General features: G+C 40.6%; 2 protein-coding genes across 8 annotated transcripts; one reads left to right on the top strand and one right to left on the bottom strand.

The window, feature by feature from the left end:
* The first annotated feature begins 57772 nt into the window (after positions 1-57772).
* On the top strand, positions 57773-112609 carry VKORC1L1 (vitamin K epoxide reductase complex subunit 1 like 1). Of its 3 annotated transcripts, none has more exons than XM_073215239.1 (3): positions 57773-58131; positions 104612-104721; positions 110841-112609. In XM_073215239.1, the coding sequence occupies exons 1-3, from the start codon at positions 57794-57796 to the stop codon at positions 110852-110854; spliced, it is 462 nt and encodes a 153-aa protein (XP_073071340.1). In that variant the 5' UTR covers positions 57773-57793; the 3' UTR covers positions 110855-112609. The 3 variants fall into 3 exon arrangements, with proteins under 3 accessions (XP_073071340.1, XP_073071339.1, XP_036858513.1); XM_073215238.1 differs by having other exon boundaries at positions 57784-57993; positions 108804-112609; XM_037002618.2 differs by having other exon boundaries at positions 57803-58131; positions 108804-112609.
* A 333-nt stretch (positions 112610-112942) lies between these two features.
* Positions 112943-125844, bottom strand: GUSB (glucuronidase beta). Of its 5 annotated transcripts, none has more exons than XM_037002614.2 (12): positions 125557-125844; positions 123844-124038; positions 123356-123537; positions 123069-123211; positions 122444-122631; positions 121928-122080; positions 121517-121695; positions 121296-121442; positions 119140-119224; positions 117415-117591; positions 115051-115186; positions 112943-114216 (listed from the first exon to the last, which is right to left on the bottom strand). In XM_037002614.2, the coding sequence occupies exons 1-12, from the start codon at positions 125833-125835 to the stop codon at positions 114050-114052; spliced, it is 2031 nt and encodes a 676-aa protein (XP_036858509.1). In that variant the 5' UTR covers positions 125836-125844; the 3' UTR covers positions 112943-114049. The 5 variants fall into 5 exon arrangements, with proteins under 5 accessions (XP_036858509.1, XP_017534718.1, XP_036858512.1 ...); XM_017679229.3 differs by having other exon boundaries at positions 123853-124038; XM_037002617.2 differs by lacking the exon at positions 125557-125844 and adding an exon at positions 125176-125438.
* Positions 125845-144179: the final 18335 nt, after the last annotated feature.

The raw sequence follows: 144179 nt of genomic DNA, 5'->3' as shown, positions 1-144179 counted from the left end.
TATTATCATAAAAATGTACTTCCATAGCTGATCATCTGACATCCTTTAAAGGATCAAAATTAAGGATATGTAAAGCATGCATTAATCATTGATTTGCAGTTTTATCCTATCAGGGAGTAACCCCCTTTTCTTTCTCTTTTTTTTTTTGTTTTCATTAATCTACAATTACATGAAGACTATTATGTTTACTAGGCTCTCCCCTATACCAAGTCCCCTCTACAAACCCCATTACAGTCACTGTCAATCAGCGTAGTAGGATACTGTGGAATCACTACCTGTCTTCTCTGTGTTGCACAGCCCTCCCCTTTCTCCCACCCACCCACATTATGCATGCTAATCATAATACTCCCTTTTTTCTTCCCCCTCTTATCCCTCCCTACCCACCCATCCTCCGCAGTCCCTTTCCCTTTGGTAACTGTCAATCCATTCTTGGGTTCTGTGATTCTGCTGCTATTTTGTTCCTTCAGTTTTCCTTTGTTCTTATACTCCACAGATGAGTGAAATCATTTGCTATTTCTCTTTCTCCGCTTGGCTTATTTCATTGAGCATAATACCCTCTAGCTCCATCCATGTTGTTGCAAATGGTTGGATTTTTCCACTTCTTATGGCCGAGTAGTATTCCATTGTGTATATGTACCACATCTTCTTTATCCATTCATCTACCAATGGACATTTAGGTTGCTTCCAATTCTTGGCTATTGTAAATAGTGCTGCGATAAACATAGGGGTGCATCTGTCTTTCTCAAACTTGATTGCTGCGTTCTTAGGGTAAATTCCTAGGAGTGGAATTCCTGGGTCAAATGGTAAGTCTATTTTGAGCATATTGAGGAACCTCCATACTGCTTTCTCCCATACTATAGGGTACCTTTTTGTTCTATTGATGGTGTCTTTTGCTGTACAGAAGCTTTTCAGCTTGATATAGTCCCACTTGTTCATTTTTGTTTTGTTTTCTGTGCCCAGGGAGATATGCTCAAGAAGAGGTCACTCATGTTTATGTCCAAGAGATTTTTGCCTATGTTTTTTTCTAAGAGTTTTATGGTTTCATAACTTCCATTCAGGTCTTTGATCCATTTGGAGTTTACTTTTCTGTATGGGGTTAGACAATGGTCCAGTTTCATTCTCCCACATGTAGCGATCCAACACCGCCAGCACCATCTGTTGAAGAGACTGTCATTTCCCCATTGTACGTCTATGGCTCCTCTATCAAAATTCAATTGACCATATATGTTTTGGCCAACGTCTGGAGTCTCTAATCTGTTCCACCAGTCTGTGACTCCACTCCTGTGCCAGTACCAAATTGTCTTGATTACTATGGCTTTGTAGTAGAGCTTGAAGTTGGGGAGCAAGACACCACCCCCCACTCTACTCTTCTTTCTTATGATTGCTTTGGCCATTCAGGGTCTTTGGTGTTTCCATATGAATTTTTGAACTATTTGTTCCAGTTCGTTGAAGAATGCTGTTGGTAATTTGATAGGGATTGCATCAACTCTGTATATTGCTTTGGGCAGGATGGCCATTTTGACAATATTAATTCTTCCCAGCCAAGACCATGGGATGAGTTTCCATTTGTTAGTGTCCTCTTTAATTTCTCTTAAGAGTGTCTTGTAGTTTTCAGGGTATAGGTCTTTCACTTCTTTGGTTAGGTTTATTCCTAGGTATTTTATTCTTTTTGATGCAATTGTGAATGGAATTGTTTTCCTGATTTCTCTTTCTATTGGTTCATTCTTAGTGTATAGGAAAGCCACAGATTTCTGTGTGTTAATTTTGTATCCTGCAACTTTGCTGTATTCCGATATCAGTTCTAGTAGTTTTGGAGTGGAGTCTTTAGGGTTTTTTATGTACAATATCATGTCATCTGCAAATAGTACAGTTTAACTTCTTCTTTACCAATCTGGATTCCTTGTATTTCTTTGTTTTGTGTAATTGCCATGGCTAGGACCTCCAGTACAATGTTGAGTAACAGTGGGGAGAGTGGGCATCCCTGTCTTGTTCCCGATTTCAGAGGAAAAGCTTTCAGCTTCTCCCTGTTCAGTATGATGTTGGCTGTGAGTTTATCATATATGGCCTTTATTATGTTGAGGTACTTGCCCTCTATACCCATTTTTCTGAGAGTTTTTATCATGAATGGATGTTGAATTTTGCCGAATGCTTTTTCAGCATCTATGGAGATGATCATGTGGTTTTTGTCCTTCTTTTTGTTTATGTGGTGGATGATATTGATGGATTTTCGAATGTTGCACCATCCTTGCATCCCTGGGATGAATCCCACTTGGTCATGGTGTATGATCCTCTTGATGTATTTTTGAATTCTGTTTGCTAATATTTTGTTGAGTATTTTTGCATGTATGTTCATCAGGGATATTGGTCTGAAATTTTCTTTTTTGGTGGGTTCTTTGCCTGGTTTTGGTATTAGGGTGATGTTGGCTTCATAGAATGAGTTTGGGAGTATTCCCTCCTCTTCTATTTTTTGGAAAACTTTAGGGAGAATGGGTATTATGTCTTCTCTACATGTCTGATAAAATTCCGAGGTAAATCCGTCTGGCCCATGGGTTTTGTTCTTAGTTCGTTTTTGATTACCGCTTCAATTTCTTTGCTCGTAATTGGTTTGCTTAATTTTTATGTTTCTTCCTTTGTCAGTCTTGGAAGGTTGTATTTTTCTAGGAAGTTGTCCATTTCTTCTAGGTGTTCCAGCTTGTTAACATATAGGTTTTCTTAATAGCCTTTAATAATTCTTTGTATTTCTGTGGAGTCTGTCATGATTTTTCCATTCTCATTTCTGATTCTGTTGATGTGTGTTGATTCTCTTTTTCTCTTAATAAGTTTGGCTAGAGGCTTATCTATTTTGTTTATTTTCTCAAGGAACCAGCTCTTGGTTTCATTGATTTTTTCTACTGTTTTATTCTTCTCAATTTTGTTAATTTCTTCTCTGATCTTTATTATGTCCCTCCTTCTGCTGACGTTAAGACTCATTTGTTTTTCTATTTCCAGTTTCAATAACTGTGACGTTAGACTATTCATTTGAGATCGTTCTTCCTTATTTAAGTGTGCCTGGATTGCTATATACTTTCCTCTTAACACTACTTTCCCTGCATCCCACAGAAGTTGGGGCTTTGTGTTGTTGTTGTCATTTGTTTCCATATATTCCTTGATCTCTATTTTAATTTGTTCGTTGATTCATTGATTATTTAGGAGCATGTTGTTAAGCCTCCATGTGTTTTTCTTTGTAGAATTTATTTCTACTTTTATACCTTTGTGGTATGAAAAGTTGGTTGGTAGAATTTCAATCTTTTTGAATTTACTGAGCCTCTTTTTGTGAGCTAGTATGTGGTCTATTCTGGAGAATGTTCCATGTGCACTTGAGAAGAATGTGCATCCTGTTGCTTTTGGATGTAGAGTTCTGTAGATGTCTATTAGGGCCATCTGTTCTAGTGTGTTGTTCAGTGCCTCCGTGTCCTTACTTTTTTTCTGTCCAGTGGATCTATCCTTTGGGGTGAGTGGCATGTTGAAGTCTCCTAAAATGAATGCCTTGCATTCTATTTCCTCCTTTAGTTCTGTTAGTATTTGTTTCACATATGCTGGTGCTCCTGTGTTGGGTGTATATATATTTAGAATGGTTATATCCTCTTGTTGGACTGAGCCCATTATCATTATGTAATGCCCTTCTCTATCTCTTGTTACTTTCTTTGTTTTGAAGTCTATTTGTCTGATACTAGCACTGAGACCCCTGCTTTCTTCTCTCTGTTGTTTGCATGAAATATGTTTTTCCATCCCTTGACTTTTAGTCTGTGCATGTCTTTGGGTTTGAGGTAAGTTTCTTGTAAGCAGCATATAGATGGGTTGCTTTTTTATCCATTCTATTATTCTGTCTCTTTAGATTGGTGCATTCAGTCCATTTACATTTAGGGTAACTATTGACAATATGTACTTATTGCCATTGCAGGCTTTATATTCTTGGTTACCAAAGGTTCCAGGTTAGCTTCTTTAGTATCTTACTACCTAAATTAGCTCACTTATTGAGCTGTTATATACACTGTCTGGAGATTCATATTTTCTCTCCCTTCTTATTCATCCTCCATTCTTTATATGTTGTTTGTTTTATTCTGTGCTCTTTCGTGTTTCCTTTAACTGCTTTTTGTGGGTAGTTGATTTTATTTTTTGCCTTTAGTTAGTGTTTGGTTGGTTTGCTTTCTTTGCTGTGATTTTATTTTCTCTGGTGACATCTGTTTATTCTTAGGAGTGCTCCTGTTTAGAGCAGTCCCTCTAGAATACCCTGTAGAGGTGGTTTGCGGGAGACAAATTCCCTCAACTTTTGCTTGTCTGGGAATTGTTTAATCCCTCCTTCATATTTAAATGATAATTGTACTGGATACAGTATCCTTGGTTCAACATCCTTCTGTTTCATTGCGTTAAATATCTCATGCCATTCTCTTCTGACCTGTAAGGTTTCTGTTGAGAAGTCTGATGATATCCTGATGGGTTTTCCTTTGTAGGTGACCTTTTTTCTCTCTCTGGCTGTCTTTAATACTCTTTTCTTGTCCTTAATTTTTGCCATTTTAATTATTATGTGTCTTGGTGTTGTCCTCTTTGAGTCCCGTCCCTCGGGAGTTCTGTGTGCCTCCATAGTCTGAGCAACTATTCCCTCCCCCACCCCCAGTTTGGGGAAGTTCTCAGCAATTATTTCTTCAAAGACACTTTCTATCCCTTTTTCTCTCTCTTCTTCCTCTGGTACCCCTATAATGCAGATATTGTTCCTTTTGGTTTGGTCACACAGTTCTCTTAATATTGTTTCATTCCTGGAGATCCTTTTATCTCTCTCTCTCTGTCAGCTCTATGTGTTCTTGTTCTCTGGTTTCTAGTCCATCAATGGCCTCTTGCATCTTATCCATTCTGCTTATAAATCCTTCCAGAGTTTATTTCACATCTGTAATCTCTGTCCGGACATCTGTAATCTCCCTCCAGACTTCATCCCTTAGCTCTTGTGTATTTCTCTGCATCTCCATCAGCATGTTTATGATTTTTATTTTGAATTCTTTTTCAGGAAGACTGGTTAGGTCTGTCTCCTTCTCAGGGGTTGTCTCTGTTATCTTTGCCTCAAATTCTGCCTTTTCATGGTGACAGAGATAGTTTGCAGAGCTAGCACGAGTGACTGCTGGGAGAATGTCCCTTCTTGTTGGTTTGTGGCCTTCCTCTCCTGGAAGAACAGCGACCTCTTCTGGCTTGTGCTGGGCAGCTGCACACAGATGGGGCTTCTGATTCTTGCCCGGCCGCTATGGAGTTTATCTCCACTGTTGCTGTGGGTGTGGCCTGTCTCAGGCTGCTGTTCCGATATGGCAGAGCCACATTGGAGGGGAAACAGCCAGAAGGCTGTTTATCTCCATGAGGGGCCTCTGAGCTGCCCTGCTATCCAGGGGATTAGGGTGCCCAGAGTTCCCCAGGATTCCCTGCTGCTGGGCTGAATGTCCCAGGACACTTATGTCTGACAGTGGGGTCCCTGTCCCTTTAAGACTTCCAAAAAGCACTTGCTTTTCTTTGTCCCCAGGGTGCTGGCTGCAGGGAACTGCTCACAGGTCTTACTGTCCTGTTTTCCTAGTTTTCAGCACCCCATGCATGAACTGTGTCTGCGCTCCAGTGCAGATGGCTAGGGCTGTCTATTTAGCAGTCCTGGGCTCCCACTCCCTCCCCACTCCAACTCCTCTCCTCCGTCCCGGAGCTCGGGTGAGGGGTGCTTGGGTCCCACTGGGCCGGGGCTTGTATCTTACCCCCTTCGTGTAGTGCTGTGTTCTCGCAGGTGTGGATGTAGCCTGGCTGTTGTCCTGTGTCTTCTGGTCTCTCTTTTAGGAAGAGTTGTCTTTGTTGTATTTTCAAAAATATATGTGGTTTTTGGAGGAGATTTCTGCTGCTCTACTCATGCTGCCATCTTGGCTCCGCCCCTGAGTATCTTTGTTTTTATTTCTGATAACGGCACTGATGTATGTATATACTACACAAGCTTGCATTACAACAGCAAGCTTAAGCAACCCCCCCTTATTTAAGCCATAGTGTAGCTCCATATTGCTTATCTACTTGCTCCACTCCTGTAGGCCCTATAGTATGGAAAAGGAATGGTGAAGAAATATATAGACAAATGATGGAGGAAAACTTGGATGGAAAGATATTGCTGATTGGTCTGTTAGAGATGGTGATCATTGTGATATTTATAAAGCAGTCTTGTCCCAAGAAGATATTGCAGTTATACCTGTGAAAAGTTTCAAAAAAGAACTCCTGTCATATTGTATAAGAGTAATTATGTGTATTTAAATATATCACTCATTCCAGAAAATAATTTTTCCTCACCTAACTTGTGGTTACAACAACTCACGAGCCAAAGGTTGCACAGGTCATCTTTTTTGTGTAGCAAGAAATTCCTCTATCAGTGAACTGTTGAAGAAGAATTTAATAGGCACAAGACTTCCTCTTATGGTGTTTACTAATATATCAGGCATAAACGTCACTCTTCCCCCTAAAGTGCTTGCTCCTGATGCCCAATTAAATTTACTTGTTAGTACTACTACAATTACTGATTGTGTATGTGTTAATTGTACTCATGTACCCTCTTACTGTAATTCTACAATGTAAAATGGCCTTCTAGATAGAGATTCCCATAAAGTTAGGTACTTTTGTGTGATAATGAAACTTGATATAGCCCTTTCTTCACACTATCGAGGTGTTTGTGGTGTGAAACACATTCTTCCTGCCATAATAAATCATCCGAGATATAAGCACAAGAGACATCTCTGAGCTCTGCCATCTGATTGTGATGAAAACTTGAAACTTTCAGATCCTGCCGCTATTGCAGTTGCAGCTGCATTCCTTCTGCAGGTTCCTGGACTTGGTGGTGGAATGCTAAAGGAGATATCTAAGCTAGCCTGTACATATAGCAAAACAACAAATTTGACTGCTTATATATTATCTGAACTCAACCAAGAACTGAGAGAAGTGAGAGTTGCGGTACTTCAAAATCACACTACTATAGACTGTTTGCTGTTAAAAGAACATGAAGTATGTAAGCAGTTTCCAAGAATGTGCTGTTTCAATTTGTCTGATTTTTCTCAAACTACCAAAAATCAATTAGATGATATCCATCATATTGCCAATAAGTTTTTACAAATGCCTAAAACTATTTAACTAGTTTTCTTAATTTCATTAGATATAACTAGTAATTGTAAGTCTGCCTTTGTTATGTATCTGTATTCCTATTCTGTTAATGTGTGCACACAATTTAACTAGTAGTTTGTTAAAACCTATATATATATTCAAGTTATGTCTGTCTTTCGACATGTTTGATCTCAGCCATGTAATATTTAAAGAAAGGAGGAGATGTAGGAGATGACCTTTGTCTTCTCACATGTCTGAAGGCAGAATGGGAAAGCACCTTCCCCCATGTCTGAATGCAGCATGGGAAAGCACCAGCTTGAGAACAACTGGTGCAGTCCCTGGAAGTTATCTGCCCACAAAAACATATCTTGTCCTCGAAGATGAGCCAAGACACCTCACTCTGAAAATAAGGAGACCTTGAGGATGTGTGGAAACACCACCCCTGCTTACTATGCAGGTTCTAAGAAAATCAACAAAGTGCTCTGGCCTGCCCCCAGTGAGAAGGGAAAGATGAGTATAGCACTTGACTGAGGTCCAAGAACGGCAGTATAAAAATAAAGGTGCTGCGCCACATTGGGGCTGTAGCCATTGTCTGTCTGTGTTGTCTGAGTTATTTGTTCTCTCATGTCACCCAAAGAAAACGTGTAGCACACTACAATATCTGAATTCAGCAAAGTTACAGGATATAAAATTAATACAGATAAATCTGTCACTTTCCTATACACTAACAATGAAGTAACAGAAAGAGAAATCAAGAAAAAAATTCCATTCACAATTGCATCAAAAAGATTAAAATGCCTAGGAATAAACCTAACCAAGGAAGTGAAAGACTTATGCCCTGAAAACTACAAGACACTCATGAGAGAAATTAAAGAGGACACTAACAAATGGAAATTCATCCCATGCTCTTGGCTAGGAAGAATTAATATCGTCAAAATGGCCATTCTGCCTAAAGCAATCTACAGATTCAATGCAATCCCTATCAAAATACCAACAGCATTCTTCAATGAACTGGAACAAATAGTTCTAAAATTCATATGCAACCACAAAAGACCCCAAATAGCCAAAGCAATCCTGAGAAGGAAGAATGAAGCATGGGGAATCCTGCTTCCCAACTTGAAGCAGTACTACAAAGTCACAATAATCAAGACAATTTGGTACTGGCACAAGAACAGACCCACAGACTAGCAGAAAAGAATAGAGTCCAGATATTAACCCAAACTTATAAGTCAATTAATATATGGTAAAGGAGCCATGGGTGTACATGGGGGAAATGACAACCTCTTCAACAGCTGGTGTAGGCAAAACTTGACAGCTACATGTAAGAGAATGAAACTGGATCACTGTCTAACCCCATACACAAAAGTAAATTAGAAATGTATCAAAGACCTGAAGGTAAGTCATGAAACCATAAAACTCTTAGAAAAAAGCATAGGTAGGGATCACGGGAAGATGGCGGCATGAGTAGTTCAGAGGAAATCTCCTCCCCAAAACATATTTATTTATGAAAATACAATAAATACAACTATTCCTAAAAGAGACACCAGCGGATGCAGTACAACAGCCAGGATACATCTACATCTGTGAGAACTCAACATCACATGAAGGGGGTAAGATACGAGGTGTGGCCAGGCGGGACTCGAACGCTCCCCCACCACAAAATCTGGTGGGAATAAAGGAGTCAGAACGGGGATGGAGTGAAAGCCCAGGACTGCTAAACAACCAGCTCTAGAAATCCACACCCGGAATGCAGACACAAGGTGCACGGGGTGTTGGATATTAGAGAAACGGAGAAGCAAAACCCGTGGGCAGGTCACTGCAACCCTGAGACAAAAGAAAAGCGAGTGCTTTCTGCAAGTCTTAAAGAGACAGGGACCCCATAGCTGGATGAAGTTGTCCAGGCACAATTAGACAGCAGCTGGGAATCCCAGGGAAACTTAGGCGTCCTAAACTCCAGGGAGGCAGTGCAGCTCTGAAGCCGCTCATGGCACTAAGCAGCCTGTCAGTCACTCCTCCAACTAGCGCAGACCCCAACACACCAGTCCAGTAGCGGGAGAGTGGCAGCGCGTGCCGTGAAGGCAGTGCTGGAAGGGACCGGGAGCAGATCTGTGCACCAACGGCACCAAAGGAGACCAGGAGAGGCTTGTGTAAGCCAGAAACAGCGCGACTGAACAGCCCAGGTGTGACTCGCGTGCACCGGCGGCAGGGGAGACAGAGGAGCCCAGTAGAGGCCTGTGTGCACCTACAGCAGAGCCAGAGGGAGCAGGCACACTCCCAGTAGCCAACTGGAATCCCAGCCCAAGGCACAGCCATCTGGGCCAGAACCAAAGGCCACTATTGGCACAGAGCTACCCGGCAGGGGCGCCGCTAGAATGGAGGAGCGCATCTGGCATGCCTGCCACTCCCCGCAGGGATCTGAGCTGCTCTGATGGAGACCCCACCCACAGCAGCTTAGGGGACTAACCCAGTGGCTGCTCCAGGAGTCCAGGTAACCATCACAGGAAGTGGAGAAGGACAAGGCATCCATCAAGCAGGAAAGGACTTTCTTCTCCCAGCTGACACACCCACAACCTGACTACAGCCACCGCTATCACCATGAAAAGGCAAAAAAATTTAGTCCAGTCCAAGATAGTTCAAACAACACCTGAGAAAAGATCTGCAGAGGCAGACCTAACAAGTCTTCCTGAATAAGAATTCAAAATAAAAATCATAAACATGCTGACAGAGCTGCAGAGAAATATGCAATAGCTAAGGGATGAAGTCCAGAGGGAGATTACAGAAGTGAAACAAACTCTGGAAGGATTTATAAACAGAATGGGTAAGATGCAAGACACCATTGATGGAATAGAAACCAGAGAACAGGAATGCATAGAAGCTGATGCAGAGAGAGATAAAAGGATCTCCAGGAATGAAACAATATGATGCAGAGAGAGATAAAAGGATCTCCAGGAATGAAACAATATTAAGAGAACTGTATGACCAATCCAAAAGGAACAATTTCTGCATTACAGGGGTACCAGAGGAAGAAGAGAGAGAAAGGGATAGAAAGAGTCTTTGAAGAAATAATTGCTGAGAATTTCCCCAAACTGGGGTGTGGGGGGAGGAAATAGTTGCTCAGACTATGGAGGCACACAGAACTCCCAAGGGACAGGACCCAAAGAGGACAACACCAAGACACATAATAATTAAAATGGCAAAAATTAAGGACAAGAAAAGAGTATTAAAGGCAGCCAGAGAGAGAAAAAAGGTCACCTACAAAGGAAAATCCATCAGGATATCATCAGACTTCTCAACAGAAACCTTACAGGCCAGAAGAGAATAGCATGAGATATTTAACGCAATGAAACAGAAGGATGTTGAACCAAGGATACTGTATCCAGCACAATTATCATTTAAATATGAAGGAGGGATTAAACAATTCCCAGACAAGCAAAAGTTGAGGGAATATGCCTCCCACAAACCACCACTACAGGTATCTTAGAGGGCCTGCTCTGGATGGGAGCACTCCTAAAAAGAACACACAACAAAACACCCAACATATGAAGAATGGTGGAGGAGGAAAAAGAAGGGAAAGAAATAATCATCAGACTGTGTTTATAACAGCTCTATAAGCGAGTTAAGTCAGACAGTAAAGCAGTAAACAAGCTAACATTGAACCTTTGGTAACTACAAATCTAAAGCCTGCAATGGCAATAAGTACATACCTTTCAATAATCACCCCAAATGTAAATGGACTGAATGCACCAATCAAAAGACACAGAGTAATAGAATGGCTAAAAGAGGGAGACCCATCTATATGCTGCTTACAAGAGACTCACCTCAAACCCAAAGAAATGCACAGATTAAAAGTCAAGGGATGAAGAAAGATACTTCATGCAAAAAACAGAGAAAAAAAAAGCAGGTGTTGCAATACTAGTAACAGACAAAATAGACTTCAAAAAAAAAAGTAACAAGAGATAAAGAAGGACATTACATAATGATAAAGGGCTCAGTCCAACAAGAGGATATAACCATTATAAACATATGCACCCAATGCAGGAGCACCAATATATGTGAAACAAATACTAACAGAATTAAAGGAGGTAATAGAATGCAATGCATACATTTTGGGAGACTTCAACACACCACTCACTCCAATGGATAGATCCACCAGACAGAAAATAAGTAAGGACACAGAGGCACTGAACAACACACTAGAACAGATGGACCTAATAGACATCTATAGAACTCTACATCCAAAAACAACAGGACACACATTCTTCTCAAGTGCACATGGAACATTCTCCAGAATAGACCACATAGTAGGCCACAAAAAGAGCCTCTGTAAACTCAAGAGTGAAATCCTACCAACCAACTTTTCAGACCACAAAGGTATAAAACTAGAAATAGATTGTACAAAGAAAGCAAAAAGGCTCACAAACACATGGAGGCTTAACAACATGCTCCTAAATAATCAATGGATCAATAACCAAATTAAAATAGAGATCCAGCAATATATGGAAACAAATGACAACAACAACACAAAGCCCCAACTTTTCTGGGACACAGTAAAGCAGTATTAACAGGAAAGTATATAGCAATCCAGGCATATTTAAAGAAGGAAGAACAATCCCAAATGAATTGTCTAACGTCACAATTACCGAAATTGGAAAAAGAAGAACAAATGAGGCCTAAAGTCAGCAGAAGGAGGGGCATAATAAAGATCAGAGAAGAGATAAATAAAATTGAGAATAAAACAATAGAAAAAATCAATGAAACCAAGAGCTTGTTCTTCGAGAAAATAAACAAAATAAATAAGCCTCTAGCCAGACTTACAAGAGAAAAAGAGAGTCAACACACATCAACAGAATCAGAAATGAGAAAGGAAAAATCATGACGGACCCCACAGAAATACAAAGAATTATTAGAGAGTACTATGAAAACCTATATGCTAACAAGCTGGAAAACCTAGGAGAAAAGGACAACTTCCTAGAAAAATACAACCTTCCAAGACTGACCCAGAAAGAAATAGAAAATCTAAACAGACCAATAACCAGCAACAAAATTGAATCAGTAATCAAAAAACTACCCAAGAACAAAACCCCCGAGCCAGATGGATCTACCTCAGAATTTTATCAGACATACAGAGAAGACATAATACCCATTTTCCTCAAAGTTTTCCAAAAAATAGAAGAGGAAGGCATATTCTCAAACTCATTCTATGAAGCCAACATCACCCTAATACCAAAACCAGGCAAAGACCCCATCAAAAAAGAAAACTACAGAGGAATATCCCTGATGAACGTTGATGCAAAAATACTCAACAAAATATTAGCAAACAGAATTCAAAAATACATCAAGGGAATCATACACCATGACCAAGTGGGATTCATCCCAGGGATGCAAGGATGGTACAAAATTCCAAAATCCATCAACATCATCACTCACATCAGCAGAAAGAAGGACAAAAACTACATGATCATCTCCATAGATGCTGAAAAATCATTCGACAAAATTCAACATCCATTCATGATAAAAACTCTCAACAAAATGGGCATAGACGGGAAGTACCTTAACATAGAAAAGGCCCTATATGATAAACCCTCAGCTGACATCATACTGAACAGCAAGAGGCTGAAAGCTTTTCCTCTGAGATCAGGAACAAGACAAGAATGCCCACTCTCCCCACTGTCATTCAACGTAGTACTGGAGGTCCTAGCCACGGCAATCAGGCAAATCAAACAAATACGAGGAATCCAGATTGGTAAAGAAGATGTTAAACTGTCATTATTTGCAGATGACATGATATTGTACATAAAAACCAAAAGACTCCACTGCAAAACTACTAGAACGAATATTGAAATTCAGCAAAGTTGCAGGATACAAAATTAACACACAGAAATATGTAGCTTTCCTATACATTAACAATGAACTAATTGAAAGAGAAATCAGGAAATGAATTCCATTCACAATAGCATCAAAAAGAATAAAATACGTAGGAATAAACCTAACCAAGGAAGTGAAAGATCTATACCCTGAAAACTCTAAGACACTCTTAAGAGAAATTAAAGAGGTCACTAACAAATGGAAACTCATCCCATGCTCCTGGCTGGGAAGAATTAATATTGTCAAAATGGCCATCCTGCCCAAAGCAATATACAGAGTTGATGCAATCCCTATCAAATTACCAACAGCATTCTTCAAGGAACTGGAACAAATAATTCAAAAATTCATATGGACCCGCCAAAGACCCCGAATAGCCAAAGCAATCCTGAGAAGGAAGAATAAAGTGGGGGGATTTCGCTCCCCAACTTCAAGCTCTACTACAAAGCCACAGTAATCAAGACAATTTGGTACTGGAATAGCAACAGAGCCACAGACCAGCGGAACAGAATAGAGGCTCCAGACATTAACCCAAACACATATGGCCATTTAATATGCTATAAAGGAGCCATGGACATACAATGGGGAAAGGACAGTCTCTTCAACAGATGTTACTGGCACAACTGGACAGCTACATGTAAGAGAATGGAAATGGATCATTGTCTAACCCCATACACAAAAGTAAACTCCAAATGGATCAAAGACCTGAATGTAAGTCATGAAACCATAAAACTCTTAGAAAAAAACATAGGCAAAAATCTTATGGACATAAACATAAGTGACTTCTTCATGAACATATCTCCCTGGGCAAGGGAAACAAAGGCAAAAATGAACAAGTGGGACTATGTCAAGCTAAAAAGCTTCTGCACAGCAAAGGACACCATCAATAGAACAAAAAGATATCCTACAGTATGGGAGAACATATCCATAAATGACAGATCCGATAAAGGATTGACATCCAAAATATATAAAGAGCTCACATGCCTCAACAAACAAAAAACAAATAATCCAATTAAAAAATGGGCAGAGGAGCTGAATAGACAGTTCTCTAAAGAAGAAATCCAGATGACCAACAGGCACATGAAAAGATGCTCCACATCGCTAATCATCAGAGAAATGCAAATTAAAACCACAATGAGATATCACCTCACACCAGTAAGGATTGCCATCATTGAAGAGACAAACAACAACAAATATTGGCGAGGTTGTGGATAAAGGGGAACCCTCCTACACTGCGGGTGGGAATGCAAATTAGTTCAACCATTGTGGAAAGCAGTATGGAGGTTCCTCAGAAAAGTCAAAATAGAAATATCACTTGACCCAGGAATTCAACTCCTAGGAACTTACCCTAAGAATGCAGGAGCCCAGTTTGAAAAAGACATATGCACCCCTATGTTTATCACAGCACTATTACAATAGCCAAGAAATGGAAGCAACCGAAATGTCCATCAGTAGGTGAATGGATAAAGAAGATGTGGTACATATACACAGTGGAATATTATTCAGCCATAAGAAGAAAACAAATCCTACCACTTGCAACAACATGGATGGAGCTAGAGGATATTATGGTCAGTGCAATAAGCCAGGCGGACAAAGACAAGTATCAAATTTTTTCACTCATCTGCGGAGTATAAGAACACAGCAAAATCTGAAGGAAGAAAACAGCAGCAGATTCACAGAACCCAAGAATGGACTAACAGTTAGCAAAGGGAAAGGGACTGGGGAGGATGGGTGGGAAGGGAGGGATAAGGGGGGAAAAGGGGCAGTATGATTAGCACACATAATGTGGGGGGGGGCACGGGGAAGGCAGTACAACACAGAGAAGAGAAGTAGTGATTCTATAGCATCTTACTATGCTGATGGACAGTGACTGTAATGGGGTATGTGGTGGGGACTTGATAATGGGGGGAGTCTAGTAACCATAATGCTGCTCATGTAATTGTACATTAATGATACCAAAATGAAAAAAAAAGAAAACCAAATTGCTAATTTGAAAAGATAAATGCACTCCTACATTTATAGCCAATTAGTTGCAATACCCAAAATTTGGTAGCAACCTAATTGTTCATTTATAGAAGAATGGCGTAAGAAAATGTGGGACATATGAATGATGTCTTGCCATTTGTGACAATATGGATAGATCTACAAGGTACTATGGTAAATAAAGTGAGACAGAGAAAGACAAAAACCATATTATTTCACTTATATGTGGAATCTAAAAAACAAAGCAAATGAACAAACAAAACAGAATACTCATGGATACAGAACCAGACTGGTATTTGCCATAGGGAGGGGGAGTGAGGGAATGGTTAAGATGGGTGAAAGGGAAACATTTAATGAGAATGTTTGATATTGTGTTCTGGATAATGGTTATGTAATTGTGTACACATATCAAAATTCAAGCTGGACACTAAGATTTGTGCATTTTATTGCATGTATCTGAATAAAAACTAATTTTAAAAAATGTATCTCATTTCATGTTTTCACACTTTAATGTATCATGGACATCTATGCTAATACCTTTTCATGGTCACATAGTGTATCATTATATGGATGCATCAGTATTTACTAATAACCCCTGTAGGCATTTAGACTCCTTCTCAAATTTGCTATGAGCTCTTCACATAATTAAAAAGTAAACCTTTATCACATTTCACATTTTCTTCCCTAAGTTTTCCCCATATATCTTTGAATTTTAGTAACTTTTCATGTACCATTTAAAATTTTCAAGTACTTAAATCTGTATATTCACTGTTTTTCTTCAAAAAATTTTTAAATCACTTTCAGCTGGCTCTATCCTGGACTTCATAGTGAGATAACATGTCATTCATGGGCAGTAACTCAAGAATGATCAAGTAGTGCATGAATCAAGTGCTATGGGAAACTTGATGGAGAGAATCAAGTTGTGGGAGAGTGAGAAAGCTCCACAGATAAGATGACGTTTAAGTTGGGTCTTGAAAGGTGAGGAAGAGTTGTACAGCGGCAGAGAGGAAATGGAATGGGGGTGGTGGATGAGTAAGCCAACTAGACTGGGAAGACAACAGTGTAAAGCCCTAGACAATTAAGATGACACACTTTGTTCAGGGAATGGTGAGTTTAGTGTGGCTGGAATGCTTTGGAGAGAGATTTTTGATAATAGTCACAATCGTATCACATCTAATATTTCATTAATCCTCACAAAAACCACAGGTAGGTGCCATAATTATCTCTATTTTATAGATGAGGGGTTTAAGACTTCAGGATAATGAATGGTTCACCTAAATTCATACAGATACTGAGAGTAAGTCAAATTTAGGGTCTGGGCTAATTCTACAGCTTGCTTTGTTTGTTAGCACCAGACACTTCCACTCTCATATGGTGAAAAAAGTAAAAAGTGGACAGGCCACATGGAGGAGGTACTTATATGCCACATTAAGATTGGACTTTTTCTTACAGACCATCAGGATCCTCCAAAGATTTTGAAGTGGTGGAGCAGCAACTAAATCTGCACTAAAACTAATTTTGGTAACAGCATGGACAATGGATTGAATGGGAAGAGAAAGAAGAAGAAAGGAGGGAGAGAAACAGAAGAAGGGGGGAAATACATAGTTACTGTTTGCTAGGATTTTAATAATTGTCACTCAATGGATTCAACAATTTTAGTTACAATAGCCCAGATGATAACAATGGAATTGAAGAGAAAGCATCCAGAGATTCTTAGAAGGTAGAATCAATAAGGTTTGTGAATACTGATTTGATGTGGATGGTGAAAGAGTAGTAACTCGATGAGAAAGAAGGAATGGTTCTGAGGTGCATATAATGAGTCTAGCAGGGGAGCTGTTGTCTGGGAAGTGCAGAGCATCTATCTGGGTAAAGACTAGAAAACATCTGGAAATGATTGTGGTATTAAAAGAAACAGATAGGGAACAAGCACTTGAAACTTTGTTAAGGGATAGTAGAGAAAAAAAAAAGAGTGGAGGAGGAAATGAGTCCACAGCACTATCACCTTTCAGGTGGGCACTCAGATGCTAGAGCTGGAGAAGGGAGGGAACTGCGGGGAGTGCCCATCCCTCCACTCAAGGAGTCACCGGCCCAGGAAGCCCAGATGGCCTGGGGTTGGGTGATTAGGCTTGCCTATGGACTGCTGTGCATGGCACTGAGAGCACAAAATGATAGAGACTGTATCACATGGAAGAAAAATGTTAAATTCCAGGAGAAAAAGGACCAAAAATAAAGGAAGTCATCAAGGATGGATAATTCCAGATTAAAGCCTTCTAAAATTTATCACTGTGGTAAAAATGTAACATTAAAATTACCTTAACCATTTTTAGGTGTACACTTAAGTAGTGTTAAATATATTCATATTCTTATGCAACAGATCTCTATAACTTTTTCTTCTTGCCAAACTGAAACTCTATACTCATTAAACACTAATTCCTCCTCCCTACTCCATCCAGCTCTTATCATTCTACTTTCTGTTTCTATGATTTTGACTATTATAGATACTTCATACTAGTGGAATCACAAAATGTTTGTCCTTTTTCGCCTGGCTTATTTCATTTAGCATAATATTTCAAGGTTCATTCATGTTGTAGCATGTGACAGAATTCCTTCTTTTTTTAAGGCTACATATATTCTATTGTATGCATATAGTACCACATATTCTTTACCCATTCACTTGTTGATGGGCATTTGGGTTGCTTCCACCTGTTGGCTATTGCAAATAATGTGCAATGAAGATGGGTGTGCAAAGATCTCTTCAAGATACTGCTTTAAGTTCTTTAAGATACATAGCCAGTGGAATTGCTAGTTCATAGAGTGATTCTTTTAAAAAAAATTTCTGAGAAAACTCCATACTATTTTGCATAATGGCTGCACCATTTTACATTCCCTCTAATAGTGTGCAGCATTCTCATTAACATTCTCAACATTCTCATTAACAATTATTATTTGCTATTCTTTCCATAATATGCTATCCTATATGTGTGAGGTGATTCCATGTTTTTGATTTGCATTTCTCATAGTTAGTTGTTGGCAGCCGCGCTCAGAAAATAGCGCCCAATGCAGGGCAGCCGGAAGGCCCCGAACTTCCTAATGACAAATCATCCCACACCACTAAACTACATGCTAATTGCGCCTTGGCATAAGGACCAATGAGACCCACCAAATGGTTATGCTAATAAGGCATATGGAGCCGCACCAACCAGGTCAGAGTATGAGAACTATATAAGCAAGCCTCTCCTTCCCCTCTGGGTCCTGCCCAACTCATTTGTTTCACAAAGAGCTGAAGAATAAAGCTTTCTGCAGAAGAATCCTGCTGTTGTTGCGTGCTGTTCTTGCCGGCGAGGACGGGGCGCGCGACAGTTAGTGATGTTGGAAGTCTTTTCATACGCCCGCTGGACATTTGTATATCTTCTTTGAAGAAATGTCTATTTAAATCCTTTAATTATTTAAAGCAAATCATTCTTTTTTTTTTTGAAATAGCCTAACATGAAAATGCCCTTTTTTTTTTTTTTACATGGTGAACGAATTCTTAAATAGTGAATAAATTCTTACATGGTGAACAGTACAAGGGCATTCATCACAGAAACTTTCGGTTTTGATCATGCATTATGAACTATAAACAGGTCAAAATGAATATTCATTTGATTTTTATACTTGATTTATATGTGGATCCCACATTTCTCCCTTTATTGTTATTATTATTTTTATTTTTAATAAAATGCTGAAGTGGTAGGTAGATGCAAGATACAGGTAGAAAACATAGTTTAGTGCTGTAAGAGGGCAAATGTAGATGATCAGGTGTGTGCCTATGGACTAAGTATTAATCCAAGCTAGACAAGGGCAGCAAAACATCCACGGATGCAGAAGATTTCTCTCAAAACAGGGGGGGTGAGGTTCTGAGCCTCACCTCTGTTGATCCCCAGTTTCTCACCTGATGGCCCCCCTGAGACTGTGCCTGTCTTAGGTTGTTCCTCTCTTGAGGAATCTTACCCGTCTCTGGCTAACCAGTCATCTTCCGGGGCCATACAGGGAAATGTAAAGTTGGTAAGTGAGAGAGAAGCCATATTGTTTGAAAAGGTTAGCTTTTTACTTCTTTGCAGATTTATGCCCTGTGGCTTCTATGCCCAGCACTTGTCTCGAGGTATCTTTACCACCTGGAGGAATTATGATACTCGGTAAATTCGATATGAGGCACGAATTCTATTTAAAGGTTGTAATTAGGAAGGAAGAAGAAAAGCTATAGAGGTAGCATATGGAAGAAAACATGGGAGGATTGATTATTTCTTTGACATATCTTCTTGTAGAGTACCTTAAGCATGTATAGGTTTTAAACTACTAACTAACTTGCGCTCACATATTAACATAATAGGAATATGGTGACATAAACAAAGCAAATCTATAATTACCGTCCATCTCCAGTGAAGCCAAGATAACCATTTAGGCACCCTAGGCATTTCTGAAAATTTATCTATGATATGATGGATATTGTCCAACTGTACTTGAACAGTCTGAGAGAAATCAGACAAATTAAAGCAACCCATTTCTGGGATCTGTTCACATCCCATATGTTCTTTTAACCGTAGATAGTCTATAGTCATAAGATTTTGGAGTGCTACAACTTGTACCCCTCCCAACTCCTGGTTGAGTTCCAACAGTACAGATCCGGTCAAATTCGTTGTCTCACTGTATGCACATGCCAGCCTAGACATCTCCCTCCTCATTCCAATGGCAAGTCCAGGAAATGGTGGGGTGGATGCAGCCACAACTGCAGCATCATCCGGATCGCTGTGGAGGCTTTTTGATGATCATCACCCGGCACAAGGCCTCCAGAGAGTGCTGATGCCGGAAGCTCCTCCTCATATCGTATCTTAGTTCATTTTCTGGGTATCCAAGCTAGGCCTTGATCTTCTGCATAGAAACAAACAGACCCTTTGCCCACACTTTGACATGCCTTCTATACCACTGTGTAGAACTCATTGGAGGTCAGCACACAGGAACTGCTTTTTTTTTTTTAATAAAGAGAAAGGTATATTATCAGAAAAGAGTACCTCCATAGCTGATCATCTGACACCCTTTAAGTGATCAACATTAAGGATATTTAAAGATGTGTTGATCTTTGATTTACCAATAGTTTTATCCTATCAAGGAGTAATCCCCCTTTTCTTTCTTTCTTTCTTTTCTTTTTTTTTAAATCTTTAATCTACACTTAGATGAAGAATACTATGTTTACTATGCTCTCCCCTATATCAGGTCCCCCCTAAAAACCACATTACGGTTACTGTCCATCAGCTTAGCAAAATGTTGTAGAATCACTACTTGTCCTCTCTGTGCTGTACAGCCCAGGCTCCCCTTTCTCCCTCCCCCCCCCATGCACGCTAATATTAATACCCCCCTTGTTCTTCCCCCCACTTATCCCTCCCAGCCCACCCATCATCCCCAGTTCCTTTCCTTTGGTACCTGTTAGTCCATTTATGGGTTCTGTAATTCTGCTGCTGTTTTGTTCCTTCAGTTTTTCCTTTGTTCTTATACTCCTCAGATGAGTGAAATCATTTGGTATTTCTCTTTCTCCACTTGGCTTATTTCACTGAGCATAATACTCTCCAGCTCCATCCGTGTTGCTGCAAATGGTTGGATTTTTCCACTTCTTATGGCTGACTAGTATTCCATTGTGTATATGTACCACATCTTCTTTATCCATTCATCTACCGATGGACATTTAGGTTGCTTCCAATTCTTGGCTATTGTAAATAGTGCTGTGATAAACATAGGGGTGCATCTGTCTTTCTCAAACTTGATTGCTGTGTTCTTAGGGTAAATTCCTAGGAGTGGAATTCCTGGGTCAAATGGTAGGTCTGTTTTGAGCATTTTGATGAACCTCCATACTGCTTTCCACAATGGTTGAACTAACTTACATTCCCACCAGCAGTGTAGGAGGGTCCCCTTTCTCCACAGCCTCGCCAACATTTGTTTTTGTTTGTCTTTTGGATGGCAGCTATCCTTACTGGTGTGAGGTGATACCTCATTGTAGTTTTAATTTGCATTTCTCTGATAATTAGCGATGTGGAGCATCTTTTCATGTGTCTGTTGGTCGTCTGTATTTCTTTTTTAGAGAACTGTCTGTTCAGTTCCTCTGCCCATTTTTTAATTGGGTTATTTGTTTTTTGTTTCTTGAGGCGTGTGAGCTCTTTATATATTCTGGACGTCAAGCCTTTATCGGATCTGTCATTTTCAAATATATTCTCCCATACTGTAGGGTTCCTTTTTGTTCTATTGATGGTGTCTTTCGCTGTACAGAAGCTTTTCAGCTTAATGTAGTCCCACTTGCTCATTTTTGCTGTTGTTTTCCTTGACCGGGGAGATATGTTCAAGAAGAGGTCACTCATGTTTATGTCTAAGAGGTTTTTGCCTATGTTTTTTTCCAAGAGTTTAATGGTTTCATGACTTACATTCAGGTCTTTGATCCATTTTGAGTTTACCTTTGTATATGGGGTTAGACAATGGTCCAGTTTCATTCTCCTACATGTAGCTGTCCAGTTTTGCCAGCAGCATCTGTTGAAGAGACTGTCATTTTGCCATTGTATGTCCATGGCTCCTTTATCAAATATTAATTGACCATATATGTTTGGGTTAATTTCTGGAGTCTCTAATCTGTTCCACTGGTCTGTGGCTCTTTCTTGTGCCAGTACCAAATTGTCTTGATTACTATGGCTTTGTAGTAGAGCTTGAAGTTGGGGAGTGAGATCCCCCCTACTTTATTCTTCTTTTTCAGGATTGCTATGGCTGTTCGGGGTCTTTGGTGTTTCCATATGAATTTTTGAATTATTTGTTCCAGTTCATTGAAGAATGTTGCTGGTAATTTGAGAGGGATTGCATCAAATCTGTATATTGCTTTAGGCAGGATGGCCATTTTGACGATATTAATTCTTCCTAGCCATGAGCATGGGATGAGTTTCCATTTATTAGTGTCCCCTTTAATTTCTCTTAAGAGTGACTTGTAGTTTTCAGAGTATAAGTCTTTCACTTCTTTGGTTAGGTTTATTCCTAGGTATTTTATTCTTTTTGATGCAATGGTGAATGGAATTGTTTTCCTGATTTCTCCTTCTATTGGTACATTGTTAGTGTATAGGAAAGCTACAGATTTCTGTGTGTTAATTTTGTATCCTGCAACTTTGCTGTATTCCGATATCAGTTCTAGTAGTTTTCGAGTGGAGTCTTTAGAGTTTGTCATGTACAGTATCATATCATCTGCAAATAGTGACAGTTTAACTTCTTCTTTACCAATCTGGATTCCTTGTATTTCTTTGTTTTGTCTGATTGCGTGTCTAGGACCTCCAGTACTATGTTAAATAACGGTGGGGAGAGTGGGCATCCCTGTCTGGTTCCCGATCTCAGAGGAAATGCTTTCAGCTTCTCGCTGTTCAGTATAATGCTGGCTGTGGGTTTATCATATACAGCCTTTATTATGTTGAGGTACTTGTTCTCTATTCCGATTTTGCTGAGAGTTTTTATCATGAATGGATGTTGAATTTTGTCAAATGCTTTTTCAGCATCTATGGAGATGATCATGTGGTTTTTGTCTTTCTTTTTGTTGATGTGGTGGATTATGTTGATGGATTTTCGAATGTTGTGCCATCCTTACATCCCTGGGATGAATCCCACTTGGTCATGGTGTATGATCCTTTTGATATAATGTTGAATTCTGCTTGCTAATATTTTATTGAGTATTTTTGCATCTACATTCATCAGGGATATTGGTCTGTAATTTTCTTTTTTGGTGGGGTCTTTGCCTGGTTTTGGTATTAGGGTGATGTTGGCTTCATAGAATGAATTTGGGAGTATTCCCTCTTCTTCTGTTTTTTGGAGCACTTTAAGGAGAATGGGTATTATGTCTTCTCTGTGTGTCTGATAAAATTCCGAGGTAAATCCGTCCGTCCCCGGGGTTTTGTTCTTGGGTAGTTTTTTGATTACCGTTTCAATTTCTTTGCTCGTAATTGGTTTGTTTAACTTTTGTGTTTCTTCCTTGGTCAGTCTTGGGAGGTTGTATTTTTCTAGGAAGTTGTCCATTTCTTCTAGGTTTTCCAGCTTGTTGGCATATAGATTTTCATAGTAGTCTTTAATAATTCTTTGTATTTCTGTGGAGTCTGTCATGATTTTTCCATTCTCATTTCTGATTATGTTGATTTGTGTTGATTCTCTTTTTCTCTTAATAAGTTTGCTAGAGGCTTATCTATTTTGTTTATTTTCTCAAAGAACCAGCTCTTGGTTTCGGTGATTTTTGCTTTTGTTTTATTTTTCTCAATTTTGTTTATTTCTTCTCTGATCTTTATTATGTCCCTCCTTCTGCTGACTTTAGGCCTCATTTATTCTTCTTTTTCCAGTTTCGATAGTTGTGATGTTAGACTATTCATTTGGGATTGTTCTTCCTTCTTCAAGTGTGCCTGGATTGCTACATACTTTCCTCTTAAGACTGCTTTCGCTGTGTCCCACAGAAGTTGGGGCTTTGTGTTGTTGTTGTCATTTGTTTCTATATATTCCTTGATCTCTATTTTGATTTGTTCATTGATCCATTGATTATTTACTAGCATGTTGTTAAGCCTCCATGTTTTTGTGAGCCTTTTTGTTTTCTTTGTAGAATTTATTTCCTCTTTTATACCTTTGTGGTCTGAAAAATTGGTTGGTAGAATTTCAATCTTTTGGAATTTACTGAGGCTCTTTTTGTGAGCTAGTATGTGGTCTATTCTGGAGAATGTTCCATGTGCACTTGAGAAGAATGTATATCCTGTTGCTTTTGGATGTAGAGTTCTATAGATGTCTATTAGGTCCATCTGTTCTACTGCATGGTTCAGTGCCTCCATGTCCTTACTTACTTTCTGCCCAGTGGATCTATCCTTTGGGGTGAGTGGTGTGTTGAAGTCTCCTAAAATGAATGCATTGCAGTCTATTTCCCTCTTTAGTTCTGTTAGTATTTGTTTCACATATGCTGGTGCTCCTGTGTTGGGTGCATATATATTTAGAATGGTTATATCCTCTTGTTGGACTGAGCCCTTTATCATTATGTAGTGTTCTTCTTTATCTCTTGTTACTTTCTTTGTTTTGAAGTCTATTTTGTCTGATATTAGTACTGCAACCCCTGCTTTCTTCTCACTGTTGTTGGCCTGAAATTTGTTCTTCCAATTCTTGACTTTTAGTCTGTGCTTGTCTTTCGGTTTAAAGTGAATTTCTTGTAAGCAACATATAGATGGGTCTTGCTTTTTTATCCATTCTATTACTCTGTGTCTTTTGATTGGTGCATTAAGTCCATTTACACTTAGGGTGACTATTGAGAGATATGTACTTATTGCCATTACAGGCTTTAGATTCGTGGTTACCAAAGGTTCAAGGTTACCTTCTTTAGTATCTTACTGCCTAACTTAGCTCACTTATTGAGCTGTTATATACACTGTCTGGAGATTCTTTTCTTCTCTCCCTTCTTATTCCTCCTCCTCCATTCTTCATATGTTGTGTGTTTTGTTCTGTGCTCTTTTTAGGAGTGCTCCCATGTAGAGCAGTCCCTGTAGGATGCCCTGTAGAGGTGGTTTGTGGGAAGCAAATTCCCTCAGCTTTTGCTTGTCTAGGAATTGTTTAATCCCGCCATCATATTTAAATGAGAGTTGTGCTGGATACAGTATCCTTGGTTCAAGGACCTTCTGTTTCATTGCATTAAATATATCATGCCATTCTCTTCTGACCTGCAGGGTTTCTGTCGAGAAGTCTGATGTTAGCCTGATGGGTTTTCCTTTATAGGTGACCTTTTTCTCTCTAGCTGCCTTTAAAACTCTTTCCTTGTCCTTGATCCTTGCCATTTTAATTATTATGTGTCTTGGTGTTGTCCTCCTTGGATCCTTTCTGTTGGGTGTTCTGTGTAATTCGGTGGTCTGTTCGATTATTTCCTCCCCCAGTTTGGGGAAGTTTTCAGCAATTATTTCTTCAAAGAGACTTTCTATCCCTTTACCTCTTTCTTCTTCTTCTGATACCCCTATAATATGAATATTATTCCTTTTGGATTGGTCACATAGTTCTCTTAGTGTTGTTTCATTCCTGGAGATCCTTTTATCTCTCTCTATGTCAGCTTCTATATGTTCCTGTTCTCTGGTTTCTAGTCCTTCAATGGCCTCTTGCATCTTATCCATTCTGCTTATAAATCCTTCCAGGGATTGTTTGACTTCTGTGATCTCCTTCCTGACATCTGTGATCTCCCTCCATACTTCATCCCATTGCTCTTGCATTTTTCTCTGCATCTCTGTCAGCATGTTCATGATTTTTATTTTGAATTCTTTTTCAGGAGGACTGGTTATGTCTGTCTCCTTCTCAGGTGTTGTCTCTGTGATCTTTGTCTGCCTGTAGTTTTGCCTTTTCATGGTGATAGAGATAGTTTGCAGAGCTGGTACAAGTGACCACTGGAAGAGCTTCCCTTCTTGTTGGTTTGTGGCCTTCCTCTCCCCCTTCGCAAGGCGCTGGGTTCTTGCAGGTGTGGATGTGGTCTATATGTTGTCCTGTGTCCTCTGGTGTCTATTTTAGGAAGAGTTTTCTTTGTTATATTTTCATAGATCTATGTGTTTTTGGGAGGAGATTTCCACTGCTCTACTCATGCCGCCATCTTGGCTCCGCCCCCTCTTGCATCCACTTTTTAATAGGGTTATTTGCTTTTTGGTTGTTGAGGCATGTGAGTTCTTTATATACTTTTGATGTTAACCCCTTGTTGCATATGTCATTTATAGATACATTCTCCCATACTGTATGATGCCTTTTCTTTCTGCTGATGGAGTCCTTCGCTGTACAGAAGCTTTTTAGTTTGATATAGTCCCACATGTTTCTTTTTGCCTTTGTTTCACTTTCGTGAAAAGATGCGTTCAGGAAAAACTTGCTCATGTCATGAGATTTTTGCCTATGTTGTCTTCTAAGAATTTTATAGTTTCAGGACTTACATTCAGGTCTTTGATCCATTTTGTGTTTACTTTTGTTTATGGGGTTAGACAATAGTCCTGTTTCATTCTCTTGCATGTAGCTGTCCAGTTTTGCCAAAACCAGTTGTTGAAGAGGCTGTCATTTCCCCATTGTACATCCATGGCTCCTTTATCATATTTTAATTTAACATATATGCTTGGGTTTATATCTCAGCTCTCTAGTCTTTTCCATTGATCTGTGGGTCTCTTCTTGTGCCAGTACCCAGTTGTCTTGATTAGTATCGCTTTGTAGTAGAGCTTGAAGTTTGTAGAAGAATAAATCTTTGGGAGTGTTATCCCCCCAGATTTATTCTTCCTTCTCAGGATTTCTTTGGCTATTCAGGGTCATTTTTATTCCATATGAATTTTGGAACTATTTGCTCTAGTTCATTGAAGAATACTATCAGCATTTTGATAGGGATTGCATTGAATCTGTAAATTACTTTAGGCAGATGGCCATTTTGATAATATCAATTCTTCCAATCCATTAGCAGAGGATGTATTTCCATTTATTGGTATGTTCTTTAATTTCTCTCATGAGTGTCTTATAGTTTTCAGAGCATAGGTCTTTCACAACTTTGGTTAGGGTTATTCCTAGGTATTTTATTCTTTTTGATGCAATTGTGAATGGAATTGTTTTCCTGATTTGTCCTTCTGCTAGTCCTTTGTTAGTGTATAGAAATGTAACAGATTTCTATATATTAATTTTGTATCCTGCAACTTAGCTCAATTCAGATATTAGATATAGGAGTTTTGGAGTGGATTCTTCATGGCTTTTTATGCACAATATCATGTCACCTGCAAACATTGACAGTTGAACTTCTTTACTGATCTGGGTGCTTTTTATTTCTTTGTGTTGTCTGAATGTCATAGCTAGGACCAGTAGAAATATGTTGAATAAAAATGAGGAGAGTGGGCATTCTTGTCTTGTTCCCAATTTAGAGGAAAAGCTTTCAGATTTTTGCTGTTAAGTATGATGTTGGCTGTGGGTTTGTCACATATGGCCTTTATTATGCTGAGGTACTTGCCCTCTATGCCCATTTTGTTGAGAGTTTTTATCATGAATGGATGTTGAATTTTGTCAAATGCTTTTTCAGCATCTATAGAGATGATCATGTGGTTTTTGTCCTTTCTGTTGATGTGGTGGATGATGTTGATGGATTCTCTAATATTGTACCATCCTTGAATCACTGTAATAAATCCTATTTGATCATGATGGATGATCTTTCTGATGTATTTTGAATTCAGTTTGCTAATGTTTTGTTGAGCATTTTTGCATATATGTTCATCAGGGATATTGGTCTGTAATTTTCTTTTTTTTTTTTTTTTGATGTCTTTGCCTGGTTTTGGTATTAGAGTGATGCTGGCCTCACAGAATGATTTTGGAAGTATTCCCTTCTCTTCTACTTTTTGGAAAACTTTAAGGAGGATGGATATTAGGTCTTCACTGATTGTTTGATAAAATTCAGTGATCAAGTCATCTGGTCCAAGCATTTGTTCTTAGGTAGTTTTTGATTACCAACTCAATTCCATTGCTGGTAATTGGTCTGTTCAGATTTTCTGTTTTTTTCTTGGGTCAGCCTTGGAAGGTTGTATTTTTCTAGAAAGTTGCCCATTTCTTCTAGGTTATCCAGTTTGTTAGCATGTAATTTTTCATAATATTCTCTGATAATTTTTGTATTTCTATGGTGTTTGTAGTGATTTTTCCTTTCTCATTATTGATTCTGTTTATGTGTGCAGACTCTCTTTCTTGATAAGTCTTGCTAGGGGCTTATCTATTTTGTTGTTTTTCTTGAAGAACCAGCCCCTGCTTTCATTGATTCTTTCTATTGTTTTTTTCATCTTGATTTTATTTATTTCTGCTCTAATCTTTATTATGTCCCTCCTTCTACTGACTTTTGACCTCATTTGTTCTTTTCCTAGTTTCAGTGTGAGTTTAGGCTGTTCATATGGGATTGTTCTTTCCAGAGGTACCTCTGTATTGCAATATGGTTTCCTCTTAGCATGACTTTCACTGTGTCCCACAGATTTTGCAGTGTTGAATTATTTTTGTCATTTGTCTCCATATATTGCATGATCTATGTTTTTATTTGGTCATTGATCCACTGGTTATTTAGAAGCATGTTGTTAAGCCTCCATTTGTTTGTGGGATTTTTCATTTTCTTTGTGTGATTTATTTCTAGTTTCAGACCTTTGTGGTCTGAGAAACTCTTTGGTACAATTTAAATCTTTTAAAATTTATTTATGCTCTTTTTGTGGCCTAGTATATGATTTATTCTTGAAAATGTGCCAAGTGCACTTGAGAAGAATGAGTATCTGCTGCTTTTGGGTGGAGTGTTCTGTAGCTGTGTGTTAGGCCCATCTGTTCTAATGTGTTGTTCAGTGCCTCTTTCTCCTTATGTATTGTCTGCCTGCTTGATCTGTCTTTTGGAGTGAGTGGAGTGTTAAAGCGTCCTAAAATGAATGCATTGCATTCTATTTTCCCCTTCAATACTGTTAGTATTTGTTTCACATATGTAGGTGATTCTGTGTTGGGTACATAGATATTTATAATGGTTATATCCTCTTGTTGGACTGACCCCTTTATCATTATATAATGTCCTTCTTTGTCTCTTGTGACTTTCTTTGTTTTGAAGTCTATTTTATCTGATACAACTACTTCAACTCCTGCTTTTTCTCCCTATTAGTTGCATGAAATGTCTTTTTCCATCCATTCACTTTTAGTCTGTGTATGTCTTTGGGTTTGAAGTGAGTCTCTTATAGGCAGCATAAAGACAGGTCTTGGTTTTTTATCCATTCAGTGACTATGTCTTTTATTTGGTTAATTCAGACCATTTATATTTAGGGTGATTATCAATAGGTATGTACTTATTGCCATTGCAGGCTTTAGATTCATGGTTATCAAAGGTTCAAGGGTATCTTCCTTACCATCTATCTAAGTTAAGTCAGTATGCTATTACAAACACAATCTAAAGGTTCTTTTTTCATTTTTCCTTCTTTCTTCCTCCTGCATTCTTTATATATTAGGTATCATATTCTGTATTCTTTGTCCCTTGACTGGCTTTGGGGATAGTTGATTTAATTTCATACCTGCTTAGTAATTAATTGTTCTACTTTCTTTACTGTAGTTTTATTTCCTCAGTTGACAGATATTTAGCCTTAGGAACACTTCCATGAATAGCTGTACCTGCAAATACACTGTAGAGATGGTATTTGTGAGCTAAATTCTCTCAGCTTTTGCTTATCTGGAAATTATTTAATGTCTCCTTCAGATTTAAATGATCATTTTACCTGGTAAAGTATTCTTGGTTCAATGTCCTTGTGCTTCTTTGCATTGAATATATCATGCCACTCCCTTCTGGCCTGTAATGTTTTTGCTGGGAAGTCTAATGATAGCCTGATGGGTTTTCCTTTGTATGTGATCTTTTTTCTTTCTCTGGCTGCTTTTTATAGTCTGTCCTTATCTTCTATCTTTGCCATTTTAATTTTTATATGTCTTGATGTTGTCCTCCTTGGGTCCCTTGTGTTGGGAGATCTGTGAACCTCCATGGCCTGAGAGACTGTGTCCTTCCCCCAATTGGGGAAGTTTTCAGCAATTACCTCCTCAAAGACACTTTCTATCCCTTTTTCTCTGTCTTCTTCTGGGACCCCTATAATACAAATATTGTTCCATTTGTATTGGTCACAGAGTTCTCTTAATAGTCTTTCATTCCAAGGGATCCTTTTTTCTCTCTGTGCCTCAGCCTTTTTGTATTCCTCTTCTCTAATTTCCATCCCATTTGCCTTATCCTCCACTGTATGTGATCTGCTTTTAAATCCCTCCATTGTATGTTTTTTGATTGAATCTCTGACTGGAATTCTTCCCTGAGTTCTTGAATATTTTTGTGTACCTCCATGAGCATGTCTATGATTTTTATTTTCAAATCTCTTTCAGGAAGATTAATCAGTTCAGTTTCACTTGGTGTTTTTTCTGGTGTTTGTGGGATTTTGGTTCGAACCAGGTTCCTTTGACATTTCATATTTTTATGTGGCATCCTTTAGTGCCCCAAATCTCTACTCTCTGGAGCTGCTCAGCCCCTGGAGTGATGTTGGGGGTAGGAGGGGAGTGGCACTGGTGCCTGGTGTGAGGAAAGAGCTGTTTCCTACTTCCTGACTGCTATGCCTGTCTCCACTGCCAAAACTAGTGGGCCGAGCACACAAGTATAAGCCTCTATGCTTTGCATTTGTAGCTGCCACAGGCAGGGTTTTCCTCTGACTGGCCTGACACCAGGGCAGGGGTTGCTAGTTTGTGAGTTGGGTGAAGGTCAGCTGTGAGGAAGGCGCAGCAGGCTGTATATCGGTGGGGAGCCTTGGAGCTGCATCGCCAGCCAGGCAGATGGAGCACCTGAAGCTTCTGAAAGTTCTCAACCTGGTGGTCAGAGTGCACTCAGATAATTTTGTCCACTTGTTCTTTCTCCTGAGCAGCAAGCCCTGTACAATCCTTGCCCCTTTAGCAGCCCTCTCACTGTTAGGAAGTCTCTCAAACTGCTCACCTTTCTTTTGTCCCAGAGCAGCTGAATGTATATCCGTTTTTCTCAAACCATTGCTGGAATCTCAGTTTCTCCTGGTATTTAACCTGTTTTAGCTTTCCAACCTCACTCATCTCTGGAGCACCATGCAATGTAGGTTCATGCTCCCAGAGCAGATCTCCATGGCTGGGTGTTCAGCATTCCTAGGCCTCAACTTCCTCCCCACTCCATTTCTCTTCTTCCTGCTGGTGAGCCTGGGTGTGGGAAGGGCTTGGGTCCTGCTAGATAATGGCTTTGATATGTTACCCTGTTCCATGAGGTCTATTCTTTTATCCAGGTGTATGCAGTCTAGTGCAGCCCTCTTTCCTGTTGCTCTTTCAAAATTAGTTGTATCAATTATATTTTCATATTATATGTGGTTTTGGGAGGATGCCTCTGTCTCACCTCTCATGCTGCCATCTTTCGGGTTCCCTTTATTTATAATAGTGGTCTTCAAACTTGCTCCTGCACCAATCTCGATAAAACATGTTTGAGCATTCAACTATAATATATATTCATGAAGTTATCTACATATTCTACTCAAAATTTATAATAAAATATATACAAAAAGAGGAATGAAAGTGGGCAAAGTAAAAATTAAAATGAGTAGAAGTTTTAACATTTTCTTTCCACATCTCAATAGTTATTTTTAGAATTTTCTAGGGTGCATTTTGCCCACTTCAGAGACAATTAATTAATTGGACAAAAGAAATGCTTGGCATGGCATACAAAGCCCTCGTGCTGACTCTTGTTTGACAGTAAAACTTGACTTAAAAGCTACTTCACCTGTACCAGTTAAAGTTGGAGATTTCCTTCCAAAATCCCATAGTCCTTTTTTCATAGCAGTTTGCTTCAGTGGAAGGTCAAGAATCTTTACCTCAGAAGATGTAGAGGCAGAAACTGAGTTGGGGCAGCTGTATTTGGAGGGAGTTGCTGCTACCTGACTTATATGAAGCTTGTTTGCTGTGCAAACACACCGTTTTCACTTAGGTTGTAGGGAATTATTACTTGGTGTCACTTAAATGCGGGGTTACCAAAGATGATGAGGCTATTGAAGCTCCCCAGGCCCCATGTCTTGGCAGATCTGGGGGACTGGTGAAGAGCTGTCAGTATCTGTTAATGAGTCCATCAGGAGTATGGAGCACAAGTCACACACATCTAGTTTAAGAGTGATGGGCCAGCATTAGGGAAGAAGTGACTCTGAGAAGCCCAGTCTACTTCCAGCCCGTGGCCATGTTAGAGATGTTAGAGAGGCAGACCAGGCCAGACTCTGCAGACTCTCACAGGCCATGGAGAGCCATGTGTGGTGGGACACCACTGCATGGCTTGGAGCCAGAGCATTATATGATCTGATTCATATTTTATATATACCACTCTGGCTATCCTGTGGAAACCAGACTGTACAGGAACAAGTGAAAATAGGTGAGATTACCACACGTCCAACACCAAAAGCAATGTTTTAATTTTTCCCTACATACATGTATAACAGTAACGATATTATACACAGCAGTAATAGTAGTGTAACTCCATTCAGGTTCCTGGGCCCGATTCCAATGTGTGTAAGTATGTGGGAGGGAGGGGTCTTCCCACACGTACAAACACCAAGCAATTCTTGAAAACCAGCAGGATGTTGAAGAACTTAATTCTGATCCTATGTGCCCAGAGTCAGCACCAGATTCCCAGAGTAAGGGCTCTGTCCTACAAGACTGCCCTTCCCCCCTCATTCCAGACACTGGTTGCAAGCCCCTTGTAACCTACTGACTACAGATTGGAGGTTCCCACAACCTCCCCCTTAGGTTCAATTAATTTGCTAGAGTAGCTCATGGAACTCAGTAAAACACTTACATTTACCAATTTAATAAAGGACACCATAAAGGATATTAACAGCCAGATGAGGAGAGACATTGGGCAAGGTCCCAAATCCTCATGGAGCTTGGGGCCTGGCTCACAAGCATAGACGCTGTCTGGTTTCTGGTTCCCCAAGCACAGAAGCTGTCTCTGAACAAGAAGCAGGATCCAGCCGAGCAGAGCAGGCAAAGCAGAACAGAGAGACAAAAAACTCTTCTCATGGGTTTTATGAGGGCTTCATTGCATAGTCATGATTAACTAAATTATTGGCCATTTGCTGATTTGGCCTCCAGTCCCTGCCCTTGGGTCATATGAATAATCAAATATGTATTTCTCATAACTCATTATATCACAGTAGGGTTAGCTTTTTGTGGGTCCTGTGGCAGCAGTGGGGCCTTAGGTGGGCCATGGCCCTGGCAGTCATTGCTACACTGAGCCCCCAGAATGCCAGGAGACATGATTAAGAGCATGCCACATCAGAGGGAGAGCCAATGAGCAGCCAAGAACACATATGACACATGTCCTGGGTGGTCAGGATTTGAAAGGAGATAGGGTTTCCAGAGAGCAGATAGTAGGAGGAAAACTGATGACAGTCTCTTAGGACCATGCAGGTGACTGCATCTTTCATTTCCAGGCTAGCATTAGCATGGCTTGGGAAACATGGATTGCTCCTATATTGCCATTTGCTTTTCATCTATCATTAAGAATTCACGTTTTGATTCATATAGTTTGAATACACATACACACACACACACACACAGATACATAAACATTCATTGTGAAAGAGATATTTGAATACCTAGAAATTGATAAGCTTCCTTAGGCTTTGGAAACCACCCTTAGGACAAACACTAAAGAAGTACAAAGTATCATTATTAATGAAAATGGACAGAGAGGATCATGAGTCAGTAGTACTTTGCTCTTCAACCACCTTCCAGCAGAGCGTCTCAAAGGGCTGGATATATCTGAATGTCATACCCTTCCACATAGATCAGGAGGCTCTGTAATTATTAATTCTCTCACCACTTAAATATGACCCTTGTTAGGGTGAAGTCAGCAGCTATTGCATCTATTTCCCAACTCATAGAGATATTGTATAATGGCTTTGGTTAGGAAATGGGTATTGCATTTGGCTTGTCATAACAACTTCCTGACGTGGGCAGATGGAGTATTGCAGAAATGTGGGTGTGTGACCATTCATGCACACACAAGTGAGGGCGGGGTGGGGGGATTGAACTTGATAACACCAGCAGGAGGCACACTTGTAGGAGAGACATTGGCTTTGGCATCAGGCAAAGTTCTTCCCCTGCCCTTACTGTCTGTGCGACTCTAGAAAATGAATAAATACCCATGGGCCTAAGATTCCTCTTCTGGAAAATGAGGATTATAATTCCTACCTTGATGTGGATTAAATGATCCAAGATGTGCAAAATACTTAGTACATAATAGGTCTGAATAAATATATTAGTTGTATCTTATTCCTTTTTAAAAATTTTTTTTATTAAGGTATGATTGATATACAGTCTTACGAAGGTTTCACATGTAAAAACAATGTGGTTACTACATTTACCCATATTATCAAGTCCCCACCCATAACCCAATGCAGTCACTGTCCATCAGTGCAGCAAGATGCCACAGATTCACTGTGTGCCTTCTCTGTGCTACACTGTTCTCGCCGTGATCTCCCACACAATGTGTACTAAATATAATACCCCTCAATCCCCTTCACCCTCCCTCCCCATCCACCCTCCCACACCCCTCCCCTGTGGTAACCACTAGTTTATTCTTGGAGTCTGCTGCCATTTTGTTCCTTCAGTTTTGCTTCATTGTTATACTCCACAAATGAGGGAAATCATTTGGCATCTGTCTTTCTCTGCCTGGCTTATTTCACTGAGTGTAATGTCCCCCAGCTCCATCCATGTTGTTGCAAATGGCAGGATTTGTTTCTTTCTTATGGCCAAATAGTATTCTATTGTGTATATGTACCACATCTTCTTTATCTATTCATCTATTGATGGACACTTAGGTTGGTTCCATATCTTGGCTATTGTAAAAAGTGCTGCAGTAAACATAGGGGTGCATATGTCTTTTTGAATCTGAGAAGTTGTATTCTTTGGGTAAATTCCAAGGAGTGGGATTCCGGGTGTATCTTATTCTTAATGACAGCTTAATTTTTAGAATGACTATTGTTTATGTGAAAATAATTTGTAATACATAAAATTCAAGTCATATATGGAAGTACAAAGAAATAGCAAATCACAAAATTTCCTACTACAAAGAAATAACTATTTTTAACATTAGGTGATAATAATTTCATAGCTCGTTCTGTGCAAAAAGTAGTTTAATAGATAGATGAATTGGTTAAAAATAATTTTACATATTTTATATATATTTTACATATTATATATGTATTTTAGTTTAAATATGAACGTTAACTTTAATTTTGCTAATGAAACTAAATTAAGATGAAAGGTTTTCTGAACTTCAGATAAATTCTTATGAAGAAGTGATATTTAAAGTTTCATTAAGGTTATTAAATAAGCAAAAAATATAATACTTTTTAGTCTGCAGTTTACATTTTAGATCACATGTGCTTTATTTCCTGAATTGGTGTGTTTGAGAGTTTCTGTTTAATGCTTTTATAATCAGATGCCATCTTTCTGGGTGGAATATTCTTGATTCAGCCCTTTTCCTCTTCCTCAGCCCTTCCTTCAAGCTATAATTTAGCATCACCTGGCACTGGCTGTGACTATGGAAAATTCTGAGGCTAGCTGAAGGTTTTTCTCATGTCTGGGTGATGTTTTCCTGCCCAAAGGCCAGTGGAATGCTTTCTTTACCCTTGATGTTCAATAGCTTAGCCAGGATTGGCTCTGGGTCAGTCATTCTATATTAATTTTTCTGAGTATATGATGTGTCCTTTGACTTCTGATTACATTCTTCTCTATGTATCTCTGCACACTTACCCTGGTTCATTTTTTAGGTTCTCTGCCTTAGTGTCAGCAATTGACAACCTGATGTTGGATTGTCTTGTTCTGATTTCCAAATTGTTTTTTTTCAGGTGCTTTAACCTATTTCTTTTATCCTCTGAATTCACTATGATTATCTTGAGCATTTCCTCTGTTAATAATTTTTATTTTTGATCATGTTGATTCTCCTCCTGTTTCTATTGATTAGATTTCTAATGATGTTCTTTGCTTCCTATAATCTCCCCTTACATCTAATTCTGTGTTGTCATTTTATTATTCTTGTTCTCTCATTTCCTGATTTGTCTACAGGGCAAAACACTTGTCAGGGGTGTTTTATTCTGATTTGGGCTATGTTTTCTTCAAACAGAGTTTTAAATGTTGTAGTGTCTCCAGAATTAGTCCTCTGACTGCATCCTCTGGCTAGGTGATCTCTTCTATTCTTTGACTTTGAATGCCATGCATATGCCAATGACTGGCATATTTATACTTTTAGCCCACTGTATCTCTTGAGCTCAAATTAAATTTCAGCTGATTCCTTGCCATTTCCACTCATATATGTAATGTGCATCTCAAAAGCCAAATGTCCTACATGAAATTCTTAGTTTTTAGCTCCTGCCTCCCAGTCATCAGTCTTTCCCTCAGTCTTCCCCATCAGAGTAATTGTCACCAATACTCACCCTACTGTTCAAGCAAAAGGCCTCTAAGTTATTCTCCTCATGCCCCACATCCAACCCACTGCCAAGTCCTGATATTTATACCTTCCAAATGTACCCTCCCTGTCTTTCATCTCCACTCCATTGCCATTTTTTGCCTGGATAGTGTGCTAACTCCTAGCTGGCCTCCCTTTTTCCACTGTTGCTCTGCCACCCCATTATTTATTCTCCACTCAGGAACTAGGATGTGGTAGTTTGAAACATATCTGCAAATTCTTTGACATCTCTTTCATTAAGAGGTGGAATCAGTCCCCCTTTCCTTTAATATGGACCTTGTCTCATGCTTCTAGGAATGAAATGCCCATTACTTCCAAAGCCAGGTCATAAAGGATGGTATGGCTTCCACCTGGCTTTCTCTCCTGGGATAGTTTTTCTCAGAACTAATTCACTGATTCATCATTCCTTAAAAGAGAGCCTAGGTCATATGGAGAGGTTCCATGCAGGTGTTCCATTGGACAGCCCTAGCTGAGGTCCCAGTTAACAGTCCACATTAACCAACAGATATTTGAGCAAGGAAACCTTGAGATGACTCCAGCCCCAGTCACTGTTCAAAGGCAACCACACAAAAGACCTTGAGCAAGAACCACCTAGTTGAGACCAGTCAACCTCCAGAATTTGTAGAATAATAATGAGTCTTGTTATCTTATACCATTAAGCTTGGGGTGGTTTGTTACACAGCAATAGATAACTGATGCACAGGGTGATTATCAAATATAAATGATATTAAGTCAGTCCCCTACTTGATAGCATTTAATGGTTTAGAATCGAGTTTAAAATAAAATAAAAATGAAATCTTAGCATGATCTGGCCCTGCCTGTCATCTGCTAACCCTCTCTCTTGTTCATTGTGCTTCAGCCATATAGGCTTCTTTTCTACTCCTGAAAAACACCAAGTGTTTTCTCTTATCAGGACTTTTGCACATGCTCTTCCCTGCATGAAATGGATTTCCCATGCCTCTTGCCATGAGTGGATCTCTTTCATCTTTCAGGTCTCAGCTCAAGCATCATCTCTGCAGAGGATTTTTCTTTCATCCTGTCTAAAGGAGGAACTCATCCTCTTTCCCATCATATCACCCTGCTTAGTTCCCTCAGAGCATATATCACACTAAAAAATTAGCTTATTATTTATTTTTTAATTTTGCACTCTCCTCCCCAAATTAGGACACAAGTTCCATATGGCAGGAGTCTCATCTTGTTCATTCTCAGAACCTAATACAGTGTTAGCACATGGTAGGCACACAACAAATGTCTTTAGAATGAATGAGTATCAAGGGAGGGAGATTTTGTGATTTGCCACCTTTCTGTGGAAATTGTACCCAACATTGAAATGTTCCATCTGATGACATTTCCTATTATTGAATCTGGACTAATTAAAAGAGAAGAACTTTTTGTTGGTTGTCATTACCCTTCCCTCATTCATTCATTCATCAAGGACAATATTCCTTCTCCCAAAAAGTTGGGGTAAACAAACAATAGCATTGAAGATACAGTGCAAGGCTAGGACATGATAAGTCTATGAAGAAAAGTAAAGCAGGGCAAGGAGACAGAGCTATTGGGGACTATTTAGATGGAATAGTCAGGAAAGGCCTCTTTTAGTCAGAGGCAGAGCCATGTGAAGATCTGAGAGTCTTCCAGCATACATCAGCAAGTGCAAAGTCCTGAGAAAGGAGTATTCCTGGTGTGTTTTAGGAATAGCAGGGAGGTCAGTGTGGCCAGGAAATGAGGTCAAAGGGACCAGAGAGGCCAGTTGGGTAGGGTTTCTGAGACCCTAGTAAGGTCTTTGGTTTTTATTCTAAGAACTACTGGAGGTTGCTGGAGGTTGTGAACCAAGGAGTAACTGATCCTTGTTTAGAGAAAATTCTAGCTGTTTGTCAAGAAACTGGACATGGAGGGGCAAGAGAGGGAGAAGACAGTGGCGAGAAGCTACCACATCAGCTTCTTTGATCACTTCGGGGTAGTTCTGAGCAAGGTCCATGAGAAAATAAGCCCCCAAATATGGCTTCATCTTCACATCCAGTGCCTGGGGAGGCCCAATGGGGTCAGGCTTCCTGGAAAATTGTTGGCTCCTCAAAATCAACATTTTGACTCATTCCTTTGATATTGGAAACAGTGGCATGTCTCTCTAGGCCAGGGCAATGGATGTCTGCTCCATCCAGCTGCAAACAGAGTGGAGTAGCTCTTAACTCAAGATGGTGTTGCTCAAGATTCATACAAATAGAAATCACTGTTATAGTTTCTCTAAAAATTCCAGTTGATGTGTCTTAGTTATGACTCAAAACAGCCCTTTAGCAGCAATGGGCTCCTAAACAATGAAAGTTCCCCAAACACCTTTTTCCAGGTTTAAAGATGAAACCCACACTTTGAAAGGGAGAAATAAATGGGGAAGAGAGAAGGCCAAGAAACCAACCAGATTTACTTTCCTTTATGAACATGAGGTCCCATAAAATTGGTTTTACTTCCTCTAATACCTCTGAGATTTTTCAGTTTCTTTGAGTAATATATGTTTTTAAAAGTCCCCAAATGCTATTTGAATTGTTTTCCTTCTCAGTAAACTTGAACATTGAGTGTCTATTTTGTCATTGAATGAAACAAATATTTTACACTTGAGAAACCATTTTTAAATGACTGGAATTATAGAAAGGAATGGACAAGACTGGCAGCAAGAGAAAGGAGAGAGTCACTCTGGTTGTGTCCCTCTGCTCATTGTCACCTCCTCAGTCTCCTGCCCCACACAAGGATTGCTTTCCCAGCATGCTTGTTAAGTGGCACAATGGGCAGAAGGCAAGATTACTGAATGGAATACCAAAAGGCATAATTCTTGGCTTCATGGAGCTCACTTTTATTTACTTTGTTTACACATAAAATTAAATAAATGAGTACATGATGTGGGGGCTTCCGAATATCTACTCCAATCGTTAAAAACAATGGTGTATACTATGCTGATGGACAGTGACCGTAATGGGGTATGTGGTGAGGACTTGATAATGGGAGGAATCTAGTAACCACAATGTTGCTCATGTGATTTTATACCAAACAAACCAAACAAACCAATAGTGTATTGGATTCTTGAAACAAGCTTCATTTTGTAGTTGGGAAGACAGCCAGCCAGGAAGAGTGAGTTGTCCATTATCTGGTAGCAACTTGGAGGCCACATGGCTCTCTGTAGGCACTCAGTCAGAGCATGTTGACTGGCTGCATGACATTCCTCTTCCTTCATGCCAGCTCAATGACCGGCACCATAGGCAATACCTGGCCATCGAACCTGGTGATCTGGGAGTTTTCTTCGGTTCTCCCTTCACCCCTGCCACCAGATCTACCTGCTTTCCAAGTCCTGTTTGGTTGTTCCTCGGGACCATCTCTCCTGTCTCTTCCTGTCCCCTTCATCCCCACCATCTTTTTTCCATCTAGCTGTAATTATTCTTGGCCTAGAGCACTGCAATGGCTCCTATCTTTTAATCAAAGATAGAGCTCTCTACATATGGCTTATTTTAGACACTTAGTAGTAGTATCACACACTGCCTTTTAAATGATCCAGGTAGCATTTCTGTATGTCCAAAATGCTTAAGCATTCTAATTACCATATGATCCAAAAAAGGACCCAATTTAACCCCCAAACTCATCAAGTTGTATGAATGAAATATATACAGTTTTTTACATGTCAAATATACCTCAGTAAAGTGGGGGGAGAAGAAAGAAAACAAAATATGTAAGCACTTTTCATTAACTTTAACCATTATCAACTTACTTCAACTGTGATCTTATTAGGACATAATGAAAATGATCCTTTGTAATGCATTGGATTTTCTCAGACCCCAAAGCTGTTGCTAATAAATTTCACTCTATCTAGAAGTGGGAAATTATTTTCCATTTCCACTTTGTTTAAGTTGCTCTCTGGCATATTTAGTTAAGCTTCATTCCAGTTCATCAGAACAAAGGCATCCCTGGCTGCTCTGGAGTGAATGCTTGCATCATCTGATCCTGTTGTGTCTTATTTCCATGGGGAAAATTCCAGAGGTGGTAGGGGAGCAGATTGTACTAGCTCACAGCTTTCCTCCCTAACTAAATACTTGAGGAACAGGAATGGATTTTGGAATATGAGAAAAAAGTAAAAATAGGGCTTGGGATCTTTCTGATGCTAAATATAAAATTGGAGGGTAGAGCAGTAAAGCAAGAGCTTGGACCTGCCTCCAATTCTCTTGGGGATTTCCCCAGTTCTCATTCAAGTCCTCCTCCTCTTTCTCCCTCCAACCCTGTCTTTTTCCCCCTGCCCCCCCTTTTTTTGGTATTTTGGGAACCATAGGGAATAAGTATTAACACTATATCTGATAAAAATACCTGCTCAACTCTCAAAATATTGCTCTCCTCACCCTCCATTTTCTCCTTTCTTTATTTCTTGGGATCCCATTTCATCATCACCTCTGGACACAACTCTCCTTCTTTGACCCTTTGGTCTTTTCAGTGTCTTCATTTTAACGTAGTTTAGTTTGCATCTGGAACTAAAAGTTGTTTCATTTGGGCTGTAAACAAACATACAGAAAAGCAGACAAATGATTTCAATCACCACTAGCATTAACTTCAAATGTCTTTTTGGGTTTATCCCCTTTCCCATCTGTTCCCTGCCAGTTGGCAAGTTGTGAAGTCTTATACAGAACAGGTTTGAATGCTTTTCTTTCACTTCAAGAGTAAAGTAACTTTTACCTCCTGGTTTTCACTCCCTTGTACAATACCTTCCTCTTAAGTGTGGGTTGGATTGGTCTCTTGCTTCTCAGGAACAGAAAACTTGCTACTCATCTAACCAGGAAAAATAAATATGTTTCTTCTGTGACCTCTGGAAGGAGCTTGGAACGGGTCCAAACCATCCTAGCCTTTGCCCTCAATTGCAAACAGAGTGGAGTGTCACTTGGTTCAGGAGTTTGCACTGCTCAAGAGTTTGCACAAACACAAAGTTGAGAAATACTGCTTGCTGGAGAGAGTACGAAAGGCAAGGAATGAACTGGTTGTCCCCTGAGATGCAGACATAACTGTGCTAGATTCAGTGTTCTATATTGGACCACTTGTGGGAATGGCTGACCTAAGTGTCACTCATCTCTGTCTACTTAGTGAGTTACTTATTCTCTTTGGAACCCAATTTTCTCATCTTTAAAATTAGGGGTGAGAGCCATGTTCTCTAAGATCCTTTCATCTTGGCAGTTTTATGGGTTAATTAATTAGAATTGTTTTCCTATAAGCACACAGTGCTTCCAGAACAGTGCTGTGGTCCTCAAGGTAGGCCTCACATGTATTCCTATAATCCTGTAATCACCCAAAATGAGGGGATAGTATCCCTCCTTCCTTACTTCTTTCCCAGAATCATGGCTTTTTTATAGCCTTAATTATCTTCTATAATCTTTTGTCTTTTGCAGCTAGAGCTGACATTTATAAACAGTCATTTGAGCCAACTCTTGTGTATAAGTGAGTGATCAAGCATGATGCCACATTTTGATTTCCCAGAGAATGTGCCATGAACTCTGAAATGCTGTCTGCCAGTCTCCAGGCCACAGTGCACACTTCTTGCCAAGTTCAGAATTGTATATGAAAAATATCCTTAATGTCAAAGGAGTAAAACACTAGGGCCTATCTTTTCTTCTGATCTGTTTATTTTCTTGGTTCTGGAATTTTTAACTGTTGACTTTGACGTCTGATTTTGGTTATATTAGACACTCCCACTACATTTTTATTTAAAACTTACCCATTTGACCAGCCCCTCAGAGAGATCTTTGGTGTTTTATAGGTCAAAATATGTGCACTAATCATAGAAACATTCTACATGTTCCAGGTTACTTCAAAAATTAGACAAAATCTTTATTTACTACTCACTCTTCAGCTTTCATCAAAGCAGTTAACTATCATTTAGAGGGAATAGAGAGTTCTGACTTTTATTTCCCACCCTGTCCACAGGTTATAGGGTGCCTGCATGGTTATGGATAGATGTTACAGGCAAGTGGCCTCTAGCCCAGTATAACTAACATACCATTTCTAACCATGTCATTGTGCAGATGGAGAATGAAGAGCCACTTGGCAGGTGGCTGTATCAGGAATTCAACAATCCTGTAGGTGGCTGAATTTATCGAGACTTTTGTTTTCAATCAGAAAATTCTACATTTCTTTGATGGTGACCCCGTCCTTACCTTCTATATACCATGTGTGGAAGGCAGCTTCTGAGATGGCTCCCAATAATCCTGCCTCCTGGTCTTCACTCCCTTGTACAATACCTTCCTCTTAAGTGTGGGTTGGACTGGTGACTTGCTTCTAAAGAACAGCATACACAAAGGTGGTGGGATCCCTGACTAGGTTATAGAAGATTGGGACTTCAGTCTCTCTTGCTGGTGCTCGCTCTTGTTCTCTCTGCTTGCTTGGTCTAAGGAAGCAAGCTGCCACATGAAGAGGCTCAGATGGCAAAGAACTGAGGGTGGACTCTGGGCAACAGCCATGAAGGAACTGAGGCCCCCAGTCCAACCACCAGTAAGGAAGTGAATTTTTCCAAACCACGTGAACGAGCTTGGAAGTAGACCCTTCTGTAGCTGAACCTTCAGATAAGACTGCAACCTTGTGAGAAACCCTGAGGCAGAGAACACAGCTAGGCTCTACTGGTAGAAGATCACATCAACAGTCATGAATATCCCAATGTCTCTGGATCTTACCATCACCTGCTATCATAGGATCTACCTCCCACTATTAAAGGGAGTCTTCTAGTGGGTCTTACTGGTGCTCCTGAGAACTGGCAAGTGAGCTACTCCAGGGCATCTGCCATGTTCTTACCCCCTACTCTGGCCTCCTTAGTTAATGTCCACAGCCCCTTGGAAAGTTTTACCCCTGTGAGACCAGCAGCATCCTCATAAATACTGGTGTCTATGTTGATAGCACTGTGCTCTGAAGCTTCTAGAGTTAAAAAAAATGCTTAAATTGCCAGTATTGGTTAAGGCTCTATGGGCATGCATCACAATCAACTCTGGCTAGTTTAAAAAGAAAAAGAATTTATTAAAAGGATATTGGATAGTTTGAAAAATTCCAGGGAAAACTTGACAGGAAACTGTGCAGACAGCAACAAAGGCCCAGATCCCATCTGGGAAATGCTCTGGTGAAGACACCCCTTCTTATGCCCTGGACAGCCAGCCCGCCTTTCCTGGCACAAGAACCCTGTCACTGTCATTTATACAAACAAATGGAGATGCATTTACCCTCCTTGATGTAAGGCCTCAAGTCTCCCCACACCCTTCTTCTGGCAGAGCTGGGAGAGCAAGCATCTGGGGTTTTCAGCTCTTTCAGTGGGAGGTAGGCTCTGCCTCATTAGGTGGGAGATTGCCCAAATCTAGGAGAGGTTTCAATCCTGGGTATCTAGGAGAGAACCAGAGGCCCACACAGTGGGGGTAGATCCCTGGAGTCCTCCTAGCCCCCTCTGAGCAACATTGATATCTGTGCACCAAAGTGTATGGTGTGGGCTCTGGTGCTCAGAGGATCATTTGTGAGAACTGTTCCTTCAGCCTCCAGATGGGACACCTTTTTGCCTGACGCCAAATTTGACTTCTGGTGATCTCTTAATGCACCTTCTTGCCTCCTCTCAAATACCTATGGAAACATGTTCCTGGTGGGGCCATCTCTCACCTTTCCAGGGTGACAGTTCTTCTACCACAGCAGAAGTCAAGGAAATCATGAAAACGTTCTCCCAAATACATGGCCACATCCTGAAGTGAGAGGTGATTGAGGGGGTCCTGGTAGGCGCAACAGGGTATGCTGACAAGCAGAAGCTTGGACTTAAATGTGCTCAGTGTCTGGGACTAAATAGCTACCTCCCTCCCAACTATTAATCTGTACCTACAGACTTAATGGGGAACTCTGGCCAAAGATCAGCTTCAATTCTGTTCACAATTTAGAACTATGAATTTGTAAGAAAGATTTGTCAGGACCAGTGGAAGCAGGCTTTGGAATCTACCATATTCCTAGTGGCACCTGGTGAGATAGCCAGATATTTAAACAGGACCAGGCTGAGGAGGGGAGGCGGGCAAGAAATAAGGGTGGGGTGTGACGTCCAAGTGGGGTCTAAACTTTATAAGGCATGGTGGGCATGAGAGCTCCCCCTGCTGGCCTCCTAACACCATGTTAGTGAGGTTTCCCTTTATTAGTTTGTAGGACTGAAATTCTTACCTGGAGCCCTGAGCTGCCCTGAGGCCACCATGCTGTGAGGAAGCTCAAACTAACCCACATAGAGTGACCATACAAAGAGGTCCTGGAACTCCATAGAGAGGGAAAGAGAGATATACCCAGCCAGCCTCAGTTGCTCTCCTCCCCTGCTGTTCCAGTTCTAATCTCTGTCTGGGTTCAACCACATGAGACACCAAGCCACACAAGCCCTTCCTAAAACTGTAGCCCACAGAAATCATGAGAATGAATAGTGATTGCTGCTATTTAAGTCACCAAGTTTTTGGGTAATTTGTAGTGCAGCAATAGATAAGCAACAAGGAACTTGCCCAGGGCTGGCAAGTGGTAGAGCTGAGATTGGAACCACCAGTTTGGTGAATAAAAAGACATGCACACATGAAGGTACTTTTTAAAAATATCCCAGATATTCCTGGAGAGGAGAACTGATTCTTGCATAATCATCTGGTGTTCAAAATTCACAAGATTCACTTACGATTTTAATGACCTTGTTGGTATCTACAAACTGATGATGCCAGGATATTCAAACTACACAGCAAACTCAGGCTTTTTCTTTTGAAAAATATGTCTGTCTTCTCTAGAATGTGAAAGACAAGAGTCAAAAGTGCTTCTTTTGACTTACCCTGAAAGGGAGGAGCTGATTAAAACATCACACTCCTGAGCGCCCCCAGGATCTTTGACTCTGAGTCTCTTGGAGGCAGGACCAGGAATCTGAATTTTTACCAGGTGATTCTCAAGCACATGAGAATTTGAAAACAGCTACTCTCTGGCCAACATCATTTAACCTGGAGGATGTTCAGGTTAGTGCTTACTAATTATGCCCAGGAAAAGCATGCATTCACCAACCCTTCAATAAATGTTACTACTTGAATTTGCCTAATCAAAAGGATCACTGGAAGTCTTGACAAATACATATGTTCCTAGGCCTTTCCTGTGGGGAATCAGGTGGGAAGCAAAGCCCAGGAATCTGCATTTTAAATTAGCTGTTAGATGTTCTTATAAGTAACTTACACAAATTGATAAGTTTCATGGAATTATTGGAGTATAGCGAAGTTAAATTCTGGGTAGTATTTCTGCAATATAATAATTTTAATTTTTAAATAGCAATTTTTTAAAGCCATTGCTTCTGGAGGAATTTAATTTCTTCGAATGCTGCATTTTTCTTCTGCCAACAGAGACAAAGATTAAGGTAACAGTAGTTAGTATTTATTAGCACTTGGTATGTGCCAGGTGCCATGTATTTAATCCTTCTTAAACACTCTGAGGCAGGTACATTGCCATTCCCATTTTATAGATGAAGATACTGAGGCAGAAGGCGGTGGCTAGTAAAGAGGTAGGGCTGCAATTCCAACACTTGCTCTTAGCCAACGAAACACTGCCTCTCTGCCCTCCTTCCAGAGCACTTCCTCTGATGCTCAAAATATGCCTGCATTCAATATGCTTTTGTAAAACATATTTCTTATATAAAAGAGGTTTACCTTTTGTAAATTGTTGTGTGCGACTCATGGCCAAGAGGCTCCTACAAGAGGCCTGTTCCTAACACACAGAAGGTTCTTCTAAAAAATATTTTCTATACCAGCAAGAAAAGATCACCAATTGAATTATGAAAGAAAGTAAGGGCTTTTGTTAATTATTTTTTAATAATTTTTCTTGGCTTTCTGTGAATTATTGAGGAGTTTAAAAAGTATCTTGGGAAGTCTCTAGGAAGTTTTAAAATATACACAATGATAATCATTCATTGGAATTATTTTTGAAGACAACTGTTTTTAACACATGGTCCCACTAGGAATTCAGCATCTTGGCAGGGGTTATTTATTATATGTTTTACTTTAAACAGAAAGCATGCACCTGATTAGCTAAAAAAGTGTTCTTGTCCTCATGTAATGAATGGAATGTATGCAAGAAAAAAAGTGTGGCATGCAGGGAGACCCAGGTGTAGCTGGTATTTGGGTTCACTGCTGGCTGGAGTATGGACTGTGGGCAAATCAACTCACCTCTTTATGGGTGGCATATGAGCCTCCTTGGAGAATCTCAGAAATCCTTCGAGAGGGAACCCCATAAAGTCAGGGCTTGCTGAAATCACACAGATTGAGTGTGATAGATATCAAGTGATAGAATGTAGGAGAATACACAGATATTTAGGTAGGAGACATTAGGTTAGGTAAACAGCATGAAAAATGGTCTGGAAATAGCCATGAAGAACAGAAAGATGCCACAACCCCTCTTCTGATGGGACTATGGAGAAAACATTGGTTAGGGAACAGCATGTGTCTGGCGAGAGACTAGGTTTGGTGAGTAAGAGAATCAGGGTGATAGAGAAAAGGAGGGTGTTTTAGTTGCTCTTGCTGCATTATGTTAAACTCCAAAACTTTAGAGGCTTAAAACAACAATCTTTTCATATTTTCATGGTTCTGGGATTGACTGGGTTTAGCTAGGTGATTTTTCACTTGGATCTCTCATGCTGTTGCTATGGCAGGGGCTGGAGTTAACTCAAAAGTTTCTAAGTCTCATGTCTAGTGATTTATGTTGGCTATGAGCTGAAACATGGGGCAATTGCTACAAGACTAACTGGAGCCTCTCTGTGGTCTGGGCTGCCTCAGAGCATGGTGGCGGGGTTCAAAGAATGAATGTGCTAAGAAGCCCATAGAGAATTGGTATTACCTTTAATGATCTAGCCTCAGGAGGTAGAGCATCACCTCTCCCATAGTAACAGACCCTCTTGGATTCAAGAGAAAGGAACATAGACCCACTATCTTGATGGGAACAGGGTCAATGTCACAATAAAGAAGAGCATGTGGGATGGGAGATCTTGTTGCAGCCCTCTTGAAAAATGCAATCTGTACTGAGAGTGAATAAAAAGAGCAAAATATTGGAGTTTAAGATTTCAGAAATCTGGTCATTCAAAGGGATCACAAAGGCCACGCCTGTGGGCAGCTTAAGTGGAATGGAAGCAAAGATTATCTAGTTGAGGAAGACATGGGACAGTGAGTCAGGGAAATTGCACGTCTGTCCACATGGACAGGAAAGAACTTGAGAGGTGTGGTGAAGGCACAGAGGACAAACACTATTGCAAAAGCTTTCCCAGTTTTTGCATTTTGTTTTGGGGTAGTGAAAAAAAGTATCTCTGTCAGGAGAACTTCTCTTTTATTCGTGGAAAGATATTTGCTTTGGGCCCATTGCTTGTGCAAAGACTCTAATAGCTAACATTTTTTTCAGTACTAATTCATTCATTCATTCAAAATGTACTCACTGGGTTGATGCTCTGTGGTCATGTCCTGCTCTAGAGAATATTACAGTAATTAATAAAGCAGAAAAAGATCTCTGCACTTAGGGAGCTTATATCCTAGTGGGAGAAAGATATATAAAAAAGATTTTTAAAATATATAATATATATTATGTTTTATTGGTGGGAAGTACTAAGGAAAAAAAATCCAAAGTCTTTGTATTAGCACAAGGCACAGGAGTTGAGAGTGTGGATCCAGGAGCCACACTGTTGGAGCTTAAATCTCAGTTCTGCAACTTAGCTATGTGATTTTCAGCAGGTTACTTAGCCTTTTTGAACCTCAGTTTCTTGTCTATAATGACAGGGATAGCCTTACCCAGAGCTATCCCCCGACACAGTTCCGTGAGGTAAGGGCTGTGATCATCTCTGCTATGTGCCTGGCACAGTGCTGAATAAATATCTGTGGACTAAATGAACGGATTAGCCTCTGTTTTGTTTGCCCAGTTATCCTTTCCTGCTTCTGGGAACAGCACTCTCCTGTACTTTGGTAGTACTGCTCCTATGTAGAATCTCCTATAGTTCTGTCGAGGGTTGCCATCCCCAGCACTCTGTCTTTCTAGCTACAGGGCCCATGAGTGACCTAAGGCTGGTCAATCTGTTGGAATTTTTCATCAGAATTTTTGAAACTGGATTTAAGGAAGGAGAAGCAGTCCCTTTTGGGAGGAGAAAACAAAGATGTAAGATGTAAGACCTGCAGGAGCCACTTTTTCTTCAGTATACAAACTGGCCTGAGAGAACAAAATCAACACAATGAGGTGAGAAATGAGCAGAGAAGAATCCTGAGAGGGTTGAGTTCCTGGCCCAGTGTGCTGGGTTTGTATCACTAGAGTCTGTTATGGTAGAGGTGGGAAAGCCTTCCTGGAGAAAGAGCTGTCTAAGCTGTGGATAAGGAGTTTGAAATCTCCAAGGTGAGAGGTAGTGGAATGTGTGTGAGGAATTCAAAATCTCTTCTATTGTTCTGCAAAAAACTCCATTAAGAGAGGAAAAAGGCAAGATAGTGTGGGAGAAGGTGTCTGCAATACACATACTGAAAAAGGATCTGTATCCAAAACCTATAAAGAACTTCTATAAGCCAATAAGAGAAAGACAATCTATTTATTTTATTTTATTTTTTTATTTTTTTAATTTTGTTATCATTAATCTACAATTACATGAAGAACATTATCTTTACAAGGCCCCCCATTCACCAAGTCCTCCCCACACACCCCATTACAGTCACTGTCCATCAGCATAGTAAGATGCTATAGAATCACTTCTTGTCTTTACTGTGTTGCACAGCCCTCCCCATGCCCCCCGCCTACATGCTATTTATACATGCTAATTGTAATACCCCTCTTCTTTTTCCCCACCCTTATCCTTCCCTTCCTACCCATCCTCCCTAGTCCCTTTACCTTTGGTAACTGTTAGTCCATTCTTAGGTTTTGTGATTCTGCTGCTGTTTTGTCACTTTAGTTTTTCTTTATTCTTATACTCCACATATGAGTGAAATCATTTGATACTTGTTTTTCCCCACCTGGCTTATTTCACTGAGGATAATACCCTCTAGCTCCATCCATGTTGTTGCAAATGGTAGGATTTGTTTTCTTCTTATGGCTGAATAATATTCCATTGTGTATATGTACCACATCTTCTTTATTCATTCATCTACTGATGGACACTCAGGTTGCTTCCATTTCTTGGCTATTGTAAATAGTGCTGCAATAAACAAAGGGGTGCATATGTCTTTTTCAAACTGGGCTGCTGCATTTTTAGGGTAAATTTCTCGAAGTGGAATTCCTGGGTCAAATGATATGTCTATTTTGAGCTTTTTGAGGAACCTCCATACTGCTTTCCACAATGGTTGAACTAATTTACATTCCCACCAGCAGTGCAGGAGGGTTCCCCTTTATCTGCAACCTTGCCAACATGTGTTGTTTGTCTTTTGGATGGTGGCGATCCTTACTGGTGTGAGGTGATATCTCATTGTGCTTTTAATTTGCATTTCTCTGATAACTAGTGATATAGAGCATGTTTTCATGTGTCTGTTGGCCATCTGAATTTCTTCTTTGGAGAACTGTCTGTTCAGCTCCTCTGCCCATTTTTTAATTGGATTTTTTGCTTTTTGTTTGTTGAGGTGCATGAGCTCTTTATATATTTTGGATGTCAACCATTTATCAGATCTGTCATTTATGAATATATTCTCCCATACTGTAGGATACCTTTTTGTTCTGTTGATGGTGTCCTTTGCTATACAGAAGCTTTTTAGCTTGATATAGTCCCACTTGTTCATTTCTGCTTTTGTTTCCCTTGCCCGGGGAGATATGTTCATGAAGAAGTCACTCATGTTTATGTCCATGAGATTTTTACCTATGTTTTTTTCTAACTTTTATGATTTCATGACTTACATTCAGGCCTTTGATCCATTTCGAATTTACTTTTGTGTATGGGGTTAGACATGTACATTCCCTTACATGTAGTTGTCCAGTTTTGCCAGCACCAGCTGTTGAAGTGGCTGTCATTTCCCCATTTTACGTCCATGGCTCCTTTATCATATATTAATTGACCATATATGTTTGGGTTAATGTCTGTAGTCTCTATTCTATTCCACTAGTCTGTGGGTCTGTTCTTGGGCCAGTACCAAATTGTCTTGATTACTATGGCTTTTTAGTAGAGCTTGAAGTTGGGGAGTGAGATGCCCCCAACTTTATTCTTCCTTCTCAGGATTGCTTCGGCTATTTGGGGTCTTTGGTGTTTCCATATGAATTTTTGAACTATTTGTTCCAGTTCGCTGAAGAATGTTGTTGGTAATTTGATAGGGATTGCATCAAATCTGTATATTGCTTTGGGCAGGATGGCCATTTTGACGATATTAATTCTTCCTAGCCAAGAGCATGGGATGAGTTTCCATTTGTTTGTGTCCTCTTTAATTTCTCTTAAGATTGTCTTATAGTTTTCAGGGTATAGGTCTTTCACTTCTTTGGTTAGTTTTATTCCTAGGTATTTTATTCTTTTTGATGCAATTGTGAATGGAATTGTTTTCCTGATTTCTCTTTCTATTGGTTCACTGTTAGTGTATAGGAAAGCCTCAGATTTCTATGTGTTAATTTTGTATCCTGCAACTTTGCTGTATTCTGATATCAGTTCTAATCGTTTTGGAGTGGAGTCTTTTGAGTTTTTTATGTACAATATAATGTCACCTGCAAACAGTGACCGTTTAACTTCTTCTTTACTAATCTGGATTCCTTGTATTTCTTTTTTTGTCTAATTGCCATGGCTAGGACCTCCAGTACGATGTTAAATAACAGTGGGGAGAGTGGGCATCCCTGTCTTGTTCCCGATCTAAGAGGAAAAGCTTTCAGCTTCTCGCCGTTCAGTATGATGTTGGCTGTGGGTTTATCATATATGGCCTTTATTGTGTTGAGGTACTTGCCCTCTATACCCATTTTTCTGAGAGTTTTTATCATGAATGGATGTTGAATTTTGTCAAATGCTTTTTCAGCATCTATGGAGATGATCATGTGGTTTTTGTCCTTCTTTTTGTTTATGTGGTGGATGATGTTGATGGATTTTCAAATATTGTAACATCCTTGCTTCCCTGGGATGTATCCCACTTGGTCGTGGTGTGTGATCCTTTTGATATATTTTTGAATTCGTTTTGCTAATATTTTGTTGAGTACTTTTGCATGTAGGTTCATCAGGGATATTGGTCTGTAATTTTCTTTTTTGGTGGGGTCTTTGCCTGGTTTTGGTATTAGAGTGATGTTGTCTTCATAAAATGAGTTTGGGAGTATTCCCTCCTCTTCTATTTTTTGGAAAACTTTAAGGAGATTGGGTATTATGTCTTCTCTGTATGTCTGATAAAATTCTGAGGTAAATCCATCTGGCCTGGGGGTTTTGTTCTTGGGTAGTTTTTTTATTACTGCTTTAGTTTCTTTGCTCATAATTGGTTTGTTTAAATTTTGTGTTTCTTCCTTGATCATTGTTGGAAGGTTGTATTTATCTAGGAAGTTGTCCATTTCTTCTAGGTTTTCCAGCTTGTTAGCATATAGGTTTTCATAGTATTCTCATATAATTCTTTGTATTTCTGTGGGGTCTGTCGTGATTTTTCCTTACTCATTTCTGATTCTGTTGATGTGTGTTGATTCTCTTTTTCTCTTAATAACTTTGGCTAGAGGCTTATGTATTTTGTTTATTTTCTCGAAGAACCAGCTCTTGGTTTCATTGATTTTTTCTATTGTTTTATTCTTCTCAATTTTATTTATTACTTCTCTGATCTTTATTATGTCCCTCCTTCTGCTGACTTTAGGCCTCATTTGTTCTTCTTTTTCCAATTTCGGTAATTGTGACGTTAGACTATTCATTTGGGATTGTTCTTCCTTCTTTAAATATGCCTGGATTGCTATATACTTTCCTGTTAATACTGCTTTACTGCGTCCCAGAGAAGTTGGGGCTTTGTGTTGTTGTCATCTGTTTCCATATATTCCTGGATCTCTATTTTAATTTGGTTATTGATCCATTGATTATTTAGGAGCATGTTGTTAAGCCTCCATGTGTTTGTGAGCCTTTTTGCTTTCTTTGTACAATTTATTTCTAGTTTTATACCTTTGTGGTCTGAAAAGTTGGTTGGTAGGATTTCACTCTTTTGAGTTTATGAGGCTCTTTTTGTGGCCTACTATGTGGTCTATTCTGGAGAATGTTCCATGTGCACTTGAGAAGAATGTGTGTCCTGTTGTTTTTGGATGTAGAGTTCTATAGATGTCTATTAGGTCCATCTGTTCTAGTGTGTTGTTCAGTGCCTCTGTGTCCTTACTTATTTTCTGTCTGGTGGATCTATCCTTTGGAGTGAGTGGTGTGTTGAAGTCTCCTAAAATGAATGCATTGCATTCTATTTTGTCCTTTAGTTCTGTTAGTATTTGTTTCACATATGCTGGTGCTCCTGTGTTGGGTGCATATATATTTATAATGGTTTTATCCTCTTGTTGGACTGAGCCCCTTATCATTTTGTAATGTCCTTCTTTATCTCTTGTTACTTTCTTTGTTTTGAAGTCTATTTTGTCTGATACTAGTACTGCAACATCTGCTTTTTTCTCCCTGTTGTTTGCATGGAGTATCTTTTTCCATCCCTTGACTTTTAGTCTGTGCATGTCTTTGGGTTTGAGGTGAGTCTCTTTTAAGCAGCATATGGATGGGTCTTGCTTTTTTATCCATTCTATTACTCTGTGTCTTTTGATTGGTGCATTCAGTCCATTTACATTTAGGGTGATTATTGAAAGATATGTACTTATTGCCATTGCAGGCTTTAGATTTGTGGTTACCAAAGGTTCAAGGTTAACTTCTTTAGTATCTTCTTGCCTAACTTAGCTTGCTTATTGAGCTATTATAGACACTGTCTGGAGATTTTTTTCTTCTCTCCCTTCTTATTCCTCCTACTCCATTCTTTATATGTTGGGTGTTTTATTCTGTCCTTTTTTGTGTTTCCTTTAACTGATTTCATGGGTAGTTGATTTTATTTTTTGCTTTTAGTTAGTATTTGGTTCTTCTGTTTTCTTTGCTGTGATTTTATTTTCTCTGGTGACATCTGTTTAGCCTTAGGAGTGCCCCCATCTAGAGCCGTCCCTCTGAAATACCCTGTAGACGCGGTCTGTGGGAGGCAAATTCCCTCAACTTTTGCTTGTCAGGAAATTATTTAATCCCTCCTTCATATTTAAGTGATAATTGTGCTGGATACAGTATTTTTGGTTCAAGGCCCTTTTGTTTCATTGCATTAAACATATCATGCCATTCTCTTCTGGCCTTTAAGGTTTCTGTTGAGAAATTTGATGATAACCTGATGCATTTTCCTTTGTAGGTCACCTTTTTTCTCTCTGTAGCTACCTTTAAAACTCTGTCCTTGTCCTTGATCTTTGCCATTTTAGTTATTATATGTCTTGGTGTTGTCCTCCTTGGGTCCCTTCTGTTGGGAGTTCTGTGTACTTCCATGGTCTGAATGATTATTTCCTCCCCCAGTTTGGGGAAGTTTTCAGCAATTATTTCTTCAAATACACTTTCTATCCCTTTTTCTCTCTCTTCTTCTTCTGGTACCCCTATAATGTGAATATTGTTCCATTTGGATTAGTCACACAGTTCTTTTAATATTTATTCATTCCTGGAGAACCTTTTATCTTTCTCTGCATCAGCTTCTATGCATTCCTGTTCTCTGGTTTCTATTCCAACAATGGCCTCTTGCATCTTATCCATTCTGCTTATAAATCCTTCCAGAGATTGTTTCATTTCTGTAATCTCCTTCTGGACGTCATCCCTTAGCTCTTGCATATTTCTCTGCAGCTCCATCAGTATGGTTATGACCATTATTTTGAATTCTTTTTCAGAGAGATTGGTTAGGTCTATCTCCCTAGATTTCTTCTCAGGGGAGACTGTCTGGGTTAATCTGGTCTGTATCAAATTTTTCTGTCTTTTCATGGTGATAGAGGTAGTTGTGGGAAGATGGCACGTGTGTCGACTGGGGAACATCCCTTCTTGCTGGTTTGTGGCCTTCCTCCCCTGGGAGAACAGCAACCCCTAGCACCTTGTGCTGGGCAGCTGTGCGCAGATGGGGTTTCTAATTCTTGCCCGGCTGCTGTGAAAGAAGCTCTGCCCTGCTGCCTCAGGCTGCTGCTCCACTATGGTGGAGCAGCAATGGAGGGGGAATGGGTGGGAGGCTGTTTATTGCTATGAGCGGCCTCCAAGCTGCACTGTCGCCCAGGGTGTTAGGGCGCCTGGAGTTCCCAGATGCTGGGCCAAGTGTCCTGGGAAGTTTCCATCCAGCTGTGGGGTCCCTGTCCCTTCATGTCTTTCAAAAAGCACACTCCTTTCTTTGTCCCAGGGGTGTCAGCTGTGGGGACCCACTCACAGGTTTTACTGTCCTGTTTCCCTAGTACACAGCACTCCACGCACTGTGTGTCTGCGCCCTGGTGCAGATGGCTAGGGCTGGGTATTTAGCAGTCCTGAGTTCCCTCCCCCTCTCCACTCTGACTCCTCTCCTCCTGCCAGGAGCTGGGGTGAGGGGCACTCCAATCCCACCAGGCCGTGGCTTGTATCTTACCACCTTCGTGAGGTGCTGGGTTCTCACAGGTGTAGATGTAGTCTGGCTGTTGTCCTGTGTCTTCTGGTCTCTCTTTTAGGGATAGCTGTATTTGTTGAATTTTCAAAAATATATATGGTATTGGGAGGAGATTTCTGCTGCTCTACTCACACTGCCATCTTGGTTCCATCCCAGACAATCTATTTTTAATACTGGAAAAGAGACATGAATAGGCACTTCACAAAAGAGAACACCTACATAGTCGATAAGTATATTAAAGGTGCTCAAATTAACTAGTCTTCAGGCAGAGGTGATTTTAAAGCCACAGTGGTATCCCTCTTGAGGGCCACAAAGATGTCCAAAACTAATGGCACTGACATTGCCAAGGGTTGGTGAGGATGTGGGGTGCCAGGAATTCTCATATTTTGTTAGCGGGAGTTGAAATTGTTGCAACCACTTTGGAAAGCTGTTTGGTGGTCTGGTGGCCCCACTACTGCAATCTTCAAGACAGCCTGCTGCAGAGAGGCTAGTCAGCCAGTAACCTCATCTTGGATCCATGTCAGTGCTCATGCTGAAGCCATGCTCTCCCCAGGCTGCTCCCAGCCAGTAACCGTATTAGATCTGGGCCATTCCAGTCTTACAAATGGCTCCGATAAGGGGCAGTCTGTACTCTGGGGTCCCTGTCAGCCTGGCTGAGATTGTAGAGCTTTCACAGTTTTCAGACGTGCACTGTGGTCTGGAGGCTTTCCATGCCTGTTCTTGTTGCTTCTCATCTTTTTCCATCATAGGCATTGCCTCTGTGAATCTCTTACACATCTAACTCCACCTTGGCATCTGCTTCTGGGAAGACCTGAATTGACAGAGGCAGTATGTACTAATACTGTTTGATTCTAATTTCACTCCTAGATGTATTCCCAATAGAAGTAGAGTTTATGTCCACTGAAAGATGTTAAGTGAATATTCCTAGCACCTTATTCATAATAGCTAAAAACAGGTCAAATGTCTATTAACAGTGGACAGAATGGATGATTCAAATTGTGGTTATTCATATACTGGGCTATTACATAGCAATGAAAAATAACAATAGCTATGTACAATAACACAGATAAACCTCACAAACATAATGAGTGAAAGAAGCCAGATGACCAACAGTTCTCCTCAAGTGAGTAATGAATCCAGAAAGAGGGTGGTTGCACGAGAATCAGTCTAGTTAGATTTACGGAAACACCATTAGAGAGTCAGAGTGGTGATCTTTTTAAGGACGGTGGCAGGCGGCCTTTAGGCTGCCTCTCAGTGATCCCCACTCTTGGTATTTATGCTTTGTGTAATTCTCTCCCTTTTAGTGTGGCCTGGGTGTGGGGACCAGCTTCTTCTCCCTGGGTTTATTGAGATATAATTGACATATAACTAATGTGTAAGCTTAAAAATGTATAAAACGTGATGATTTGATATACATGTATATTGTGAGATGATTACCACATATAAGTTATTTACATCCATCACTTCACATCATTACCTTTTGTGTGTGTGTTGAGAACATTTAAAATTTACTCTTAGCAACTTTCAAGTATACCACACAGTATTATTAACTATAGTTACCACGCTGTACTTAGATCCCCAGGACTTATTTATCTTATAATTGGAAGTTTGTACTCTTTGACCAACATCTCCCCATTTCCCCCCACCCTGCATCATCTGTCAGTCACCAATGCACTCTGTTTCTGTGAGTTCATCTTTTTTACATTCCACATGTATGATCATACAGTGTTTGTCTTTCTCTGCCTATTATTTATAGCATATGCCCTTAAGATTCATCCATGTTGTCTCAAATGGTAGGATTTCCTTCTTTTTTATGGGTGAATAATATTCCATATGAACATACCAAATTTTCTATTCATTCTTCAATGGACACTTAAGTTGTGAACTATCTTCTAAGTTACAGAATATGTGAAAATGATGGGCTGTCTTTTCTGAGATTAGGTTACAACAATTCCATCTCCCTCTCTTAACCCTTGCTGTAAGAAAAGCTAGCAGCTTCTTATGGAGAGAAGCAAGACGCAATTTGTGTATCCAGACAACAGCCAGAAAGGACCTGAGGCCTGCCAATGGCCATTGAGTGAACTTGAAAAAGGATTCTCCAGCCTTGAGATGCCTGCAGCCCTGGTCCACATGTTGAACGAAGCTTTTGAGAGACCTTGAGCCAGAGGACCTAAATGGCAGTCACATTCCTGACCCTCAGAAACTGAGAAAATAGGGATTTTTGTTTTAAGTTGTTAAATTTGGGGTAATTTGTTACTCAAAAATAGTAACTACAAGGACATTGCTTGTTACTAAAAATTTATATAAAGCCCTTGAAATCTCTTTGAGAGCTGCAATCAGACAAAAGCTGGCAGTCTCCAAGAATGGAGTGTTTCTTTCTTCTTAGAGACAGTGAGAATCACACACAGGTTTTTCTTTTAGTTTTGGCCACCAGGAAGCTCAGAGTCAAATTTATGTTTCAATTTTAAGAATTGTGCACGACTCTATGGGCTGTTTATCTGTGACTTTATTCCTTTCCTTTTATTCTGACTTGTCTTTTTCTTCGTCCTGATTTTTTGGTTTGTTTTTATAGAAAATTGGGTATGTACCTAACAATATTATTCATCTATTTTTCTATATTACATAAATTATGTTAAACCATCTCAAATTCAGCTTACAGAGAAGAAAGGTATTCATAATTTTTAAGAAATAGGTAAATTTGCATCTGTTGAACATGGGGTGCCTGAAGGTGGTGGTGAGGAAGATCTGGTAATGGAAGATTGGCTCCAGAGCTCTGGGCATTGGCCACAGTTGGTTGGGTCAGAAAATATCAAGTGATAATGACAAAAAAGGAAAAAAGGTTGCAACTGATCACCACCCGCCAGGAGGAGGGACCAAGGGCGGTGTCACACACAGTGGTATCTGTGATTTATTCACTGCACCCGTTCCCCAAAGGCTCCACCCTCCCCACCTCAGCAAGAGCCTCCCCTGACCCCCGATGACCACGCCCCTCCCATGGCCCGCCCCCACCACGTCCCGGCCCCGCCCACCCACGCGCCGCGGCAGCCTCTGTCTCCGCCCGCAGGCCCGGCCTCCCGGCGGTTGCGCGCTCCGCCCTCTCCCTCCGCGCTCGCGCGCGCCTTCCCCATCCCACTGGGCTCTCTCCTTTCGGGACGGTTGGGCCGCGAGCCTGTTGGGGCGGGGCCCGCAGGAGACGGTCGAGCCAATGGGGTGCGGCGGCGGCGGCGGCTGTGGCGGTGGCGGCGGAGGCGGTGGCGGTAGCGGCGGCGGCTGGGTCGGGCCCCGACGGGCGGCGGCGGCTGAGGTGGAGGCGGAGGGAGGCGGCGGCGGCGGCCGCGGAGGGGGGAAGATGGCGGCGCCCGTCCTGCTGAGAGTGTCGGTGCCGCGGTGGGAGCGGGTGGCCCGGTATGCAGTGTGCGCCGCCGGGATCCTGCTCTCCATATACGCCTACCACGTGGAGCGTGAGAAGGAGCGGGACCCCGAGCACCGGGCCCTCTGCGACTTGGGGCCCTGGGTGAAGTGCTCCGCCGCCCTTGCCTCCAGGTAGCCCGGCTTGGGGGAGCGGGCCGGGAGCGGCAGAGCGGGGAGAGGGCGGAGGCTGGGGGTGGGGAGCACGCGCCGGGAGCTCGGGCTGGGGGGGCGGCGGGAACCGGGCCGCGAAGGGACCGTCGGCTCTGCAAGCCTGTCCGGGGCCGGGACTGTGGCCCGTGGGCAGCTCGAACCCGGGCCGCCGGGCAGAGGTGGCGGGGCCGCGAGACCGGCGAGGAGGGATGAGGTGGCAGAGTGCAGCTAGAAGCCGGAGCGGACCCGGAGCAATTGGGCGGCCGGGGGCCGGGTTGGGAAGGAGTGAGGAGAGGGCTTCGCGGAGGGTGGGTCACTGCCAGCTTGACAGATGTCCTGGTTCTCGTGGGGGAAGCGCGTCCGGGTTATGGGACCCTGCCCGAGGGAGCTGGTAGGTCAGTGGCCACCCCTTGTCCAGGATCTCCGCTGCCCGAGGCTGTGCTGCCGCCGTGGGCTTGGGGGACTGCATTTCCCACTGCCTTCCCGGTGCTAGGACAGGTGTTTCCGTGGTCAGGCCTCTTTGTACTCTGCACCGCTAATGAGAATTTGAAGACTTTTGAGACGGTAGCATTTGCGGGCAAATACGAATTTGACCCTTCTCTGGAAAAGATACCGGCACTTAACTGATTTCTTGGATTCCCCCGCATATATATCAATGTGCCCGGGATGTGGAAATGGCCAGAATTTGGGTCCAGTTTGAGCCTAATTTGAGTAAAAAATGAGTATGGCTTGTAAATGATGTTTTGAACATTAGGGTGACTTATAAGCATTGTTGATTAGTGTAATGGGATATCCATAGAAGAATAAAAATACACGCATTGCCAAACTGGAGAAATTGGTTTGTTTGGCAGAGAATTTTAGGTTTTCTAAAACGTTGTAGTTGATTTATCTGTTACATTTTATTTTCTGCATTATATCTTCCTAGGCAAGTTACTTTGGGGGGAAAAATTGCATCTTAAAAGTGGCTGCTGCTTTTCTAATTGAGGAGGGTTCATTTCAAAGAGTAGCAAAAGTGATAGAAAGGATGTCAGAATTGAAGGTTACAATTTTAATAAGAGACGTACTGTGCTTTATATTTCAAATTTGTTAACAGTAATCACATTTGAGCAGTTTCTTCCTCTCGTGTTGATCTGTAGATTGCTAGGTAGACAGTAATATATAGCTTACTAGTTTATTCTGACCTACATATTGGTGATTACATGAACAAGCTAGCACTGGAGTTTGTCTTGTTACTATTTACAAACTTCAGGCTGCCCATCTTTTCCACTTAGACAGCCTTTTTCTTGGACCAGGTACTCTTGTTTCATTTACCCTTAAACCTCAATAGTCATCATTGTTGCTACATTAAACATAATGCATTTAAAGTGTAGGTATCAGGTAACAGTTAAATTTTGTCAACGTAACAAAAAGCTCACATTTGTTCTTGAGTACTTTGAACCAGGTTAAAAGATTATTAATAGACTCTCAGATTCCCTTTGAGAACCACTGAGTGTATTTTATGCATTTTTATATTATTTTCACTGTCGATTGGAAAGGACTTTTATACATAAAAGTACCTTGCACCCCAAGTTAGTTGAGTAAATACATAATGAAACAAATACATAATGAAAAGACTATCCAGCAATATATTTCAAGTATTTAAAAAAAGGAGAAGTAAAAGTAACAATATTTGATTAGTATAAAATTTAAGCAGAATTATTACCAATTTTAGTTTGGAAACAGTGCAATCTATAATAAATATAACTGAACCTGTTATCATTTGGGCATGGAAAGAGTGCTCTAGGTTACCCAGACTGTATGTTTAATTCTTAAAAGTGACATTCCTTTAAAAAGTGTTTTTGAACAGTGTAATTTACAAGTGTAGACTATAAATACTTTTAGTTATGTATCCTGCAAGATCCAGATTTTTCTGCTCTTTCTTTTTAATAAAGCACCATAAAATAATGTAAATAGCATCAAGTAGTATATTAAAAATATATGTAAGTATATATAAGTCTAAAAATAGGTCTCTTTGTAGTTTTAAATGTGAATTTAATATGTTGTGACCGAAACTTATGTTAATTATGTACATAAAGTATTTAAAATTTGATGCTTCCTAAAGGAATATAGGTAAGAAACAAGACTTGGTAATAAGAGGAGTAAAAAGCTTATTTGCCATTTACACAATAAAATTATTTTCAAGAAATTTATCCAGTTTGATCAGCCTGTTCATGAACTTGCAAAAATCATATGTATATCTACTTAATTATTAAATAGAGATACAGAAATTTAGAAATTAAAGCGTCTTGTGTCTGATTTGTAGACCAGTTTTCTTTTGTAGATAGAAGAAACATTAAAAATGTTTATTTTGTCAAAGTGAAAAAGGCTTTAAATAAAAGCAGATTATTGAAGACCTCAAGTAGTTATTTTTATGTGGCTTAAGTATTGATTGCCATTTAGCAGTAGTATTAAAAAATGTTACTATCCTAGGAAAAAAGTTCGAGCCCAGGTTTCAGTGAGTAGTACTGAAAATAAGGGATGAGAAAAGTTAAGTGATGAAAAGAATCCTGAGGAAGGCCCTCTACCAGAATCCGGCATTAACTCATTTGACTTTGGATTGCTGAAACTCACTTTATTGTCATTTCTCAGTCCTTATGTGTGCTAATCCAAATAGAGATTAATGAGAGAATCCTGAGGGGGTCTCTCCTGTGGTGGGGGCAAAGGAGAGAGAGAGAAAGAGAGATTGTGTGTATGTGTGAAGTCCTCTAGTCTTTCGGGCGTCATCAATTTCTAAGGGAGCAGTTCCCAGGCTTTTGGGTTTCAAAAGAAATATTTCCCCCAAACTTAGGGGGCTGCAACATAGTTGCCAATTTTTTTTTTTTTTTTTGCCTGGTATAGCCAAAGAAAAAAGCAACAATAACCCATGTCACCATCACTTCATTTTAAAATGGGACATTACTCAAATAATTGGAAAGAACAGACTCAGAATAAAATACCTTTAAATTGAGTCATTTAGCTTTATTAAAAAGTTTTTCTTCTCCTTGTTTTTCCTCACTTTTATATAAATTAGTAAAAACTGCTGTAAATCTGTAACAGCCCGCCATTCAACATGAAGTAACTACTGTCTCGTACAGAGTTCAGTTCCAAAGATTCTCGGGGGGCTTTAGCTTTGTCACTTGAACTTGGCCTCAAGCTAGTCAGTTATCTTCATAGAGCCTCATAGCTTCGTGTATTAACTGGAAATACTAAAACCTACTTTGCCAGATTGACTAGTAGGATTAAAGGTAATAACATGGAATACATACATGAATGACATGAATGAAACCTGGAACAAAGTATGTACTCATTTACAGCTATTAACATTGGAGGTGTGTTTTTTTGCAGTGTCTGATAATAAACACCTCTAAGTATTATAAATTTCTTGTTTTAGGTATTTTAGTCATTTATATATTTTAAGTGTAAATCGTTTTCGTGTTCTGTATTCACTCTGTGCCATAGTATAAAAACAAAGTCTATTTAAAAACAATTTCACAACTGTGGCAAGAGAAACAAAATAATGTGCAGAATATTCTTTCTAGGTATCTCCTACAAGTTACATTAGACCTCTTCTGAGTAGAGTTTTTGTGTAAAAATAGTACAAATCATCTTGAAAGGTTAATGGGCTTGACAATTCTACAGTTCTTAAAACTGTAATAAAGTATTTGAAAACCATCCAGTCCTCAAAAAGTTGCCTTACTTTGTAAATTGTTGGACTGGTACTTACCCCGTGTCAAAAAAAAATGCCATCTGTTTACCACCCCTTCACTGAGATCATACATTTTTAGAAATAGAATAGAACCTAGAAATCTTTGCTGATCCTCGTTTAGTGCAGCCAGACTCAGAGATTAAGTGACTTGCTTAAAGTAACACAGTGGCAGATTGGGACTAAAAACCTGGCTTCCTGAGTACTTATTTAGTTATACTCCCACCCAATCCCTGCCTCTATTTTTGCAGTTAAATTCTTACATAGGTGATATATTCACTGCTTCAAATTTGAAGATGCTAAACCACGTACTGAGAAGTCTCATTCATACTCCTTAGGCAAGATGTGTAGTTCTCCCTCTCCCTAAGCAGCCATGAAACTTCCCAGAACTGTTTTATGCGTATACAAACATATATATGACCATATTATTCTCCCAGTTTTTTAAACATAAAATTATGTTATATATTCTGATCTGACCTTGCTTTTTTCTAGCATTCTTCCCATCACCATAATATTTGCAAGTGCTTCAATTCATATTTGGTGGAATGTTAATAACTACTAGAATGTAAAAATGTTCTTAGTTTTGACTAAGATGAATTTAATAAATAAAATAAAGATTATTTATCATTGTTTCTTGGTATGTAAATTTCAGATGGATTATGAATTAAGAATACAAGAGGAATAGCGTTAGCACAAAAAGGTGACTCTGGACTGCTGTACATTAGAGATAACTTAGATAATGCTACTCTGTGCTAGGCAGTTTTCCAAGTGTCTTACATACATTATTTAAACCTCATAACAGTCCTATGAGGCACATTTATCACCATTTTACAGATGAGAAAACTGAAGCACATAGAATGTGAATAGAACTTGATTTAAATAATACAGTGACGGAGACCTGATTCTAACCCAGATAGTCTGGCACAAGAGTCCAAGCTCTTTACCATTACTTTAAATTCCATTTAGGTCTAATATTGATTTAGTGATATCCATATCTGTTAAATTTTTAAAAATATATGAACATTGGTGCTATTTTTTTCACAACTGTATGTCAAAAATGCCTAGTTTGTATTATAGCTTTTACCTGTTTAGAGCAATCTTTTTAGAAAAACAGAGGCATTAAATACTGTGAAGGCTTAGTATTCAGAAGACAAGTTTGTGGAGTGTTTGCCTTCTAAGTCTAAACTTGGGGAGATTTGGCATGTCACACCTAATTAGTTAGCAGATATGTAGTGGGGTGAGCTATCAGGAAGACTTAGCAGAATAGCCAAGGAAGAAAGATAAAGTGGATCTAGGTGCCTGGAAGGGATGGTTGGAGAGGGGAAGAGAATTTGCACAAAGGTGAGGTAGCTCTTTCTGAGAGAGATGTTGAAGCACATGTATCTACTGCCCTTAGAGACAAGAGAATTAGGCAAGGGGTGTGGTGCTGGCTAAATCACACAGAACTAGAAATTTAAGAGATTAATTTCCTTGATTTGGAAGAACTTTGAGGGTACTCACAGGGAAAGGCAGGAAATGGTGATCATCTTGGGGGAACAGCAAATGGTCATATTTGAGGGTAACATTGATCCACCTGGATTGGGAAAGAACTGGAATCTAGAGCTTGGCCAGAAAAATGTAGAATGGCATTCTAGTAAACCACGTATTATTGTAAACATAGATAAGACTTACAAGCAGTAAGCCTTGGGTTTCTCTTCTATACAGTATTTAACTAGATTGCACTAGACTTTTACTAGGTTGTCAGTTTTCAGAATTCATTCCCCAGATTCCTGGTGCTGTGCACAATACAGTAGGAATTTTGTAAGCATTTTATTTATGTTTGAGTATTTTAAACTTTAAAACACTATAAACATTCATATATACTCATACATATCATGCTAAATTTTAACACATTAGAGACCATTGTTTTATAATGCCAGGTTATCTCAAAAGAGTTATGCTAGGTGAAAATGAAAGAAGTTAGTCTTAAAAGGGTACATATACTGTATGATTGCATTTATATAACATTAAAATCAGAAAATTATATAGAGATAAACAGATCAGTCGTTGCCAGGAGTTAGGAAATGGGGAAAGGGTGGTGTGTTTAAGGAAGCAGCCTGAGGGAGCATTCGGGGCAGGGAACAGTTCTATATCTCAGTTGTGGTTGTATGAAGCTACAAATGTTGTAAAATTGTGTAGAAGTGAAAGCACAGGCATACATAGCAGAGGAGTACATGTAAACATAAGTAAATTCTGTGCATTGTACCAAAGTCAGTTTCCTGGTTGTACTGGTTTATGCAAGATGTCACCATTGGGAGAAGGTTAGGTGTAGGTGCATGGGACTTTCCTGGGCATTTTTTTGCAAATTCCTGTGATTTATAATTATTTTAAAATAAAAAGGCAGTGTGCTGAGAATATTTGAGGGAAAATAAGCAAAAGGAAAAATACTAAAAGTCCATAATGCCAACACCAAGGAAAACAATCCTTAAAATAGTTTCTTGCTTTCTTTGTGCATATAGTGTGTTGAATTTTTGGAAAGACTGTAATTCTCTATTGGCATTTTGAAAATTCAGACCAGTGTTTGTTTGTTCACACAAAATTATGTAAGCAAATTCATTAGTATAGAACTCTCATTGCTTTATGCAGTAACATTTGAGTGCCTTATGCATAATGTCCTGATGTCATGATTAGAATGTTTTAAGATTTTTATTTTTTACCAAAAAGTTTCTATTGCCAAGTATTCTCATTTCTTAATAGTATTAGAGATTTAATTTAGAAGTGTTCTACTTCTTAGGCTTTCTGAACAGGTGTAGTAATATCCTCAGACAGCAGTAATGTACTGCTTTGGTTTTTTTTAATCGAAAACTTATTTGCAACTGTTAATCTCTGTCAATCAGGTTTTTCTTAATACTGTGCAATCAAATCTGACTGCCGCAATCATCCACAAGTTAAAATTTGTGTTAATCAGAAGAGCTTCATTGTAATTTGAGCTTTTAAACTACACTGAAAGAGTAAAATCCTGCTTTAATCTGTTTCTCATATTGCAGATCCATTTCATTTAGAAAAAAGTTTTAAAATAATTTTCGAGCCATTGGATTATGACCTATAATGTTTCTTTTGTTACTAGCATCCATAATTTAGGGGAATTTTAAAAATGTCATTTTCACTATTTTGTGATTATTGACCTTTTAAAAAACAGTCATTGTATCTGAGAAGTAAAGATCCATGGATCCAAAATAGATCTCTGGCAAAATAGGAATTAAAAATGTAGTATGCTCAACTCCATTGTGTTTAAGAGTTTGATTTATTTACTGTTATGCATTGTGGTACTAGTTAAGATGACAGACTCTAGAGCAAGAGTACCTGGGTTGAAATCTTGGCTCCATAATTTGATCTCTCTTTTGTCTTAGTTTTCTCCTCCATGAAATGAGGATAGTAATAGTGTATAACTCAGGATTGTTGTGAATATGAAGTGCACCAATGCCCCAATACCTGTCAAGAGTCAGCACAGCACTTGGCACAAAAGTAAGTGCTTATAAAACTTAGCTATTATTTTGTTCAGGTTGTGTTTCTACAGTTAAGTGATATTTATATCCTGCTAAAGCATAGTTACATAATTTTATAAGGCTATCTAAAATGAAATTTTTGTAAGTGGGGAAACTTTAGATATGATTAAAAATTTGGCATAGAAAAAAAACCTTAGCTATTATTTTAAAATGTGGTTAAGATCATATATATATATATCTTTTTTTCCTTGTTTAACATGTTACAACTATTTTCTCATATCATTAAAAATTCCACCAATAATATAAAAGAATATCAGGTGCCCTATACCCTTGCCAGTATTAGGCATTCTCATTTTTCAGACCTTTATCAATTTGAGATGTGAAAAATGTCGTCGTTTTGATTTTCATTTTTCCTGCAAACATAAGCAAGTTTTAATGGTTTTCACATGTTTATTAACTGTATTTCTTCTTTTGAGTCTTGTCTGTATAGATCTTAGAGTATTTTATATTGATTTAGACAAATGCTTTATATTTTTAAAGGATATGAATATTTTATATTTGTTTTAAATATTTTGCCACTTCAGTTCTATTTCATTACTTTTTGTAGTACATAGGTTTTTTTAAAAGTGAATGAAAATTGTAATTGTTTTTCTTGGCAATTTTTAAAAGTTTTTTTAAAAATGGTAGGTTTTGAGTTTAGAAGAGCATTTCACATTCTGATATCAGATAAATGTGTATTTATAAATTGTTTTAGTTTTGAAAAAAATTAAATTCCTTATTCATCTTGAGTGTAGCTTATCAGGTGTCAGATGCATCTGTAGCCTAATTTTTGTACAGACATATATTTAGTGGTCATTTGTGTTTCTTCTGGATATTGCCTGTTCATACCTTTGCACATTTTTCCTTCTAGATTGTCTTCTTTTTTTCTTGTTGGTTAGCAGTTCTTTAGATATCACAGTAGTTAATCCTCTGTTATAGGTGCTATACATATTTTCTCCTAGTTTTTCACTTGTCTTTTCATTTAAGGTATCTTTACTCATTTAGAAGTTTAAACTTTGTATGTGGTCCCATCTTTGACTAATTTGTAGCTTTTGAATTTTTTTTCTTTGATCTTGTTTAGCAAAATCTCTATACTCCAAAATTATTATTTTTTAAACTCTCATATATTTTGTTTGAAATTTGTTTTTATATTTAGCTCTTTTAGTTTATATGGAATTTACTTTTGTGTCTGGTGTGTGGTAAGTATCTTGACTTTTTTCTTAATTGATAGGCTTTGCCTGACTCCATTTAATGACTTGTGCATATTCAAAATGCCACAAGAATTTCCATATATATGTAGGGCCTCTTTCTGGATTCTCAGTTCTGTTCCAGTGATACATTTGTGTTTCCACACAATTCCATCTCCCCTGTGGCTTTATGTAATAAGTTTGAAACCTAATAGGGTAAATATGCTTATTTTCAAAATTTTCTTGGCTATTCTCATGTATGTACTGTTTCAGATAAATTTTAGAATTTATTTTGATAAGCTGTAAAACCAAATCCCATTGAGATTTTTATTAGAATTGTACTGAATTTAGAGATGAATTTGGGAAGGAGTCAACTTGCCCTCAGATCTTCCCATCAAGGAGCAAACCCATTGTATCTATTTATTCTGGAGTTGCTAATCTAATACCATTTTAACCTAGCTTTGTATGTGATTTATGTGGGGCTAGAAATTGAGAAACTTCACAGTGATGTTCTGGTCAGGGATCCCAGGACTGTTAGAATTCTCTTCAGTTTACAGCCACTGTTTTCAAGTCTACAGAGGCCCTGAGGGAGAGATTTGTATTAAATATTTGTACTTGGAAATAAAAAACCAAAATAAATTGTATTTTATTCTTAACTAGGACTTGGGCACCAAACTCCAAGATAAAAGACTAGCTCAGCTAGTTCACGTGGAGATGCTATTTTTTCTCAATCTATTCAAGTTTAATTTGTTTCAAACTGAAACAGGCCATGAGATAGATGGACCTTGTCCCATCTCAGTCCTCAAACATGGCTAGATCTTTCACTTGTGATATGAGCAAGGCCTGCTCTAACACTGCTGTTGGTGCTCAGGGCCATGTAACCAGTGGAAGCCCATTTGCCCTGGCTGACTGCTGATCTAGCTTTGGCTACCTGCCTTGGGAGTTTTCTGCCCATGTAGTAGGTTTGGCCCTGGCTCTCAGTTGGGAAAGAGAAAGCACTTTTGAAGTCTTCACATACCACTTCAGTCTCATGAAGTAAGAAGAAAAGTGAGATCCCACACCCGTGTGCTAACCTTTTAATTGTGAGTCTTCCCAGTAGCACACAGGACCAATCTGTGCCTTCAAGATCTGCCCTCTTCCTCCCTGAGGGTCAGGAAGAGGGGCCTTGATTCCTCACATGTAAAGATAACACAAACATTTTTAGCCATTCTGAGAAGCATTGATTTCTGTTAGGTTGTTGCTTATCTCAAATCAACCAGAAAGAGGTGGAGTAAAAACAGTCTTGCTGAATATAACCTTTCTTAACTGTGCATCAGCCTGTTGTGAGTGACTTATTACTCATGAGACGTTCTCTTCCCTTACTTAATGGTTCATAACGTGTCTTGATTTTCCTCCTACCACTTGCTTCCTTCTCAATTTTCTTTTTTTTAATTCTTTTATTAAGGAATTATTGATATACACTCTTATTAAGGTTTCACATGAACAAAACAATGTGGTTACTACATTTACCCATATTATCAAGTCCCCACCCAAACCCCAATGCAGTCACTGTCCATCAGTGTAGTAATATGCCACAGATTCACTGTTTGCCTTCTCGGTGCTACACTGTTTTTCCCATGACCCCCCCACACCATGTGTACTAAACATAATATGCCTCAATCCCCATCACCCTCCCAACCTGCCCTCCCATACCCCTCCCCTTTGAAACCACTAGTCCCCTCTTGGAGTCTGTGAGTCTGCTATTTTGTTCCTTCAGTTTTTCTTCATTGTTATACTCCACAAATGAGGGAAATCATTTGGCACTTGTCTTTCTACACCTGGCTTATTTCACTGAGCATAATATCCTCCAGCTCCATCCATGTTGTTACAAATGGTAGGATTTGTTTCTTATGGCTGTATAGTATTACATTGTGTATATGTACCACACCTTCTTTATCCATTCATCTACTGATGGACACTTAGGTTGCTTCCATATCTTGGCTATTGTAAATAGTGCTGCAGTAAACATAGGGGTGCATATGTCTTTTTGAGTCTCAGAAGTTGTATTCTTGGGTAAATTCCAAGGAGTTGGATTCCCAGGTCAAATGGTATTTCTATTTTTAGTTTTTTAAGGAACCTCCATATTGCTTTCCACAATGGTTGAACTAGCTTACATTACCACCAGCAGTGTAGGAGGATTCCCCTTTCTCCGCCTCCTTACCAGCATTTGTTGTTCTTAGTCTTTTTGATGCTGGCCATGCTTACTGGTGAGGTAATATCTCATTGTGGTTTTAATTTGCATTTCCCTGATAATTAGTGATGTGGAGCATCTGTTCATGTGTCCGTTGGCCATCTGTATTTCTTTGGAGAATTGTCTCTTCATAACCTCTGTCCATTTTTTAATTGAGTAATTTGCTTTTTGGGTGTTGAGGCGTTTAAGTTCTTTATATATTTTGGATGTTAACCCCTTGTAGAATATGTAATTTACAAATATATTCCCCCATACTGTAGGATGCCTTTTTGTTCTGTTGATGGTGTCCTTTGCCGTACAGAATCTTTTTAGTTTGATGTAGTCCATTGTGCTCATTTTTGCTTTTGTTTCCCTTGCTCAAGTAGATGCATTCAGGAAGAAGTTGCTCATGCTTATATTCAGAAGATTTTTGCCTATGTTGTCTTCTAAGAATTTTATGGTTTCATGACTTAGATGCAGGTCATTGATCCATTCTGAGTTTACTTTTGTTGATGGGGTTAAACAGTAATCCAGTTTCATTCTCTTGCATGTAGCTGTCCAATTTTGCTAACACCAGTTGTTGAAGAGGTTGTCATTTACCCACTGTATGTCCTTGGTGCCTTTAGCATATATTAATTGACCATATGTGGTTGGGCTTATATAAGGGCTCTCTAGTCTGTTCCTTTAGTCTATCATTCTGTTCTTGTGCCACTACCAAACTGTCTCAATTACTGTGGCTTTGTAGTAAAGCTTGAAGTTACGGAGCATAATCCCTCCAGCTTTATTCTTCCTTCTCAGGATTGCTTTGGTTGTTTGGGTTTTTTTGTGATTCCATATGAATTTTAGAACAATTTGCTCTAGTTCACTGAAGAATGCTGTTGTTATTTTGCTAGGAATTGCCTTGAATCTGTGGATTGCTTTAGGCAGAATGGCCATTTTGACAATATTAGTTCTTCCTATCCCTGAGCATGGGATGTGTTTCCATTTATTGGTATCTTCTTTAATTTCTCTCATGAGTGTTCTTGTAGTTTTCAGAGTACAGGTCTTTTACTTCATTGGTTAGGTTTATTCCTAGGTATTTCATTATTTTTGATGCAGCTGTGAATGGAATTGTTTTCCTGATTCATCTTTCTGCTAGTTCATTGTTAGTGTATAGGAATGCACACATTTCTGTGTATGAATTTTGTATCCCTCAACTTAGCTGAATTCAGATATTAGATCTAGTAGTTTTGGAGTAGATTCTTTACATTTTTTTTGTGTACAACATCATGTCATCTGCAAACAGGGAGAGTTTAACCTCTTCCTTGCCAATCTGGATGCCTTTTATTTCTTTGTGCTGTCTGATTGCCATGGCTAGGTCCTCCAGTACTATGTTAAGTAGAAGTGGAGAGAGTGGGCATCCTTGTCTTGTTCCCAACCTTCAAGGAAAAGCTTTCAGCTTCTTGCTGTTAAGTGTAATGTTGGCTGTGGGTTTGTCATATATAGCCTTTATTATGTTGAGGTACTAGCCCTCTATATCCACTTTGTTGAGGGTTTTTATCATGAATGGATGATGAATTTTGTCAAATGCTTTTTCAGTATCTATGGAGATGATCATGTGGTTTTTGCCCTTCTTTTTGTTGATGTTGTGGATGATGTTGATGGATTTTCAAATGTTGTACCATCCTTGCATCCCTGGAATAAATCCTGCTTGATCATGATGGATGATCTTTTTGACATATTTTTGAAGTCGGTTTGCTTATATTTTGTTGCGTATTTTTGCATCTATGTTCATTAGGCATCTTGATCTGTAATTTTTTTTTGTGGTGTCTTTGCCTGGTTTTGATATTAAAGTGATGCTGGCCTCATAGAATGAGCTTGGAGGTATTTCCTCTTCTGCTGTTTGGAAAACTTTAAGGAGGATGGGTATTAGGTCTTCAGTGATGAAGCCATCTGGTTCAGCCCTTTTGTTCTTAGGTAGTTTTTTGATTACCAATTCAATTTTGTTGCTGGTAATTGGTATTCATATTTTCTGTTTCTTTCTTGGTCAGCCTTAGAAAGTTGTATTTTTCTAGAAAGTTGCCCATTTCTTCTAGGTTATCCAGTTTGTTGGCATATAATTTTTCATAGTATTCTCTAATAATTCTTTGTATTTCTGTGGTGTCTGTACTGATTTTTCCTTTCTCATTTCTGATTCTGTTTATGTGTGTAGACTTTTTTTCTTGACAAGTCTGGCTAGGGGTTTATCTATTTTCTTTATTCTTTTGAAGAACCAGCACTTGCTTTCATTGATTCTTTGTATTGTTTTATTCTTCTCGATTTTATTTATTTCTGCTCTAATGTTCAAAATGTCTCCCCTTCTACTGACTTTGGGCCTCATTTCTTCTTTTTCTAGTTTTGTTAGTTGTGAGTTTAGAGTGTTCATATGGGATTATTATTCTTTCCTGAGGTAGGCCTGTATTGCAGTATACTGCCCTCTTAGCATGGCCTTCACTGCCTCCCACAGATTTTGTGGTGTTGAGTTATTGTTGTCATTTGTCTCCATATATTCCTTGCTCTCTGTTTTTATTTGGTCACTGATCCATTGTTTATTTAGGAGGATGTTGTGAAGCCTCCATGTGTTTGTGGCATTTTTCATTTTCTTTGCATAATTTATTTCTAGTTTCATGCCTTTGTGGTCTGAGAAACTGGTTGGTACAATTTCAATCTTTTTTAAATTTACTGAGGCTCTTACTGTGGCCTAATATATGATCTGTTCTTGAAAATATTCCATGTGCATTTGAAAAGAATGTATATTGTGCTGCTTTTGGGTATAGAGTTCTGTAGATGTCTGTTAGGTCCATGTATTCTAATGTGTTGTTTAGTGCCTATGTGTCCTTACTTATTTTCTGTCTGGTTGGTCTGTCCTTCAGAGTGAGTGGAGTGTTGAAGTCTCCTAGAATAAATGCATTGCATTCTATTTCTCTGTTTTAATTCTGTTAGTATTTGCTTCACATATGTAGGTGCTCCTGTGTTGGTAGCATTGATATTTATAATGGTTGTATCTTCTTGTTGGATTGACCCCTTTATCATTATGTAATATCCTTCTTTGTCTCTTGTGACTTTCTTTGTTTTGAAGTCTATTTTGTCTGATACAAGCACTGCAACTCCTGCTTTTTTCACTCTGTTAGTTGCATGAAATATCTTTTTCCATCCCTTCACTTTTAGTCTGTGTATGTGTTTGGGTTTAAAATGAGTTCCTTGTAGGCTGCATATAAATGGGTCTTTTTTTTTATCCATTCAGGGAGTCTATGTCTTTTGATTGGTGCATTCGGTCCATTTACATTTAGGGTGATTATTGATAAGTGTGTACTTATCGCCATTACAGGCTTTAGATTTGTGGTTACCAAAGGTTCAAAGTTTACTTCCTTACTATCTAAGAGTCTAACTTAACTCACTTAATATGCTATTACAAACACAATCTAAAGGTTCTTTTTTCTCCTCCATTTTCTTCGTCCTCTATTCTTTATATATTAGGTATCATATTCTGTACTTTTTATCTATCCTTTGATTGACTTTTGGGATAGCTGATTTAATTTTGCATTTGCTTAGTAATTAACTATTCTACTTTCTTTACTGTGGTTTTATTACCTCTGGTGACACTATTAAACCTTAGGAAGACTTCCATCTATATCAGTCCCTCCAAAATACACTGTGCAGATGGTTTGTGGGAGGTAAATTCTCTCAGCTTTTGCTTATCTGGAAATTGTTTAATCCCTCCTTCAAATTTAAATGATAATCTTGCCGGTTAAAGTGTTCTTGGTTTGAGGCCCTTCTGCTTCCTTGCATTAAATACATCATGCCACTCCCTTATGGCCTGTAAGGTGTTTGCTGAGAAGTCTGTTGATAGCCTGATGGGCTTTCCTTTGTATGTGGTCTTATTTATCTACCTTGCTGCTTTTAACAGTCTGTCCTTATCCTTGATCTTTGCCATTTTAATTACTATATGTCTTGGTGTTGTCTTCCTTGGGTCCCTTGTGTTGGGAGATCTGTGGAGCTCCATGGCCTGAGAGACCATGTCCTTCCCCAGACTGGGGAATTTTTCAGCAATTACCTTCTCAAAGACACTTTCTATCCCTTTCTCCCTCTCTTCTTCTTCTGGCACCCCTATAATGCGAATATTGTTCTGTTTGGATTGGTCATATAGTTCTCTCAATATTCTTTCATTCTTAGAGATCCTTTTTTCTCTCTGTTCCTCAGCTTGGTTGTATTCCTCTTCTCTAGTTTTTATTTCAGTTATTGCCTCCTCCACTGTATGTAATCTGCTTTTAATACCCTCCATTGTGCTCTTCAATGATTGGCTCTCTGACCGGAATTCATTCCTGAGTTCTTGAATATTTTTCTGTACTCCATGAGCATGTTAATGATTTTTATTTTGAAATCCCTTTCAGGAAGATCCATGAGGTTGATTTCATTTGAATCTTTCTCATGTGTTATATTCATAATTTTACTTTAAAACAGGTTTCTTTGGCGTTTATATTTGTATATGGTGCCCTCTAGTGTCCAGAAGCTTTACTCTCTGGAGCTGCTTAGCCCCTGAAGCAATGTCGGGGGTTGCAGGGGAGCAGTATTGGTGCCTGTGGGGAGGAAAGAGCTGTTTTGTTCTTCCCAGCTGCTATGTCTTCCTCCACTGCCAGAACCAGTGGACTGAGCACACAGGATAAGCCTCTGTGCTTTGTGTTTGTAGTTGCTGTAGGCACGTTTCCTTCTGGCTGGCCTAATGCCAGGGTAGGGTTTGCCGGTTTGCGAGCCAGGTGGGGCTGGCCGGGAGAAAGGCGCAGTAGGCTGAGTATCACAGAGGGGGTCCTTGGAACTGTGTAGCCGTCCAGGGAGCTGTGTTGCCTGAAGATTGAGAAAGTCCCCAACCTGCTGGGCAGAGTGCACCCGGACAATTTTGTCTACCTGTCGTGTCTCCTGAGCAGTAAGCTCTGTGCAATCCTTGCACCTTTAGCAGTCCTCTTGCTGTTAGGAAGTCTCTCAGACTGCCTGCCTTTCTTTTGTCCCAGAGCAGCTGGATAAGGATCCCTGCTTTCCACAAGCAGCTGGAATCTCAGTCTCTCCAAGTATTCTGCCTGTCTTAGCTTTCCAACCCCCTAATGATGAGAGGTAACATGAAAGCACCATAAAATGTAGGTTTCTGCTCCCAGAGCAGATTTCCAGAGTTGTATTCAGCAGTCCTAGTCCTCTTCTCTCTCCCACTCCGTTTATCTTCTTCCTGCCAGTGGGCTAAGGTGGGGGAAGGGCTTGGGTCCCACCGGGCTCAGTTTTGGTACATTACTCTGTTCCTTGAGGTTTATTCTTTTCTCCAGGTGTATGCAGTTTGACGCAGCCCTCTTTCCTTTTGCTCTTTTATGATTAGTCGTATTATATTTTCATATTATATGTGATTTTAGGAGGAAGCTTCTTTCTCTCCTCTCACGCCACCATTTTTAATCCTCAGGTCTCTCCTCAGTTTTCTTTACTGGCTTAATCTCCTATGCTTACCCATGAAATGTTGATGTATCAGGGATCAGCCCTATACCCTCTTGTCATTCTTCTTTCCCTAAACAATCACATCAGTCTTGTTTCCCTAAATGAACAACCACGTCCATGACTTCCCTTATGGATGAATCCAAATTTAAATGTTTATCTCTAGTCTGGACTTCTCTCTTGAGCTCTAGATCTGCTTATCTTAATTGCTTGCTAGACACCTGCACTTGGATGTCTCAAAAGTACTATAAAGTCAACATGTCCAAAATTCATTTCATATTCTTCTCCTGAAAATGTTCCCTACCTCAGAGAACAGCATCATCCAAACAGTAGTGCAAGTCAGAAATCTGGGAGTTGTCTTTGGTTGTTTCTCCACCTCCGCTTCCCCAGCAAATCCAATCAGTTACCAGGTCCAATTGATTTTTTTTTAACCTTTTGTGTTCTGATTTGTACCATCCATACAGAAAAGTCATTGACCTGTGCATCTTTTTTGATGTAATAATTACAAAGCATAACTCTTATGACCAACATTCAGGTATTTAAATGGACTGTTGTCAACTCTTCAGAAAGCCCTCCTTAAATTATCTTCTTACCAACTGTGCTCTTCCTCTTACGAGTAGCCTCTGCCTGGCTTTTATGTAATCCCTTTTCTTTCTTTTCTATGTAAAGTTGTATCCAGACTTGGTAGTTTAGTTTTACTTGCTTTTTTAAATTTTATGTAAATGGAGCCACTTATTTTGTGTTCTTTACTCTGCTTTCACTCTAGACATTATTTTGTGAAATGTATCCCATGTTTTTTTTAAATGGAGTTCTGTAGTTTATCATTGCAGAATATTCCATTATATAATTATATTGCACCAGATTTATTCAGTATTTTTTTGGCTGGACATTTAAATTATTTTCACCTTTCAGCAATTATAAATAATGCTGTTATGGACATTTTTGTGTACTCTCAATTTTAGTTGGTAATGCTAGACTATTTTCCAAAGTAGTTGCTAGTTTGGATCCTTACTAATAATGTGTGAAAATTCTTGTTATTGCACCTCTTTGCCAAGGATTGGAATTGTCAGTCTGTTAAATTATATTCATATTCTGCTATATATGTAATGTAATGTTTTACTGTGTGTAATTGAAGTATTTCATATGCAATAAAATGCAAAAATCATAAGCGTACAGCTTGAAGAATTTTTTACATATTAATATATCACTACTCACATGGAGGTATGTAGAACATTTCCATACCAGAAAGTTCTCTTATGCTACTTTCCAGTCAGAAGCTGTTATTCTGATAATACTGTTTTGATTTCTACCACCATAAATTTTTTTTTGTCTATTCTTGAACATCACATAAATTGGCTTATAATAGTACTTACTCTTTTGTACTTAGCTTCTTTTGCCCTTCATAATAATGTGCTGCAATTCATCCAAGTTGTTGGTATTGTCAGCAATTCTTTTTTAATTGCTTCATTTCATTGTGTGATTATCATTTTCTTACTGGTTAATGTTTCTGGGTTTTAGCTGTTGTGAATTAAGCTGCTGTGAACATTCTTTAGCAAATCTTTATATGTACTCATTTCTCTTGGGTCTATATTGAGGAGTGAATTTTTAGGTCATAGGGTAGGTGTTTAATTTTGTTATAAACTACAGAACAGTGTCCCAAAAAATGGTTATACTTTTCAACACTCCTTTTTGGTTTTAATTTGCATTTCCCTGATTACTAATGGGGTTGAACAGCCTTTCATGTATTTATTGGCCATTTGGATATATTCTCTTTGAAAGGCTCATTTAATTTAAGGCTCTAAATTAAAGTCTTTTGCCCATTTTCCTACCTGGTGTTCTGTCTTTTTTTCACTTGTAGGAGTTACATAGATTCAGATATCTATTTTACTGTTATCCTCTTTCACTTTGGCTTGCCTTGCAAATTCTTCTCATTTTCTTACAAGTATCATTTGATTAATAGAAACTCTTAATTTTAATGTAGTTAAATATGTCAGTCTTTTTCTTTATAATTAGAACTTTTTGTGTCCTGGTGATAAAGAAATTCTATATTATTTTCTGTCTTGTTTTGCCTTTTACATTTACATGAACTATCTGTGGCACTTTTTTAATGGTGTGAGATAGGAGTCCATTTAATTTTTTTACTATATAACTGTTCAGTTATTATAGCACTACTTGTTGGAAAGACCATTCTCTCCTGCTCTGTACAGTCACTTTTGTAATAAATCAGCTAATTTTATGTACAGGGATTTGTCCTGGAATTTCCTATTCTATTCTTCTGTTGGTCTGTCTTTCTGCCAAAGTGCCGCTTTCTTAACTACTGTGTTTTAGTAGCTTTCCTGGAACTATGTGAGGTCCTTGAGGCCCTTTCAGCAGACCACAGCACTGAAACTATTTTCATAATGATGTTATTTGCCTATTCACTCTCATTCTCATGAGTAAGTTTTCCAGAGGCTGCTTGACACGTGATATTGAACAGGTTGAATATAAAAGCAGAGATGAGAGGCCAGATATCTCCTACCAAGTCAGATATTAAAGGGGTAGATGTTCACTAAATTTTTTATTTTTGAAAACAGTTAGTCTCATAATAATATTATTTCTGTTAGCAGGTCTCTTGCAATTTTTAAATGAATAAATATTTCAAAACATTATAATTTAAAATGTGATAAAAATAAACTCACATGAACTAAAGCTCTTCAGAATCTGAATAATTTATAGGAGTGTAGGGCCAAAAAGTTGAGAATCACTCCAATTTTATAAATTTTGATATTCAGCCTCAGTTATTTTTGGTCTCCTGCATTTGTATATACATTTTAGAATCAGCTTGTAAGGTTCTGCAAAAATATCTTTTAGAATTTTGATGGAAATTGCATTGAATAAGTTTAGCGATAATTGAAATCTTTATACTATTGAGCCTTCCAACTCACCAACATTATTTCTCCATGTGTTTTGGACTTGAATTTTTTTTCTCAGTAATGTTTCATAGATTTCTCAGTAGGTTTTGCACATCTTTTTTAAATTTAATTTAATTTTTTTATTTTGGTATCAGTAATCTATAATTACATGAGCAACATTATGGTTACCAGACTCCCCCTATTATCAAGTCCCCACCACATACCGCATTACAGTCACTGTCCATCAGCGTAGTAAGATGCTATAGAATCACTACATGTCTTCTCTGTGCTGTACAGCTCTCGCTGTGCAACCCCGCACCCCACATTATGTCTGCTGAACGTAATGCCTCCTTTTCCCCCTTCTCCCTCCCTTCCCACCCATCCTCCCCAGACTCTTTCCCTTTGGTAACTATTAGTCCATTCTTGGGTTCTGTGAGTCTGCTGCTGTTTTGTTGCTTCAGTGTTTTTCTTTGTTCTTATACTCCACATATGAGTGAAATCATTTGATACTTGTCTTTTTCTGCCTGGCTTATTTCACTGAGCATAATACCCTCTAGCTCCATCCATGTTGTTGCAAATGATAGGATTTGTTTTCTTCTTATGGCTGAATAATATTCCATTGTGTACATATACCACGTCTTTATCCATTCATCTACTGATGGACACTTAGGCTGCTTCCATATCTTGGCTATTGTAAGTAGTGCTGCAATAAACATAGGGGTGCATCTGTGTTTTTCAAACTGGGCTGCTGCATTCTTAGGGTAAATTCCTAGAAGTGGAATTCCTGGGTCAAATGGTATTTCTATTTTGAGCATTCTGAGGAACCTCCATACTGCTTTCCACAATGGTTGAACTAATTTACATTCCCACCAGCAGTGTAGGAGGATTCCCTTTTCTCCACATCCCACCAACATTTGTTTTGTTTGTCTTTTGGTTGGTGGCCATCTTAACTCATGTGAGGTGGTATCTCGTGGTTTTAATTTGCATTTCTCTGATGATTAGCAACATGGAGCACCTTTTCATGTGCCTGTTGGCCATCTGAATTTCTTCTTTGGAGAAGTGTCTGTTCAGATCCTCTGCCCATTTTTTTAATGGGCTTATTTGCTTTATCTTTGTTGAGGTGCATGAGATTTTTATATAATTTGGATGTCAACCCCTTATTGGACATGTCATTTATGAATATATTTTCCCATACTGTAGGATGTCTTTTTGTTCTACTGATGGTGTCCTTTGCTGTACAGAAGCTTTTTAGTTTGATATAGACCCACTTGTTCATTTTTGCTTTTGTTTTCCTTGCCTGGGGAGATATGTTCATGAAGATTTATGAACGAAACACTCATGTTTATGTCCAATAGATTTTTGCCTATGTTTTCTCCTAAGAGTTTTATGGTTTGATGACTTACATTCAGATCTTTGATCCATTTTGAGTTTACTTTTGTGTATGGGGTTAGACAATGATCCAGTTTCATTCTCTTACATGTAGCTGTCTAGTTTTGCCAACACCAGCTGTTGAAGAGGCTGTCATTTTCCCATTGTATATCCATGGCTCCTTTATCATATATTAGTTGACCATATATGCTTGGCTTAATAGCTGGGCTCTCTAGTCTGTTCCATTCGTCTATGGTTCTTTTCTTGTGCCAGTACCAAATTGTCTTGATTACTGTGGCTTTGTAGTAGAGCTTCAAGTTGGGAAGCAAGATCCCCCCAGCTTAATTCTTCCTTCTCAGGTTTGCTTTAGCTATTTAGGGTCTTTTGTGCTTCCATATGAATTTTAGAACCATTTGTTCCAGTTCGTTGAAGAATGCTGTTGGTATTTTGATAGGTATTGCATTGAATCTGTAGATTTCTTTAGCAGGATGGCAATTTTGACAATATTAATTCTTCTAGCCAAGAGCATTGAATGAGTTTTCATTTGTTAGTGTCCTCTTTAATTTCTCTTAGAAGTGTGTTGTAGTTTTCAGGGTATAGGTCTTTCACTTCCTTGGTTTTTTATTCTTTGAGATACAATAGTGAATGGAATTGTTTTCCTGATTTCTCTTTCTGCTAGCTCATCATTAGTGTATAGGAAAGCAGCAGATTTCTGTGTATTAATTGTGTATCCTGCAACTTTGCTGAATTCAGATATTAGTTCAAGTAGTTTTGGAGCAGATTCCTTAGAGGTTTTTTTTTTGTTATCATTAATCTACAGTTACATGTGGAACATTATGTGTACTAGACTCCTCCCTTCACCAAGTCCCCCCAACATACCTCATTAGTCACTGTCCATCAGCATAGTGACATGCTGTAAAATCACTACTTGTCATCTCTGTGTTGCACAGCCCTCCATGTACCTCCCCACATTATACATGCTAATCAGTCGTAAGGCCCCCTTTCTTCTCCCCCCACCTCCCTCCCTTCCCACCCATCCTCCCCAGTTCCTTTCCCTTTGGTAACTGTTAGTCCATTCTTGGATTCTGTGATTCTGCTGCTGTTTTGTTCCTTCAGTTTTTCCTTTGTTCTTATACTCCACAGGTGAGTGAAATAATTTGGTACTTGTCTTTCTCCACCTGGCTTATTTCACTGAGCATAATACTCTCTAGCTCCATCCATGTTGTTGCAAATGGTAGGATTTATTTTCTTATGGCTGAATACTATTCCATTGTGTATATGTACCACATCTTCTTTATCCATTCATCTACTGATGGACACGTAGGTTGCTTCCATTTCTTGGCTATTGTAAATAGTGCTGCGATAAACATAGGGGTGCATCTGTCTTTTTCAAACTGGGCTGCTGCATTCTTCGGATAAATTCCTAGAAGTGGAATTCCTGGGTCAAATGCTATGTCTATTTTGAGCTTTTTGAGGAACTTCCATACTGCTTTCCATAATGGTTGAATTAATTTACATTTCCACAGGCAGTGTAGGAGGATTCCCCTTTCTCCACATGCTCGTCAACATTTGTTGTTGTTTGTCTTTTGGATGGTGGCGATCCTTACTGGTGTGAGGTGATATCTCATTGTGGTTTTAATTTGCATTTCTCTGATGACTAGCGATGTGGAGCATCTTTTCATGTGTCTGTTGGCCATCTGCCCATTTTTTAATTGGATTGTTCTGTTTGCTTTTTATTTGTTGAGGTGTGTGAGCTCTTTATATATTTTGGATGTCAACCCTTTATAGGATCTGTTATTTACAAATATATTCTCCCATACCGTAGGATGCCTTTTTGTTCTATTGATGGTATTCTTTGCTGTACGGAAGCTTTTCAGCTTCATATAGTCCCACTTGTTCATTTTTGCTTTTGTTTCCCTTGCCCGGGGAGATATGTTCATGAAGAAGTCGCTCATGTTTATGTCCAAGAGATTTTTGCCTATCTTTTTCTCTAAGAGTTTTATGGTTTCATGACTTACATTTAGGTCTTTGATCCATTTTGAATTTACTTTTGTGTATGGGGTTAGACACTGATCCAGTTTCATTCTCTTACATGTAGTTGTCCAGTTTTGCCAACACCAGTGTTGAAGAGACTGTCATTTCCCCATTGTCCATGGCTCCTTTATTGTATATTATTTGACCATATATGTTTGGGTTAATGTTTGGAGACTATTCTGTTCCACTGTTCTGTGGGTCTGTTCTTGTGCCAGCGCCAAATTGTCTTGGTTACTGTGGCTTTGTAGTAGAGCTTGAAGTTGGGAAGCAGGAGGCCCCCATGTTTTATTCTTCCTTCTCAGGCTTGCTTTGGCTATTTGGGGTCTTTGGCGGTTCCATATGAATTTTAGAACTATTTGTTCCAGTTCATTGAAGAATGCTGTTGGTAATTTGATAGGGATTGCATCAAATCTGTAGATTGATTTGGGCAGGATGGCCATTTTGACAATATTAATTCTTCCTAGCCAAGAGCATGGGATGAGTTTCCATTTGTTAGTATCCTCCTTAATTTCTCTTAAGAATGTCTTGTACTTTTGGGGGTATAGGTCTTTCTCTTCCTTGGTTTGGTTTATTCCTAGGTATTTTATTCTTTCCGATGCAATTGTGAATGGAATTGTTTTCCTGGTTTCTCTTTTTATTAGTTCATTGTTAGTGTATAGGAAAGCCTCAGATTTATCAGTTCTAGTAGTTTTAGAGTAGAGTCTTTAGGGTTTTTTATGTACAATATTATGTCATTTTCACATAGTGACAGTTTGACTTCTTCTTTACCAATCTGGATTCCTTATATTTCTTTGTTTTGTCTAATTGCCACGGCTAGGACCTCCAGTACTATGTTGAATAACAGTGGGGAGAGTGCGCATCCCGGTCTTGTTTCCCGATCTTAGAGGAAATGCTTTCAGCTTCTTGCTATTCAGTATGATGTTGGCTCTGGGTTTTTCATATATGGCCTTTTTTATATTGAGGTACCTTCCCTCTATACCTATTTTGCTGAGAGTTTTTATCATGAATGAATTTTGAATTTTGTCGAATGCTGTTTTAATATCTATGGAGAAGATCATGTGGTTTTTGTCCTTTTTGTTAATGTGGTAGATGATGTTGATGGATTTTGGAATGTTTTACCATCCTTGCATCCCTGTGATGAATCTTACTTGAGCATGGTGTATAAAATTCCACACTGAACCATCTGACCCAGGGGTTTTGCTCTTGGGTAGTTTTTTGATTACTGACTCAATTTCATTGCTGGTAATTGGTCTGTTTAGATTTTCTGTTTCTTCTTGGTCAGTCTTGGAAGGCTGTATTTTTCTAGGAAGTTGTTCATTTCTTCTAGGTTACCCAGGATGTTAGCATATAGATTTTCATAGTATTCTCTAATAATTCCTTGTATTTCTGTGGAGTCCATTGTGATTTTTCCTTTCTCATTTCTGATTCTGTTTATGTGTGTAGATTCTCCTTTTCTCTTAGTAAGTCTGGCTAGGGGTTTGTTTTATTTCTCAAAGAACCAGCTCTTGGTTTCATTGATTTTTTTCTATTTTATTCTTCTCAATTTTATTTATTTATTCTCTGATCTTTATTATGTCCCTTCTTTTGCTGACTTTGGGCCTCGTTTGTTCTTCTTTTTCCAGTTTCAGTAATTGTGACTTTAGACTATTCATTTGGGATTGTTCTTCTTTAAATAGGCCTGTATTGCTATATACTTTCCTCTTAGACCTTCCTTCGCTGCATCCCAAAGAAATTAGTGCTTTGTGCTGTTGTTGTCATTTGTCTCCATGTATTGCTTTATCTCTGTTTTAATTTGGTCATTAATCCATTGATTATTTAGGAGCATGTTGTTAAGCCTTCATATGTTTGTGAGCCTTTTTGTTTTCTTTGTACAATTTCTATTTATGTACCTCTGTGATTGGAGAAGTTGGTTGGTAGAATTTCAATCTTATTGAATTTACTGAGGCTCTTTTTGTGGCCTAGCTTTGGTCTATTCTGTAAAATGTTCCATGTGTACTTGAGAACAATGTGTATCCTGCTGCTTTTGGGTTTAGAGTTCTGTAGATGTCTGTTAGGTCCATGTGTTCTAGTGTGTTGTTCATTGCCTCTGGGTTCTTACTTATTTTCTGTCAGGTTGATCCGTCCTTTGGAGTGAGTGGTGTGTTGAAGTCGCCTAGAATCAATGCATTGCATTCTATTTCCTCCTTTAATTCTGTTAGTATTTGTTTCACATATGTCAGTGCTTCTGTGTTGGATGAATATATATTTATAATGGTTATATCCTCTTGTTGGACTGAGCCCTTTATCATTATGTAATGTCCTTCTTTATCTCTTGTTACTTTGTTTTTAAGTCTATTTTGTCTGATACAAATACTGCAACAGCTGCTTTTTTCTCCCTATTGTTTGTATGAAATATCTTTTTCCATATCTTGACTTTTACTCTGTGTACATCTTTGAGTTTGAGGTGAGTCTCTTGTAAGCAGCATATAGATAGGTCTTGGTGTTTTATCCATTCTGTTACTCTGTGTCTTTTGATTGGTGCATTCAGTCGATTTACATTTAGAGTGATTATTGATAGATATGTACTTTTTGCCAGTGCAGGCTTTAGATTCATGGTTACCAGTGGTTCAAGGGTAGTTTCTTCACTATTTAACTGTCTAACTTAACTCGCTTATTAAGCTATTATAAACACAGTGTGATGATTCTTTATTTTTCTCCCTTCTTATTCTTCCTCCTCCATTCTTTATATGTTAGGTGTTTTATTCTGTACTCTTTTGCGTTTCCTTTGACTGCTTTTATGGATAGTTGATTTTATTTTTTGCCTTTAGTTAGTATTTGGTTGGTGTAGTTTCTTTGCCCTGGTTGTGTTTTCTCTTGTGACATCTATTTAGCCATAGGAGTGCTTCCATCTAGATCAGTCCCTTTAAAATACCCTGTAGAGGTGGTTTGTGTGAGGCATATTCCCTCAACTTTTGCTTGTCTGGGAATTGTTTAATCCCTCCTCCAAATTTAAATGGTAATCATACTGGATGCAGTATTCTTGGGTCAAGGCCCTTCTGTTTCATTATATTAAATATATCATGCCATTCTCTTCTGGTCTGTAAGGTTTCTGTTGAGAAGTCTGATGATAGCCTTTGGTTTTTCTTTGTAGCCTGATGGGTTTTCCTTTGTAGGTTATCTTTTTTCTCTCTCTGGCTGCCTTTAGTAGTCTGTTCTTGTCTTTCATCTTTGCCATTTTAATTATTATGTGTCTTCATGTTGTCCTCCTTGGTTCTCTTGTGTTGGGAGAACTGTGGGCTTCCATGGTCTGAGAGACTGTTTCCTTCCCCATCTTGGGAAATTTTTCAGCAATTATTTATTCAAAGCACTTTCTATCCTTTTTTCTCCCTCTTCTTCTTCTGGTACCCCTATAAAGCAAATATTGTTCCGTTTGGATTGGTTACACAGTTCTCTTAATATTCTTTCATTCCTAGAGATCCTTTTATCTCTCTCTGCCTCAGCTTCTCTGTATTCCTGTTTCTGATTTCTATTCCAGTTACAGTCTCTTGCACCTCGTCCAGTCTTCTCTTAAGACCTTCTATCGATCGTTTCATTTCTGTTATCTCCCTCCGAACTTCATCCCTTAGCTCTTGCATATTTCCCTGCAGGTCCATCAGCATGGTTGTGACTTTTATTTTGAATTCTTTTTCGGGAAGATTGGTTATATCTATCTCACCAGGCCCTCTCTCTGCAGTTGTCTGAGTGATTTTTGATTGGACCAGATTCTCCTGCTTTTTCAGTGGTTGCAGGCAGATGGCATCTGTGTCAGCTGGGAGAACAAAGTCCCTTCCTGCTTTTTGGTCACCTTGCCCTTCTTTGCTGCCTGTGTCAGTTACCAGCATACGGGGAGCCGTCTCTGGATTAATCTCCTGAGCTGCTGTGGGTGGGGTGGCCCTCAGGGTAGCGTATGGCCCTGCAGGGGGTCGCAGCCACAGCAGGTGTTGTTCTCCTGCGAGAATGTTGCCCCTTCGTGCTTTCCAGGCCTTGCTCTTGCTTCTGCTGCCTGTGCCCATTACCCACTCACCAGGAGCAGTATCTGGGTTAATCCTCTGAGCTGCTGTGTGTGGGGCGTCCCTTGGGATAGACTAGTGCAGTGAAGGGCAGTGCACATGCCCCCAGTGCGTTCTCTTGTGAGAACAGTGCCCATTCATGCCTTCCAGACCTTGCTCTGGCTTCCTCTGTGCTGGGCAGCTACATGCCACGGCAACCTCTGGGTCTGTCTCAGTTAGCTGTGTGCTGGAAGAATACTCTGTGTGGTTGCTGTGAGCAGAGCTGTTCTCCAGCTGCATTGGAGCTGTGGTGGGTCAGCCTTTTTGCTTCTAGCCCCAGCTGTGGGCAATGAATGGCCGGCTGCTTATCACCATGGGGGGCTTCGTGGCTGCATTACCCCCGAGTGGGTTAGGGTGTCTTAAGTTCCTCATGATTCCCAGCCTGCTGGGCTGAGTGTGCTGGGATGATTTTTTCCAGCTGTTAAGCCCTTGTCTCTTTAAGACTTTTAAAAAGTGCCCACTTTTCTTTTGTCCCAGGGAAGCCAGCTGTGGGGACCTGCCCGCAGTCTCCATCTTGAATATTACTTTTCCATTTCTCTAATATCCAGTACACCATGCAATGTGTGTCTGTAGTCCCCGTACAGATTATTAGGGCTGATTATTTAGTAGTCCTGTGCTTCCACTCCCTCCCCACTCTGATTCTTTTCCTCATGCCAGTGAGCTGGGGTTGGGGGATTGCCTGGTCCCGCCAGGTCACGGCTTTGTATCTTACCCTTTTTGTGAGATGCTGAGTTCTCGCAGATGTAGATGTAGCCTGGCTGGTTGTACTGTATATTCTGGTCTCTCTTTTAGAAATAGTTGTATTTTCAAAAATATATATGGTTTTGGGAGGAGATTTCCACCGCGCTACTCACACTTTCATCTTGAGCCTACCCTTTGCACATCTTCTTACCAGAAGTTTTGAAGGAAGAAAGGTCTACATAGAAATAAACTTAACAGAGTGAAGGAGGATATCTAATTTTACTGAGGGCCATAAAAGAATTGAATAAATGCTGAAATGACTTGTTCTTGAATAGAATAATCCTCACTGTCTCTGCTAATTGGAAAGATGTCAGTATCCCCTCTAAATTGTCATATTTCATATTGTTAGATAACTTTTGTATTTTCATCATTTAAAAATTGAACTGTGCCTTAAAATTGATAACATCTTCCAATCAATTCTGGCCATCTGGTAGTGGTGAAAAATTTTTAGGAACTTCTTAACCAATTATTTTACTTACTTTCATTATAAGGACATCTCACATGTGATATAAAGGGAGAACAGTATTTAAGTCTAAAAGAACTTTTAGTAGACATAAAACAAAAATCCTGTCATGAGGCAGCATTATGTCATAGTGTGGCAATGTCTTTTTTTTTTTTTTTTGGCTTTTTTTTTTTTTTTTGAGAGGGCATCTCTCATATTTATTGATCAAATGGTTGTTAACAACAATAAAATTCAGTATAGGGGGGTCAATGCTCAATGTACAATCATTAATCCATCTCAAGCCTAATTCTCGTCAGTCTCCAATCTTCTGAAGCATAACAAACAAGTTCTTACATGGTGAACGAATTCTTGCACAGTGAATAAATTCTTACATGGTGAACAGTACAAGGGCATTCATCACAGAAACTTTCGGTTTTGATCATGCATTATGACCTATAAACAATCAGGTCAAATATGAATATTCGTTTGGTTTTTGTACTTGATTTATATGTTGATCCCACATTTCTCCTATTATTATTATTATTTTTATTTTTAATAAAATGCTGAAGTGGTAGGTAGATGCAAGATAAAGGTAGAAAACATAGTTTAGTGCTGTAAGAGGGCAAATGTAGATGATCAGATGATCAGGTGTGTGCCTATGGACCAAGTATTAATCCAGGCAAGACAAGGGCAGCAAGACATCCACGGATGCAGAAGATTTCTCTCAAAGCAGGGGGGGTGAGGTTCTGAGCCTCACCTCTGTTGATCCCCAATTTCTCACCTGATGGCCCCCCTGCGACTGTGCCTGTCTTAGGTTGTTCCTCCCTTGAGGAATCTTACCCGTCTCTGGCTAACCAGTCATCTTCCGGGGCCATACAGGAAAATGTAAAGTTGGTAAGTGAGAGAGAAACCATATTGTTTGCAAAGGTTAGCTTTTTACTTCTTTGCAGATTTATGCCCTGTGTCTTCTATGCCCAGCACTTGTCTCGAGGTATCTTTACCACCTGGAGGAATTATGATACTTGGTAAATTCGATATGAGGCACGAATTCTATTTAAGGGTTGTAATTAGGAAGGAAGAAGAAAAGCTATAGATGTAGCATGTGAAGGAAACATGGGAGGATTGATTATTTCTTTGACATATCTTCTTGTAGAGTACCTTAAGTATGTATAGGTTTTAAACTACTAACTAATTTGCACACACATATTAACATAATAGGAATACGGTGACATAAACAAAGCAAATCTATAATTACCATCCATCTCCAGTGAAGCCAAGAAAACCATTTAGGCACCCTAGGCATTTGTGAAAATTTATCTATGATATGATGGATATTGTCCAACTGTACTTGAACCATCAGACAAATTAAAGCAGCCCATTTCTGGGATCTGTTCACATCCCATATGTTCTTTTAACCATAGATAGTCTATAGTCATGAGATTTTGGAGTGCTACACCTTGCACCCCTCCCAACTTCTGGTTGAGTTCCAACAGTACAGATCGGTCAAATTCGTTGTCTCACTGTATGCACATGCCAGCCTAGACATCTCCCTCCTCATTCCTATGGCAAGTCCAGGAGACGGTGGGCTGGATGCAGCCACAACCACAGCATCGTCCGGATCCCTGTGGAGGCTTTTTGATGATCATCCCCTGGCACAAGTCCCCCAGAGAGTGCTGATGCCGGAAGCTCCTCCTCATATCGTATCTTAGTTCATTTTCTGGGTATCCAAGCTAGGCCTTGATCTTCTGCATAGAAACAAACAGACCCTTTGCCCACACTTTGACATGCCCTCTATACCACTGTGCAGAACTCATTGGAGGTCAGCACACAATAACTGCTTTTTTTTTTTTTTTTTTAATTAAGAGAAAGGAATATTATCAGAAAAAAGTACCTCCATAGCTGATCATCTGACACCCTTTAAGTGATCAACATTAAGGATATTTAAAGCATGCGTTGATCTTTGATTTACCAATAGTTTTATCCTGTTAAGGAGTAATCCCCCTTTTCTTTCTTTCTTTCTTTCTTTTTTTTTTTAAATTTTTAATCTACACTTACCTGAAGAATACTATGTTTACTATGCTCTCCCCTATATCAGGTCCCCCCTAACAACCACATTACGGTTACTGTCCATCAGCTTAGCAAAATGTGGTAGAGTCACTACTTGTCCTCTCTGTGTTGTGCAGCCCACCCTCCCCTTTCTCCCTCCCCCCCATGCATGCTAATCTTAATACCCCTCTTCTTCTTCCCCCCTCTTATCCCTCCCTGCCCACCCATCCTCCCCAGTTCCTTTCCCTTTGGTACCTGTTAGTCCATTTTTGGGTTCTGTAATTCCACTGCTGTTTTGTTCCTTCAGTTTTTCCTTTGTTCCTATACTCCTCAGATGAGTGAAATCATTTGGTATTTCTCTTTCTCCGCTTGGCTTATTTCACTGAGCATAATACTCTCCAGCTCCATCCATGTTGCTGCAAATGGTTGGATTTTTCCACTTCTTATGGCTGAGTAGTATTCCATTGTGTATATGTACCACATCTTCTTTATCCATTCATCTACTGATGGACATTTAGGTTGCTTCCAATTCTTGGCTATTGTAAATAGTGCTGCGATAAACATAGGAGTGCATCTGTCTTTCTCAAACTTGATTGGTGCGTTCTTAGGGTAAATTCCTAGGAGTGGAATTCCTGGGTCAAATGGTAGGTCTGTTTTGAGCATTTTGACGCACCTCCATACTGCTTTCCACAATGGTTGAACTAATTTACATTCCCACCAGCAGTGTAGGAGGGTTCCCCTTTCTCCACAGCCTCGCCAACATTTGTTGTTGTTTGTCTTTTGGATGGCAGCTATCCTTACTGGTGTGAGGTGATACCTCATTGTAGTTTTAATTTGCATTTCTCTGATAATTAGTGATGTGGAGCATCTTTTCATGTGTCTGTTGGCCATCTGTATTTCTTTATTGGAGAACTGTCTGTTCAGTTCCTCTGCCCATTTTTTAATTGGGTTATTTGTTTTTTGTTTGTTGAGGTGTGTGAGCTCTTTATATATTCTGGACGTCAAGCCTTTATCGGATCTGTCATTTTCAAATATATTCTCCCATACTGTAGGGTTCCTTTCTGTTCTATTGATGGTGTCTTTCGCTGTACAGAAGCTTTTCAGCTTAATGTAGTCCCACTTGCTCATTTTTGCTGTTGTTTTCCTTGCCCGGGGAGATATGTTCAAGAAGAGATCACTCATGTTTATGTCTAAGAGGTTTTTGCCTACGTTTTTTTCCAAGAGTTTAATGGTTTCATGACTTACATTCAGGTCTTTGATCCATTTTGAGTTTACCTTTGTATATGGGGTTAGACAATGGTCCAGTTTCATTCTCCTACATGTAGCTGTCCAGTTTTGCCAGCACCATCTGTTGAAGAGACTGTCATTTTGCCATTGTATGTCCATGGCTCCTTTATCAAATATTAATTGACCATATATGTTTGGGTTAATTTCTGGGGTCTCTAATCTGTTCCACTGGTCTGTGGCTCTGTTCTTGTGCCAGTACCAAATTGTCTTGATTACTATGGCTTTGTAGTAGAGCTTGAAGTTGGGGAGTGAGATCCCCCCTACTTTATTCTTCTTTTTCAGGATTGCTTTGGCTATTCGGGGTGTTTGGTGTTTCCATATGAATTTTTGAATTATTTGTTCCAATTCATTGAAGAATGTTGCTGGTAATTTGAGAGGGATTGCATCAAATCTGTATATTGCTTTGGGCAGGATGGCCATTTTGACGATATTAATTCTTCCTAGCCATGAGCATGGGATGAGTTTCCATTTATTAGTGTCCCCTTTAATTTCTCTTAAGAGTGACTTGTAGTTTTCAGAGTATAAGTCTTTCACTTCTTTGGTTAGGTTTATTCCTAGGTATTTTATTCTTTTTGATGCAATGGTGAATGGAATTGTTTTCCTGATTTCTCTTTCTATTGATTCGTTGTTAGTGTATAGGAAAGCTACAGATTTCTGTGTGTTAATTTTGTATCCTGCACCTTTGCTGTATTCCGATATCAGTTCTAGTAGTTTTGGAGTGGAGTCTTTAGGGTTTTTTATGTACAGTATCATATCATCTGCAAATAGTGACAGTTTAACTTCTTCTTTACCAATCTGGATTCCTTGTATTTCTTTGTTTTGTCTGATTGCCGTGGCTAGGACCTCCAGTACTATGTTAAATAACAGTGGGGAGAGTGGACATCCCTATCTGGTTCCCGATCTCAGAGGAAATGCTTTCAGCTTCTCGCTGTTCAGTATAATGCTGGCTGTGGGTTTATCATATATGGCCTTTATTATGTTGAGGTACTTGCCCTCTATTCCCATTTTGCTGAGAGTTTTTATCATGAATGGATGTTGAATTTTGTCAAATGCTTTTTCAGCATCTATGGAGATGATCATGTGGTTTTTGTCTTTCTTTTTGTTGATGTGGTGGATGATGTTGATGGATTTTCGAATGTTGTACCATCCTTGCATCCCTGGGATGAACCCCACTTGGTCATGGTGTATGATCCTTTTGATATACTGTTGAATTCTGTTTGCTAATATTTTATTGAGTATTTTTGCATCTACATTCATCAGGGATATTGGTCTGTAATTTTCTTTTTTGGTGGGGTCTTTGCCTGGTTTTGGTATTAGGGTGATGTTGCCCTCATAGAATGAGTTTGGGAGTATTCCCTCTTCTTCTATTTTGTGGAACACTTTAAGGAGAATGGGTATTATGTCTGCTCTGTGTGGATGATAAAATTCCGAGGTAAATCCGTCCGGCCCCGGGGTTTTGTTCTTGGGTAGTTTTTTGATTACTGTTTCAATTTCTTTGCTTGTAATTGGTTTGTTTAACTTTTGTGTTTCTTCCTTGGTCAGTCCTGGGAGGTTGTATTTTTCTAGGAAGTTGTCCATTTCTTCTAGGTTTTCCAGCTTGTTGGCATATAGGTTTTCATAGTAGTCTTTAATAATTCTTTGTATTTCTGTGGAGTCTGTCGTGATTTTTCCATTCTCATTTCTGATTATGTTGATTTGTGTTGATTCTCTTTTTCTCTTAATAAGTTTGCTAGAGGCTTATCTATTTTGTTTATTTTCTCAAAGAACCAGCTCTTGGTTTCGTTGATTTTTGCTTTTGTTTTATTTTTCTCAATTTTGTTTATTTCTTCTCTGATCTTTATTATGTCCCTCCTTCTGCTGACTTTAGGCCTCATTTGTTCTTCTTTTTCCAGTTTTAATAATTGTGATGTTAGACTATTCATTTGGGATTGTTCTTCCTTCTTCAAGTGTGCCTGTATTGCTATATACTTTCCTCTTAAGACTGCTTTCGCTGCGTCCCACAGAAGTTGGGGCTTAGTGTTGTTGTTGTCATTCGTTTCTATATATTCCTTGATCTCTATTTTGATTTGTTCATTGATCCATTGATTATTTAGTAGCATGTTGTTAAGCCTCCATGTGTTTGTGAGCCTTTTTGTTTTCTTTGTAGAATTTATTTCTACTTTCATACCTTCAGAAATTTAGCAAACTGAAGACAATGGAGAGACATCTTTAAAGCGCTATTTAACATAAAACTAAAATCTCTTAGCCTAGTATTTATCTAGGAAAATGCCCTTCAGAAATGGGACTGAAAAGACTCTGAACAAACTAATGCTGAAAGCATTTGTTGCCAGCAGACCTGAAACAACAAAAAAATGGCAAAGGAAGCTAGTCAGAAGGAAAATTATTCAAGGTGGAAATTTAGGTCTTTACAAAGGATTGAAAAGTGCTGGAAATTGTAAATTTTGGGGTAAATAGAGATTTATTATTTTTAAATCCTTTTAAAAGATGATTGAATTGACAGTGACTGCTAACAGGTATGGGGAGTTTCTTTATGGGATGATGGAAATATTCTGGAATTAGTAGCCAAAAAATGATACTTGATTTTTAAAACAAAACCAATGCTTTGTGAGTTCTACAATATGTACAAGTGAAATGTCTGACAATAGCACAAGGGAGGGAAATGGAAGTAGGAAATTGTGAAGTTTAACACTGCAAATAAAGGGCTATGCTATCTGAAGGCAGAATGGTAAATTAAAGATACATGATTTAAAGCCTAGAGCAACAACTAGAGAAATTAAATGGAAGTATAACTAATAAACTGTGGAACTATAATGAAGTCCTAAAAAAATAGTTAATCCAAAAGAAGGCAGAAAATAAAGGAAAAAGGAACAAAGCCTGGATGGGACAAACAGAAAACAGTAAGAGATGGTAGGTTTAAATATTGCCATAGCTGGGTCATTACATTAAATGTAAATGGTCTTGAAAAATCATTGTGGTTAAAAAAATGCAAAGTAAAGCTGAAGATAAAAATTACTTCCAAACTCACCACCATTAATGTTTTAGTGCAGTCCCTTCCAGTTGATTTTTGTCTATAAATATGCATACATGTGTACCTATATGTGTATATTCATAGATATATATGTATACATAAACATGGATTTTAAGAAATAAAATTGAGATCATGCTCTTTGTTTTCATTTAACTTTGAATCATAAACATTTTGACATGTATTAAAATATTTGAAAACAGCTTTTAACATCTATATAGTCTTTTACTGAATGGCCAAATTATAATAGTCTACCAAATAGGTGTTTTTTATTTGCCATTTTAAACAGTGCTGTGATGAGCACCCTTGTTCATACTTATGTAAATCTGTATATCATTGATTATTTTCTGTATTCCTAGGAAATTATACCATCTCTAGGAAATTATACCAATTTATGCTCCCTTTAGAGTGCATAGCAGTGCCAGTCTATCCTCATCCTTGTCCACATATAATGTTGGTTGAATATTGCCAATCATATTTTTTTAAAATTGTAGGTAACTTGATTTCCTTCCTGAATGTTTGTAGGATACTGTCTTTATCTTTGAAATTTGCAAAATCTACCAGAATCTTGATATTAATTTGGCTAACATGCAGAATGTGTACATTTATTTTTCCTTCCCTCCTTCCTTCCTTCTTCAGCAGTTAATTTCTATTTCTTTGGTTGTTACTTCAGCTTCATTTGTTCTGGAATATGAACTTCCCATGTCTGTCATGCTCAGTATTGTCTCCTCAGTGCCTGGCTATAGTATACTGTATGCTCAATAAGTTTGTCTGAAGAAGAATTACTGTTTTTTCTTTCTCAACTCTTGTAATTGGTAAGGTCAAACTGTATAATATGCCCAACATTCTTTTATTTATCTTAAGTCTATTTTGTCCTTTTAATTAGAGTTGTGGGATGATTTATCCATTTACGTTTTTGTGGCACTACTTTTTGTTTGGTAATATTTCATCTGCTATTCACTGCTTCTGTCGCTGTTTAAATTTGGAAAATCATGTTTTTCATCTCTAAAATCTTTTCATCTATATGAAATTTTTCCTCATTTTATATTACTCCCAGTTTATGATGGTTTACATATGCAGAATTCTTGAGTTCTTTTAAAACATTAAGTAATATGCATTTTATTATTTTCCCCTCAGTATACACCAGCTATTTGAGACTGTCAGATTTTTATCTTTTTTTCAGCTCTAAGGTATTTTAATTTCAATAAGTAGTGTGTTTTAAAACATTTTAGGGCTGGGAAAATGGAGTGTCCATTTGTTTATTACTTTTGTCATTTGTTCCTTTACCTCCACCACCTGGACACACAATTCAAATGTATCTATTAACAAGATTTTTAGTAGTAGAAAGTTAGGATTCAAGAATTTTTATTTGCAAGGATTGCCATGTGGGAGTACCCTCAATAACATCTATTTGTTGAATATTTTTTGAGACACCAAAAGGTGGAGAATTGGATCAAAGGAAGTTTGAATGTAAACTACCAGCTTTTGAGAGAACCACAGAAGCAGAACTTGGAAAAATTAGAGTTATTCTCTTTCCTTAATTACTTACACTTAGGAATTTGGCCCTGGGCACCCAAAGATGAATGAGAGTTCCTGTTCTCAAGAAGTCCTGTCCAATGCCAGACACAGATACATAAACAAAATTAAGTAAAACGGGGTGGTGGTGTACCAGGTGAAAGAGATCCATAATTCGTGGCTTATGTTTTCTACTGAGAGAGGGCAGCAGAGGTTTATGCAGACTGAAGAAGATTTGAAATTGCATTTTGGAGTAATAGACTTTAACCTAGTATGACTAAAAAAGTTACAAAGCAATATGTAAGGTTCTTTTTCTTTTAATGAGAGTCCTTTTATGGGGTGGAAAATGAGACCAATGTATTGACTCAGGTGATTTGAAGGAAAGTGGGACTGAGCAACAAAGTGCTTGGCAGTGAACCTCAGTTTTGCACATATAACTGCTAGAATCCTCATTCCTTTTTACACTGAATGTGAAATTAATCATTAAAAATTTAAAATGGAGGTTTAAGTTTTTTTCCTCATACCTGAATACTATTCAGGGTAGCAGTATTTCTGATGGCCTCAGGCATTTTCTTTCCCAGCACTGATTACTGTCTTGAAAGAGTGACTTAGATACGCTTTCACATTCCAGAATGACCCACATTAGACTTTCCAGTGTTCAGTTTTGATTACTGGCAGTATATGCCATGATGAATACTACAGGTTTGGTTTTGTTTTAATCATGGTAGAAAGATCTAATATTTTCATTTATATTAGCAAGGCTAATGATCTACAAATCTCTGAGCCAGATGTTTAATTATCTTTAAAGTTCAAATTTCCTTAAACTTCAGGGAGTTTGAGATCACAATTACAACATTTAGATATTTTCAGAGACAATTTTGTTCAGTTACCTAAGCTAGATAGGTTTTGTTTTAAGAGAATCTTCCTTTATCATTTCCCCCATCAGAAAGAACCATTTCAATGGCTGGAATGCTGGATTAAATACGAAAATGTGCTCTAGTCTGGGCTGTCATTATTTACTGTGAAAACAGGCAAGCAGTGTATTAGACCTCTGAACTCCTTTCATACGTAGCGGCCACAACTACTCTGCATGACCAACAATCAGTTAAGACATTTTCCTATATCTGACAAATTTCCAAATACTTAAAAATTTAGGTTTACTTCAAGTGTTCACAAAAATTCATTTAGTAGAGATTTCAGAATTTATGTAAATTTACTCCCTTGAGTAATCATCAACTGAAGAATTTTCAAAACATCAAAATAACTGAAGATTTATGAAAACTACATGTATAGTCAATTACAGTGAATTTTTCTGTTATACTCTAAACTTATTTTATAATTATGTCTAAATAAAATTATGAAATAGCAATTATGTGGGTTATTTTATTATTTTTTCTATTAAGGTATCACTGATAAACACTCTTCTGAAGGTTTCACATGAAGAAAATTGAGGTTACTATATTCATCCATATTCTCAAGTCCCCCCAATACCCCACTGAGTCACTGTTCATCAGTGTAAGATGTCATAGAGTCATTACTTGTCTTCTCTGTGCTACACTGTCATCCCCGTGAGCCCCCCTGCCAACACCATGCATACCAATCATAATACTCTTCAATCCCCTTCTCCCTCCTTTCCCAACCATCCACTCCACCACTACCCCTTGGTAACTGCTAGTCCCTTCTTGGAGTCTGGGAGTCTCCTGCTGTTTTCCTTCATTTTTCTTCATTAACTGTACAAATGAGTGAAATCATTTATCTTTCTCCACCTGGCTATTTCACTGAGCATAGTACCCTCTAGCTCCATCCATGTTGCAAATGGTAGGATTTGTTTTCTTATGGCTGAATAATATTCCATTGTGTATATGTACCACACCTTCTTTATCCATTCATTTACTGATGGACACAGGTTGCTTCCATATCGTGGCTATTGTAAATAGTGCTGCAATAAACATAGGGGTGCATATGTCTTTTTGAATCTGGGATCTTGTTTTCTTTGGGTAAATTCCTAGGAGTGGAATTGCTGGGTCAAATCGCATTTCTATTTTTAGTTTTTTAAGGGAACTCCATATTGCTTTCCACAATGGTTGAATTAATTTACATTCCCACCAACAGTGTAGGAGGGTTCCCCTTTCTCTGCATCCTCACCAACATTTGTTGTTGTTTGTGTTTTGGATGGTGGCCATCCTTACTGGTGTGAGGTGATATCTCATTGTGGTTTTAATTTGCATTTCCCTGATAAGTAGCAATGTGGAACATCTTTTCAGGTGCCTGTTGGCCATCTAAATTACTTCTTTGGAGGACTGTCTATTCATATCCTCCACCCATTCTTTAATCAGGTTATTTGCTTTTTGTTTGTTGAGGTGTGTGAGCTCATTATATATTTTGGATGTTAACCCCTTGTCAGATATATCGTTTACAGATAATGTTCTCCCATACTGTATGAGGCTGTTTTGTTCTACTGATGGTATCCTTTGCTGTACAGAAGCTTTTTAGTTTGATGTAGTCCCATTTGTTCATTTGCTCTTGTTTCCCTTGCCCAATCAGATGTGTTCAGAAAAAAGTTGCTCATGTTTATACTGAAGAGATTTTTGCCTATGTTTTCCTCTAAGAGTTTTATAGTTTCATGACTTACGTAGAGGTTTTTGTTCCATTTGAGTTTACTTTTGTGTATGGGGTTAGACAATAATCCAGTTTCATTATCTCTCATGTAATTGTCCAGTTTTGCCAACACCAGCTGTTGAAAGAGGCTGTCATTTCCCTATTGTATATCGATGGCTCCTTTATCATATTAATTGACCATATATTCTTGGGTTTATATTGGGGCTCTCTAGTCTATTCCATTAATATATGGGTCTGTTCTTGTGCCAGTACCAAATTGTCTTAATTACTGTGGCTTTGTAGTAGAGTTTGAAGTCAGGGAGTGTAATCCCCTCAGCTTTATTCTTCCTTCTCAGGATTTTTTTGGCTATTCGGGGTCTTTTGTAGTTCCATATGGATTTTTATTTATTTTATTTATTTTATTTTGGTATCATTAATCTAAAATTACATGAGGAACATTATGCTTACTAGACTCCCCCCATCACCAAGTGCCCTCCACATACCCAACTAGAGTCACTGTCCATCAGAGTAGTAAGATGCTATAGAATCACTACTTGTCTTCTCTGTGTTGGTCAGCCCTCCCCGTGCCCCCTCCGTACATTATGCCTGCTAATAGTAATGCCCATCCCCTTTTTTTCCCCCTTATCCATCCCTTCCCACCCATCCTTCCCATTCCCTTTCCCTTTGGTAACTGTCAGTCCATTCTTGGGTTCTGTGAGTCTGCTGCTGTTTTGCTCCTTCGGTTTTTTCTTTGTTCTTATACTCCACAGATGAGTGAAATCATTTGATACTTGTCTTTCTCCACCTGGCTTATTTCACTGAGCATAATACCCTCTAGCTCCATCCATATTGTTGCAAATGATAAGATTTGTTTTCTTCTTATGGCTGAATAATATTCCATTGTGTGTATGTACCACATCTTCTTTATCCATTCATCTACTGATGGAACTTAGGTTGCTTCCATTTCTTGGCTATTGTAAATAGTGCTGCAATAAACATAGGGGTGCATATGTCTTTTTGAAACTGGGCTGCTGCATTCTTAGGGTAAACTCCTAGGAGTGGAATTCCTGGGTCAAATGGTATTTCTGTTTTTAGTTTTTTGAGGAACCTCCATGCTGCTTTCCACAATGGTTGAACTAATTTACATTCCCACCAGCAGTGGAGTAGGGTTCCCCTTTCTCCACATCCTTGCCAACATTTCTTGTTTGTGTTTTGAATGGTGGCCATCCTTACTGGTGTGAGGTGATATCTCATTGTGGTTTTAATTTGCATTTCCCTGATGACTAGTGATGTGGAGCATCTTTTCATATGCCTGTTGGCCATCTGAATTTCTTCTTTGGAGAAGTGTCTGTTCAGCTCCTCTGCCCCTTTTTAAATTGGATTATTTGCTAAGATGCGTGAGCTCTTTATATATTTTGGATGTCAGCCCTTTATCGGATCTGTCATTTGTGAATATATTCTCCCATACTGTAGGCTGCCTTTTTGTTCTATTGATGGTGTCCTTTTCAGCTTGATACAGTCCCACTTGTTCATTTTTCCTTTTGTTTTCCTTGCCCAGGTAGATATGTTCATGAAGAAGTTGCTCATGTTTATGTCCAAGAGATTTTTGCCTATGTTTTTTTTCTAAGAGTTTTATGGTTTGATAACTTACATTCAGGTCTTTGATCCATTTTGAATTTACTTTTGTGTATGGGGTTAGACAATGATCCAGTTTCATTCTCTTACATGTAGCTGTCCAATTTTGCCAACACCAGCTGTTGAAGAGGCTGTCATTTCCCCATTGTATATCCATGACTCCTTTATCATATATTAATTGACCATATATCTTTGGGTTAACATCTGGGGTCTCTTTTCTGTTCCACTGATCTGTGGGTCTGTTTTTGTGCCAGTACCAAATTGTCTTGATTACTGTGGCTTTGTGGTAGAGCTTGAAGTTGGGGAGCGAGATCCCTCCCACTTTATTCTTCCTTCTCAGGATTGCTTTGGCTATTCCATGACTTTTGTGGTTCCATATGAATTTTAGAACTATATGTTCCAGTTCATTGAAGAATGCTGTTGGTATTTTGATAGGGATTGCAATGAATCTGTAGATTGCTTTAGGCAGGATTGCCATTTTGATGATATTAATTCTTCCTAGCCAAGAGCATGGGATGAGTTTTCGTTTGTTAGTGTGCTCTTTAATTTTTCCTTGTAGTTTTCAGGGTATAGGTCTTTCCCTTCGTTGGTTAGGTTTATTCCTAAGTATTTTATTCTTTTTGATGCAATTGTGAATGGAATTGTTTTCCTCATTTCTCTTTCTGGTAGCTCATCATTAGTGTATAGGAAAGCAACAGATTTCTGTGTATTAATTTTGTATCCTGGAACTTTGCTGGACTCAGATTATTCTAGTAATTTTGGAGTGAAGTCTTCAGGGATTTTTATGTACAATATCATGTCATCTGCGAATAGTGACAGTTTGACATCTTCTTTACCAATCTGGATGCCTTGTATTTCTTTGTTTTGTCTGATTGCCATGGCTAGGACCTCCAGTACTAGGTTGAATAACAGTGGGGAGAGTGGGCATCCCTGTCTTGTTCCCACTCTTAAGTGAAAACCTTCCAGCTTCTCACTGTTAACTGTGATGTTGGCTGTGGGTTTGTCATATATGGCCTTTATTATGTTGAGGTACTTGCCCTCTATACCCATTTTGTTAAGAGTTTTTATTATGAATGGATGATGAATTTTGTCAAATGCTTTTTCAGCATCTATGGAAATGAGCATGTGGTTTTTGTCCTTTTTGTTTATGTGGTGGATGATGTTGATGGATTTTCAAATGTACCATCCTTGCATCCCTGAGATGAATCACACCCGATCATGGTGTTAGATCCTCTTGATATATTTTTGAATTCTGTTTGCTAATATTTTGTTGAGTATTTTTGCATCTATATTCATCAGAGATACTCATCTGTAATTTTCTTTTTTTGTGGTGTCTGCCTGGTTTTGGTATTAGTGTGATGCTGGCTTCATAGAATGAGTTTGGAAGTATTCTGTCCTCTTCCATTTTTTGGAAAATTTTAAGGAGAATGGGTATTATGTCTTCTCTGTATGTCTGATAAAATTCTGCGATGAATCCATCTGGCTTGGGGGTTTTGTTCTTGGGTAGTTTTTGATTACCAATTCAATTTCATTGCTGGTAATTGGTCTGTTTAGATTTTCTGTTTCTTCCTTGGTTGGTTTTGGAAGGTTCTGTTTTTCTAGGAGGTTGTCCATTTCTTCTAGGTTTTCCAGCTTGTTAGCATATAGGTTTTCATAGTATTCTCTAATAATTCTTTGTATTTCTGTGGGGTCAGTCATTATTTTTCCTACCTCATTTCTGATTCTGTTGATGTGTGTAGATTCTCCTTTTCACTTAATAAGTCAGTCTAGGGGTTTATCTATTATGTTTATTCCTTGTATTGATTTTTTTTATTGTTGTATTTTTCAATTTAGTTTATTCTCTGATATTTATTATGTCCCTCCTCCTACTGACTTTGGGCCTCATTTTTTCTTTTTCCAGTTTCAATAATTATAACTTTAGACTATTCATTTGGGATTGTTTTTCCTTCTTTAAGTAGGCCTGGACTGCAATATAGTTTCCTCTTAAAACTGCCTTTGCTGCATCCCACAGAAGTTGGGGTGCTGTGCTGCTGTTTTCATTTGTCTCCATAGATTGCTTTCTCTCTGTTTTAATTTTGTCATTGATCCGTTGATTATTTAGGAGCATGTTGTTAAGCCTCTACGTGTTTGTGAGCATTTTTGTTTTCTTTGTACAATTTATTTCTATTTACGTACCTCTGTGATTGGAGAAGTTGGTTGGTAGAATTTCAGTCTTTTTGAATTTACTGATGTTCTTTTTGTGGCCTAGTATGTGTTGTATTCTGTAAAATGTTTCATGTGCACTTGAGAAGAATGTGTATCCTGCTGCTTTTGGGTGTAGAGTTCTGTAGATGTCTGTTAGGTCCATGTGTTCTAGTGTGTTGTTCTGTGTCTCTGTGTCCTTACTTATTTTCTGTCAGGTTGATCTGTCCTTTGTAGTGACTGGTGTGTTGAAGTCTCCTAGACGAATGCATTGGATTCTGTTTCCTCCTTTAATTCTGTTAGTATTTGTTTCACATATGTTGGTCTTCCTTTGTTGTGTGCATATATATTTATGATGGTTATATGTCCTTGTTGGACTGATCCCTTTATCATTATGTAATGTCCTTCTTTATCTCTTGTTACTTTCTTTGTTTTGAAGTCTATTTTGTCTAAGTACTGCAACACCTGCTCTTTTCTCCCTAATGTTTGCATGAAATATCTTTTTCCATCCCTTCACTTTTATTCTGTGTATGTCTTTGGGTTTGAGGTGAGTTTCTTGTAAGCAGCATATAGGTGGATCTTGCTTTTTTATCCATTCTATTACTCTGTCTTTTGATTGGTGCATTCAGTCCATTTATATTTAGGGTTTTATTGAAAGATATGTACTTATTGCCATTGCAGGCTTTAGATTCATGGTTACCAAAGGTTCAAGGTTAGCTTCTTTAGTATCTTATTGCCTAACTTAGCTTGCTTATTGAGCTATTATAGACACTGTCTGGTGATTCTTTATTTCTCTCCCTTCTTTTTCTTCCTCCTCCATTCTTTATATGTTGGGTGTTTTATTCTGTGCTCTTCTGTGTTTCCTTTAACTGCTTTTGTGGGTAGTTGGTTTTATTTTTTGCCTTTAGTTAGTATTTGGTTGTTCTGCTTTCTTTAGTGTGATTTTATTTTCTCTGGTGACATCTGTTTAGCCTTAGGAGTGCCCCCATCTAGAGCCGTCCCTCTAAAATATCCTGTAGAGGCAGTCTGTGGGAGGCAAATTCCCTCAACTTTTACTTGTCTGGGAATTGTTTAATCCCTCCTTCATATTTAAATGATAATCGTCCTGGATACAGTATTCTTGATTCAAGGCCCTTCTGTTTCATTGCATTAAAAATATCATGCCATTCTCTTCTGGCCTGTAAGGTTTCTGTTGAGAAGTCTGATGATAACCTGATGGATTTTCCTTTGTAGGTGACCTTTTTCCTCTCTGTAGCTACCTTTAAAACTCTGTCCTTGTCCTTGATCTTTGCCATTTTAGTTATTATATGTCTTGGTGTTGTCCTCCTTGGGTCCCTTCTGTTGGGAGTTCTGTGTACTTCCGTGGTCTGAACGATTATTTCCTCCCCCAGTTTGGGGAAGTTTTCAGCAATTATTTCTTCAAATACACTTTGTATCCCTTTTTCTCTCTCTTCTTCTTCTAGTACCCCTATAATGCGGATATTGTTCCTTTTGGATTGGTCACACAGTTCTCTTAATATTGTTTCATTCCTGGAGATCCTTTTATCTCACTGCGTCAGCTTCTGTGCATTCATGTTCTCTGGTTACTATTCCATCAATGGCCCCTTGCATCTTATCCATTCTGCTTATAAATCCTTCCAGAGATTGTTTCATTTCTGTAATTTTCTTCTGATGTCATCCCTTAGCTCTTGCATATTTCTCTGCATCTCCATCAGCATGGTTCTGACCTTTATTTTGAATTCTTTTTCAGAGAGATTGGTTAGGTCTATCTCCCCAGATTCCTTCTCAGGGGAGGATGTCTGGGTTAGTCTGGTCTGTATCAAATTCTTCTGCCTTTTCATGGCGATAGAGGTAGTTGTGGGGAGCTGGCGCTTGTGTTGGCTGGGAGAACATCCCTTCTTGCTTGTTTGTCACCTTCTTTTCCTGGGAGAATGGCGAACCCTAGCGGCTTGTGCTGGGCAGCTGCTCGCAGATGGGGTTTCTGATTCTTGCCCACCTGCAGTGAGAGAATCTCTGCTCTGCTGCTGTGGGAGTGGCCAGCCTCAGGCTGCTGCTCAACTATGGCAGAGCAGCATCAGAGGGGAAACAGGCGGTAGGCTGTTTATCTCTGTGAGGGGCCTCTGAGCTGCATTGCCGCCCAGGGGGTTAGGGCGCCCGGAGTTCCCAGGAATTCCCAGCTGCCAGGCTAAGTGTTCCGAGACGTTTCCATCCAGCTGTGGGGTCCCTGTCCCTTTAAGTCTTTCAAAAGCACTTGCTTTTCTTTGTCCCAGGGGCACCGGCTGAGGGGACCCACTCGTAGGTTTTGCTGTCCCATTTCCTAGTATCCAGCACCCCATGCACTGTGTGTCTGTGTTCCCAGTACAGATGGCTAGAGCTGAGTATTTAGCAGTCCTGGGCTCCCTCTCCCTCCCCGCTCCAACTCCTCTCCTCCTGCTGGGAGCTGGGGTGAGGGGCACTTGGGTCGTGCCTGGCTGTGGCTTGTATCTTACCCCTTTGGGATGCACTGGGTTCTCACAGGTGTAGATGTGGTCTGCCTGTGTCCTGTATCTTCTGGTCTCTCTTTTAAGGATACTTACATTTGTTGTATTTTCAAAAATATATATGGTTTTGGGAGGAGATTTCCGGTACTCTACTCACACTGCCATCTTGGCTCTGCCCCGTGATTTACATTTGAATCCCTACTTGAGATGAGCGGGGCCAAGTTTATGACTTCATATAGTTTCTCCCTGGGTATACTCTTGCCCTCCTTCAATATGTTCTTTACACAAAAGTCAAGAGCGATCGTAAGTAGGCTTATATTAATCTCCTATATAGAAGCCACAAATGTCTTCCCATTGTACTTAAAGTAAAATTCAAACTCTTCCTCATGGCTACAAACAAGGTTGTAAAAAATGGAGATGATTGGATACGTGCTCATTCTCTTGTCACTCTCGTCTCATCACCGTGCCAGCTCTGGCAGCCTCCTTTGGCACACTCATAGCTCAGTCCTGCCGCAAGGCCTTGGTACTGTCATTCCTCATAAGACTGGCTGCTTTTCATCATTCAGGATTTAATTCACATTTCCTGAAAAAAGCCTTCCCTGACCATCTAGCTTAGAGCTGCTCCCTCTATCCCTTCGCCATCTACAGCAGTGGTGCTGAGTGTGGTCCTCAGACCAGAATCAAGAGGAGCATTTTGTTTTGTTTTGAAATGAAGTGAGGCCCTGCCACAGACCTTCTGAAGTAAAGTCTGCAATACCCCAAGGTCACTGTTCTTTTACATTTTCAGAGGCTCTGATCTAGAATAGCTCTCTCAGTTTTCCTGTGTATCTGTTAATAGGCTTGTCCATCTCTGACTGTAAGTCATTTGTCTACCTGTTTATTACTGCTCCTCCTAAATGGAATATGAGCTCCACAAGCATACTACCTGGTCTGATTTCTTTGCTCCTAGGTCCCAGCACCTGACCCATTATCTGCACCTAGAACATGCTCAATAACTATTTGATGTGTAAAAGACTACATCAATATGATGTAGAGTAATTTGTGTTCCTTGAAGTGTATAACTCTACAATAAAAAACTTTATGCCTTTCATTTATAAACCAGGTTTTATTATCTACCAACATCATCCTTATGAAGAGGTTTCATTCTACTTCTTGGATACTGAGTACTATTTAAGTAGTGTGACTAATAAAGAATCACCAGTTTATCCTTGTTTACAGGTAGTGTATCTTCAGAACCAAAGGTTATGTTTTATTGAGTGCTTTGCCAGAGACTTAAAAAACTATGACCAGTTGTTTTGTTTCTGGTATTTTAAAAAGCACTCTTATTCAGGCTTAAAGTTATCTTCAAAGGTTTTTATCCAATCCTTAGTTTGATAATTGTATCAAATCTTACTTAATCAGAATTTAATAACCTTTTCAAAAAATAAAATAAGATTCTGAAAATGTTAAGTCAAATGCTAAATTTGAAGTTAAACTGCAAATAAAAACTGATGGGGCAAGTAATATACTCGAGATATGATTTTAGGAAAGACATATAGTTGCTGATATTCTACACTTAAAGATATTGTTCCCAGGATGTATTTCCTAATGGATATCCTGGTGGAATTTGTCAGGAACCAAAATTTCAGTGTACACTTTGAAGAAATAGAATAGCTTACATTAATGGCTATAAACTGGGGATGATTTTGCCCCCAGGGACATCTGGCAGTGGCTAAAGACATTTCTGTTCATCACAACTGGCAGGGGGTACTACTGTCATCTAGAGACTGCTAAACATTCTGTGATGTGCTGAGCAGCTGCTAAAGGAACCTTGCTTAAATTGAGAGAACTCTTCCTCTGCAAATACTAATGTCACCAGAAAAAGAATACATTGTCCTGTCTGTTGGAAAAGAGAATATATGTAAATTGATGACTTGAGAGATTTGGATAGATATATTGGTGTGGCATTCTCAAGATCTTTACATTTTTTATTTTAAATAGGAAAACTCAAATACGTAGCATTAATGATTTTCTTTATTTTACAGATGGGGTCGAGGATTTGGTCTTTTGGGTTCCATTTTTGGAAAGGATGGTGTATTAAACCAGCCAAACAGTGTCTTTGGACTTATATTTTATATACTACAGTTATTACTTGGTAAGTATAGCATACAAAAATAAGATTGTTATATTCTGTTTTGCACTTTGTCTTTGCCCTGAAGTGTGTCTTTATATTAAATAAAACCACATGTTAATGATAGAACCACTAGTTTGTAGCACAGTTTTGTGTCGTGAAAACTTGGTTCACTGAAATTTTAATGATGCAAATGCTGAACATGGTATCTGGTGGTGTTTAATCAGGGATAACAGCATCCATGATGTCCAGAAAAACCAGTTCCATTCAGGGAAATTATTACTTTTATCTTCCCTGGGAACCTTTTTCCTTATCATTTTGTATACTATAGCTATTTTTAAATAGCATGCACTGAGAAAACTTTAATAAACAATATTCATAATTCCATTACCTTTACATAGCCAGTTTCCACTGCCTTCTTTCTTCACTGAATTTTATGTGAACTCTTAATGCTGTCTGCCCTCTTAAGTGTTTTGTTATTATTGACATCAAGGCTTTATTCTAAATAATGGTGCAGTGATCAACCTTGTTTAAGGTTCCTGTCACACATACCCTTCCCTCTTTGAATTATTTCCACAAAATAAATTACCAGACATGGGGTAAATGAATCAAAACAGATTTTTGTTACAAATTTTAACTGCTTTCCCCTCAATTGTCAGATTTCCCTGAAGCTTCATTCACCTTCATTTTTTAAAGTGTTTTCTGTAAAATTTCTAATTTAATAATTACATACTAGTAGCCATTATTTTAATTTAGTTAGTAGGATCCTGATAATAGTCCATTTTGATATTTGTTACATTTTACCCATTTTTTTTTGTATACAAGTTTTTATACAAGTTTTTATAAACTGTCAGTTAGATCTACCCATTTTTGCCCTTACATTTCAGTTAATATTTTATCCTATTACCTGCCAACTTTTCTGTGCTCCTCTATATAGCTGAAGGTGATTAGTTATGAGCCTTAATTTTTCTCAATAGTCCTATCAAGTTTGTCCAATTTCATATCTGTATATCTTGTAGAAACACAAAAATACATACAAGCACATTCATAGCAGTAGTTTAAAATAGCAAAAAATTGGAAGTAGCTTAGCAAAAGATGATGGTTGAATAAATTAGATTATATCTGTACTAGAAAAAACTACATAGCCATTAAAGGAAAAAGTACGTCTGCATGTATGTCCTAGAAAGATCAAGACATAGTTTAGTAAAAAAATCTACTTGTGGTATAACAGATATGGGATAACTATATGTATATAAATGCATAGAAAAGAGTCTGGTGGTTAGAGGCTGGGGGTAAGACTTTCACTTCTTATTCCATTTTTTGGTTTTGTTTGGATTTCTTGAGAGTATGAAGTATGAGCCCAAGTTAAAATAGCCTAAGAAATGTTTTTGACTATCAACTTTTGGAGATAGAGGTAGAACAAATTTCTACTTGCAATAGTTAATTTAATTTCATTATATACACATTTTCAATCATGTCCATCATGCATTTTTCTATGCACATTTTATGCATTCACATGCATTTTTAATGTCAGTGCCTTTACCATTGAAGACACACTTAAACTCATCTAACAGTTTTCCAGATCACGTCCTCTTCACTCCCTTCTAAGTGTTTGAGATACAGTATTTTTTATTTAATTTTCAATAGGCAATACATTCACATGGTTCCAAAGTAAAAAGTATAAAATGCAATACAGTGAAAAGTTGGTCTCACTTTTGTCACCAGCTGCCCACTTCCCAGTGCCTATCATTCCTGACTGGTAGCTTGGTGTTATAGTTTCTTTAAACATAAGCAAAAATATACAATCACAGTTGACCCTTGAACACCATGCATTTGAGTTGCACCGGTCCACTTATATATGGATTTTTTTCAATAAATATATTAAGAAATTTTGGGGAGATTTGCAACAATTTGAAAATCTTTCTCTAGCTTACCTTATTGTAAGAATACAGTATATAAATACATACAGCATACAAAATATTTGTTAATTGTTTACATTTTCAGTAATGTTTCTGGTCAACAACAGGCTATTAGTAGTTAAGTTTGGGAGGAGTCAAAAGTTTTACATAGATTGGATTTTCGATTGTGTAGGAAGTCAGTGCTCCTAAGCCCCTGTGCTGTTCAAGAGTCAGCTGTCTATAATCTTAAATTTTCCTCTTTTAAAATATAAAAATGCAGATGCTCTATGCACTGTTCTAGATACTTTTTTTTTTGCTTTACTGATAGGTCTTGGTGATGTTTCCATAGCAGAACATTAAGTGTCTTCATTCTTTTTTCACAGCTGCCAAGTATTCCATTGCTTGACTGTACCATCATTTATTTACAGTTCTAACACATTTCAAATCCAACGGGACTTTTATCCCAAGCCACCATTAGGACAGGCTTGGTATAGTAATATTTAATCAAAAGCCAGTATTTATTTATAGGGCATTCTAAGTGCTTTTTACCTGTTAGCTCTTTTAATACACAACAGTCATAGGAGTTAGGAATGATTATTATCCCAATTTCACAGTTAAAGAGTGGCTTGAAGAAAGTAAATAACTTGTCCGTATCATTTTGAAACTAACTTTCTTAGATAAAATAAAGGTGACAGCATAAATTTTTGAAGTTTCAGATGTTTGGCATAGGTGAGATCAGCAAACTTCTTTAGTAATGGGCCAGCTGGAAAACAATTTAGGCTTTGCTGACTGTTGTAGCTACTCAACTCTGCCAGTCTAATGCAAAAGCAGGCATGGACATTAAGTAAATGAATGAGTGGGTCTGGATTCTGACAAATCTTTATTTACAAGAGCAAGCGAGTAGCCAGGCAGACTTGCCAGTCCCTGACATAAGTAACCCAACACATCTTAGTCTTGAAGATTCGAGCTTTGTTAAGCATCATGCTCTAGTTCTGACTAGTCCCATGGGCAAGCTGGGCCCCTGGGACTAGGCTGCAGCCCACAGGCAGCTTCTCAGTCAGTAGGCAGCAGGGGCTTCAGCTCAGTTAATCTCTTAAAACCTGTCACTACCTGTTCTTATTTTTTCTCATTTCTGTTATCCATTAGTTGTTGGGTAGGAAGGTTAATATAATGTGCTCTGCTGTCTTCTCTCTCCTTGAAAATAAATACACATTCTCAATACTGTTGAGTACAGGAAATTACCAAACAATACATGTGAAGATGTCAGATAGAATCAAGAATTCAGGCACATTTTTGTCTTGAGAGCCCCAGCTTAGCACACATAACTGTCTTTTTTCTTGATCTGGTTTGACCCACATGTGGCCAACTGACCAAATGTGGTTTCTGTTATCCCCCAGCCTGAGCCCTTCCTGAAATGTTTATCGTGATGTTTTTCCTTCTTCAGCAGCATGTTAGTGTGATCATCTCCATTATAGATTTTTTATAAATAATTTAATCTAAACATGGGAAAGTAAAGGCCAGAGGAGATGTGTCCAGCTTGGAGGAGAAGGTTGTGGTCCTCATACTCAATTTTCCATTAGGAAATGTGGTTCTGTCAATTACAAATCAGCTTCATTGCATAATGTGAATGCAAGATGTATATTTTCTTCTCATGCCTTAACTGAGGCTAGAGTATGAAATAAGTAATACAGTTGACCCTTGACAACATGGGTTTGAACTGCGTGGATCCACTTGCAACTCTTTCAAAAAATTATTGGAAAAAGTTTTGGTGACTTGCAACAATTTGAAAAACCATTCTCTTTTCTCTGGCTCATTTTATTATGAGAATACAGTATATAATACATGTAACATAAAGTATGTGTTAATCAACTGCTTATGTTATCTGCCGACAGTAGGCTATTAGTAGTTTGGGAGGGTATTTGTGCAGGGAACGGCACTCCTACACTCCCCTCCTACAACATTGTTCAAGGGTTAACTGTATTTCATCTAGAATATTGACATGTCAAAAACATTGCAGCTATAAAACTGGGATGTGCATGACCTGCATTATCTTAACAGACCAGTAGTTTTTGTTCTCCAATTCCATGGTGTTTTGCTGCAAGGTCTGTCTTCCAGCCCTGCAGCAAATCATGAATGGTTGCCTGTTAGCTCAGAACTGGCTCTCCACGGTCCAGGTCTGAGCGCAGCAAGTGTCCCTTTCTCTTGCAGGCATGACAGCAAGCGCAGTTGCAGCTTTAATCCTCATGACCTCCTCCATCGTGTCTGTAGTAAGCTCTCTGTACCTGGCCTACATTCTGTACTTTGTGCTGAAGGAGTTCTGCATCATCTGCGTGGTCACGTACGTGCTGAACTTCATTCTTCTGATCATCAACTACAAACGACTCGTTTACTTGAATGAGGCCTGGAAGCGACAACTGCCGCCCAAGCAGGACTGACAGCCTGACAGACTCTTAAATGACAGTCTGAAGTCCCTTTCTCCATTAAGTTTATTTTGCAGCAGTTTTTTTTTTTTTTAATTCTTCAGAACAGACACTTTCCCTAAACTGATTTCCTTAAACTGACTTTTAAAAATCCTGTAAATTAGAAGGGGCCCTAGCTGTTTTTTGTGTCACTCTTCATTTTAAATAGGGATACAAGGCAAAAAGGACACACCAAGCCGGTCAAAGACAAGCTTTAACTTTACTTTGAAGATGTTTCTGAATAATAAAACGTAATCCTAACTCCTTGCCCTCAATTGTAACGTGAGCAACCATTGCTAGCAATTCTCTAATGTGTATAAATTCAATTTCAGGTATAACAAATGTGATCATGACAGAATATTTTAGAATAGATACTGTATTAAATATTGCCATGTTTACAGTATGTAATGTTTTTAGCCGATGGATTTAAACATATAGATTCAACTAGAATCCATTTATGTGATATTTGTAAATAAAGATAGAAATATTGGATCCATCCCTGAAGAACTTACTGTACAGTTTAGTTGAAGTGTAGCAATGAAGAATTGTTAGCTCAATGTTGACTGAAGAAATAATGAAAATAGTAAGTCCATACAGAGCATCTTGTGGAAAGTACTGACAGCTGTGGGTCCAGTACTGAAAGCAAAAAATAGTAGGGTGGTTGGTTCCCTTTCATTTCCTTCCTCTGAAAGGAAGAAACTAAATTTGGACATTCAAGTCAAGCTTGTGTCTAGTCATAAAACTGGACCAATTATGACCTTATGGAATGTCATGTGACCAGACCTTCAGGTGCAAGGACTTCAATACATTAAAGATGGGAAAATGGGTAGATTTGTTTGGAGAAAAGCTGGAGATATTAATATGGCACTTTTGGGTAAAGTCTCTTATAACGGTTGTATTTTCATGCAGATATTTTTCCTTAACATTGGTGTTAGTCAACCAAACAGTATTAGGACTTTGAAATAACCAGTATAAGCTCAGTCACTCCAGAGCAGGATCGCTTTTGGGTAGTTCCATAGTGTTTTCCCTGTTTCATTCTGCACTAACTAATCGGATGTCTAGTTTAATTGTTCTAAAGTCAGATATTGGGTTTGTAAACTTTAGGGCTGACATGCAGCTCAGTTTGCTTTATTGGGAAGAACACTACAGGTAGAAATATCTGAAGGTGAAATACAGTACTGGTGTCACTATTCTAAATAACCACACAAATGCAGAAATTTTCAACGCAAATAAACACAAATGATATTGTGACAGTATGTTTCTATGGTTAACATCTTATATCAGAATGTTAAAAGTGCCTTCTGTCTTAAATCTCAAACCAAATATTTTGTGCTGTTGAACTTGGGCTGAAGTGTCCTTGCTTCCTTTCTTACATAAAGTAGAAAATGTGCATTCTATAGAAAGGTTCTGTATGATTTTACTCCTTAGATTGAGAAGCAGTAGCTGTTTTTTGCTTCCAATTAGATTAATCATTATGTTAAGAATAGACCGGTAACTTTTGAGTGCTTTATTTGCCTTCTCTTTGAAGGGATGGGATAGACTCTGCTCTGTAAACCATAATGTGTAGAGTCAGCAACTCTTCAGTTTCCGACTGTCAGAATTGACACAACATACTCTTCTGGCCCAAGGTGGATATAAATCTGGATTGTGATGAACTTCTAACCAGTTCTAACCAGTTTTATAAATGATATGCTTAATTCTGCTTTCATCAAGGCTTTTGTTTTCTCATAAATGTGAATATTTCAATGCCTGTTTTATTATGTATGTATTGTTCTTGTTTCTATAGTTGAAGAACTCTAGAAGCATTGATTGGATGTCTGGTGTTTATGGAGAAACAAGTCCTCATGTTCTGCACAGTGAGGTCATCTTGTCGCAGTGCTTCCAGTTCTACCAAGCAGTTTTCTGGGTTTTTTCCTAAGCGACAGTGGAAATGGCTTAATAGTTAAGATGTTTGTGGTATATATAACACTGGTTCTGCCAAATAAGTTTTTCATGTCCCAGTTTAAAATGGTTTTTCATCATATTTTGTATCAATCAGCAAAGGACAAAGCTTGTCTTGATGTTAGTTCTTGCAAATGTCTTCAATCTCTTACATAAGAAAACATAAAAATGTTCAGTCAGAGCTTTCAAGTTTTTCCTTTGCTTTCCTAAGCCTTGGGGGAAACACCATCTCAGTTGTACAAAAATGTTTGCCACATTCCTGTGAACCAGTATAATTCCTATTCTTTCTCTCATTGAGTGATGAGTGGGTGCTGCCTGAAATAACCGCATGGTAATGCCAGTGTCTCAGGAAGCAACCCAACCCCGGTGGCTGTTACTTGGTGTTTTTGCCCTGGAAGAATTTAGGCTCCCCTCTACATCCTCTGTTCAACCCCAGAAGGGGAAAACACAATGTTATAAAATCTGAGGATGATTATGACTATTTTAGACTATTTAAACATTGCAACACTACTAGCCACCAATGTTGAATAATTAGGAAAAAGTTGAGTTCCTGGGTTTTGGTAGTAATTCCTTGCTTCTTGGCTTTTGAAATGATTTGTAAAAAATGAGGCCACTTATTTACTGGATAGTCATAATTTGAATAAGGGAAGTTGTGGTTAGATGATAAATTCCGTGGAGTCTAGGTGGATTTGGAGGATTTCACTTGTTTTTTTCTACAGCTAGTTGTTGTCAAGTGAGGGTGAACTGGTGAAACAACTCAGGTTTAACCAGCTGCATGGCAGGAATTACTTTTACTTGATGTATGTAGCCTCTCCTTAAATCCATTACTTTTAAAGATATTGAGAGCAGTGACTCTTGTCACTGGATACCAGAGATCTTCAGACCGACTAGGTAGGATACAGGACCAAGACTACAGTGAAATTAAAACTGTTTTGTTGGCTTTAGTTTGCTTATATTTATTTTTAAGACTATCCACAAAAATGCAAAGTTACCTTCAGTAATTACTTTGTAACTTCAGTTGGTAACCCACTGCCTGACACCAGTGAATGCTAACAGGTCTTGTCTTGAAAATTGGTATTAAACAAATGCCAACAAGAAACCCACTATCATTTTTGGTAGCCTATTTGGGAAAGAATACCTAATGTGCAACCTTTGTGCTCCTTTCCCCCCAACACGCAAGCAATGGTGAACCATTCCTATTGAGACATTTTAGGCAGCACTTACGATATTTGTGAGAACTACCCTTCATTAAAACAACAGGGGTGGGGTGGGAGTCCAGGCTACTTGAATACTTTTGTGACAGATTAGCCCAGAAAAGGTGAAATGTTGTTATAAACTATATTAAGCATGGCCTAAGGGTTAGGTATATGGTCTGTATAGTATGTTCCATCAAAAATATTTATTACTAGTGCTTTAAGCTCCAGAGTAAACATTCATTTAAAATGGTGTCCACTAGGCAGATCTCCCCATTAATATAGGAAGAAATACTCCTTATCAGAGATTTAGGACAGTTTTGCTAACTGGTAAAAAAAAAAAAATGTAAATATGTAAGAATGTTTATTTGTTGCACATAACTTTTTTGGTATAAAATAAATGTAGAAGTTACCTGTGGAAGCTGTGCTGTCATTCTTACACTGCAGGAGTGCGTTTCAAAAATGAAGCTGAAATGAATTCAGTCTTAACTATTCTTGATAATGTAAACTCATTTCTACAGGTGAATGGACTTATTTTTCTCTTAAATTATACATAATAGAAGACACAGAGTTCTCAGAGAATTCCTATGGGTTTCTAATATATGTGGTTGTCCAGGATTAATGAAAAAAGTGGTACTGCTTACGATCCTGTAAGCATCTAGAACGTGTTCATCAGCTGCTTTCCCATAGCTCACCTTGAAGACTCCACTCATTGTCTTCTAAAAAGGTAACATCTGCAAGAAAGATGAATCCATTTGCAATAGTTTACCCATATTTTATTGAATAGAACAAATGTGTTCCATGCCAGAACCTTAGGACTTGAAAAACGGATCTTACCCCTAATTTGTACACTTCAGTTTATCTATTTTTTCTTTTAATGTTTGTCAAAGTTTTGTGTATTAGTCCTTGACATTAAATTTAAACACAAAACTTGATACCTCCAAGAAACTTAAGAAAAATTAAGTGGTAACAAAAATGTAACTCTTTGAATTTATTTGAACTGACTATACTCTTTCTTAAAAGTAGCCTAAAGACCACTAAAATGTTACCTTCACTGTTTCTTTCATGGAGCTTGGGAAGGAAGGCTAAAAATGAAGTGTGTGCTTAGGCATGTGGAATCAACTGTAAGAGAAGCAAGTCAAGTTCTGTGTTAAGAACTGTTTTGGTTCACAGTCTTCCATCTGGACACCAAAAGTATTTTGAAAGTAATCAGCTTTACGTCAGGATTGATGAATACCGAAACCTTAGGAATAATGTGCCTTACTTGCCTTCCTGTGGAAGAGGAAAGATTCCCTAAGGAAAGGAGCAGGACAGATGGCATCACACAGGGCTACAAAGGGCTAGGGTTCCTGTTTGGAAAGTGGTGCACAGAGCTCATTCATCACCCAGCATGAGCTCACTTTCTATGCACTTGTTGAGACTGCAGCTCCTCTGTGGAGCTGAACAGCAAGGCTGGCCTGGTACTGCACATGGGGCCCCTGGGCTGTGGGTTAGGCCTGGGGAAGCAGAGTCTTTGACCAGCAACTCGAATGTGGTGCAAGTGTGGAAGCAGGTTTCTCAGGAGTCCATACAGTTCAGGCTATAAATACAACCTGACACAAAAATAACTTCAGATGCTTTTCAACAGTACAGATCATACAATTTATGGATAGTCACTTTTAAGCCAACTTTACTCTCATACTACAAAAGCCTTTATTTTCACCTCTAATGTTCCCTTCTAGCAAATTACTACGAAATCCAGATCAGAAACTTTCCAGTTTACAATGCACAGTCCAGGAAACACTTGCTGTTTGCTGTGGAAGTTGGCCCTTGGGGAGAAGGGGTTGGCAGAGATGCTCTCAGCAGAAAGGTAGTTCTTGCTTTAAGTCAACAGGCTGTTTCCCAAACACTGTGCCTTCCTAGCTGACCAGTGGTCACTAGTTTCATTGGCAAGTTTCCAGTATCTCTCTCTTAAAAGAAATGCTGCACCTTTTGGTTGTCTCTGACGAGTGAAGATCCCCTTTTTATTCCCAATTGCTCTCTGTGGCGCTAAAAAGAAGGCAGAAAATGTTTCAGATGATTCTGATGGGTCAAATCAGAACCAACCAGGAACCAAGGTAGGCACTAGAAAATGTCCTCTTACAGTTTAGTATTGCTTGGTCTGAAGTGGTGTCTGAAGTGGTTACTTAATGGGTTAAAGATTTATATATTACTCTTCCCTCAAAATACCTCAGCACTCTGGTGTGTTAATCTTTTATTAAGGGAAAAAAATCCAAAATTGTTTATCTTTTACTTGTAAAATAAGGTTTAAAACATGGGTACCCAGGTGCTCAGTAACCGGAGGGGAACTGAGGCACAGTTACTCTTGGAAAAGCCTGGACCTTTCTGAAGAGACAACTCTCCTAAGTGGGAGCTAGAGTCCTGACCAGGTGGGATCTATCCGATTTCAAAGCCCTCCTGAGCAGGCTTGCAGCTGGGTTCCCATGCCTGTGGCCAGCCAGTCTCTGGGGGCTGAAGCTGGGAAGGGGGCAAAGCTGGCAGCAGCCTGCTTCTCTCCAGCACATGGCCCCCCAAGTAAATCCAATATGCGTGGTCTGTCTTCTTCCTTATACTGTTCAGAAAAAGGCAAGTTGGCCATTTTTGCATGAAGCTAGAAGGCTCTCCATTTGCTTTTCTACCACAAAATGATTTGGGAAGTAGGCAAGCAACTGTTGCTTGCTAGATGCAACTTCCTTTTCCTAGGAAATCCTCTGTGTAGCCTACACTGATTAGCTCTGCTTTCCCCTTCTTGTCGCCAGTGTTCCTACAACTCATGTCCTGAACTGAAAGGCCAACCTGAAAGAATGAGAAGCAGTACATTCCATAAGCCAAACTGCCACTTACACTGGTCAGTCATGAAATCAGCAAAATTCCAGATGAGCTCCCCAACCACATATTCCTTGCGTTTCTGATCCAGAACCACATGGTACTGCTCTAGCAGACCTTTCTGGTACTCTTCACTGAACATCAGAGGTGGATCCTGGAATTCAAGGCAGAGAGAGAATTTAACAGTCCAAACTGGCAGAACTGTAAATGTTAGCTAAAAATAAAGGTCCACATGATGGTGGCCAAGAGCTCTGTCCCCACAGTGGGCCACAGCACTCAGCAGCACTGGTGTAGACACAGCCTGGGTACGACATGGCCTGCAGTAGGAAAATACTTCTTTAAAAAACATTAATCAGTAACTGTTTTATTTATAAGCAATATTTTATATTTGCTTTTTCTTTCTTTCCCATTTCTATTCACCAGAGCAGTCTTAAAGCTGAACTACACTGAAGTAAAAATACTGTCTTTGAATAATAAATGTAAAATTCAAGTTTTAAGTAGCTGTCAGTGAATAATTTGAGAATTAGTGTGACTCATTAAGCTCACCTCAGACTCAACTGTATGTAGTCTGGGTAAGAATCTTCTGTTTAGCACATTCACCCATTCAACAAGTAATTATTTGGTATCTGCTTATATGGCAGGCATCGGAGATGAACTGATAAACAAGACACCATCTCTGCCCTCAGGCTTTACAATCTAGCAAGAAAGACACAAGTAGGAAGAGTGCAGAGCAGGAACTAGGGGATGTTCAGCAGAAGCAGCTGAGATGGGGCCACAGAAGACTTCCCTGAGGAAATCGCTAAGCTAAGGCCTGACGGGTGAAGCCCCACCACAAAGGCAGAGGGCCACATCTATGGACTCGCTCAGTATCTGGTGAGGGGCTTCTATGTGTCACATACTAAGGATGATCTTTTAGATGTTTTTGAAACACAAAGTCTGAGTTTTCATCTCATGGGAATTTGGGGGTGGGGGGAGGGCTGCAGTCATAGATGCTTAAGGATGCAAACTCAGTCATTTCACAAAAGGATGAGACACCCAGCTGGCCTTGGCGTTTTTCCCCAGCAAGGATTACAATGCTATATGCAATACACTGGAAATGTAACTGTACGACTGAGCCATGTTTCGTTCCAGTTCAAGGTTGAGTCTGAGGACAGGGCAAGATGTACATTTTCTTTCTTTTAGTGGAAATGACCCTGCCTTGTCTCATACTAGCACATGTGGCTACCCTTCTGGACAGTGCAGATGTAGAACACTTCCATCCCTGCAAAGAGTTCTACCAAGCAGCCCTGACCTAGACTATTTCAGAGCTTTTTAAAAATTCAGAGTTGGTTGGCTTTTCAAAGCAGGGGGACAAATGTGCATACACATTGTCTTCATAAACTATTTCCTCCTATGTTACCAGTTTGTAGAAGTGGCATTCTGTACAAGTAAGATAAATTTAAGGATGTGAACAGAATACTATAGTCCATGTAAGTAGTTGTTCAACATACCAAGAATAAGCATGTTAAGAAATGTGTGTCAACAAGGAATCCCAGTAGTTGTGACAGGTGAGTGTGAGGTGGCTGGGGTGGAGCTGACGGCTTGGCTGTGGTTCAAGAATTCACGTGAAGAAAATCCCCATAAGGCAAAGCGGTGTGTTTTTTGGTGAGGAAACTGACAAAACAATGAGAAAAAATCTAATGACTAAACCTTGCTCCAAGACTGCATTCCCTTAACAAACTGGCAATTGCTGTGTGCCAGGCGCTGCCAAATGCTTGAGAAGCAACAGCAAATAAGACTCGTGTCTGGTCGGGGGAAGTGCCAAGGAAATAATGACAGTGCACAGTGTAAAACCCTCAAAAGCAGAGGAAAGTTTTCTATGCCTGGGGCACATAGTAAACCACCAGAGAACACTGAAGCTGAGACTTGAACACTCAGAAGAACCCTTCAGTTGGCAGTTGTGGTGCTAACATGGGTACTCCAGGCAGAAAGCACAGCCTGTGCCACAGCAGGAGCCAGAGTCCAGTGTCCAGAGTGACAGCAGAGGAGGATGGAGACCTGGCAGAGAGCAAAGGACACTAACTGCCCTCACCTGGGATTAGGGCTTTATGCTGTGGGCAAGGGGAAACCAAGGACAGGACTCCCAAGGTTTGGATCTGTTTGAAAGACAACTTGGGACTTAGTGGGAGGCTGTCTGGAAACAAGGCCAATCAGGAAGCTGCCTGAGGACTAAGCAGAGTAGAGGTCAGGGTCTGGGGAGCCAGGAGTGTGGAAGGGTGAGCCTGAAGACCTCCAGGGGGGGTCACCAGGACAAGAGAGGGGTGGGAAACGCACCTTTCTAGCTTAGGGCAATGAGTGACTTCACTATCCAAGAGTAAAGAGATAATGTTCTACGCTGTTTACCTGGTGAAACCCTGCAATGGTTTCTGCTCCGTACTCGCTCTGAATGATCGGTTTCTGATAGGTCCTGTACCAGTTCTCAAACTGGGTCACCAGCTGCAGCTGAATCACCTCCATGTGCCCATAGTCATGGTACCAGGAGTAGTAACTATTCACACAGATGACATCCACATATGGTGCCTAGGACGAGAGTATTAACACTTGCCCACCAACTGGAAGATTGTGTGTTATTAGTACTGCACAACTGGGGGGCTCTTCTGGCAGAGGTGGTAAGGGGATGCAGAAAATGATTTAGGTGCTCACATGTGCAGGAAACAGAAGTGACCTGAATGGAGCAAGCCTGTAATTCTGGGTCAACAGTCCCAATCTGGCTGCAGCTGAGCTTTGGTGAGGGTGAGCAGCCACCGTGGAAGCCCCACCCCATCCCAGCTGGCTTTGTTCCTCTCCAGATAATGCTCCTGTTACTGTCTCCCCTTCCCTGGCCCTCAAGAAATGTTCCCCAGAGGGATAGATTCAGTTTTTCTCCTCACAAAAAATCCTGATTCACGTGCTGTGAGCCGCCGAGTGGCTGCAAAATTCCCTCTCAGGAAGGTAGTAGGCAATGGAGCAGGACCATCTCAAGTCTAAAGGATGCAGGGCAGAGGACAGAGCACCACCGTCTAGCATCTGATATCACCTGAACAAATGCTCATCTCCTAAGCCTGCACAGCTACTGATGTGGCACTCCCAAGTGACTGTAGACCCTTTCCAAATTGGTGGTGGGAAGACGCAGGCATTAGAGAAAGGTGGGTGAGGTGTCTGGGTAGGCACATGTGCATGGATCACATACTCCACCAGATGAGTCTGGCAACCTCCTGGGAGACCACGCACAGGAAAGACGTGAATGGGAGAGATGCCACTTGGGCTCTGAGAACGTTCAGGCCTTCCTGGGTCATGTGGGTTTGACCACAATCTGTATGCTTCCTTGAAGGGGGTGTTCTCAAGAGATGGCAAGAACACCAGGGCTACAAACCTTTTCCATCTGTGTTAAAATGACACTTCCCAAATTTGTATGCAGTGTTTTTGTATCCATTCTCTCTTTAGACAATTTCTCTTTCTGTAGCACTTTCCTCCTAAGTACTGGCCTTCAGCTCTCTAGCAAAGCATTTTCTTGCTCCCATGTTTTACAGCTTCAGTGCAACTCAACACACAGATTCTGAGGCTGCTGTCACAGTAACAGCGAGGGAGGTGCATGGTCCAGCCAGCCGTGTGAACCCTAAGATTCTCAGTCTGAGGGGCCGGATCTGGTCAGTGATTCTTCAAGCTGGTGGATTGACTGGAATCACTGAAGAAGCTTTTTAAAAACTCAGGTTCCCATTCTGGACTTACTAAATCAGAATCTCAGAATCCAGAGATCTGTACTTTCAAAGCTTCCCTCAGCGATTCTAACAATCAGCCAGGTTTGGTAAACACTGGACGATGACAAGTAATTTAAGCAAATTACTGAGGTGCATAAAACACTGAGTCTGAACTGAGAATGAGTTAAATCTTCCTGTGCCCAGCTTCCTTGGAGTCAGGAGGCCACACTACTTAGCACATAAGCAGGCAATTATCTTTAACCTAAAGACCATCTGTGAAAATGGTCAGACTGGTTGCTTGTGGTTCTTCCCAGCAGTCCACCTTAGCAAGCATCGGGGCAGGGCTAGAGGACAGGCGGAGAGAAAAGTGGTATGGAGACCCCAAGCTCACCCCCAGGTCTGCTTCAAAGTTGGAGTTGGTCACAAAGGTCACAGGCCGTGAGGGGTCCAAAGCTTTTGTGTGGGCAATCAGTGTCCTGTCCACAGAAAGGAGAAGACAGGCTGTCAGGGAGGGCTCTAAAGTACCCCTCTCTCCCTCTCCCTCCCATCTCCCTGAAGCAAAAAACTGCTGCTCTCCTCCCTACCTGAACTATGTTTTAGGTAAGCAAACATGTTCCTCTAGTTTTAGATCATGTTCCCAGACATGATCTTTCATTTCTCCTTCTCAAAATCCTAGTGCCCAGGGAAGAGGCCATCCTCTTGGGGGTGGGCAGCACACAGAACTGAGGGCCCTGGGCCAGGTGCTGCTGAAAGTCAGGGCCTGAGTCTCAGAAAAAGCTCTTGAAGATAAGAGTGGGCAGGGTGAGGGTTAAGATGGACATGATCTTACCAGAATAATCAGGAGTGTGTGCTGGGAGGCAGGCTGCGTACTGGGCACTCACTGGAGACCGAAACAGTCTTCATGGAGTGGACAGATGCATGTTGTAATTACAAGTGGAAATTCCAAGTAGTAGTGAGATTATTAAGGGGAAGCCCAGGGTTCTACAGGACAAAAACAGGGCCGTATAACTGAGGCTGGGGAGTCAGCGCCGGCCTGACAAAAAGGCACTTATGCTGAACTGTGTTAACCCAGGAGAGATGGTGAGAAGAGGCTCCTCAGCAGAGGAACCAGTCTGTGGTCTCCTGGTGCAGGTCACCTTCACTCACTGTTTAAGCCTCTTCTGTCTTCTCTGTCCTCACATCCCATTTTCTTTTCCTTTATATCCTCTCCCCATCATTGCTCATCTCATTTGAAGGCTATGGTCTCTGCAGCCAGAACAGTGTCCCTTTACCCTGGAGTTCAGGCTGTCTGAATAGCCTGTTTGTCAACTGGGAAGTCTTTAGAGCCTGCTGAGCTCCTCTGGCCTGGCAACTCTGTCCAGACCTTGCCACCATCCCTGCTGCTCCAAAAGGAACATGCCTCCCTTTCTCCACTTCCCAGAAGAGCTAGTCTGGAACCTCAGATGCCCATCCTTTCTCCCTCACAACAAACCCGCCCACCAGTCCGTGCTCAGCACACCCCTACCCCACGTCTCTGTCCTGTGTTGGGAGCTGTCCTCAGAGCCATGTTGCCTGTGCCTACCTCAGACGGTGTCACTGGCCTTCTACCCCTGCAGCAAGGGAGGTAATTCCTGCCTGCAGGCTAAGTTATAACTACTCAACTGTAGGAAAGAAAAGCAACCAAGAAACATCACTCCAAGGGGTGGGGCTTGGGGGGCCCTCCCTCAAAGACAGTAGCACCTCCTTTTGCGGGAGGCTGCCTGCTGCAATGCTTGGGGGTAGAGAGGAGCCACTGGCACCTGGTGATGGGAGCACTGACTTCAGATGGCTTGGTTTTGCCCAGCAGTGTAACTTTAGAATAGTTAAAACACGCATGTCACTAAAAACCTGTTTATAATCATGTGCTCACTTGAGCCCGTTTTATAAATCCTAACTCCAATTTACAGATTGCCCTGAAACATCACTAAGTGGCTTTTACAGTTTTTATGTGTGTACACTGAATTTCCCAGAAACTGAGATATCATCAATCTAAGGGAAAATTACACCTGGGTTTGCCTGAAAGTCTCCCTAGAGCGGCTCCCTTCACAGATGCAGAGCACCGGACAAAACGTAGGTCTGTGTGTCACCTTCAGCCTTGGGAGCACGGGCGATGGACACTCACGTCAGCACGATGCCCACGCCGGGACTCTCGTCGATTTCATGACAATTTCATGACTAGGTGTGCTGGGGGTCAGGCCCGTGCCTTCACGGTTATGTTATAAAAGACTCTCTTGGGGCACAGTTTGGCCACACCACTATTCTTTTCTTAACCTGAAGTTACTTGTAAGTAGGTTAGTTAACTCTGAACTTCATCTCAGGTGTGTAAAAGGGACACTGAGTCTCCCTGGGGTGAAATCACAAAATCCCCTGAACTGACCACTTATGGAGGTGCCCTCAAGTCTGGGCTGGGGGAGCATGCCATCTCCCCTGAGGGCCAATCTCAGCTCTCCATGGCTGCCAGCCAAGGCTGAGCCAGGTCAAAGGGCTGAGGTCCCATCTCTGCTCCAGGTCGGGCTGTGGGGCACTCACTTGAAGTAGTAGCCAGCAGGTTTCAGAAAGGAAGTGGGCTCATTGGCCACAGACCACATCACCACGGCCGGGTGGTTCTTGTCCCTGCGCACCAACTCCTCCATCACCTCCAGGTGGTGCTGCAGAGACACATTGCTGTAGCTCTGGCTGTGGGGTGGGGAGAAAGGGGCTTGTCACCACCAAGCTGGATGGGCTGAGCAGTGTGGGCGATGGACACTCACGTCAGCACGATGCCCACGCCAGGACTCTCGTCGATGACCACAATCCCAGAGTGATCACAGAGCTGCATCACCTCCTCTGCGTATGGATAGTGGCTGGTTCGGAGCGCATTGGCACCAAGCCAGAGAAGCAGGTTGAAGTCCTTCACCAGCAGTGGCCAGTCAAAGCCCTTCCCTCGGATCTAGGGAGGGCAGAGCAGAGTGATCCCCTGACTCTGTCCAAGATACATTTCCTTCTTGAGCCAGGTGCCTTGAAAATCACCCCATTCACCCCCACTCCAGCCCAAGCACAGTGATTCTGAGTGGTTTGCTTAGCTGCTCTGAGTTGCCCGGAACTTGCTTCAGGGGGCCATGGGGAAGCTGACTACCAACATGACTAACAGCCCCTATACAGACCTGGGAGCCCCAACTCACATCTGCATCCTCATGCTTGTTGACCCCGTGGAAATAGAAAGGTTTCCCATTGATGAGGAACTGGCTTTCTGTGACAGCCACAGTGCGAATCCCCACAGGGAGGGTGTAAAAGTCAGACACAGGCCCAGCTGCCGTCTGTGCAGTCAGCCTCACCTATGAAAACCAAGTACTGAGTGTGAGGCATCCCTGATGGCCTGAGCCCCACACAGCACCCGCTTCAGCAGGAAGACCCGTCATAAACCATGATGGCCCACCCCTTGGACTGCAAGCAGAGAGGTATAGAAATTCCAGGCTCTACCAAGGCATAACCTTTGCCCTCCTGCCTGAGACCTGCTCTTCAAAAGTGGTCCCCCGCCCACTAAGGGTTGAAAGAATCAGTCTGGAAACACTTCAATCCAATTGACTAGGAAGCTCAGAGGACCATGCACATCTGCCCACTGTCTGCACCCCTGCAGAAGCCAGGGCTGCTGGACAGGAGCAAAAGGCCTCCTGTAGGCCAGTCCTAACAACCATTACCTCCAATGAGTACAGGTAGGCAGGGTGCTCATGCATCAGGTACGGCCACCAGAGGTGGGCACTGGGCACCTGCAGCTGGCCCCGGCCTCCTGTCCCCTGGGCCACAACTTTGCCTTCTTCATCCAGAAGACGCACTTCCAGCTGGAAGTGTTTGCTGCCCTGAATGAAAATCTGGTAGTTCACCAGCCCTGCAGGAAACGAGAGATCAAACGAGATAGAAGACAGTGTACAAATGAAAGCACCCTGCAACCACCGCTGTGAGGGCTCCCCAGTCAACAACTGCTTATTCCCAGAGCTCCATTTGCAGCAAGGGCAGATTAAGTGAGGGTAGCACAGTGGGGAAGGGAGATGGGATTCCCATGAACCCTGAGGTATTTGTCTGATGATGTTAGGGAAACCTCACTTCTCCTTAGACCTCATTTTCTCACAAAATAAGGTAGGAACAAATGGACAATTTCTGCAGCCCATGACAGCTTGCACGGACTGGATTTCAGCTTCTTAGGTGCATGGAACCTGTGAGGATTTAAGAGAGGCTAGGAGACCCTTTTTCCTGGGGGATCTTTCCAAACAGGAAACAGAGCCACTCTGTGCCTGGTTGATGGCAGATCCTGCCAGGGGCCCTCACCAGTGTCTTGGTCCACACCAGGGGTGACGGTGATGTCATCAATGTAGGTGGTAGGTGTGGTGTAGAGGAGCACAGACCGATGCAGTCCCGCATAGTTGAAGAAGTCAAAGTTTGTGCTCTGGACAAAGTAACCTTTGGGGTACCTAGGGTGGGAGGACAATGGCCAACTGGGGCCTCGCCTGGGTCCTTCAACCTGAGCTCACCTCCGCTAAGGCCACCCTGCCCTTAATGGGAAGACCACTGGATGGGGATAGAGTGGGGGGAAGGGGGAGCAGGGTGCTGCTCACTTGGAGGTATCCGTCTTGTATAGGATGGTCCCTGGTGGAAGGGTGTGGGGGGTGAGAGTGTTGTTGATGGCGATGGTAATACGGCAGGAGGACAGGGGCCCAGTCTGGACCATCTTGCTGATGTCGGCCTCAAAGGGGAGATGGCCCCCCTCATGCTCTGCCACATGAACCCCGTTCACCCACTACAGACACAGGGAGATATGGGGAGGGGGCCACAGGTCAGAGCATGAGGAGGTGGCCCTGCCGTCTCACAAGGGCTGAGGCCCTGCCAGCTGCCACCTGACTCAGGAATGGAGGAATGGAGCTCCAGCAGAACAGATTAGGCAGCCTTCCCCCAACCCAGGGCACAAACACCAATGTGGGGGATAAGTATGCCCCTCCCACCCACCCCAACAGGCAGGCTGCCAGGTCACAGCTGGGAACCAAGCTCCCTAAGGCAGCCTCTACTTGGCAGCCACAGCTGCCCACTCGCCCTGCCTGCTGCTCACCACACTGACCACAATGGCATAGTAGTGGGCGCTGCCAATCCTAAGCACCACTCTTGTGCCCGGGTCCTGGGTCCACCGCTGGGGCAGGATCGCCTCCCGCTCGTACCACACCCAGCCGACAAAGTGACGTAGCCGGCCATCCTGGCCCACGTCATTGAAGCTGGAGGGAACGGGCATGTCCAGGATGGGGCCCGACTGAGGAAAGAAAGGCTGGGATCAGGTCCAGGTCACCTAGGAATCTGAGCTGAGTGCCCAGGCACCCTGGTCCCCAGGGACCAAGTCCCCCAGCAACGCTGTCTACAGGGAGAAGGCTGGGCAAGATGATTTCTCCCAGACCCGGGGATTCCAGGCTACCCCACCATTGTTATTCTTTGCCAGCAACTGACCAATGCTTTTTATGAAGCACATTTAATTCTTACAATCCCATGAAGCCGACTCACTCACTCAACAGTGTACAGTGAACACCTACAGTGCTGTTCTAAGTACTACGAATAAAAGTGAATGAGGCCTCTGCTGTCAGGTGACCGGATCAATGAAGAGAGAGCGGAGAGTGGCGGGGAACCAGCTCACACGCTGGGAAGGCCTTTTGGGGCTGGGGCCCATGGGATACTGCCTCAGCGCACCATGGCAGAAATGGGTGAACCTGAACCCACTGCTGCTCGAAGCCCTGGCGCCAGTTGTCGAAGTCGGCGCGGGCGCGGAAGCTCCAAAGGCCATCGAGCTCCTTGCGCTCCAGGCGATGGGCTCTCCCAGGTAAGTGGATAACAGCCTCCATCTCTGGTAAGAGGCAGAGCAGGGGCTAGGGCAGATGGCACAGCGAGCCTCGGAAAAAGCTTCCTAAAGATATCATGTACGTGGGATCGCCTCTGTCCTTTCTTTTACCTCTGGCGTCTGGCACAAGTCCCACCACACAGTAGGGAGGGACTCAGTAAAAACACTGGCTGAATGGATGGAAAACTTGCTGATGAGATCTCAACAGCTAGTATGGTTTGTGCTGGACAGTTGATGGGGCCAGTTCTTCCTCAGGGCAGCTGTTACCACGAAAGGAGTGAGCCCAGGGCCACAACCCAGCCTCAGGAAATGGATCTGCAGAGGGCAGACCTTGACTAAGAGGAAGCTGCTCAGCTGACTGCCCCAGTGAGCAAGGCTGAACTGGGGGGCAGGGACTGCTTTGCTGAGGAAACTGAGTGGGACACATGCCTGACACTTAGACCCCGCTTTCTTCCTCCCCTGTTGAAAGCTGGGTGGCAAACACCGAAAAGAGGATCTAGAGTAGGTGAGCCCTGGCTGGGCACACAGGCCTGCCCCGCCCTACTTCTCAGCTCACCGGACCTGAGGGCCTGGAGCGGGGTCCTTGGCTGGCTGGATGCCAAGCTCCGTTCTCAACCTAAATCTTGGAAGGCAAGGTTTTTCCTGCGAGGACAGAGCTGGCGTCACGACGTCCAAAGCCTTCCTCCTGCCGCTGACACTGCTCTGGCTCGGCCTCCCCAGGGAACCGGTCTAGAGCCCGGCGGCACTCGCGCCCGCCCCAGAGCCCGATCCCGTTTCCTCCTCGGGCCCTCTGTGGGGCAGCCAACCCAGAGCCTCCGGGCCCATCTTTAACTTCCTGGCTCGCAGCTCCGAAGGCACAGATAGGTCTCTGCACGTCCCCCACCCCCACCACCGCGCTTTACGAGCTTCCCCGCCCTGGCCCCGCGCCCACGGAGGCCGCACCTCCCGCAGCGGCGCCCGGTACCACTGCTGCTCGAAGCCCTGGCGCCGGTTGTCGGAGAAGTCGGCGCGGAAGCTCCAGAGGCCGTCGAGCTCCTTGCGCTCCCGCGATGGGCTCTCCCGGGGATACAACATCCCGCCCTGCAGCGCCAGCCCGCAGCCCCAAAGCAGCGGGCCAAGCGCCACCCACAACCCCGCCAGCAGCCGGTGCATGCCTCCCGCGCGGCGCTCCGCAGCAGTCCCGCAGGCTGCGGCGCCGGGGCGGGCCCGGCGCATGGTCATATGTCGCCCGGGAGGCCGCCTACGCCATTTTGGTTGAGGGTGAATGCCAGATCCCTTGGGGTTCAGCGATGCCTACCTTTGGGCAGGATTCGTCCTGTCTGCCTGCTGGAGGGCAGTGACGGGGGCGGGCGAGCGGGGAGCTAGGCCTCTGGGCGAGAAGGACCCTGACCCTCCAGCCCCAGCGTGGAAGGGTGGAGGCCCTGGGCTCCGCACCCACCCACAGCCTGCCAGGCCATTGCCCCCTCCCATCCTGCCTTTTCCGATTGCTCCCGCTCAGGGCGGCAAGTCCAGGGCGGGACCCCGGGAAATGTCTGGGTCCCCTGTTTCTACAAAGAGTCCCGCCTGAGACACCTCCACCTGTTTATGCCTGCTGGGCACCTGATGAGCCCAGGCGAAGTCTCTACCATGCTTAGTGGCATCTGCCCATAGGAATGTTCCACAGACCCGGCCATGGCCTAGACACTGTGTTAGGCAGGAAAATAGATATGAGCCGGGTGCAAAGAGAATAAGGCCAGGAAAGCCCACTAAAAAAAAAAAAAGAAAAAGAAAAAGACCCAGAGTTAATCAGTTAAAGGTCAAAAAGCCAGGAGTAACTTGGCCTGGAATATTTGAATATTCCCCAGATAAAGGAGGGTACCTCAGCATAGCCCATGTCTTTAGTGTATTACTCATGCAGGCCCAGATTATTTTTTAATGCTACCTATATGCTGTTGTTTTCTCTTTCAGCTCTAATCAAGTAATTTGTAACCTAGGCAACTAATTTAGCATGCAGGCCCAGCAAGAAACAACAGTAAAAGGCAGGAAGAAGTGAGATTCTTTTTTTTATTTTATTTTGGTATCATTAATCTACAATTACATGAGGAATTTATGTTACTAGACTCCCCCAATCACCAAGTTCTCCCCACATACCCCATTGTAGTCACTGTCCATCAGCATACTAAGATGCTGTAGAATCACTACCTGTCCTCTGCATGCTGTACAGCCTTCCCCGTGCCCCCCCAACATTATGCATGCTAATCATAATGCCCCCTTCCCCCCACTCCACCCCTTATCCCTCCCTTCCCACCCATCCTCCCTGGTTCCTTTCCCTTTGGTAACTTTCAGTTCTTTCTTGGGTTCTGTGAGTCTGCTCTTGTTTTGCTCCTTCAGTTTTTGCTTTCTTCTTATACTCCACAGATGAGTGAAATCATTTGATACTTGTAGGGTCTTAGTTGCCTCAACAAAGTAGCCAACAAATGGTCAACACCTCATTCATGGCCCAAGCTGCCCCAGACATCAGATGAAAGCTCTAAAAACTTGAAAGCTTTGCTGGGATGAATATCACTCAGCTGATTAAAATCACCAACAAAGTATATCTAAACAAAGAAGTTCAGTCTGACTGAGAGGCTGAAAAAAAAAATGAAGAAAAAGGCCAGCCTCCTGGCAGCTGCCCTAAAAGAAAGAGATGACCCAAAGGCAGAGAAAATCCAGCTGCCAAGAGGGAGAAGCCTAGGATCCCCTAGCCAGGGACCAGGGTGCTTACTATAAAGAGAAGGGGCATTGGAAGAATGAGTTCCCCAACCGAGGCACAGCCCTGAAGCCCAGTCGCTACCAGGAGGAGCCTCACAGGGAAAGTCTCACTGGCCTGGCAGGAACAGACTCAGGTTGACAAAGACTGCGTTCTCTTATGCTCAGCCCCCATGGGCCCAAAGTAAAAATGAAAGTGGGGGCCAAACATGACTTTTATGGTTGACACAGGGGTGGAACACTCTGTGGTCACCCTCCCTATAGCCCCTTTCAGTAAGAAGACTGCAACTATTCTCAGAGCCACTGGGACAAAAGCAGTCCAGCAGCACTTTTGACAAGCCCACCAATGTAAACTTGGAGACCACAAGTTCCAACATGAGTTTCTGTACATGCCCAAGTACCCCATTCCCCTCCTTGGCTGAGATATACTCTCAAAGCTTGGAGCCCAGATAACTTTTGAACCAACTGGACACACCAGCCTCAAACTAAACCCAGGCCAAGAAGAGTCAGGCTCCCTCATATTGGCAATAATGACACCTAGGGAAGAGGAGTGGAGGCTATTCTGTGCCCAGACCCTCTCAAGTAGCCCATCTGAATTCAAAGCTGCCTTCCCCTCGGTATCGGCTAAAGACAACCCACCTGGACTTGCTCATAACTGAGCCCCTGTCATTGTAGAATTGGCTCCGGGGGCCCAGCCACAAAGACAGCGGCAGTACCTCCTCTCACAAGAGGCGAGAGCAGGCATCCAGGAACACCTGATCAGACTCAGAGAGGCAGGCATTCTAATTAAGTGTCAGTTGCCCTGGAACACCCCACTTCTACCAGTTAAAAAGCCAGGAGGAGGGTACCAGCCTGTTCAAGACCTGTAAGCCATCAACAAAATGACTGTCTCTTTACACCTGGTGGTCCCAAATCTGTACACCATACTCAGCTAGATCCCAGGGTCTGCCAAATGGTTCACTTGCCTAGAGACTTAAAGGGTGCTCCCAGAAACTCTCATATGCCCTTCTTCATCTGGGGCTGGGGTAAGGAGTTAATGATCTTTTTCCTCTCTGGCCCTAGTGCCCTTTCTCCCTGGGTGAGGAGGAAGCCCAAGTACTGGACTTGCTGCTGGCATATTTGTGCCTTTTTCTGCAAGGCTCAGTATCTTGAGTCTGACAGGAGTTGCAGGAAGGCCTTTGTGCCTTTTGCACAATTTTCCTGGGTGTCACTGGCAAGGAGAAGGTCATCTACATCCTGGAAGAGGGTGCAGCGCAGGGCTTCCCTCAGAAAGCTGGCAAGGTCTGCAGCCAATGCCTCTCCAAAGAGAGTGGGTGAGTTCTTGAACCCTTGTGGAAGCCGTGTCCTTCTTAACTGCATCTGCTGCCCCATATCTGGTTCAGTCCATTTGAAGGCAAACAAGAGCTGACTTTGGGGGGCCAGCTGGAGGCAGAAGAAGGCATTCTTTAAGTCAGCTGGCAGATGAAGCACTTAAAGCAGTAGCCAGTAAAGAAACAGGTAGAGCTCCTTCCCTCACCATGGCCCTAACATCCCCAGTGGAGGCCTGTCCACCCAAGTACACTGAAAAAAAGGACTGGGCCATGGCTGAAGGAGCCACCCTAACTTAAAAAGGATGGTGGAGAGGCGGAGCCAAGATGGCGGCGTGAGTAGAGCAGTGGAAATCTCCTCCCAAAAACACATAGAGCTATGAAAATATAACAAAGAAAAATCTTCCTAAAATAGAGACCACAGGACACAGGACAACATCCAGACCACATCCACACCTGCAAGAACCCAGCGCCTTGTGAAGGGGGTAAGATACAAGCCCCAGCCCGGCGGGACCCGAGCGCCCCTCCCCCCGGCTCCCGGCGGGTGGAGAGAAACCGGAGCGGTTTTTTTTTTTTTTTTTTTTTTGGCGAGCGCTTTTTGGAAGCCTTAGAGGGACGGGCCCCCGTTGCTGGGGAGGCAGGGTGGCGGGACCGGTGAAGAGGTGCCTGGGAACGGCGCCGGAGGACAAAGAATATCCCGCGTTTCTCCCTGCGAGACCTGGGGGCGGGTGCCTGAGACCGGTGCCTGAGGACGGAGGAGGTCGCGCGTTTTTCCCCTTTTTTTTTTTTTTTTCTCTTTTTGGCGAGCGCTTTTTGGAAGCCTTGAAGGGACGGGGACCCCAGTGCTAGGGAGGCACGGTGGCGGGACTGGTGAGCGGGTGGCTGGGACCGGCGCCTGAGGACAAAGAATATCCCCCGTTTTTCCCTGCGGGACCGGTGGGCGGGTGCCTGAGACCGGCACTTGAGGACAGAGGAAATCGCGCGTTTTTCCCCTTTTTTTTTTCTCTTTTCTGCGAGTGCTTTTTGGAAGCCTAAAAGGGACAGGGACCCCGGTGCTAGGGAGGCAGGGCGGCGGGACTGGTGAGCGGGTGCCTGGGACCGGCACCTGAGGACAAAGAATATCCTGCATTTTTCCCTGTGGGACCGGTGGGTGGGTGCCTGAGACCAGCACCTGAGGACGGAAGAAATCGCGCGTTTTTCCCCTTTTTTTTCTCTCTTTTTGCCGAGTGCTTTTTGGAAGCCTTGAAGGGACAGGGACCCCGGTGCTAGGGAGGCAGGGCAGCGGGACTGGTGAGCGGGTGCGTGGGACCAGTGCCTGAGGACAAAGAATATTGAGCGTTCCTTCCCTGCGGGACCGGTGGGTGGGTGCTTTTTGGAAGCCTTGAAAGGACAGGGACCCTGGTGCTAGGGAGACAGGGCAGCAGGACAAGTGAGCGGGTGCCTGGGACCGGCACCTGAGGACAAAAAAAAAAAAAAAAAAAAATCGCTTGTTTTTTCCTTTTTTTTCCTTTTTTTTTTCTCTTTGTTTCTGTTCCCTCTCTCATTGTTGCTGCTGTTGTTTTGGTTTGGAGAGTGCTTTTTGGAAATCTTAAAGGGGCAGGACAGGTCACTTAGACCAGAAGCAGGGAATCTGGGGATCTCTGGGCACTCTAACCCCCTGGGCAGCAGGGAGCACAGAGGCCCCTTACGGAGATAAATAGTCTCCTGGCTGCTCCCCCTCCAACGGGGCTCCACCATTTTGGAGGAACAGCCCCAGCCAGGCCAAGCCCACAGCAACAGCGGAGATAAACCCCAAAGCAACTGGGCAGGAAGCAGAAGCCCTGTCTGCGCACACCTGCCCAGCACAAGCCACTAGAGGTCGCTATTCTCCCAGGAAAAGGCTACAAACCAACAAGAAGGGAAGCTCTTCCAGCGGTCACTTGTACCAGCTCTGCAAACTATCTCTATCACCATGAAAAGGCAAAACTACAGGCAGACAAAGATCACAGAGACAACACCTGAGAAGGAGACAGACCTAACTAGTCTTCCTGAAAAAGAATTCAAAATAAAAATCATGAACATGCTGACAGAGATGCAGAAAAAAATGCAAGAGCAATGGGATGAGATGCAGAGAAAAATGCAAGAGCAGTGGGATGAAGTCCGGAAGGAGATCACAGATGTCAGGAAAGAGATCACAGAAGTGAAACAATCCCTGGAAGGATTTATAAGCAGAATGGATAAGATGCAAGAGGCCATTGAAGGAATAGAAGCCAGAGAACAGGAACGTATAGAAGCTGACATAGAGAGAGATAAAAGGATCTCCAGGAATGAAACAACACTAAGAGAAATATGTGACCAATACAAAAGGAAAAACATTCGTATTATAGGGATACCAGAAGAGGAAGAAAGAGGAAAAGGGATAGAAAGTGTCTTTGAAGAAATAATTGCTGAAAACTTCCCCAAACTGGGGGAGGAAATAATCGAACAGACCATGGAATTATACAGAACCCCCAACAGAAAGGATCCAAGGAGGACAACACCAAGACACATAATAATTAAAATGGCAAGGATCAAGGACAAGGAAAGAGTTTTAAAGGCAGCTAGAGAGAAAAAGGTCACCTATAAAGGAAAACCAATCAGGCTAACATCAGACTTCTCAACAGAAACCCTACAGGCCAGAAGAGAATGGCATGATATACTTAATGCAATGAAACAGAAGGGCCTTGAACCAAGGATACTGTATCCAGCACGACTATCATTTAAATATGATGGTGGGATCAAACAATTCCCAGACAAGCAAAAGCTGAGGGAATTTGCTTCCCACAAACCACCTCTACAGGGCATCCTACAGGGACTGCTCTAGATGGGAGCACCCCTAAAAAGAGCACAGAACAAAACACACAACATATGAAGAATGGAGGAGGAGGAATAAGAAGGGAGAGAAGAAAAGACTCTCCAGACAGTGTATATAACAGCTCAATAAGCGAGCTAAGTTAGGCAGTAAGATACTAAAGAAGCTAACCTTGAACCTTTGGTAACCACGAATCTAAAGCCTGCAATGGCAATAAGTACATATCTTTCAATAGTCACCCTAAATGTAAATGGACTTAATGCACCAATCAAAAGACATAGAGTAATAGAATGGATAAAAAAGCAAGACCCATCTATATGCTGCTTACAAGAAACTCACCTTAAACCCAAAGATAAGCATAGACTAAAAGTCAAGGGATGGAAAAACATATTTCAGGCAAACAACAGTGAGAAGAAAGCAGGGGTTGCAGTACTAATATCAGACAAAATAGACTTCAAAACAAAGAAAGTAACAAGAGATAAAGAAGGCCACTACATAATGATAAAGGGCTTAGTCCAACAAGAGGATATAACCATTCTAAATATATATGCACCCAATACAGGAGCACCAGCATATGTGAAGCAAACACTAACAGAACTAAAGAGGGAAATAGACTGCAATGCATTCATTGTAGGAGACTTCAACACACCACTCACCCCAAAGGATAGATCCACCGGGCAGAAAATAAGTAAAGACACACAGGCACTGAACAACACACTAGAACAGATGGACCTAATAGACATCTATAGAACTTTACATCCAAAAGCAACAGGATATACATTCTTCTCAAGTGCACATGGAACATTCTCCAGAATAGACCACATACTAGCTCACAAAAAGAGCCTCAGTAAATTCCACAATATTGAAATTCTACCAACCAATTTTTCAGACCACAAAGGTATGAAAGTAGAAATAAATTCTACAAAGAAAACAAAAAGGCTCACAAACACATGGAGGCTTAACAACATGCTACTAAATAATCAATGGATCAATGAACAAATCAAAATAGAGATCAAGGAATATATAGAAACAAATGACAACAACAACACTAAGCCCCAACTTCTGTGGGATGCAGCGAAAGCAGTCTTAAGAGGAAAGTATATAGCAATCCAGGCACACTTAAAGAAGGAAGAACAATCCCAAATGAATAGTCTAACATCACAACTATTAAAACTGGAAAAAGAAGAACAAATGAGGCCTAAAGTCAGCAGAAGGAGGGACATAATAAAGATCAGAGAAGAAATAAACAAAATTGAGAAGAATAAAACAATAGCAAAAATCAACGAAACCAAGAGCTGGTTCTTTGAGAAAATAAACAAAATAGATAAGCCTCTAGCCCAACTTATTAAGAGAAAAAGAGAGTCAACACAAATCAACATAATCAGAAATGAGAATGGAAAAATCACGACAGACTCCACAGAAATACAAAGAATTATTAAAGACTACTATGAAAACCTATATGCCAACAAGCTGGAAAACCTAGAAGAAATGGACAACTTCCTAGAAAAATACAACCTCCCAAGACTGACCAAGGAAGAAACACAAAAGTTAAACAAACCAATTACAAGCAAAGAAATTGAAACAGTAATCAAAAAACTACCCAAGAACAAAACCCCGGGGCCGGACGGATTTACCTCGGAATTTTATCAGACACACAGAGAAGACATAATACCCATTCTCCTTAAAGTGTTCCACAAAATAGAAGAAGAGGGAATACTCCCAAACTCATTCTATGAAGCCAACATCACCCTAATACCAAAAGCAGGAAAAGACCCCACCAAAAAAGAAAATTACAGACCAATATCCCTGATGAATGTAGATGCAAAAATACTCAATAAAATATTAGCAAACAGAATTCAACAGTATATCAAAAGGATCATACACCATGACCAAGTGGGGTTCATCCCAGGGATGCAAGGATGGTACAACATTCGAAAATCCATCAACATCATCCACCACATCAACAAAAAGAAAGACAAAAACCACATGATCATCTCCATAGATGCTGAAAAAGCATTTGACAAAATTCAACATCCATTCATGATAAAAACTCTCAGCAAAATGGGAATAGAGGGCAAGTACCTCAACATAATAAAGGCCATATATGATAAACCCACAGCCAGCATTATACTGAACAGCGAGAGGCTGAAAGCATTTCCACTGAGATCGGGAACCAGACAGGGATGCCCACTCTCCCCACTGTTATTTAACATAGTACTGGAGGTCCTAGCCACGGCAATCAGACAAAACAAAGAAATACAAGGAATCCAGATTGGTAAAGAAGAAGTTAAACTGTCACTATTTGCAGATGATATGATACTGTACATAAAAAACCCTAAAGACTCCACTCCAAAACTACTAGAACTGATATCGGAATACAGCAAAGTTGCAGGATACAAAATCAACACACAGAAATCTGTAGCTTTCCTATACGCTAACAACGAATCAATAGAAAGAGAAATCAGGAAAACAATTCCATTCACCATTGCATCAAAAAGAATAAAATACCTAGGAATAAACCTAACCAAGGAAGTGAAAGACTTATACTCTGAAAACTACAAGTCACTCTTAAGAGAAATTAAAGGGGACACTAATAAATGGAAACTCATCCCATGCTCATGGCTAGGAAGAATTAATATCGTCAAAATGGCCATCCTGCCGAAAGCAATATACAAATTTGATGCAATCCCTCTCAAATTACCAGCAACATTCTTCAATGAATTGGAACAAATAATTCAAAAATTCATATGGAAACACCAAAGACCCCGAATAGCCAAAGCAATCCTGAAAAAGAAGAATAAAGTAGGGGGGATCTCACTCCCCAACTTCAAGCTCTACTACAAAGCCATAGTAATCAAGACAATTTGGTACTGGCACAAGAACAGAGCCACAGACCAGTGGAACAGATTAGAGACCCCAGAAATTAACCCAAACATATATGGTCAATTAATATTTGATAAAGGAGCCATGGACATACAATGGCAAAATGACAGTCTCTTCAACAGATGGTGCTGGCAAAACTGGACAGCTACATGTAGGAGAATGAAACTGGACTATTGTCTAACCCCATATACAAAGGTAAACTCAAAATGGATCAAAGACCTGAATGTAAGTCACGAAACCATTAAACTCTTGGAAAAAAACATAGGCAAAAACCTCTTAGATATAAACATGAGTGATCTCTTCTTGAACATATCTCCCCGGGCAAGGAAAACAACAGCAAAAATGAGCAAGTGGGACTACATTAAGCTGAAAAGCTTCTGTACAGCGAAAGACACCATCAATAGAACAAAAAGGAACCCTACAGTATGGGAGAATATATTTGAAAATGACAGATCTGATAAAGGCTTGACGTCCAGAATATATAAAGAGCTGACACGCCTCAACAAACAAAAAACAAATAACCCAATTAAAAAATGGGCAGAGGAACTGAACAGACAGTTCTCCAAAAAAGAAATACAGATGGCCAAGAGACACATGAAAAGATGCTCCACATCGCTAATTATCAGAGAAATGCAAATTAAAACTACAATGAGGTATCACCTCACACCAGTAAGGATAGCTGCCATCCAAAAGACAAACAACAACAAATGTTGGCGAGGCTGTGGAGAAAGGGGAACCCTCCTACACTGCTGGTGGGAATGTAAATTAGTTCAACCATTGTGGAAAGCAGTATGGAGGTGCATCGAAATGCTCAAAACAGACGTACCATTTGACCCAGGAATTCCACTCCTAGGAATTTACCCTAAGAACGCAGCAATCAAGTTTGAGAAAGACAGATGCACTCCTATGTTTATCGCAGCACTATTTACAATAGCCAAGAATTGGAAGCAACCTAAATGTCCATCTGTAGATGAATGGATAAAGAAGATGTGGTACATATACACAATGGAATACTACTCAGCCATAAGAAGTGGAAAAATCCAACCATTTGCAGCAACATGGATGGAGCTGGAGAGTATTATGCTCAGTGAAATAAGCCAAGCGGAGAAAGAGAAATACCAAATGATTTCACTCATCTGAGGAGTATAGGAACAAAGGAAAAACTGAAGGAACAAAACAGCAGCAGAATTACAGAACCCAAAAATGGACTAACAGGTACCAAAGGGAAAGGAACTGGGGAGGATGGGTGGGCAGGGAGGGATAAGGGGGGGGAAGAAGAAGGGGGGTATTAAGATTAGCATGCATGGGGGGGAGGGAGAAAGGGGAGGGTGGGCTGCACAACACAGAGAGGACAAGTAGTGACTCTACAACATTTTGCTAAGCTGATGGACAGTAACCGTAATGTGGTTGTTAGGGGGGACCTGATATAGGGGAGAGCATAGTAAACATAGTATTCTTCAGGTAAGTGTAGATTAAAAATTTAAAAAAAAAAAGAAAGAAAGAAAGAAAGAAAAGGGGGATTACTCCTTAACAGGATAAAACTATTGGTAAATCAAAGATCAACGCATGCTTTAAATATCCTTAATGTTGATCACTTAAAGGGTGTCAGATGATCAGCTATGGAGGTACTCTTTTCTGATAATATTCCTTTCTCTTAATTAAAAAAAAAAAAAAAAAGCAGTTACTGTGTGCTGACCTCCAATGAGTTCTGCACAGTGGTATAGAGGGCATGTCAAAGTGTGGGCAAAGGGTCTGTTTGTTTCTACGCAGAAGATCAAGGCCTAGCTTGGATACCCAGAAAATGAACTAAGATACGATATGAGGAGGAGCTTCCGGCATCAGCACTCTCTGGAGGACTCATGCCGGGGGATGATCATCAAAAAGCCTCCACAGGGATCCGGACGATGCTGCGGTTGTGGCTGCATCCAGCCCACCGTCTCCTGGACTTGCCATAAGAAGGAGGAGGGAGATGTCTAGGCTGGCATGTGCATACAGTGAGACAACGAATTTGACTGGATCTGTACTGTTGGAACTCAACCAGGAGTTGGGAGGGGTGCAAGTTGTAGCACCCCAAAATCTCATGACTATAGACTATCTATGGTTAAAAGAACATATGGGATGTGAACAGATCCCAGAAATGGGCTGCTTTAATTTGTCTGATGGTTCAAGTACAGTTGGACAATATCCATCATATCATAGATAAATTTTCACAAATGCCTAGGGTGCCTAAATGGTTTTCTTGGCTTCACTGGAGATGGCTGGTAATTATAGATTTGCTTTGTTTATGTCACCATATTCCTATTATGTTAATATGTGTGTGCAAATTAGTTAGTAGTTTAAAACCTATACATAATTAAGGTACTATACAAGAAGATATGTCAAAGAAATAATCAATCCTCCCAAGTTTCCTTCATATGCTACATCTATAGCTTTTCTTCTTCCTTCCTAATTACAAACCTTAAATAGAATTCGTGCCTCATATCGAATTTACCGAGTATCATAATTCCTCCAGGTGGTAAAGATACCTCGAGACAAGTGCTGGGCATAGAAGCCACAGGGCATAAATCTGCAAAGAAGTTAAAAGCTAACCTTTGCAAACAATATGGCTTCTCTCTCACTTACCAACTTTACATTTCCCTGTATGGCCCCGGAAGATGACTGGTTAGCCAGAGACGGGTAAGATTCCTCAAGGGAGGAACAACCTAAGACAGGCACAGTCGCAGGGGGGCCATCAGGTGAGAATTTGGGGATCAACAGAGGTGAGGCTCAGAACCTCACCCCCCCTGCTTTGAGAGAAATCTTCTGCATCCGTGGATGTCTTGCTGCCCTTGTCTAGCCTGGATTAATACTTAGTCCATAGGCACACACCTGATCATCTGATCATCTATATTTGCCTTCTTACAGCACTAAACTATGTTTTCTACCTTTATCTTGCATCTACCTACCACTTCAGCATTTTATTAAAAATAAAAATAATAATAATAATAGGAGAAATGTGGGATCAACATATAAATCAAGTACAAAAATCAAATGAATATTCATATTTGACCTGATGGTTTATAGGTCATATTGCATGATCAAAACCGAAAGTTTCTGTGATGAATGCCCTTGTACTGTTCACCATGTAAGAATTTATTCACTCTGTAAGAATTCGTTCACCATGTAAGAACTTGTTCGTTATGCTTCAGAAGATTGGAGACTGAGGAGAATTAGGCTTGAGATGGATTAATGATTGTACATTGAGCATTGACCCCCCTATACTGAATTTTATTGTTGTTAACAACCATTTGATCAATAAATATGAGAGATGCCCTCTCAAAAAAAAAAAAAAAAATGGTTTATTTCTCATCCGAAATTTCAAATATTGTGCCCATCACTGACCTATGCAAAAATCATAGTAGTATCAGAACAGAAATCTAAAAAATATAAGAACAATCACAAGCTGGTGTTCCCTAATTCAAGATTCTCCGAAGACAATTATCAAAAATCTATCTTTATTTTTCTTATGCTCTAACAGTTGTAAGCCTTTGGAGAAACACACCCAAAAATCTCCCCTCATTTCTGGACGAAAACTTCAACATTTTTACTAGATCTGTCTCCTAACTTCCCACTCCCATGCCCCATTTTAGAGCGATTTTTCATTAGGAAGGACATAATTCAGTTATTGCAGTTAGTTTGCTGGCACTGTAGTAACCCTAAAACTAGCCTATTTTCAGAGACTAAAGGAAAGAAATGTAATTCTAAAGCAAAACCTGGCATCTGTAAGAGACACACAGGATATGCTCCTGTGGCTAAGAAGCGGGCCCGTGCAATTCAGTACTATGAGAAGGCCATGACAAAGACAATCCAGCTGCAGAATAATATGTATCACGAAGGACTGAAAGGAAGGGTGAGCTAAGGAAGAACAAAACACACATTTTATGGTGACAGATGGTAACTGCACTTGTCATGGTGAGCATTTCGTAATGTACATAAATGTGGAATCACTGTCATACATCTAGAACTAATATGTCAACTATACTTCAATAAAATACTTTTTATAAACATTAAAAAAAAAAAAAAAAAAAAAAAAAGGATGGTGGATGCTGCCTGAAAGATGCATCTTTGCTCCAACTTCAACCGGAAGGCATCTAGTCAGCAAATAACATCAGCTCACCCACCTAGGAAAAACTGCACTGGAAGCCCTCCTCAAAAAGCAATACTACATCAGCCAGTTGCCAGCATTAAGCCGAACAGTAAGTGAGCAGTGCATAACTTGTACCAGAAATAACGCTCCATCGCCAGGTGTCCAGAGGGCAGGAGTTTCTCCCTTTAAAGTCCTTGAGATAGACTGCACAGATGTCCAGCTAAGCAGAGGATTCAGATACCTCCTAGTGATAGTGTGTACATACTCTGGGTGGGTCAAAGCCTTCCCAACTAGGATAGAATGAAGCCGGGAGGTAGCCAAAGTCCTCCTGAGAGAAATTGTGCCCTGGTTTGGCCTACCATCTACAATTCACAGTGACAATGGACCTGCATTTGTAGCAGATGCAGTATAAATTTTAGTTAAATATCTCAACATTGCCTGGAAACTCTGCACTGCGTACAGGCCATAAAGTTCAGGGAAAGTAGAGCAAATGAATCGCACCCTCAAGGGAGCCCCAGCCAAGTTTTGCCAAGAAACTGGCCTCCCTTGGCCAGACCTACTGCCCCTGGCTCTTCTGCATGCTCGCTGCACACCTGGGACTCAAGGCTTTTCCCCTTTTAAATTAATTTATGGATGCCCTCCCCTGTGTCTAGGAAGCCTACCAGGGAACCTACACCAGATAAGAAATAAGGGAGCAGGAGAACAGCTCCGAGCCTTAGGAGCCACCCTAAATAAGCCGCAACAATATACCATAGAAAGAGCCCTAATCTCCTTAGGGACCCCTTCCAGGCTGGGGACTCAGTCTGGGTCAAAGATTGGAAAAGGGATCCCTTCAAACCTTAGTAGACTGGCCCCCACATTGTTGTTCTAACCACTCCTACTGTCCTCAAAGTTGCAAGCATCACTCCATGGATTCATCATTCCTGAGTAAAAAAGGCCCATAATCCAGATGAAGAAATACATCAGTGGAAGCCAAACCTCCAGAATCCTCTCTGGGTTGGAAATGGGGAAGCTGGTTTCCCTGACAACTCACCCTGCCCTCTGGCAGAAATTACAAAATGTTTATCAGATCTTGGGGATCCAGGGTTGGAAAATGGCAGTGCTGTGGGCCATATGACCTAATCAGGGTGATTTGCCATCTTTCCCCACTAGATGATAGAGTTATGTTGAACTCCAACAAGAGTTAGAGGGATTGGACATGAAGAATGAAATTTATAACCCAGAACATCAGGCCCCAAAGGAGGAGTTGTTTACAGTGGGAATGAGAAATTGGGTGTTTCAAATAGCTCCCCCACTCCTCTTTTGGTCTCTAGTGGCTATTCTTGCCCCTCACTTAGGGCAACCCATAAATGAGGTTACTTGTATTGTAGCAGATCTGGGAGAGGCAGAAGCAATGAGGGGGTCCATGCGACCTGCTACTGAAAGAAAGACTTTAAAGGGCCCTGTGAAAGTCTTGAGGACCCAGATGTGGGTTGACTTGATAAAGGCAGGAGCCATAAAAGAGAAACTGAATGGACAGTCCAATAAGATTTTGCTGGAGCTGTGAAAACAAATGAAGCCAGAGCAGCAGTGCCAGTTGCTGAGGACCAAGAAATGGAAGCTGGAAACAAAGCCACATGGCTGGACCATGTGTCTGTAGGACTTCCTGGAGAAAAATACACAGACTCTACTTGGACCCTTACTGGACAATGATTGGGTGTTACAGTTTGACCAAGAGGAGGGTCAAGGCACCTGCTTTGGGGAACTAGCTGGGACCTCTGGTGCCAGAGGTCACATGTTGATCAATTTATTAGTCCCCAGTGAATGTGCAGTGTCCTGGCCCTGGTGGACACAGGAGCAGAATGCTCCCTATTTATTGTGACCCTGAGTGGTTTCCTGGAACCCCCACTGTTAAAGATGGTTGCAATGGTGTGATGTCGGAGTGGAACAAGCCCAGATCCCATTGGGAATAGGGTATCAAATACTATGTATGATATTATGTTCACCTCTGACTCTTTTACAGGTAAATATAGCATTGCTGCAAGAGGTTTTAGATCTTGTAGGTTACTGGAGAGTGTTTCCTGTGCTTGGAACAAATTCTGAGGCCCTTTTCCATTTGGTATGAAAAGGTATCAGGTGGGGCTGGGATAAAACATGTGCATTTACCTCTGCCATCACAAAACAGTCGAGGCTGTAAAGCCCTTGAGTGAGACACATCCATCAAGGTCCTGTGAGATGGACGTCTATGTTACTGAAAATGGCTGTGGCTGGGGCCTCTGGCAGCAGCTTGCAGGCCGTTTGCCTTCGGCATCCCCAGGAAATGATGAAGCAGATGCACTGTTCCAGGTACACTGGCTAGCAGCACAACCTGCCTAGAGGCAGAAGACAATGTGCACTGTAGCCCATTGGTGGGCCTGCTTTTGACCTTTGAAGAAGTCAGCAGAGCCCTAGCAGAAGTGCATTGTATGACTGAGTCCCACAGTAACCTGGAGACTACATTGTCTTGTACATTTTGACACACAGACCAACAATGGCTGGCCCTTCTGGCACCTTGGGGACAAGGCCTGGAATCTTGCCTCCTTTGTGTGCCTGGAGTAACAGCAGAGTGGCCCCTAAGGATAATGGTAGTATATCCTAAATGGCCAGAAGATAAGAGCATCTTACTGGGGAGTTTTGTCTTATCACTGAGGCCAGTGCACACACCTCCAGTAGCCCTACATCTAAAGACCCATCAGTAATGCTCACAGGGAGAGGGGTGAAGGTCTGGTATACTAGACCAGGATGGGACCCATTCCTGCCACAGTCCTATCACAGGACCACTCTTTTGCATACATCCTACCTGATGGACAAGATTTGCCTATGTTGGTGTCATTAAAACATTTGTCTTAATGCCCTTGAGGTTAATCTGTTCTAAAGTCTTTATGTATTGGGCCCACTGAAGAGCAACAGCAGCTGCTTGCTGATGGTGCACAGGCATGGAGCCCCTTACTGGCTCAGCCACTGGCCTTCCATGGGAAGTGTTAGTGAAGGATTCTTCTGAGAAGGGCTCATTTGAATACAGCTGTATCCTTAGGCTTGAGGATTAAAATGCTTTTATCTGTATAATAATTTCTGTTATTTGTATGTTGTTGATAACTTTTGTTGCTGTTGTGGAATCTGGTTACAGTGCTCTAGCTTTATTTCACTGGGCCATCATGGAAGGTTGTGGGTGCACAGATTGTGAGGCAAGAATCCTGGAGTGTGGGGAAAATGGGACTTTCTGACTACGATTCCCACCTGGCCCTAATAGCACCCATTGTATATATAATAAGAGACTATTTGCACATTTATGGAATGTTTACCAGGGGCAGAACCATTGGTCAGTCAGAGGAGCACTGGCCCAGGGGAGGGGTGGAGAGAAAACATGCATTCTCTCCTCTCCTCAATTCCTGGTGCATAGTTGTTCAGGCATCTGCCAGTCACCAGGGACCCGCCCACAGAGTTCCTCCCACAGCACTGAAACAGGGACCTGGGTGCACCATGGGCAGAGCAGAGACAGAGACATGGAGCTCGAGTGCTCCTGAAGAATTAAACCTGAGTGTGGGAACAGGGAGCTCGGAGGGTGGGGAATGAGGAGAGACTGAGACCTACTGCCTAGAGGATTAAGCTTGTGCTGGGGAACAGAACTTATAGCCAGCCTGGGAAGCTCATTCAAGCCAGCCACATGTACAGAGCTGCCTGTGACTGCTATGAGAATAAACATAATAACCCCCTTTACTCTCAACTTTTTGCCCTTGCCTTTCTTCAGTCTTACCAATTCAGAGAGAACTTTCCTTGTGTGAGGAATCCCCCCCCTCCCAGAGTTACAACCATGCTCTCTTGCTTATGAGGAGAGATAGACTTGAGCTAGCCTTCTGTTTCCCTGCTCAGCTTGCCTTGTGATAAAGCTCTTCAATTTTGCAAAAACCAGTATGCTGTGTTTGACTTATAGTGTGCATCAGGCAGCAACCCTTGCTCAGTTACATTATTTTTGAGCCTTTCCTCCAAATACCTATCAAAGGACTTACCTAACTTAGCAGATGATGTGTCTCCTTGACCACCACCGAAGTTTGAAATTCTGTAGTGGCTTAGTGGGTCTAATTCCTCCCTGACCTGGAATAACAACCCACCTCCTGAATGTCCTCCGGTCTGCAAATTGCTAAATCAGCCTTTTCTGTCTCCATGCTAGTGTTTAAAAAACAAAATCCAAACTAGTAAATTGAAAGATCTAATTGGCTTCATTAAGTGATTCATGGAGCAGCATCCTACCTAGCATGCAGAGAGATGTTCCAAGGAATTGTACAGAATAGAAGGGTTTTATAGGAAGGGGTGGCAAGAATATTATTAGGAAAGAAAAGAAAGGATTGTTTCAGCCTGGGTTGTCCTCCTTTAGGTGGAAGAGCAGGGAGGTCTTATCATGGAGATTACCTTATCATGGGGGAATGGAGAAGGCCCATGAGACAGTTTACCTTATTGATGATGACCAGAAAATTCCTAATAGGCTTAAAAGGTCACATTCCTGGAATAAGTTGAAACTCTAGGTAAATCTTGGCTGTGGGGGAAATGACTCCCCTTTTGATCAGACTCTCAGCCAGAGAGGCATGATAAGAATTTAAAACATCTGTGCCACTCTCAGCTACAGCTCTGTAGTTCTCATGGTCTTCTACTCGTGCTCTGTGATATTTACAGGTCATCATGGCTTTGCTTCATTCCTGAGGTACACTCTCAGATCATGGCTCCAGGCTCACAGTTCTTAAATGGGCCCTTCTCTGCTTCATCTTGACTTCCCAGGAAGATCATCTGCTTGGTAGTTAGTGGGAGTGGATGCACCTGCCAGAGGTATTATAAGGATAATTTCCAGTATTTAGAGTACACTTTGGAGATATAATCCCAAGATTCGAATCAATAAAAATGAAATAAGTAGTCACCCCCTCAAGCTAGTAAGTTGCTCAGTGATTTTATGTACCTGCATTTCAGCCTTCCCAGAAGGGTTAATTTAGATATAGTAGATGATGTTGAGCACAGAACAGACGTATCCTGACTCAGCTAAAAAATGACCAATAAGAGATTCACGATGGCGGCTTTGAGAGGTGAGACAAAGAACTCCTCCCAAAATCACAGATGGTGTGAAAATATAGTTAATACCACTAACCCTAAAACAACAACAGGAAGGAAGGCTGAACCAGACAGCATACAGACCTCAAGGACAGAACAGACCTCATGAAACAGGGTAACGTACCAGAGCCTTGATCCAGCAGTACCCAGGGCCTTTCCCCACTCCAGCTCACTGGCAGAAGGAAGAGAAATGGAGGGGGGAGGGGTGGAAGCCTAAACTGCTGAACACCCAGCCCTGGAGATCTGCTTTGCAAGCAGAAACCTACATTCTGTGGTGCTTTGGAAGTTGGGGAGCTGGGACAGGTGGAGTGCTTAAGAGATTCTGGCCATTTGTGGAGGAGAGGATCCATGCCTGGTTGCTCTGGGAGAAGGGAAAGGCAGGCAGTCTGAGAGGCTTCCTAGCAGCAAGAGGGCTGATGAAGGAGTGAGATTTGCACGGAGTTTCTGAGCGGGAGAAGGGATAGGGGGACAAAGTTGTCTGGGTGCATTCTGCCCATCTGGTTGGGAACTTTGAGGAGCTTCAGGCACTCCATCCACCTGGCTGCCTAATCAGCTCCGAGGCCCCCCACTGTGACACGCA

The sequence above is a fragment of the Manis javanica genome, chromosome 10, assembly GCF_040802235.1.
Source record: "Manis javanica isolate MJ-LG chromosome 10, MJ_LKY, whole genome shotgun sequence".
Lineage (NCBI taxonomy): Eukaryota > Metazoa > Chordata > Mammalia > Pholidota > Manidae > Manis > Manis javanica.
Note: the sequence above shows the minus strand (reverse complement) of the source record. Positions and strands in the feature narration are given on the sequence as shown.

Excerpts from the sequence above, each read along its gene's own strand:
- VKORC1L1 (XM_073215238.1), top strand. The coding sequence starts at position 57,794 with ATGGGGTGCGGCGGCGGCGGCGGCTGTGGCGGTGGCGGCGGAGGCGGT. Across the intron at positions 57,994-104,611 it reads CGGTGGGAGCGGGTGGCCCG|ATGGGGTCGAGGATTTGGTC; the intron begins GTATGCAGTGTG and ends TTTATTTTACAG. Across the intron at positions 104,722-108,803 it reads TATACTACAGTTATTACTTG|GCATGACAGCAAGCGCAGTT; the intron begins GTAAGTATAGCA and ends TTTCTCTTGCAG.
- GUSB (XM_037002614.2), bottom strand. The coding sequence starts at position 125,835 with ATGACCATGCGCCGGGCCCGCCCCGGCGCCGCAGCCTGCGGGACTGCT. Across the intron at positions 123,538-123,843 it reads ATGCCATTGTGGTCAGTGTG|TGGGTGAACGGGGTTCATGT; the intron begins GTGAGCAGCAGG and ends CTGTGTCTGTAG. Across the intron at positions 121,696-121,927 it reads ACAAGCATGAGGATGCAGAT|ATCCGAGGGAAGGGCTTTGA; the intron begins GTGAGTTGGGGC and ends TGCCCTCCCTAG.